Source organism: Arachis ipaensis, chromosome B5 (assembly GCF_059453495.1).
Source record: "Arachis ipaensis isolate K30076 ecotype BB chromosome B5, ASM5945349v1, whole genome shotgun sequence".
NCBI classification, from domain to species: domain Eukaryota; kingdom Viridiplantae; phylum Streptophyta; class Magnoliopsida; order Fabales; family Fabaceae; genus Arachis; species Arachis ipaensis.
Window position 1 is genome coordinate 4,386,630 of NC_142440.1, and position 143,642 is coordinate 4,530,271.

The 143,642-nt window shown below is 37.4% G+C and overlaps 11 protein-coding genes and 1 pseudogene across 12 annotated transcripts; 8 read left to right on the forward strand and 4 right to left on the reverse strand.

Annotated features, from left to right (window-relative positions):
• The first annotated feature begins 41,795 nt into the window (after positions 1–41,795).
• Positions 41,796–45,692, forward strand: LOC148563240 (uncharacterized). The gene is made up of 5 exons (XM_088486680.1): positions 41,796–41,964; positions 42,058–42,995; positions 44,102–44,282; positions 44,622–45,547; positions 45,612–45,692. The coding sequence occupies exons 1-5, from the start codon at positions 41,796–41,798 to the stop codon at positions 45,690–45,692; spliced, it is 2,295 nt and encodes a 764-aa protein (XP_088342806.1).
• Positions 45,693–48,499: 2,807 nt separating this feature from the next.
• On the forward strand, positions 48,500–51,586 carry LOC107642555 (ABC transporter G family member 14-like). 2 transcript variants are annotated; one of them, XM_016345951.3, is made up of 5 exons: positions 48,500–48,624; positions 48,721–49,517; positions 49,648–49,830; positions 49,934–50,121; positions 50,636–51,586. In XM_016345951.3, the coding sequence occupies exons 2-5, from the start codon at positions 48,812–48,814 to the stop codon at positions 51,278–51,280; spliced, it is 1,722 nt and encodes a 573-aa protein (XP_016201437.2). In that variant the 5' UTR covers positions 48,500–48,624; positions 48,721–48,811; the 3' UTR covers positions 51,281–51,586. The 2 variants fall into 2 exon arrangements, with proteins under 2 accessions (XP_016201437.2, XP_088342276.1); XM_088486150.1 differs by lacking the exon at positions 48,500–48,624 and having other exon boundaries at positions 48,950–49,517.
• Positions 51,587–58,850: 7,264 nt separating this feature from the next.
• Positions 58,851–61,184, reverse strand: LOC148563241 (uncharacterized). Its single transcript, XM_088486681.1, has 2 exons — positions 60,288–61,184; positions 58,851–58,874 (listed from the first exon to the last, which is right to left on the reverse strand). Exons 1-2 carry the CDS (start codon positions 61,182–61,184, stop codon positions 58,851–58,853), a joined length of 921 nt encoding a protein of 306 aa, XP_088342807.1.
• Positions 61,185–69,613: 8,429 nt separating this feature from the next.
• On the forward strand, positions 69,614–73,325 carry LOC107642556 (uncharacterized). The gene is made up of 6 exons (XM_016345952.3): positions 69,614–70,002; positions 70,108–70,250; positions 70,387–70,515; positions 70,819–71,020; positions 71,761–71,875; positions 71,982–73,325. Exons 1-6 carry the CDS (start codon positions 69,706–69,708, stop codon positions 73,019–73,021), a joined length of 1,926 nt encoding a protein of 641 aa, XP_016201438.1. The 5' UTR covers positions 69,614–69,705; the 3' UTR covers positions 73,022–73,325.
• Positions 73,326–74,039: 714 nt separating this feature from the next.
• LOC148563242 (upstream activation factor subunit UAF30-like) lies at positions 74,040–75,374 on the reverse strand. Its single transcript, XM_088488780.1, has 2 exons — positions 74,881–75,374; positions 74,040–74,348 (listed from the first exon to the last, which is right to left on the reverse strand). Exons 1-2 carry the CDS (start codon positions 75,142–75,144, stop codon positions 74,223–74,225), a joined length of 390 nt encoding a protein of 129 aa, XP_088344906.1. The 5' UTR covers positions 75,145–75,374; the 3' UTR covers positions 74,040–74,222.
• A 1,958-nt stretch (positions 75,375–77,332) lies between these two features.
• On the reverse strand, positions 77,333–80,174 carry LOC107642557 (uncharacterized). The gene is made up of 2 exons (XM_016345953.3): positions 79,895–80,174; positions 77,333–77,715 (listed from the first exon to the last, which is right to left on the reverse strand). The coding sequence occupies exons 1-2, from the start codon at positions 80,135–80,137 to the stop codon at positions 77,500–77,502; spliced, it is 459 nt and encodes a 152-aa protein (XP_016201439.1). The 5' UTR covers positions 80,138–80,174; the 3' UTR covers positions 77,333–77,499.
• Positions 80,175–80,536: 362 nt separating this feature from the next.
• Positions 80,537–81,825, forward strand: LOC148563243 (F-box protein SKIP31-like). The gene is made up of 4 exons (XM_088486272.1): positions 80,537–80,933; positions 81,106–81,327; positions 81,464–81,537; positions 81,686–81,825. Exons 1-3 carry the CDS (start codon positions 80,856–80,858, stop codon positions 81,533–81,535), a joined length of 372 nt encoding a protein of 123 aa, XP_088342398.1. The 5' UTR covers positions 80,537–80,855; the 3' UTR covers positions 81,536–81,537; positions 81,686–81,825.
• A 70-nt stretch (positions 81,826–81,895) lies between these two features.
• LOC107642558 (F-box protein SKIP31-like) lies at positions 81,896–83,596 on the forward strand. The gene is made up of 6 exons (XM_088486273.1): positions 81,896–81,970; positions 82,148–82,259; positions 82,620–82,794; positions 82,907–83,025; positions 83,153–83,213; positions 83,324–83,596. Exons 1-6 carry the CDS (start codon positions 81,903–81,905, stop codon positions 83,392–83,394), a joined length of 606 nt encoding a protein of 201 aa, XP_088342399.1. The 5' UTR covers positions 81,896–81,902; the 3' UTR covers positions 83,395–83,596.
• Positions 83,597–93,738: 10,142 nt separating this feature from the next.
• Positions 93,739–96,336, forward strand: LOC148563244 (uncharacterized). The gene is made up of 4 exons (XM_088486114.1): positions 93,739–93,920; positions 95,469–95,730; positions 95,809–96,053; positions 96,188–96,336. Exons 2-3 carry the CDS (start codon positions 95,471–95,473, stop codon positions 96,044–96,046), a joined length of 498 nt encoding a protein of 165 aa, XP_088342240.1. The 5' UTR covers positions 93,739–93,920; positions 95,469–95,470; the 3' UTR covers positions 96,047–96,053; positions 96,188–96,336.
• A 9,413-nt stretch (positions 96,337–105,749) lies between these two features.
• LOC148563245 (uncharacterized) lies at positions 105,750–106,625 on the forward strand (annotated as a pseudogene).
• Positions 106,626–113,837: 7,212 nt separating this feature from the next.
• On the forward strand, positions 113,838–117,107 carry LOC148563246 (uncharacterized). The gene is made up of 4 exons (XM_088486095.1): positions 113,838–114,019; positions 116,240–116,501; positions 116,580–116,824; positions 116,959–117,107. Exons 2-3 carry the CDS (start codon positions 116,242–116,244, stop codon positions 116,815–116,817), a joined length of 498 nt encoding a protein of 165 aa, XP_088342221.1. The 5' UTR covers positions 113,838–114,019; positions 116,240–116,241; the 3' UTR covers positions 116,818–116,824; positions 116,959–117,107.
• A 22,323-nt stretch (positions 117,108–139,430) lies between these two features.
• LOC107641637 (heavy metal-associated isoprenylated plant protein 27) lies at positions 139,431–139,905 on the reverse strand. Its single transcript, XM_016345121.3, is given in 2 exon segments — positions 139,431–139,640; positions 139,642–139,905. Coding segments are annotated over 2 exon segments (474 nt in total).
• Between the last annotated feature and the right edge of the window lie 3,737 nt (positions 139,906–143,642).

Below are 143,642 nucleotides of genomic sequence, written 5' to 3' on the forward strand. Positions count from 1 at the left end.
TCCATCGTTCCATCCTCGAGGTCCGGCTGCCAAAACACTTTGACAAGCCAACGGACATGAGGTACGACGGAACCCAAGACTTGCAGGAGCACCTCACGTCTTTCGAAGCCAGAATGAACCTAGAGGGAGTGGGAGACGAGGTAAGGTGCTGCGCTTTCCCGGTCACCTTAGCGGGACCTGCAATACGGTGGTTCAACAACCTCCCGCAGGACTCGGTGACCCGGTTCGCGGACATCAGCCACGCCTTCCTGGCCCAGTTTACGACCAGAATCGCAAAAGCAAAACACCCGATCAACCTACTTGGAGTGACTCAGAGATCCGGAGAACTGACCAGGAAATACCTAGACCGGTTCAATAACGAGTGCTTGGAGATCGACGGGCTGACGGATTCGGTTGCAAGTTTCTGCTTGACGAACGGGCTTCTAAACGAGGACTTCAGAAAGCATTTTACTATGAAGCCGGTATGGACAATGCAGGAGATCCAATGTGTAGCTAGGGAGTACATCAATGACGAAGAAGTCAGCCATGTCGTAGCTGCCAACAAACGGCAGCCCTCTTACAATCAAACCCGGCATCACGGGAGCGAAGAAAGGCAAAAGGAGCACGCCAGGGACGGCGGTCCGAATAAGACGCCAAGACCGTTCCCCCGAGTCGGGAAGTTCACTAATTACACTCCCCTCACTGCACCGATCATGGAAGTTTACTAACAAATAGCCGAGAAGGAAATATTGTCGAAACCCCGACCTCTGAAAGATCGAACAGGGGGAAACAAAAGCCTCTACTGCGAGTATCACAAGGGATACGGGCATAAGACTCAGGACTGCTTCGACTTGAAGGATGCGCTGGAGCAAGCGATTAGGGATGGAAAGCTCACCGAATTCTCCCACTTCATTAGAGAGCCGATGAGACGGAATTGCGACCACGAGGGTGAGGACAGGACCCGGGTAGCAAAGCAACGCCAAGAACCGGAGGACGAAGACCACGGTCTTACGGTGGTGAATGTAGTAACTGCGAGAAACTCGGCCCCAAGGTCGAGATCGGCGCACAAGAAAGACACCAAAGTCCTGGCGGTCTCCACCTCATCTGCGAGAAGCTCCAAAAGGCTCCCATCCATCTCCTTTGGTCCAGAAGACCAATGGTTTGACGAGGTCCCGGAAAGCCCCCCATGGTCATCACGGCCAGAGTTGGAACTGGCCTCGTCAAACGGATCCTCGTGGATACGGGGGCAGACTCGAACATCATGTTCCGCAACGTATTTGATGCCTTGGGATTGCGTGACGCCGACCTAGCGACCCACCAGCACGGTGTAGTAGGGCTAGGCGACCACTTCATCAAGCCAGACAGGATTATCTCCCTCCCGACCTCCGTGGGACAAGGACAGAGACGAAGATCGATAATGTATGAGTTCGTGGTTTTGCGGGACTCCACAGCCTACAACATCATCCTGGGGAGGAAAACCATTAACGACCTCGGAGCAGCGATCAGTACGAAGCTGCTCGTAATGAAATTTGTTGCTGATGACGGATCCGTATGATCCATTAGAGGAGATTTGGAAACGGCAGTCGCTTGCGACCACGCCAGCCTCTCCTTGAGGAAAAAATCTAAAGAAGCATCAGGGGTGTTTCTCGCCGACCTGGATGCCAGAGTTGACGACAAGCCCAGACCCAAGCCAAAGGGGGACCTGGAAAAGTTTAGGGTCAGGGACACGGAGGAGAAGTTCAGGTTCGTGAACAGAAACCTCCCGCATGAATTGAAAGAACCTTTGATGGAGATGGTCAGAGTCAATGGCGATTTGTTCGCTTGGACGCCAGCTGACATGCCGGGGATAGACCCCCAACTCATGTCACACCACCTGGCCGTCAAGCTGGAAGCCCAACCAGTGGCCCAAAGGAAAAGGAAGATGTCACAGGAAAGGGCAGAGGAGGTGGCCAGGCAGACGGCCACCCTCTTCGAAGCGGGGTTTATCCAGGAACTGGACTATTCGACTTGGCTATCAAATGTGGTCCTGGTAAAAAAGCACAATGGGAGATGGAGGATGTGTGTGGACTACTCCGATCTCAACAAAGCGTGTCCCAAGGACTGCTACCCCCTTCCCAACATTGATGCACTCGTCGATGCGGTAGCGGAGTACCGGTATTTGAGCTTCATGGATGCTTACTCTGGCTACAATCAGATACCGATGCACCGGCCTGACGAGGATAAAACGGCGTTCATAATGCCAGGAGGAATCTATTGCTATAAGGTGATGCCTTTTGGCTTGAAAAACGCGGGGGCCACGCACCAGAGGCTGATGAACAAGATATTCAGAGATCTCATAGGCAAGATGGTGGAAGTCTACGTAGACGACATCCTTGCGAAGACCACCCGGCCTGATGATCTCCTAAGCGACCTAGGGAACGTGTTCGCGTCCCTCCGACAACACGGCATGAGGCTCAATCCGCTCAAGTGCGCCTTTGCCATGGAGGCTGGAAAGTTCCTAGGATTCATGATAACCCAAAGAGGGGTGGAAGCCAACCCTGAGAAATGCCAAGCGATACTCCAAATGAAGAGCCCAGGTTGTATCAAAGACGTTCAGCGGCTGGCAGGAAGGCTCACCGCGTTATCCCGTTTCCTCGGCGCATCGGCAGCAAAGGCCCTGCCCTTCTTCAATCTGATGAAGAAGGGAATAGCGTTTGAATGGACTCCTGCGTGCGAGGAAGCACTCAACCACTTTAAAGAAATCCTATCGACACCCCCGGTGCTCGGGAAGCCCAAGGCCGGAGAACCACTCTACCTATACCTGGCCGTAACGGAGGAAGCGCTCGCAGCGGTGCTGGTGGGAGAAGAAAGGAAGGCTCAGCAACCAATTTACTTCGTGAGCATGGCGCTACAAGGAGCAGAACTGAGGTATAGTAAACTAGAGAAACTGGCACTGGCACTCCTAACTTCTTCACGTAGGCTAAGACAATACTTCCAGGGCCACCACATCGTCGTGAGAACGGACCAGGCAATTCGCCAAGTGCTCCAAAAACCTGATTTGGCAGGAAGGATGATGACTTGGGTCATCGAGCTCTCCCAATATGACTTGCAATACAAGCCCCGACATGCGATCAAGGCGCAGGCAATGGCAGATTTCCTGGTGGAAGTAATAGGGGACCCAACCGAAGAAGCGGGCACACGATGGAGGCTCCATGTGGACGGGGCCTCCAACCAGACGTCCGGGGGTGCCGGGGTCATCTTAGAGAGCCCAGCTGGGGTCATATGCGAGCAGTCGACCAAGTTCGAATTCCCTGTATCGAACAACCAAGCGGAGTACGAGGCCCTCTTGGGTGGCCTAACCCTAGCTCGGGAAGTTGGGGCAACCAGGATGGAAGTGTGCAGCGACTCACAAGTCGTTACCTCACAAGTAAATGGAAGCTACCAAGCCAGAGATTCGCTGTTGCAAAAGTACCTAGAGAAGGTTAGAGAATTGAGCAAGCAGTTCGAGGAGGTCACGATCCAACACGTTCCGAGGGAAAGGAACACACGGGCAGACCTCCTATCTAAGCTAGCAAGCACGAAACCGGGAGCGGGCAACCGGTCTCTCATCTAAGGCATGGTAAAGGAACCAGCGGTTGCCCTCCATTTGACAAAGTCAAGCCCCTCTTGGTTGGACTCCATCATCAATTTCCTAGAAGACGGCAAACTCCCTGATGATGAGAAGGCAGCCAAAGCGCTGAGAAGGGAGGCTGCCAAATACACGACCATACAGGGACAACTATTCAGAAAGGGACTCAGCCAACCCCTATTGAAGTGCCTGCATCCCGACCAGACGGACTACGTACTTAGAGAAGTCCATGAGGGATGCTGCGGCCACCATATCAAGGGCAAAGCCCTAGCAAGGAAGCTCATCCGAGCTGGGTATTACTGGCCATCAATGATGAAAAACTCCAAAGAATTCGTGAAAAAATGCACCAAATGTCATGAGAACGCCAACTTCCACAGAGCACCAGCTTCCGAACTAAGCCTGCTGACGTCCTCCCGACCTTTTGCACAATGGGGAGTCGACCTCCTGGGACCCTTCCCGGTTGGCCCGGGACAAGTCAAATACCTCATAGTTGCCGTTGACTACTACACTAAATGGATAGAGGCTGAGCCGCTGGCCAGCATATCCTCATCCAACTGTAGAAAGTTCACGTGGAGGCAGGTGATAACCCGATTCGGCATCCCAAAAATCGTCATCTCGGATAACGGGACACAATTCACTGACAAGAAGTTCGCAGAATTCCTCACCGGCCTGGGCATAAAACAGAAGTTCTCCTCGGTAGAACACCCCCAGACGAATGGACAAGTGGAATCCGCGAATAAGGTCATCTTGCTAGGCCTCAAGAAGCGGTTGGATAGCAAAAAAGGTGCATGGGCCGATGAACTCGCCTCGGTTCTCTGGTCCTACCGTACAACCGAGCAAAGCTCCACGGGAGAAATTCCTTTTCGCCTGACATACGGGGTTGATGCGGTAATACCCGTGGAGATCAGCGAGCCGAGCCCACAGTTACTTTTGAAAGGAGTAGAAGAAGCAGTGGAGAAAGACCTGGTGGATGAGGCCAAAGAGATGGCCCACCTGTCGGAGGTAGCACTGAAATAAAGAATGGCCCTGCGCTATAACACCAAGGTGCTCAGGAGGGAATTCGAGAAAAATGATCTCGTCTTACGACGTAATGACATCGGGCTACCGACCCCAGAAGAAGGAAAGCTCACGGCAAATTGGGAAGGTCCCTACAGAGTCAAAGAAGTTCTCGGCAAAGGCGCCTACAAATTGGAGAAACTTGACGGCAAAGAAATCCCAAGAACATGGAATGCAGGTAACTTGAGGAGATTTTATTCTTAGTTCGGGCACGCCGGCCAGGCGGCCTGACGAGCTCAATGATTTACTTGTAACAAACTCAGTAATTTACTTTTGTCATGTGCCTACCATATACTTGTTTAATTGACGATTAATGTTTACTTGCTTAAATTCCCAAAATGTATACCACATCATCACGTTTTTCAACGTATGGAAAAACGGGACAATGATACGGAAACCCGGGACTGATCACCCCGGGAGACAAACAAATCAAAGCCGTAACAAACGGCCGCGATAATAAGATCAAGACTTGGTTTCGCCCGGGTTACCAACATAACGGCAAAACGGACACAAGCAATAAGTCCACACCAACAAACGGTAACAAAACAAAAATGCTACTAAAACAGATAAAGGCGATAATTAGAAGCCGACCAAGCGACCATTAAAGAATGACAAAATAAGTTTTAACAGTGTTCTACAGCAAGGTCACAAATCCATGCAAAAAGCATAAGGTACAAGAATTCATTTTCGGAGCATGTCAACTATCTTGCCATCCTGGATCGTTTTGAAGACCCCAATGGCCGACGTATCGAAATCGGGAGCCAAGATATTTACTTGGGCCCTAAGGGCCTCCTTGGTCATGAAGATCGCATTCTTTCCCTGCTCCTTGACCGCCTTATGCTTCTTTTTGAGCTCCTCAACCTCAGCTTGAGCGGCTTTAGCTGACGAGACGGCCGCGTCACGCTCCTTTTCCATCGCGACCACCCGGCCTTGCGCGGCACTAAGCTGGCTCTCTAGAGTCATCTCCCGCTCAGTTAAACGGGAGACGGTAGCATCAGAAACCTTCAACTTCTCCTCGGAGGACGCAGCCTTCTCCTCGGCATCCTTACGCCCCTTCTCCGCCTTGGACAGTTGTTCCTGAAGCTTTTCAACTTGGGCTTTGAATTTGTTGTTGGCCTTGGCAGCAGTTTCGAGCTTCCTTCGAATGATTGCATCCCCGACAACTCGAACTCGGCCTTCCAAGCTATTACTGCTCCGCGGAGAAGCGTGCGATACATCCACCTCGCCTGCCCGGCAAGCTCGGTGCCGAGAAAGTAATCTTCCGTGCCAGGGATCAACTGGTTGTCAATGAAAGCCCCAACGTCGAAATTCCTCTCCATCACGGTGAAAGTTCCTTCCGAGCAGGAAGATGCCCTCTACCTCTTGGGAGTGGGGATAAGCTTCAGGTCATCCTCCTCTTGGTGGGTAGAGGACGAGTGCCCAATGTCGGCCGTCTCCTCGGGAATAGGGGAAGCTTGCGCCCCGGCGGAATTCTTTTCGGACATCTTGGTGTCCCGAGGTGAAGGCACAGCCTGATCCTTATTTTCTTCAGTAGGGTCCTCCGACTTCCCGGCAACCTTCTCGTCAGCCTTCTCCTCATCACTATCCTCCAAGAAGGTCTTATACAAACCCTCAAGCCCTGTTACCGAAGCAGACATCTCCACTGCAACACATAAACAAACACATCAGTCGTAAAGTTAGCGTAACCAAATAAAACGATAAACAATGCGAAAACACAAGATAAAGCAGCTCACAAATATAACTCCTGGCGGCCTCCCGTTCACCCATAAGGAGGTGGGGGTTCACGTGGTTCTTTCCGAAAACTGCCCACAACACGTCGGCAATTTTCTTATTTATGGCAGACATCCCCTTATAGGTCACCTTAATGAAAGTATTAGACCCCGCCCCGAAGCTCCAGTACGTCGGGATGAGGCGTTCCCCCTCCAACGACAACTAGAAGGGATGGCGACCTTTGACGGGATGAACCTTGAAATATTTATCCTTGAACCTATGATAAGAGTCCTCGAACAAGCCAAATATCCTCCGACCCTGGGCGGATCGGAAGGACAAGAACCCTTTCCTCGCTTTCCCCTCCTTGGAAGGATTTGTGAGGTTGAAGAAAAAGAGAAAGACGTCAACAGACACCGGCAACTCGAGATATTCACACACCATCTCGAAACAGCGGATAGAAGCCCAACTGTTTGGATGCAGCTGCGACGGCGACACGGATATCCGGTTGAGGAGCACCATCTGGAAGGCAGAAAATGGGATGCGAACGCCCACCTGGGTGAACATGGCCTTATAAAACCAGATCCAGTCGGCAACCCGGGGGAGTGGAAATTAATTTCATACAGCCGTTCGTGGGGGGCAGGGACAAAGACATCATAATTGGCTTCCTCGTCCGTCCCGCCGCACAAGTACTCGCCTTGGCGGAACTCCGTTAGCTCCTCCTCGCCCATCTGGTTCGGGAAATCCTTCACGTCGGAAGTCACCCAGGCGTAGGGGTCGTAATTGGCGGCGGAAGGAGAGGCTCAGGAAACAACGCGAGACATACCTACAGTAGGGGTACCACTCGGTTAGTCTACCAGGTCGGGAGCTCGGAAAAAACAAAAAAGGCAAAACTACACTTAGCCTATCCAGTAACTAAAATCAAATATGGCTAAGACACAATCCAAGTAAAGAGAGTGAACGCCCTGGAATGGTAACCCCCCTAACGCACCTATTTGACACTAAAACCACCTAGCTTGCAAATCAAACAAACAACAACAAGCACAAGCAGCAAGCACAGGCAGAAAAACCAACAACAAAGATAAAAGAACCTCGAAGTAGAAAGAGAGAAGAGTAATGATTACCTGGATTAGTTGCGAAGACTTGAAAGGGAAAGAAACACACAAAAGACGCAGAAATGGTGCTTTGGATATTTGGGAGAGAAGAGAATGGAAATAGGAGGAGCAAGAGTGAGGAAGGGAAACAAAGGAAAACTGTTTAAAACTGCTACGCAAAGCGCGAAAGGACCGGGGGCAAAATGGTCTTTGCGCGCATGGTTTTCCAACCCATTATGAGCATTTAATGCTCGGCGCGAGGAACGAGGCGACAAACGGTCACCTCAGCAATGAAGAGACACGCGCATAGGAGGCACGTCCTCTCCATGAACGGCCGACCTGGCGACGACTCACGAAAGAAGAGATGACGCGCCACCAACGACCCTCACGGTCATTACTAACGCGTCGGGAGCACTGTTACGGCCTGGCCCAAATGAGGTATGGGCCAACCCGACCCGATAACCCCCTGACCCGACCGGTCGGGTGCCAGACGCCCAAGCGCCGACCCGGACACGCGTCCCTGACAGCTTTGCTACAGCTGTGCAGAGGGAATGCCAAAAAAGGTGGGCCTGTCCTTGCAGGGCCCACCTCTGACACGGTATATATGGGGAATGTTCCAACCCTTTCCCCAAGGTACGTCACACACCATTCTACCCCTTTTCGCCTGCACACTTTACTGACTAGAGCGTCAGAGTGTCGTTGCAGGTGACACCCCCTTTCCACACGAAGTGCTCGGGACACCGCCTGCCCTAATCCGGTGGCTTACGACCAGGCGAGACCTCCCCTTCAACAACCAGGATACCAACCCGAACCGTCCGGTACCCGACCTACCGAACATTTAGTATAAAATATATGTTGGAATATAAATATATATTAAAAATAAATTAATTCACATATATATTTATATACAAATATATTGGTGATTTATTTTAGTGTACGAATAATATTTTTAATTTGTATATATTATATATAATTTAACCCATTTTAAATATGTATTTTATTTTAATAATTATTTTTGATGTACATCTAATATAGTATTAAATTAATTAGCAACTGATCATTTGACTGGTTTGCATTGGTTCATAATATAAATTAGTTGCGAGCAAATTGATTAAAATTTAGAAAAAAAATTGATAACAAATGGTCAATTTGTCTGAGTTTTAAATAGTTGATTAATTTAAAATAATAAAATATAAAAAAATATTTTTTAAGTATATATATATATTTAAAATATAAATATATTATTTTATTATATTTAATTCAATTATGATTGAATTTTTAAATCTTTAGCTTTATCAGTTGGATGATTGATTCACACACACAGATTGATTTTTAATTTCCGATCCGATTATGGGACAATACGTTTTAGTAACTTATCCACTATACAATTATAACATGTATAGATTAATTTTGATAGAGTGTATGTGAGTCTAAATAAGTGAAAGACACTTAGAATTTAGAGTAAATGTCAGTCCTTAATTATTTATTTGATGGATTTTTTATTTTTAAAAAATCTAAAAATTTAAATCGATCGTTATCTACTTTGATATATGTATGTTTCAGTTTTTATTTATTTTGAGTAAATATGTTTTTTAGTCTCTAACTAGAGACTAATATATATATATATATATCAAAGTAAATAGAGATCGATTTAAATTTTTAAATTTCTTAAGAAGTGAAAAGTCTATCAAATAAATGCTTAAAGATCGAAAAGGACAATTTGATTATTATTGTGGAAGGAGTAGGGTAGGGTGGAAAGAGGAGAGAAGATAATAATGAAGTGAGTGGAGAGACAGGTGGATCCCACGCGCCACCAAATGATTTGCGCGTGAGTATGTCCAGACCTAATCACCAACCAAACCAAACAAAACGACAACTAACCTTCTCTCCACTACAAACTCGGAGTGGATGCCACGTGTCATCTTCCTAACTCCTATTTGCTTGCTCACTAAACGACACCCTCTTCCCACGATACGCAACACGCAACCTTATTAATAATTACCTTACCCTTACGCCCTTCCAACTTGCAATATTAACATACCAATTCTTTATTAGCTTACCTTAGCTTCCATTTTCTTTTTAGACCATGCATGCCTAATTAAATTTTCAGTTTAAGCTCTATCTACTTTGGTTTTTCGCGTTTAAATTATTTTTTTTTAAATTTAAAAATTTTATCAAGTATTTTTTATAATGAATTGATTATTAAATTGTAAACTTAGCTTTTTATTTTAATTAACTTGTAATTAACTTGATAAACAAATCTTTTAATTTTTTCAAAAAAAAATTATGGTAGACTGATCCGTCGAAATAGTAAAACGAGCTAGAATTTTAGAGTATTTATTATTTTCGCAAACAGTGATACTAAGGACAATAATCTAAAATTATTTTGTTTAATTTAACATTTATAATTTTATGTATTTAATATTTAAAATTATATATTTATCACATCTATTCTTATATATTTATTTTAATCAATTATATTGTTTACATTATTATTATTATTATTGTCGTTATTATTATTTCATTGATATTTTAAAATAATCAAATGATATAATATTAAAAATAAATATAAAATCAAGTAAAATAGTATGATAAACATCATATTATTATTATTATTATTACTATTATTATTATTATTATTATTGATGATCTAGTTAGCAACATATATTTGAATCATGTGATTCAATATTACTTATTTCCCTTAATAGATAGAACGTAAATAGAACATCGGATTCAATATTAATGAAAAAAAGAATGTTTAATTATTTTGTCAATATCTATAATTTTATTAAATTTTTAATTAAATTTTTATATTTTTTATTAAATTTTTATATTATATCCGTTTTTGTAATTAAGTCTATTTCGTGACAAAAATATTAAAATTAATAAAATATTTAGTTAAATAAAACAAATATACGCCTAACACTTATTCGAATATTTCCTATAATTTAATAAAATATTCTGTTAATTTTAACATTTTTATCACGGTAAAAATTTAGTTATAAAATTTGATATAGACCCAATTAAAAAGATAAAAAATATAAAAATCTAATTAAAAATTTGATAAAACTATAAGGACCGATGGAATAATTAAACAAAAAAAAAATACTAGCAGTAAAGATTTTGGATACTGATAAAAGCTTAAATAAAATAAAAAATATGAATATATTGCATTATCTATTTAAATATATTAAATGTTAATTTATGAAGTATGGATACTGACACGGATACGGAACACGATACGACATGATATGAGATACGCGGACACACAAATTTTAATTTTTTATAAGACACATAAACATGATATATATATATATATATATATATATATATATATATATATATATATATATATAATATTTTAACTATTTTTAAAATCTTTTTAATTATATATGGTATTTAAAATAATTTTATGTGTTAATAAATAATAATATATATATATATATATATATATATTATTTCAAATCTTATTTTAAGAATATAAGTTAAAAATAAAGTTAGACACGACTGATAAATGATGGTATTTAAATGTGTGCAAATGTGTTTGAAGAAATATTTTGTATTTTTTACTAAGACACGGTTGAACACGAAAAATACGTGCGTCGTCGGATGAATATTGAATAAGTATCTGTTTAAAATATATCTGACACTCGAACACAACAACTCAAAAAAGTGTTTGTACTCCATAGAATATTAACAAATTCATCTCATTTACTTTATGTCCAAAAAATAATTCACCTCATCAAATATAACTATATTTATTTACCACAAACCAAACGAGTTGAATTATTTCTTTAATCAATAAATCTTGTCTCTTTTTCTTTTTTCTGCTCATATCAACTTAAGTTATTAGCAAGTAGCAAACAATTTCATTAGCATCCTCAACTCGTTATAATAATTAGCAGCCCTAATAATGCAAGATTCAAGCTAGGGCTACACTACTTCAATATTTTTTTTTTGAAACATTATAAGTATAGATTGGGTATACCATTGAAATTTTTATGCCTTTTTTTGTCTTTTCACTATTACAAATTTTGGGAGTGGGTTGGTGGTGTGATTTGAGGGGAAAACAATGGATTTGGTTGAACTTAAGCTACCTCGGTAATAATAAGCTAAGACAATCTCACAATCATTATCATTTAAAAATTTGTATGTACAATCAATCAATCATCGATCCACATACATTACATGTATATTATATTTCTTAATAATGTTTGTGATCATATAATGCTAACATTATGATTTATTCATGCATATCTACTATTTATATGATTTAATGACTTAGATTTAGACGGCTTAATTATAATTATTTGACTCTAGTATTCCCATCACACTATATATGAGTGTGAAATATCTTCTCTATATATATATTGTAGTACTTTTGGCCCCTACAAGATCAGCATATATAATTTCCCACTTTTGACGACTCCACTCTATCTATATATTCTATTGTCTGTATTATTAATTAATTAAGGAGATCATCATTTGCTTGAATGGTATTTATTCTCTCTCTATATATAAAACTAGAAATAGAGGTTAATAATATTATTCCAGGATTTTATATTATATATAATAAGGATGAAAACATTTATCTTTCTAATTAGATATTTATGAACATCTAATCTATCTATTCTATTATATAAAAATCGGATGTCTGCACTTAATGATAAAGCTGACGTGGCATGCTTCGAATAGTGTTTTCCGATTTAATTATTTTAACTCATTCAATATAATTTATTACACTAACTTAATTATATCAACTAATTGATTTGATTAGATATTTAAATATTTCTTTTCTTAATATAATTTATTATAATTTATATTACTTAATTAATTATACTACATTAATTATAATTCGTTATATTAGTGAATTAGTCTTTTCATTTATAAAGTCTAAAATAAAATAAATAAATTGTTATTTATTCTAATTAAATTTTTTTATATACTATATATGGATTAACGTCTATTCTGTTATATAAAAATCAGATTTCTATACTTAATGATAGAGTTGACGTTGCATGCTCTTGAGAGTGTTTCTCAATTTATTTCTTTTAACTCATTAAATATAATTTATTATGAGATTAATTATATCAACTAATTGATTTGATTAGATATTTAAATATTACATAATTATTATAATTTATATCAATTTGTTTTAATAGTATTTCTTAATTTATTTCTTTTAATATTCTGGTAGTATTTTTTAATTTATTAAATCAAATTAGGTATAAATTATGTATATTAATTAATTGATTTGATTAAATTATTAATAATTAAAATAATAAATCTATAAATAAAATAAGTAATTGAGATATTTTTAACTAATAATTAAATCAAATTAAATTATATGTATTGGGTCAAATTCAAATTATGTGAATTAAATGCTAAACTAAAATATGATCATTTCTTGCTTATTCAAATTAAATGCAATAAATATAAATTAATTTTTCTGGTCTTCTATATATAGACGGCCAAACAAAATGATAAGAATCATCATTTTTATCGCTCTTGCTATTTCAACTCTTCTTTTCTTCTTTTTTTTTTCTTTATGTAAAATTTCTTTTATGGATAAATGAGAAGGTATGGATGAATAATGTTTCATTGATTGTTTGTTTACAACTTGAAAATGTCTCAATTTAAGCATTACCGTTGCTGATGAAATTGGATGACAATGTGCTTGACATACTTGCGGCTTAAGAAATCAGGTCATGTGCTCGAGGTGCACCGATGCAAATTTTTGGAGCTGCCGCACCGATGCAAATTTTTGGAGCTGCCGACTGCCGCTGAATTCATTGTATAGCTGGAGCAAATTATGATATAGTGAAAAAAAGTTTATGCATGCATGCTATTCTTCTTTATATATGTATCCCTCTGTTTTTACAATTCACATCTTTATATATTAGATTCTTTTTGACATTATTTAAATTTGATATTTTTTTTCTATTTTTACGCTTTTAATCATTTTTTGTCTTAATATTTTGTTCTCATCAATTTCTATATTTTATTTTAGGTTAATTTTGTAGTTCAAATATAATCCTTTATATCATTATTGAATATTATGAAATTGACCTGATATTAACAATAAATAATTCGAAAAAAGTATTTTTTGGAACAATTCACCAAAATTTAAATTGTTATGTTAAACAGATGGTGATAAATATTTTTGTATTAAATCTCTTATAAAAGAAACTTATAGAAATGTTATGTTATATGATATAATTTGATTATATATCTTTTTTATCACCAATCTAAATTATTTGAATGGGCATACTATTTATTTTTAATTAATTAAATATCTAAATATCTTATAATTTAATATAATTTAATTTATATAAATACATGACTTTTAATATTCATGTAATAAATTTATTATATATTTTAGGTAATTGTATATTTTTTGCTATTTTAAAAATTATTATATATTTTTAAAATTATTTAATTTCTTTTAATTTATTAATCCAAATTTATTGTGTGTACTAATTAATTAATTTGATTAATTTATTAGTCATTAAAATAATAAATCTATGAATAAAATAGTCAACTGAGATATTTTTAACTAATAATTAAATCAAATCAAATCAAATCATATATATTGAGCTAAATTCAAATCATGTGAATTATGGACCAAATTAAAATAAAATAATTTCTTACTTATTCAATACACTTGTTGTATTTATAAATAAATTGTTGTCTACTTCAATATATGAAATTTTTATGAATTTTTTATTACCCAATTCACTTTAACACAAATAAATTAATTTATAAAAATTTAAACTTGAACGCTTGCTATGATTAAACTCAAACTTTAATTTATTTTGTCATATTATTATATAAATATTAAATTCTTTGATTAAACACTTATTTGATTACAAAATGATATTATATATTACTTTATATTGACAATTAAATTTCAGTTACTACACAAATATTATATTTTAGGTAATTGTATATTTTTTTTGTTATGTTGAAAATTATTATATAATTTTAAGATCATTTAGTTATGTTTATTTTTTTAAAAGTATTGTCATTATTGGAGAGTAACTAATATTTGTGATAGTATAAAATTAAAAAATAAAAATATAAAATATTAATATACTGTGTTTTCGAAGTATAAATTTTAAAGTAAATATATGTAATTATAATTAATGATCATAATTAAAAGTCTTTATTTTATTTCAATTTGTTCAGGACATATTTATCTTAAATTTTATTTCTTTATTAATTAGTATTTTTTGTACATTTAATTATCATTAATTTATATAAATCAAAATGTATAACTTAAAAAGATAGATACGTGTCTAAAAAATAAAATATTTTTTTTTGTTAATAAAAAATATTTGTCGCTTTAGTTTTTTTTTTTTTGTTTTAGGGATCATATCTTACATTTTTACCATAAGTTAGAGGTAAATTATTAAATATAAATTAGATTTACTACTTATTACCCTAATTCAAATTCATTAAATTCGATTTATATGGAAATGTAAATGGAGACAACTAGGTAACGTTATTTGGTTTATCAACGTAAATTATCCTAATATGTGATATTAGTTATTGTTATATATAATAGAATAGATGACATATTTATGCATTGTTTAGATTAGAAGAATTTGTAGAGAAATAACATGCTGAAAAAGAAAATGGATGAAAAAATCAATTTTTCATTATTTGGTTCAACAAAGAAATTGAATGAAAAACATAAAAATGTATATGGAGGTCACGTAAATTTTTTCTCTTCAAAGTTGCGAAGAAAACTGATTCAAAAGTGCAAACATGGATAAAAATATAGAGTTACCATTTGAATTATAATTTATATATAATATATAAAAACATTAATATAATTTTTTTCTATTATAATTTTTTCTCTTCTTACTTTTCCTTCCATTCAAGAAATTTTTTTTTCTCTATTTTCTTTTTATTCATTTTTTTTCATCTAAACAGCACACAAAAAAAATATACTTTTCTTTCCATTTTCTTTCGTCTTATTTTTTATCTTATATCCAAACAATAGTTTAGTGTTTATCCATTTATCTTTTATTAATATTGTTATAATAAGATACATGTAACTTTATAAAAATGATATAACCTAAATTTTGATTATATGAGAATTTATTGAGTGGCTAAAATAGCTCCACGCCACGAACCAATGAATGCTAGCAATAAAGATGATCACAAAAACAGCCGAAACGGGTATTTGCAGGGATTACTCGCGTTTTGGAGTTAGACGGGGACTCCTGAAATCCTCACGACCTGCCACGCGAAAATGGATGGAGACTAGGGGTGGCAAACGGGTCGAAACCTGTCGAGCTGGTTGCATAACCCGCCAAAAAATGCGGGTTAGGCTGGAAATTTATGACCACCAAACTTAAAAATCCCGCCTACCCTGCACCGCCTAATCCACGGGATTTGGCGGGCTTCGGCGGGGTGGGGCAGGCTTTACCGCTGGGTCAAGCTTTTATTTTGGTAGAGCCATTTTTTTACAAATTTCTATGATGTTATTGATCTACAAGAGGATGAAGATGATAATTGAAGAAGTTTTAAGTTATATTTTGGATTATATTTTATGTTTGATTGATTATAAACTTGAAGATGTTTAATTATATATTTTGGATAATATTTTTTTTGCTTTGGGACCCTAACAATATATTTTAGTTGATCTTACTTGCATTGAGGTCTTACTAGGCCCAAATCTATCTTAAATTAATATCTTGAGTCATTATTATAGTAAATACTATACTATTTAATATTATAACACTTAGTATATGTAAAAGTTAAATATATTTGCAAGACATTTTTTAATTCAAATTAAAAAAAATTAATGATCTCTTTTTTAGTTTTAAATATTATTTTCTAATGTAACGAAAAAATGAAAATAACAATAATCACTCACATAATTAAAATAGAGAATCTTAATATATACATGACACTATATATATCAAAGATTATTATATATGATATATATATTTTTTTCTTTTCTGTAATGACTATTTATATAATTTATTGAACAATTTTAATTTTTCATCTTAACATTTAATAAATTTAACATACAAAATAAATAACTTAAATTATCATCTAGGACAATAAATATAATAATGCAAATATTTATTTATTTATTAGTAGTGAAAAAATATGTAAATAATATAAATTGACATTTTTTTAGTATAAAAACAATAATAAAGATTATTAATTAAGTTAATTACATAATTAAAAACTTATGAAGAATTTCTTAAATAATAATAAAAAATAAGATTATTATTTTCACATATTACAAAGTTTATAAAAATAAAATTTGGATAATAAATCAATTCTCAATAGATTATACATTAATTCTGTCAAAAAAAAAATAATCAATACATTGGATATTATTATTTACGTGTATATATATATATATATATATATGTATATATATATTATCGATTATTAAGTTTATAATTAATTTTTAATCTAATTTTTGGTAATTAAAATTTAAATGATTAAAATTATTAAATGATGAATATTTTGCATCTAATTAATTTATTTTTTATTGAAATTAAAAAAATGATGAGTTGTTAATCAATTCTAAATTTAAATTTAAATTTGAGTAAGAAAATAAAAAAATATTTTAAATTTTATCTTACTAACCAAAATTAATTTCATCATATATATTGTAAGATAGTATGGTCATTTGCTATTTTTTAATGGTAAATATTGTCAAATAAAATGGTGTAAGAAATTAGAAGAAAATGTATTTACAAGTTTAGAAAATACTAATTTATTTTTCAATAGAATAAATTATATATTGAATAACAAAAGTTGTTATTGGTTTCTTTTCACACTAACTAATACTCAACGATAGTGTTTCGATACACCATATTACCAAAAAACATTAATCGATCTAATAACTTTTGTAATGACATAAGTTTATGAATTTGAAAATTTAAAAGTTATTTCATAAAATGTGAAGTTTTAATAAGTAACAATGTTGATCATATTGTTTTGATTTCAAGAATGAATACGATAGCAATAAATAAAATTGTCCCAAGTAAATTTTAACAAAAACAAAAATTTATAAGTATTTCTATTAATGAAAAATTAATCTATTTTAAAGACAAATGCACTTTTTTTCTATGGATTTCCTAACTTGGCAAGTTGAGAATTAATCCACCAACATATTGATGCTCTATTTATTAAGGGTCTGTTCGTAACTAATGGATTGTGATACACACAAGGTGAGATTCGAACTCCAAATACTTGCTTAAGCGAGCAAATGAGATGACCATTCAATAAATTTAAATTGATTAAAATAAATATTAATTATTTTTAATATTTTTAAGTTGTAAAATATTTATAATAATAATTACTATGTATATTTTTATTTAAATTTTAATAAAAAATTTTATATAATTTTATGTATTATTCCGTGTAGGACAGGGGAACATACACTAGTTACTAACAAAAAGATGGAATTAGTTACTTTAAAAAATCGAGACACTACAAATATTTATATATTTTTTAGAGAAAATTCCACTCCGCTCCCCTGCGAGATGCTAAAATGACACTCTCCTCCCCTCTATTTTATAAATGTACATTCCCCTCCCTTCTAACTTTTAAAAAACCTCCTCTTTAAATTATTTTAAATTTTTTGTGTTAATTAATGTTAACTTTATCCATTTTTTTAAAAAAATTATTTTTAAAAAAAATACCTATTGACAAAAATTTTATTTTTTATCATTAAATTTTGCTTACCAAAATACCTTTTAATAAATTATTCTTTTATTGATTAAATTGTATTTTTACCAAAATATTTTTAAAAAATTTAATAATTAAATTATTTTTTTCTAAGATACCCTTCAATAATTTTTTAATTATTAAATTATAATTTTACCAAAATTTTTGTTAACAATTTTTTTATATTTTACTATTAACTTTTTCATATTAATATATATTATTTTCATATTAAAAAAATCTTAATAAAATTATTTTTTAATATTAATATCAATATATATTAATTATTATCCATATTAACAATGCTAAAATTTTTTATTCACAAAATATATAGTCTTAATTTTTTTACATAAATTTCCTTTTAAACTATATATATATATATATATATATATGTTTTTCTTTAAAACAGAAACCTCGCCTTGGAAATAAAAATAAATTAACATAAAACAGTTAACTGTAATACATTGAACTTGATCATCCAATTTATGGAATCGTGGTCCTTTAATTGATTTTTATTTTTAACTACTAAAGCTAATGCACTGGTAAGAATAATGGAATCAAAATTGAAATTTCACACATTTACGTTGAACTTGACAAATCAAAAGTTTATTTGTTCTAACTTTAGAAAGTTATTGTACAAAAACATTTTTCAATTTCTTATCTTGTCATGTCCATCATATTGCGTTCCACTAATATTTTTTAAATGTATAAGAAAATATATGTGTTTTTATTCTAAAATTGTATTTGTATGTTCTTATATTAAAATAAAAATTATTTTATTTATGTCAAAAAAATTTATTAAATGAATTTAATTATTTTGTATCTTAAAGACGTATTTTAAGAGTATAATAATATAATTTTTTAAATTTTTGATATATTCAATATATTAAAAATATTAAAAATATCTTTTTTATTAATTTAATTTTCTATAATATTATTAAAATTACTATTAAAACACATGCTAGCAAGATCCTATATATTAAATCAACTTAATATCATTCAATTAATGAACTTATTTAGTCAAAATTTATATTTTTGAATTTTTTACTCGATTTTAATATTTACTAATAAATTAGATATGTATTTTGACTCAAACATAAATTGAATCATTTAAAATTAGTTGAAGACTTGAATAAAAATTTTATTGGTTAGAAGATAATTAATAATAAATATTTTTGAGTATTTAATATTTAATATTATTTAATTTTATATATTTTAACATATTTATATAAATTTTTTTATTATTTTTATATACTAAATGTTTACTCCCACGATTTAAAATTTTTAGATCCGCTGTTTATTGTATATAAAAATCTTCTCCAAATTGTAAATTATTTTGCAAGCAAGTCCCTCCATACAGTTAATTTACTATTGCGCGTGTCTTACATGATGGGGAAATTAAATAGAAAAATCATCACAGGATCAAAACAAATATTTATGTTATATATGATGGTGTGAAATTTAATTTCTGTTCCCCATTAATACAAATCTATGTGTATATACTTATCTCTACAGTCTCTGATCTATGCTAGTCTTAATCAAAGAATGGGAAATTCATTGTCAAATGAAAACAGGAATGAACCAATAATTTTATTATTATTATCCGTTCTTAACATAAGAAAGATAAAAATAGAATATTTAATAATTATAGTATGCATTATTTAATGGATTTATATACTATGTTGAATAGTTGCAAATAATGGACACTTATCTTATAAAATCTTATCATTTAAAAAAAAGGACGACATTCCACAAGGAAATTCATCGAAATTCCAAATTATATACTATGATGAAATTGATGGCTTTATCTTGAGGTATGTTTAAGATATATACCCAAGGTGAAAAAGAAAAAAAAAAAGAGAATCCACATGCATGTAAATTAAATATATATTCATGCGAATATATGTGAAAAAGGTAAGTGGGAGAGAAAAAAAATACCTAATTAATTATATACATCTTCATCTATTTGTCATAAAATTATTTATTAAAAAATTTAATTTGATATAAAAAAATATATGAATAATTATATTTTTAATATATTTTTTTATATAAATTGTTTTTAATGATCACCTGAATTATGAAATTTTTTTTTCATTTCATGTGTGCTGAATTTTTTGTAAGATTAATAAAGATCAAATTATAAATTTTTTTGTCACAAAAATTATAATACTGTTCATATCCTGACCCAATGTTAAGGCCCAGGATCCAAGTAAAAAGGCCCAACCCAAAAGAGTTGAGCCTTTCATTACACCAACCAGATACCACGAAGTCGGCTATCTTCACGATTTGCTCTAAAGAAGTCGGTACGAGGACTAGCTGGCAGATAAACCCTCCCTCAAGAGGATAACTGCCCCTAGAATCTCTCTAACCACTTCCAGGAGTCATATCTCAACCTCCCTAAGATAAATGGACGGTTATTCCCCTTGAAAGGCGGAACTACTTCAACGGTAGTTATGGGTTTATCCCTATAAATACACTGACACTTCTCAGGTATCTCAAAAGCCCAATACTCTCTAGACCTGTTTTGCTCCCTTTGCTGACTTTAGCATCGGAGTGTCTTTGCAGGTACCACCCCCCTCTCCTCTCACGAACAAGTCGGACGGAGCCAGTGGATCACCAACCCACTTGCAAGCCTCCTCTTTCATACGTTTGGACCAACCAATACCATCTAACCCATTAATCTCTGGTTACCCATCGTAACATTGGTGCCGTTGCCGGGGACCCGAGAGATCAACCAGTAATGGCGGACAGATCCCCTGAGGAGGGTCATGTGGAGACAGATTCCGAACAAGAGAATCTGAACGTCGGAAATAATGACGTGGACCTAACCCTTCACCAGGGAACCAACGATCAACACAGAGAGGGTACCTCCGGAGTCAAAACTCCGAAGGTGAATTCCTCAGAAGGGCGCGAATCGGAAAAGGACGGACAGTCCCATGCAACTGAACTTATGGGATTAGTCCATGTCCACCAAAGTCGCCTGGAACAGCTAGAACAGGAACGGGAGCAACAAAGGGAGATAGAAAAGCACCTAAGAGAGGAGATGGATCGACGAAAAGAGTTAGAGAAAAAACTCTTAAAGTTAGAATCCTCCCTCAAAGGTCGGAACTCCCGCGATGATAGAGAAGAGTCGCCCCCAGGAGGGGAGGATCCTTTTAGTGAGGACATAATGAGGGCAAAAGTTCCAAGAAACTTTAAAAGCCCCGATATAGACCTCTATGACGGAACCATAGATCCGAAGCATCATTTGAGCAACTTTAAAAGTCTGATGTATCTGGCTGATGCTTCTGACGCAACGCGCTGCAAAGCTTTCCCGACCACCTTGTCGAAAGCAGCGATGAAGTTGTTCGACAGCCTCCCCCCGAGGTCGGTAACCAACTTTGAAGACCTCTCGAGGAAATTCTTGATGAGGTTCTCCATCCAGAAGGACAAAGTAAAACATGCGCCAAGCCTTCTGGGAATAAAGCAGGAGGTCGGAGAATCCTTACGATTCTACATGGAAAGGTTCAATAAAGCATGTCTAGAAATCCAAGACCTGCCCACTGAGGCAGTCATAATGAGGTTAGTCAATGGGCTTAGAGAAGGTCCCTTCTTACAGTCCATATCTAAAAGACACCCCACCTCCTTAAGTGATGTACAGGAAAGAGCTGAAAAGTACATCAACATGGAGGAAAATGCCAAACTGAGAGATTCGAGTTGGCGACCCGGGCATCTCCCCTCAACGAAAGAGAGGGAGAGGGAACCCAAGAAGAAGGAAGAACTCGGTCTCGATAGACCAAGGAAATATCACTCTTATACTCCTCTAAAGGTTTCTATAGTGGATGTATACAGAGAGATCTGCAATACTGAAAGGCTGCCACCTCCCAGACCCATTAAAAATAAAAAAGAGGGGAGTCGCAGCGATTACTGTGAGTACCATAAAATATATGGTCACTCGACAAATGACTGTTACGACCTTAAAAATGTGATAGAAAAGCTGGCTAGAGAAGGCCGGCTTGATAGATACCTCATAGAAAGGTCGGATGGTCATGGGAAGAGAAAGCGAGACGATATGGATAAAAGAGACCCACCACCACAGACTCCGGAGAGACATATCCATATGATCTCAGGAGGATTTGCGGGAGGGGGACTCACCAAATCCTTTCGCAAAAGACATCTCAAGCGAGTCTACCAGGTCGGAGGAGAACCATCCGACCTCCCCACCATTTCATTCACAAAAGAAGATGGGCAAGGAATAACTCCTGGGCACGATGACCCAGTAGTAATTACTATGATCTTAGCAAATGCCCATCTCCACAGAACCCTAGTAGATCAAGGGAGCTCAGCGGACATCCTTTTCAAGCCCGTCTTTAACAAACTAGGGTTGGATGAGAAAGAATTAAGAGCCTACCCCGACACCCTGTACGGACTAGCGACACACCAATAAGACCACTAGGATTTCTACCCCTACACACTACTTTTGGAAAAGGGGAAAAATCCAAAACTCTGAGTATAGACTTCATAGTCATCGATGTAGGGTCAGCATATAATGCCTTGATCGGCAGAGCTACCCTTAATCGACTCGGGGCGGTGGTGTCAACTCCCCACCTTTGCATGAAATTCCCGACCCCAGCGGGAATAACAACGGTGAGGGGAGATCAGAAGCTGGCAAGAAAATGCTATAACGAAAGCTTGAATCTGAGGGGAAAAGGCAAAGAAGTCCACACCATAGAGCTCGGCGATACAAGGGCCCGAGAAGAACTGCGACCACAGCCGAGAGGAAAAACTGAGGAAATACAGGTCGGCAAAGAGGAAGGAAAAAACACCAACATAGGAGCCAACCTAGGGGAAACCCTAAAGCAAGGGTTGACTAAGCTCCTAAGAGACAATTCCGACCTCTTTGCCTGGAAAGCCTCCGACATGCCCGGGATAGACCCCGAGCTCATGTCCCACAAGCTCTCGGTATACCCAGGGTCCTGACCTGTGCAACAGAGAAGGCGTAAGCTCGGCCCAGAATGAGCCCTAGTAGTGGAAGAGCAAGTGCAGGCACTCCTAGAAGCTGGCTTCATCAGAGAAGTTAAATATCCAACATGGCTAGCCAATGTAGTGCTAGTCAAAAAGCAAAATGGCAAATGGAGAATGTGTGTCGACTACACCGACCTAAATAAGGCATGTCCTAAGGACCCTTATCCACTCCCAAGCATTGACACCCTTGTAGACTCTAGCTCGGGGTATCAATACTTGTCGTTCATGGATGCCTACTCTGGATATAACCAAATCCCGATGCATGAGTCAGACCAGGAGAAGACATCATTCATCACGCCCAGAGCTAACTTCTGCTATGTGGTCATGCCATTTGGATTGAAAAATGCAGGGGCCACATATCAGAGGCTGATGAATAAGGTGTTCGCTCCCCACCTTGGAAACTTAATGGAAGTCTACGTCGACGACATGCTAGTAAAAACCAGGGACGAAGTCGACCTCTTGTCAGACCTCTCGCAAGTATTTGACACCATAAGGTCACACGGGATGAGACTAAATCCCGCAAAGTGTACCTTCGCGGTGGAAGCTGGAAAATTTCTAGGGTTTATGCTGACACAAAGGGGAATCAAAGCAAACCCCGATAAGTGTAGAGCTATCCTAGAAATGAAAAGCCCGACTTGCTTAAGAGAGGTCTAGTAGCTAAACGGACGACTTGCAGCCCTCTCCAGATTCTTGGCAGGATCAGCACTAAAATCCTTTCCACTGTTATCCTTATTGAGAAAGGGATGTCAGTTCGAGTGGACTCCTGAATGCGAAGAGGCGTTCCAGGAATTCAAAAGATTCTTGAGTCAACCTCCGATTTTGACCCGACCTGTAGTTGGGGAAGACCTCGTCCTATACTTATCTGTAGCAGACAAGGCTGTCGCGTCAGCCCTGATAAGAGAAGATGAGGTCGGTCAGCACCCAGTGTATTTCATCAGCAAAGTTCTACAAGGCCCCGAACTAAGGTACCACAAACTAGAGAAGTTTACCTACTCCTTAGTAGTAGCCTCACGAAGGCTACGGCCTTACTTCCAAGCTCACACAATAAAAGTCCGCACGAACTAACCCATGAAGCAAATCCTCCAAAAGACGGATGTTGCAGGGAGAATGGTTCAATGAGCAATAGAGCTCTCCGAGTTCAACTTGAGGTATGAAACTCAGACGGCAATTAAAGTCCAATGCCTCACCGACTTTATAGCAGAATACGCAGGAGATCAAGAGGAAAAGCCAACTACATGGGAACTCTACGTAGATGGATCCTCAAAAAAAACAGGAAGCGGTGCAGGCATAATATTGGTGGATGAAAGAGGAACCCAAATAGAGGTTTCCCTCAAGTTTGAATTCCCAGCTTCAAATAATCAGGCAGAGTATGAGGCCCTGATTTCTGGATTGAAGCTGGCAGAAGAAGTCGGTGCTACAAAGGTGATGATATACAGCGACTCACAAGTGGTGACCTCCCAGATAAGTGGAGAGTATCAGGCAAAGGACCCAAATATGAAGAGGTACTTGGAAAAAACTCTGGAACACCTTGGGCGCTTTGCAGAAACCGAGGTCAAACATATAACTCGGGATCTGAATAGCAGAGCAGACGCCCTATCCAAGTTAGCAAGTACCAAGCCAGGAGGGAATAACAGAAGCCTGATCCAGGAAACTCTCCAAGAACCCTCCGTGGTAAAGACAGAGGAAACGCAAGTGATCCTTGAGGTAACCGGACTAAACCTCGGATGGATGAACCCCTTGGTCGAATACATGAAATTTGACATCCTCCCCAAGGATGAAAAAGAGGCTAAGAAAATCCGGAGGGAAGCACAACACTACACTCTGGTGAAAAATATTCTCTATAGAAGAGGAATATCAACACCATTGTTAAAGTGCGTACCGACCTCGAGAACCATGGAGGTATTAGAGGAGGTTCACAGTGGGATCTGCGGAAATCATCTCGGAGCAAGGTCACTAGCCAGAAAAGTAATCCGAGCTGGATTCTATTGGCCAACCTTGCAGAAAGATGCCTCGGAATTTGTGAAAAAATGTCAACCATGCCAAATGCATGCAAACTTCCACGTGGCTCCTCCCGAGGAGCTAATCAGTATAACTTCTCCATGGCCCTTTGCAAAATGGGGAATGGACTTGTTAGGCCCTTTTCCCCAGGCCCCGGGACAAGTCAAATACCTGATCGTGGGAATCGACTACTTCACAAAATAGATAGAAGCAGAACCACTAGCCTCCATCACAGCCCAGAGAAGTCGGAGGTTCCTCTACAAGAATATCATCACAAGATATGGGATACCATATTCCATCACCACAGATAATGGAACCCAGTTCACCGACTCTACCTTTAGAAGCCTTGTAACCAGTATGAAGATTAAACACCAGTTCACCTCGGTGGAACATCTACAAGAGGCAGCCAACAAAGTCATACTGGCAGGACTAAAAAAAAGGCAACAAGAGGCAAAAGGAGCCTGGGCTGAGGAGCTCCCACAAGTGCTATGGGCTTACAGGACAACGCCCCAATCCGCCACGGGAGAAACGCCCTTCCGACTAGTCTATGGCGTAGAAGCCATGATACCAATAGAAATCAATGAACAAAGCCCAAGGGTGATTCTCCATGACGAGATCGGAAACATACAGGGGCACAAAGAGGAGCTCGACTTGCTCCCCGAAGTCCGAGAAGAAGCCCAGATAAGAGAAGCAGCGTTGAAACAAAGGATGACTACAAGGTACAACAAAAAAGTCATTCGAAGAACCTTCGCCCCGAACGACTTGGTCTTGATCAGAAACGACATTGGGGTCAACAAATCGGGGAAAGGAAAACTCGCTGCCAATTGGAAGGGACCATACAAAGTCAATGAGGTCTTAGGAAAAGGTTATTATAAGGTGACCGACCTGAACAGCATCGAGTTACCAAGGTCGTGGCATGCTTGTAATATGAAAAGGTACTACAGTTAAAAGCGAACTCTACTCCCTGATGTACTCTTTTCCCAACTTCATGATTTTTTTTCCCGAAAATAAAGGGTTTTTTCTGGAGAAGGGTTTTTAACGAGGCATCATAGTAAAGGCTAAGGGAAAATAGGCTGTCAAAAACCCTAGTAGCAAGAAGGTACCTCCCCAATAAATAAAGATCTTTTTCAATATCTCTTATAAATTCCTTTTTGTTTTTCAAGTCTTTCTACGAAACGCGCCAACTTAAGCTCGACAAAACGTGAAAATCCCATGAACCGACCTAGATGGTCGTCAGGATAAAACGACGAGGTACAAGTCGGTGTAAAGAGGTTATGAAAGTTGATCGTAAAAAACTCGGAAACATTTCGACTCATAAGTCGAAATAAAGAACCGAGTAGAAAAGAAAACGAATCGCAAAAATAACCTAAGTCATAAGAACTCAATAAAACAAAATTGAGTACGAGGAATAACAAAAAAGAGATTGAAAAACCTAGGAAAAAGCTTAAAAGCCGTCCTAAAACCCTTAAAGCAAAAAGTTTCAGACAAGCCAAAGGAAAGGTTTTCAAAAAAGATCAAGGGGTCTTCGAAAAATCAAAATCAGAAAAGCATGCACGCATAAGGTAACTTAAACCCTTATCCAAAAAAGGGTATTTATTTCGTTAACTTAAACCCTTATCAAAAAGGGTATTTTTAAAATGTTTTGTTTACGGCCTTAAAAGGCCAGAAGAAATTGTTCAACAAACACCACCACCAACAAACAAATATAAAAAATTTAAAAAAGGGGGGGGGGACCCACAGGCCGGGCCCCCATATAGCCAATAAAATTATTTTTGCAGAGGAGTAGACGGATCACCATCAGGGCCAGGGAGAGAAGTATCCATAGGAGTCGGAGATGAGGAACCTTGGGGCTTTGAGGAACTCGGAGCATCCTTCGAACGAGGAGGGGACTCAATGATTCTTTGCCCCCGAGTCTTCAACTCTGACTCGGAGACAACCTGAGGAACTGGGGGATAAACAATGGCCCCATCAATCACAACCTTGTCGGGATCTAAAGGAGAAAGATCCAAGTCGGGGGCAATGACCCCGACCTGCTCCTTAATTACCCTCCAAGCCTCCTCAGATCCCTCAGCAATGGAGTCCTCCAACTCTGTGTAGGCAGTCCGAGCATTCAGCAAATCTTTTCTAACCCCCACAAGGTCCTCAAACAAGCTCTGGTAACTCTCCTGGGCAGTCTTCCTCAGGCCCACCTCCATGTTGCACTGGGCCTGTAGCTTGCTCTCCTTCTCCCGAAGGCTATCTCTCTCCTCCCTCAATTTGGTAACTTCCTTCTTCATCTCCCTCTCATGCTTCTGATACATGAGAAGCCTTCCCTCTAGCTCTTCAACCTTCGAGGTTGAACCCAAAGAACTAAGAGGGGTCTTCTCAAAGATATCTAAGAGCTTGGTACAGACCCCCGCCGCCCTGATACTCTCCTCAGTCAGAGAGTTAAGGTGGTTCTGGACAGAAACATCATCCATACCTATACGAGTATGGGGATAGATGTATTTCTGGATGAATGCAGGTGCATCAATTTTAACCTCACCCTCAAGGAAGAGCCAGGCTCCAAAGCCTTGCGCTTCTTCCTCTCTGGCTCAGGAGAAGGTCGGGGAGGGGGCGGCTGAGAAGCAGCTGAAGAAGAAATCACAATGGGTTCTGAGGGAGTCCCCAAATTTCGGGGGAGGAGGAGAGATAACCGTCCTGGCACCACCAGTCCTGGCCCGGGACCTCGCTTTAGCTTCCTGCACCCTCTGGTAAGACTCACTCGAATTCCTCTTCACCATCTCTGTAAAAACAAGTAACAGCCAATAGATTAGACAAGTCGGAAAAACAAGTCAGAAATCTAATAAACAAATAAAATCCACCTAGTTGTGCTTGGACAAAGGTCGGAGACCCCTGGAGAAACTTTTTAGTGTCCAAATATGGGGCCCTCCCCCACACTTCTCGGAGGAACCCCACAATGGCTGCCTCCACTTCACCCAGGTCATCCAGGCCATATTTCTCACAGGGGGAGGCCTCCAGCCAATATAGAGGAAAGCGAGGAGAAGAGTTATCATCCAGAAAAAAGGGGTGGTGACCCTCTACAGCTTGCACTTTGAAAAAGTAATTTTTGAAGTCATGAAAAGATTCATCAAAAAGGGTGAAAACCTTCCGACCTTGGATAGCTCGGAAGGACACCCATTGTTGTTTATTATTTTGCCCACTAAAGGGCTTGGTCATATGGAAGAGATAGAAAAAAATCCTCAAAGAAGTCAGAAATTCCAGGGCATGGCTGATGAACTGGTAAATTTTCAGAAAACCCCAAGAGTTGGGGTGAAGCTGAGTAGGAGCAACTCGGCAGTGGCGTAAAACATCAATTTCAAAGTCAGAAAATGGAAGAAAAACACCCAAACGGGTAATCATGCTCTCGTACATGAAGAAGAAATGAGGGGCCGCCTCAGTGGCCCTCCTAAAACACACCCGGTCCTCCGGACCCGGGGCCACTAACTCATATTTTGGCTCATCCTCCTCAGACGTACAAAGCCGGTGATGAGTGCGAAGGTGGGTGATAAATTCGGCATCAACCAAAGGTTCCTCTCCTAATACAGTGACATCGACCCATTGAGCAAGAATGTCTACAGAGGCCATTATTTTTCCTAAAAGGTGAGAAAAACCTACAAAGGAAAAAAAAAAGAAAAATAAAAAACATGGTCTCTAAGGGAAATACGGAGTCAGAACCTACAAACCAACTTCTCTCTAAGCATGCAAGCCAGAAGCATTTTTTCATAGAAAAGAGAAGAAAGGACTAACCTTTGTCTGGGTGTGAAGGAAAGGAAGATGAAAGCCTTCGAACAGAAGTTGCACCACGAGCAAGTAAAGTAGAAGAGAAAATTTTAAATCGCAGAAACGAAACAACGAAGGAGAGGGAAAGTATTTATAAACATGCTAGGGGCATAATGGTAAAAGCGGGGCATTCATTAATAAGAATGCACCGTTACCAAGGCCATCAATCCCTACGCAAATCCCTAAAGAAGTCGGTACGAGGACTAGCTGGCAGATAAACCCTCCCTCAAGAGGATAACTGCCCCTAGAATCTCTCTAACCACTTTCAGGAGCCATATCTCAACCTCCCTAAGATAAAGGGACGGTTATTCCCCTTGAAAGGCAGAACTACTTCAACGGTGGTTATGGGTTTATCCCTATAAATACACTGACACTTCTCAGGTATCTCAAAAGCCCAATACTCTCTAGACCTGTTTTGCTCCCTTTGCTGACTTTAGCATCGGAGTGTCTTTGCAGGTACCACCCCCCTCTCCTCTCACGAACAAGTCGGACAGAGCCAGTGGATCGCCAACCCACTTGCAAGCCTCCTCTTTCATACGTTTGGGCCAACCAATACCATCTAGTCCATTAATCTCCGGTTACCCATCGTAACAAATACTATGATATAAAATATTTTATTCTAAAAATTTAAACCGATAAAATATATATATATATATATATATTAAATATAAACTATGATATATACAAGTTGATAGATAGAAAATTACGTATGCGCACTGAAAAGGTACAATATCCCACGGGACCCATTATAAATACCATTTATCTTAGTGCTGTCCCAAAAGGAAAATTAAAAAAAAAATTATTAAATTATTTTCATGGACAGAAATTGGAATCTGATTGATGGGTTCTAATAAAATTGTGAAAGAATAGGAAAATAAAAGAATTGTAAAAGAAAAAGATGAAGAAATTTTATTGATTGTTGATTGAATGAATTGTAAACTATGAAGGTAAAATTAAGTATATATAGAGTATTGGCCTATGAAAGATAAAAGTAGATAAAGATAAGATATAGATAAAGATAAAGATAACTATAAGATAAGATAAAGACTAAATTATAATTTAATTTGTGTATTCTGTTGGGCTGAATTTGTGGGCCGTGAGACGTCTTTATTGTTGTTATGGGCTAAGGTGGAAGAGTGGTTTAATACGCCCCCGCAAGCTGGAGGATGAAAGATGTCAAGAACACTAAGCTTATTCAGATTAAGATGGAAGAGTTGAGGAGACAAAGGCTTGGTGAAGATGTCAGCTAGTTGCCCAGAAGAGGGAATTGGGAGAAGTTTCATCACTCCATCTTGAGCTTTTTGTCGAACCAAGTGACAATCAACCTCTAAATGTTTGGTCCGTTCATGAAAAACCGGGTTAACAGCAATATGAAGAGCACTCTGATTATCACAATATAAAACTGGTGGGCGGATAGGAGAGATGCGTAAAAATTGTAACACATTTAGTATCATTGAAGTTCACAAGTTGTGTTGGCAAGTGCACGATATTCTGCTTCCGTGGAAGAGCGGGCAACGGTGGTTTGTTTCTTGGTCTTCCAAGAGACTAAAGAACTGCCTAAGAAGAAACAATAACCTGTTAAAGATCGCCGAGTGTTAGGACATCCGGCCCAATCAGAGTCATTGAAGCCGAGAAGCTGAATTTCTGATTCCCTTGGAAAGAAAAGTCCTTTGCCGGGACTAGTTTTCAGATATCGTAACACATACTTGGCAGCTTGAAGATGAGATTCAGTAGGAGATGCCATGAATTGACTTAATTGTTGAGTGGCATACATGATGTCCGGTCGAGTAGTGGTGAGATAGATAAGACGGCCAACCAAACGACGATATACAAAAGGGTCAGATAGCAAGGGACTTTTGTCTTGATATAGTCTTGTGGTACTATCCATTGGAACAGAGGCAGGTTTAGCACCTAATAAACCAGAATCCTCCAAAAGATCAAGACAATATTTTCTCTGAGATTAGCAAATTCCCTTCTCTGATTGAGCAACTTCAATACCCGAAAAATATTTTAATGGGCCCAAGTCTTTAATTCGGAAGTGTTGGTGTAAAATAGACTTAATGGCAGCAAGTTCAGAAATGGAATTACCAGTGAGAACAATGTCGTCAACATAGACTAAAAGGATAGAAATTTGATCACCAATGAATTTGACAAATAAACTATAATCAGATAAGGTCTGCTGATATCTATGAGATAGCAAAAGATGAGAAAGTTTGTCATACCACATACGACTAGATTGTCGTAAACCATACAGTGACTTTAGTAGCTTACAGCATTGATTCGGTTGAGGAGATATAAATCCGGGTGGCAGAGTCATATAAACATCCTCAGAAAGATCCCCATGTAAGAAAGCATTATTGACATCCAACTGATGTATAGGCCAATGCTTCATAGAGGCCAATGCCAAAACTAATCTGATAGTGGCAAGCTTGACAACAGGGGAGAAAGTTTCCAAGAAATCAACACCTTCAGTTTAAGTGAACCCTTTAGCCACAAGGCGTGCTTTATATCGATCAACTGAACCATCAGGCTTGCGTTTGATGCGATAGACCCATTTACAGCCAACCGGCTTAACCCCTGTAGGGCAATCAACAAGACGCCAAGTTTTGTTCAGCTCAAGAGTATCCAACTCATCTTTCATAGCACTACGCCAATTAGAGTGTTGATTGGCGTCCTTAAAAGACTTTGGCTCAACGTCAGAATGTAGAGATAAAAGAAACTTTTTATGTGAAGATGAAAGAGAAGAAAAAGACATGACTGAAGATAAAGGATACTTGCACTTTGAGGGAGATTGATTTGTAGAGATGAAAGAGGAATTACACAAGTAATCAGAGAGATATGCTGGAGGTCGGTGAGGCCGGTCGGAATGACAAGGATGGGTTGCTCAGGTGGTGAAGAAGGTGACGGGGGATGAGAAGGTGATGGTGGACTGGTGTCCAGTGTTGAAAGTGATTCGGTGGTCATGGGTTCAACTTGGTTAGGAAACGATAGTGAGGAAGAAGGAGAGGTTGTTGGAGAAAATAAAGAACTAGGTGGAGTTGGGTCAATGGGTATAGGTGAGGGTTCAACTGGAAGATTAACTGAATCTTGTTTTTGAGAAGGTGTGTTTGGCAATGTTGGGCTGAGTGTCTGGAATTGGACATTTTTTGTGACTAAGGGCAAGATCTTTTCATAAAAAATCACGTTTCTAGAAATCTCAATTCTTTTATCTTCTAAAACATAAACAATATACCCTTTAAAACCAGATTGAAAGCCAATAAATACAGCCTTTTTGGCTCTTGGATCAAATTTTGATCTATTTGCCATTTGGGTAGAAACAAAACATAAGCATCCAAAAACTTTAATGTCATGATAATTTGGTGGATGATTGAATAAAATCTCAAATGGTGTTTTAAAATTAATTGTGGATGATGGAACTCTATTAAGTAAATAAACAGCATGTCTAACAGCATAAGACCAAAAAGATGATGGTAAATTAGATTGAAACATAAGAGCACGAGCTATATTTAAAATATGTTGATGCTTGCGTTCTACCCTTCCATTTTGTTGAGGAGTTTCAACATAACTACGTTGATGAATAATGCCCTTTGAAGCATAAAAATCAGGTAAAATAAATTCTGGTCCATTATCGGAACGAATAGTTTTGACTTTGGAGTTGAATTGTGTTTCAATTAAAGTAATAAAAATTTTTATTTGATTCTGTACTTCTCCTTTTGATTTTAATAAAGTAACCCATGTAAAGCGGCTAAAATCATCAACAATAGTAAAAAAATATTTATGATTATGAATAGAATTTTGTCGAAACAGACCCCAAATATCAAAGTGTAATAAATCAAAACTTGCATTGACTTTGTTAAAACTTTGAGAAAATGAAAGTTTCTTTTGTTTAGAAAGATGACAAATGTCACAAGCCTCATCATGATGCATAGAGATAAAAGGAAATTGTTTATGTAAATGATTAAGTCTTTGTCCAGAAAGGTGTCCTAAACGAAAATGCCATATATTGGAAGGTGTAATGGGTGGAGATTGGATGGAATTTATGGAGTGTGTAGTGGATGAATTTTTACCGAAATTGGGTTCAAAGACATATAATCCCTCTCTCATTCTGGCTAAATCAATTGTTCCCAAATTGTTGCTCTGTAGAGTGCAAGAAGAAGATGGAAAAGTGAGTTCACATATGAGTGCTGAAGTAATTTTTGAAACATAGATAATATTAAAGTTGAAATGAGGTAAATAAAGAACATCATGAAGAACCAAGGATGGTGAAAATTGAACGATGCCTTTATAAGAAACAGTAGTTCGAGAACCATTTGGTAAATGAACAATAATAGGAGAAATTTGTATGTAAGAAATAAACCAAGACAAATTTGATGCAATGTGATATGTGGCACTAGAATCAATGATCCAAGTATTCAAGAATGAATCTCGATTTGAAGAATTGTTAACAATAGAAAATGTATTGAAAGAACAAAGATAATGAGTAGTTGGACTTGGCAGAAGCTCAAGTTGGTTTGAAGGACGAGCTTCTTCATTGAAAGGAAGTGCCATAAAAGAAAAGTGTTGGGCTGACGAAAGGTCCAAAAGAGACTCCGGATGAAGTTGCTGGTGTGTCCTTTCTCCTTGATCCATGGATGTCAGCAGAGCTCAAGAGGAGCTCTGATACCATAATAAAATTGTGAAAGAATAAGAAAATAAAAGAATTATGAAAGAAAAAGATGAAGAAATTTTATTGATTGTTGATTGAATGAATTGTAAACTATGAAGGTAAAATTAAGTATATATAGAGTATTGGCCTATAAAAGATAAAAGTAGATAAAGATAAGATATAGATAAAGATAAAGATAACTATAAAATAAGATAAAGACTAAATTATAATTTAATTTGTATATTCTGTTAGGTTGAATTTGTGGGTCGTGAAACGTCTTTATTGTTGTCATGGGCTAAGGTGGAAGAGTGATTTAAGAGGTTCTAACTTTAATCATTCCCTGGTATTATTATTCATTAGGAGGAACTGTTAATAAGATTAGAAAAATTTATAATTATTAGGGAACGATAAACACTTTGCTAAGCTTATTATTATTAGCATGTCGCATCCCTATGCTTTTTAACTGAACAATGAGTGATATGATAATTTAACAGAGAATGATATAATAAAATTAGTCATATCGAATTTTCGGTGATACGAATGTTGAAAAACCAGTGTTATAATCAATAGCATGTTCCTATATCCTAGCTTAGAGGGAATAATAATATAAGAATATAATCACTTTGCATTGCAAACAAATGCAACGGTTAATTTCATCACCGTACAGTTTAGATAAATAATTAAATTAAATTTAAAAAAAATATAATTTAAATAATAAATATTTATATTAAAAATATTTATTTAAAAAATATAACAAAAAAATTTTATTATAAAAAAAGTTTTTTTTTTTTAATTTTTTTATAAGATTTAAATAATTTTTTAAAAAGTTATAATTTAATTTTAAAAATTACATCAGATATGAATACTATTATTTTTTATAAATAAAAAATTAAAAAATAATTTTTAAAACTTTAAAACGATCTTGATTAACCTTAAATAATGAAAAATAACGAAAGAACTCAAGAAGAACAGAAATTTCGATGGAAAGGTCTAAAGAAAATTATGTTATTGGAAAATAGTTATAGGTAATAAATTATTAAATTTTACATTAGTAGTAAATATTTTTTAAAAAAAAATGTGATAGATTATGTATGTATCTACTGTATTGTGGTAAATTATCACCTATGGAAATTATATTCATTTTTTTTTTTGAAAAACTTTGATTGCCTTTTTCTTAATATATACTAATCATTGTAATAATTGAAAATAATTAGTTATTTGTTTTAACCAAAATTTTATTCCCAAAGCGGATGAAAATTGAACATGAGGAAATTTCAAATTAAATTCGAAAGTGGTGGAGTTTAGTTCAGACAAGGGGCCAGCTCCTCCCCCAAATTTTTTATAAAAAATTTAGTAGTATTTTTTAAAAGATAAAAAATAGTTCAATTGAGTTAAATACTTTACTATGACTTAAAATATCTAATAAGTTAAATAAACAATACTCTCTCTATCTTTAAGTTCAAATATAAAAAATTAGATATTTTTTATTTATTTAATTTAATATTATTTTATATTTTACTATTTATTTAATTTAATTTTTTATATGATAAAAAATAATAGAACATTCAATAAGTATTAATATTATTGTATTTGTATAAATTGATAAAAAAATTTTAATAAATATTATAAATTTTAATATTTGTCCTTCTAACTTCTTCTTTACATATTTTACAGGATATATATTCAAATTTTTATGTAAAATAATAATGAAAAATCAAAGAATTGATACATTTTTTAAGAGGAAGGCTAATATTTAAGAAGGAGAATATATAACTTTTACAATATTAACACATGTAGATAGTTCTTCTACTTTAATGAATCACGAAGAAAGTGAGATATAACCTTCAAAAGTTCAAAAAGTTACATATGATAACTTTAACTTTAACTTTTTGGAACGAGATCTTGAGAAATGGCTTTAAATTTGGCAATATCACTCAAATCAGAGAGATAAAATTAGACGAGCTTATCTTAAATGGGTCCATATCAAAAATATTTTGACAATTATTTTCTATCTGACCCCCCTAAAATTTTGTTTCAAGTTCCGCCACTGCTCGAATAAAATATAAGTATTGCGTTGAGCCCAATCTCAAAATAATTAATAATATAATTAAATAGTATATATGATATCTTAAATTTAAATCTCAAAACTCCTATTAATAAAGCAAATGTAATCTAAGACGTTGTAAGTTCGAATTTTTCTATAAAAAAATGTAATCATATATTGATGCGCTAAAATGAACATAAATGTATATATATAGAACAAATCATGTTATTTGTTTTTTTCTTTTTTATTATCTTAGAAGCATCTAAGACTATTTTTAATCACCGATCTTCCTTTGGTAAATCCCCACGTACCCCTTAGCCTTTTTTTTTTTTTTTTTTTTCACTTTTTCATCCTTTGAATTTATTCTTGCCTCTTATACTTCATTTAATGTAAAGTTTTCACTGTGCGGCACAAACTTTCTGTGTACTTCAAACTGCAAAGAAATTAAAAGACGTCTTCCATTATTGAATTCGAAAACATATATGATATTTTTCTTAAATCTCGTTCATTCATTTTATTTATTTATTTATATGGAGGATAACTAAGATAAATGGTTATCACATGCACAGGAAGAGAATATATATATATATATATATATATATAACTTTATTTTTTTCATGTTAGATGGTTCCTTTACTCAAATGCTTGACCTATAAACTAACACCAAAGCACATGGGGGAGACAAAATCATTTTCAAAAAATAATACTAGAAAGTAAATATTTTTACGCTGTTTTTGGAACGGAAATTGAGATTGAGAGATTGAAATTAGGAGATAGAGATAGGGGTGTGCATGGTTCAGTTTTTTCATAAACTGAACTGAAACTGCACTAAACCATTTTAAATGGTTTAGAAACTGAACCAAACTGCTTTGTCATATAAGAAACTGGTTTTAAACCAGTTTATAATACAGTGCACCAGTTTAAACCAGTTCATAAAAATAAAACTGGTTTTAATTAAAAAAACCAGTTTAAACTGGTTTATGCCTAAAACTAGTTTTCACACCCTCTTTCTCTCCCTCTCTTCCTTTCCTCTCTCTCTCTCCTTCCTCTCTCTCTCTCTCCCCTTTTCTCTCCCTTCTACCCTCTCTCTCCTAGCCTCCTCTCTCTCTCTCTCTCTCCCCCTTTTCCCATTCTCTCTCCCTTCTCTCTCTCTCCTACCCCCTCTCTCTCTCCCTCCTCTTTCTCTCCCCTTCCCCTCTTTCTCCCCCTTCCTCTCTCTCTCCCCCCTTTCCCACTCTCTCTCCCTCTCTTCCCTTCCTCTCTCTCTCTCTTCCCTTTTCTCTCCCTTCCCCTCTCTCTCTCCTACCCTCCCCTCTCTCTCTCTCCCCCTTCCCCTTTCTCTCTCTCCACCCACTCTCTCTCCCTTCTCTCTCTCTCTCCCCATTTTCCCATTCTCTCTCTCTCTCTCCTCTCTCTCTCTCTCCCCCCTTTCCCACTCTCTCTCCCTTCTCCTCTCTCTCTCTCTCTCTATCCCCCTCTCTCTCCCTCTCTCTCTCTCTCTCTCCCCTTTCTCTCTCTCTCCCTTCCGTTTTCTCTCTCCTCCCTTTCTCTTTCTCTCTCTCCCTTCTACTTTCTCTCTCCCCCCCTCTCTCTCTCCCTCTCCCTTCTACTTTCTCTCTCTCCTCTCCTCTCTCTCTCTCTTTCCTCTTTTTTCCTCTCCTCTCTCTCTTCTCTCCCTCCTCTCTATCTCTCTCCTCTTTGTCTCCCTCCTCTCTCTCTCTATCTCTCTCTCTCTCTCTTTCCTCTTTTTTCCTCTCCTCTCTCTCCTCTCCCTCCTCTCTCTCCCTCCCATCTCTCTTCGTCTCTCTCTCTCTCCTTTGCCTCTCTCTCTCTCCCTCTCCCTTCCCGTCTATCTTCCTCTCTCTCTCCTTTTTCCCCCTCTCTCGCTTCTCTCTCTCTTTCTCCCCTCTCTCTCTCCTCTTTGTCTCCCTCCTCTCTCTCTCTCCATTCTCTCTCTCTCTCTCTCTCTCTCTCTGTCTCTCTTCCTATCTCTCTCTTTCCCTTCTCTCTCTCCTTTCCCTCTTTCTCTCTCTCCATCTCCCTTCCCGTCTCTCTTCCTCTCTCCTCTTCTTTCTCCCTCTCCTCTCTCTCCCTCTCTCTTCCCCTTTCTTTCTCTCTCTCTCCTCTCCCTCCCCTCTCTCTCCCTCCCATCTCTCTTTGTCTCTCTCTCTCTCTCTCTCTCTCTCTCTCTCCTTTTCCTCCTCTCCCACTCTTTCCCAATTCATTCCTCACTCTCATCCCTTCTCTCTTCTTCTTCTTCTTCTCTCTCTCTCCCCCTCCTTTTCCTCGCTCTACCCTTTTTCTCTCTCTCTCTCTCTCTCTCTCTCTCTCTCTCTCTCCTCTCCCTCCTCTCTCTTTCCCCCTCTTTCTTCCTCTCTCTCTCTCCTTCTCCTCTTTCTTACCCTCCTCTCTCTCTCTCTTTTTCCTCTCGCTCTCTCTCCATGTCTTTCCTTTTTCTCCCCTATCCCTTGCTCTCCCTCCCTTCCCCCTTCTCTCTCTCTCTCTCTCCCATTTTGTTTCTCTCTCTCTTCCTCTTTTGTTTCTCTCTCTCTCTCTCTCCCTCTTTTCCCTCTCCCATTTTCTTTCTCTCTCTCCTCTCTCTCCTTTCTCTCTCTCCCTCCCTTCTCTCTTCCTCTTTCTCACACTCTCTCTCTCTCCTTTTTTTCCTTTTCTCTCTTTCTCTCTCCCCCTTCCCTTATTTCTCTCTCCTCTTCTCTCTCTTTCTTCACCCTCCTCTCTCTCTTTCTCCTCTTTCTTCTCTTTCTTTCCTTCCCTTCCTTTCTCTCTTTTCTCTTTCTCTCTCAACCTTCTCTCACTCTATATCCCTCTTCTCTCTCTTCCCCTCTTTTCTCCAAAATAAGAGAGAGAAGGTTGAGAGAGAAAGAGAAGAGAGGGAGAAGAGAGAGAGAGAGAAAGAGGAAGAGAGAAGGGAGAAAGAGAGAGAGAGGGATATAGAGTGAGAGAAGGTTGAGAGAGAAAGAGATAAGAGAGAAAAGAAGGGAAGGAAAGAAAGAGGAGAAAGAGAGAGAGGAGGGCGAAGAAAGAGAGAGAAGAGGAGAGAGAAATAAGGGAAGGGGGAGAGAGAAATAGGAGAGAGAAAGAGAGAAAAGGAAAAAAAAGGAGAGAGAGAGAGAGAGAGAAAGAGGAAGAGAGAAGGGAGGGAGAGAGAAAGGAGGGAGAGGAGAGAGAAAGAAAATGGGAGAGGGAAAAGAGGGAGAGAGAGAGAGAGAGAGAAACAAAATGGGAGAGAGAGAGAAAAGAGGAAGAGAGAGAGAAAAAAATGGGAGAGAGAGAGAGAGAGAGAGAGAGAAGGGGGAAGGGAGGGAGAGCAAGGGAGAGGGGAGAAAAAGGAAAGACATGGAGAGAGAGAGAAGAAGAAAGAGGGGGAGAGAGAGAGGAGGGAGAGGAGAGAGAGAGAGAAAAAAGGGGAGAGCGAGGAAAAGGAGGGAGAGAGAGAGAGAGAGAGAGAGAAGAAGAAGAAGAAGAAGAAGAAGAGAGAAGGGACGAGAGAGATTGAGAGGAAGGAATTGGGAAAGAGTGGGAGAGGAAAGAAAGGAGAGAGAGAGAGAGAGAGAGAGAGAGAGAGAGAGAGAGAGAGAGAGAGAGACGAAGAGAGATGGGAGGGGGAGAGAGGGGAGGGAGAGGAGAGAGAGAAAGAAAGGGAAAGAGAGAGGGAGAGAGAGGAGAGGGAGAAAGAGGAGGAGAGAGAGAGGAAGAGAGACGGGAAGGGAGAGGGAGAGAGAGGGGGAAAGAAGAGAGAGAAGGGAGAGATAGAGTTAGGAAGAGAGACGGAGAGAGAGAGAGAGATAGAGAGAGAGAGAGAGAATGGAGAGAGAGAGGAGGGAGACAAAGAGGAGAGAGAGAGGGGGGAAAGAGAGAGAGAAGGGAGAGAGGGGGAAAAAGAAGAGAGAGAGAGAGAGAGGAGGGAGAGGAGAGGAAAAAAGAGGAGAGAGAGAGAGAGAGGAGAGAGAGGATGGAGAGAGAGAGAGGAGGAAGACAAAGAGGAGAGAGATAAAGAGGAGGGAGAGGAGAGAGAGAGAAGAGGAAAAAAGAGGAGAGAGAGAGAGAGGAGAGAGGAGAGAGAGAGAGAGAGAGGAGAGAGATAGAGAGGAGAGAGAGGAGAGAGAAGGGAAAGAGGGGGGAGAAAGTGGAGAGAGAGAGGAAAGGGAGAGAGAAGTGAAAGGAGAGAGAGAAAGAGTATGTAAAAACTAATTTTAGAGTTTAAATAAAACCAGTTTTAATTTGGTTTAAAACTAAACTGAACCATAAAAACTGGTTTTTAATAAACTGGTTTTCATAAAAACTATGGTTTCAGTTCAGTTTTTTATTTAAAAAAACTGGTTTATTTAAAACAGTTTCAGTTCAGTTTCAATTCAGTTCAGTGAAACCAGTTTTTTTGCACACCCCTAGATAGAGATATATTATGTTTGGTATAAAATATACTCAATTAAGTTATGTTTAACTCTGTACAATTTTGAAAATCGAAGATGAGCGGTGGAGTGAGCGGGAAAGAGACTTTGAGGGTGAAACACGGTGAGGCAGCCAATAATGTCGGCGGAAGAGATAAGGGGGAGAGGGATTGCATCAGGAGAAAAGGAGGATCATATTTTGGGAGGGGTTTCTAAGCCTTTGAAGGTTTCTTTCAGGGATAAAGTTGTGGGTTCCAAGATTGTTAAAGCTTTTTCACTCGTTGGAACTTTATCGGGAGATAACATTGCGGTAGTTTCTGGGAAGCAAGGAGATCTCTTGCCACCGAGTGTCACATTTACCCAAGAAGCTAAGAATTGCTTGGCAGAATCTTATAAGGATGCTATAGTGATTAAGGTGCTAGGTAAACATTATAGCTACACTGCATTGTCTCATAAACTCCGAACGGTATGGAAGATTAAGGGAGGTTTTGATTTATTGGACGTGGGATTTGACTACTTTATTGTGAAGTTTGATGTGGCTGAGGAGCGAGAAAAGATTCTCTTAGGAGGTCCATGGATGATCGAGGGAAATTATGTGGCTGTGAAGCCTTGGGATCAAGAGTTTAGATCAAGTGAAAACTGTTTTTGAGCAACTTTAGTGTGGATTAGAATTTTCGTATTACCAATTTGGTGCTCTAAGAAGATGCAATGCTCTGTGTTGCGGCTGCAGTTGGCATTTCCGTTAAGGTTGATTTGGCAACAAAATTAGCTGAAAGATGACGATATGCTCGAGCCTGTGTTCAGATAGATTTAGGATTGCTAGTGACTAAGAAGATTCTTGTTGAAGGTGTTGAATATGAGGTTGAATATGAAAGTCTTCACCTTATTTGTGGCTCCTGTCTCAAGTTTGGTCATGATATGAAGGTGTGCAAGACTGACAGCAATGTGGGAGGAGGAACTAATGCCAAGGTGGTCAGCGATGTAGCAAAGCAGACAGAAAGCTCAAATTCAAAAAATTCAGTGCATGTGGAAAAGGCAAGTTTTCATTTTGGTAAGAATTTTGGAGATGAGACTGTAAATGTTACTATCCCGGATTTGGTGGAGAGTGATTTACATGTTGTTCATGTAGACCATGCACAACATGAGGATTTGGAAGGCTGGACTCAAGTGATTAGGAAAGGAAAGTATAAAATGGGTCAAAAGCCTTCTCCTAGCACCCATCAGGTCCAATCAAAAGCAAAGAAGACTCCTAACAAGGCTACCAATACTTGGACAAGGCCTAATAACCAACGTACAACACATGCTACTGGATCCAAAGTAAAATTAAGCAGGAGCATCAATATTGGAAAACCGGTTAGTGTGGCTTCTTCGGGGACCCGGCACAATGTTCATCATCAGCAGCAAGGTGAGACAACAAATGGCACTGTGCGAAAGCGTCCTCGCCCAAACTCTTTGCAGAATTCACCAGTAGATAAGGATGGAGCATCGACGGCGGGTATGGTGCAAGTTTCAACGGAGAAAATTGGGCTACAACTTGAGAGTCCATTAAAGGCATGATCGTCGAAGACAGGGACATCATGTTGAGTCTCGGGTTTGTTATTGGAGCTCCCTTTTTGCTGTTTTTATGGATAGTTTCAATATCATAGTCTGGAATGTGAGGGGTGCGTCTAACAAGATGGTCCGTGTGCATTGCAAAAATTTGGTGAGAATATATAAACCATCTTTCTTCTTTCTGTTTGAGACTCATACCATGTTTAATAATTTGAAGAATTTTTGGGATAAGTTGGGTTTTCATTATGTTGGTATTGAGGAAGCAGTAGGACACATGGGTGGCATTTGGTTTCTATCTTCTATTGCTAATACTTCTTGTGTGGTTATTGATCAAATTGACCAATGTATCACAGTGAAAGTGAGTGTGGGTAACTTAATTTGGCTTTGTAGTGCAGTATATGAGAGTCCTCAATTCGAAAAAAGATGTATGCTTTGGGATCATTTGCGTTCTATTAATTCAGGCCATAATGGACCATGGATGGCTGTTGGTGATTTTAATGAGATTGTAGCACCAGATGAGAGTACAGGTGCTTATTTTTCTTCTCACAGAGCTAGTCTATTAGCTACTACTCTAGATGACTGTGAGCTCTTTGATATTAAAGTGACTGGTAAGAGATATACTTGGTATAGAGCAGTTCAGGCTGGCAGGGACTTGGCTAAAAGGTTGGATAGAGCTCTAGTTAATGAGGCGTGGATGACAATGTTTCCTGAGGGTTATTCTGAAATTCTTAGCAGGCTTCATTCTGATCATTGTCCTATTTTAGTTCGTTGTCATGGTAGCCCCAGAGTGAAAGGTTCTCATCCTTTTAGGTTCCAAGCTGCGTGGGCAACACATCTTTCTTATAAACATGTTATTAGTAAGGCTTGGAATCAAGAGTTTGGAGGCGTTACTGAAAGGCTTAAGATGGTTCAACAGGCTTCTTTGGACTTCAACTCAAAGAATTTTGGAAATATTTTTGTGCGAAAAAATAAGCTGGAATATCAGATTGATCAGATTCAACGGCGTTTGGAGGTTACCGATGTGTTATCTCTGAGAATTAAAGAAGCTGAACTGAGGGAAGATTACAATAGGCTTTTATTACAAGAGAAACTTTTTTGGTACCAGAAATCTAGAGAGAAGTGGGTCAAGTATGGGGATAGAAACACTAAATTCTTTCATCTTCAGACTTTAGTGCGTAGAAACCATAATAGAGTACATGGATTATATGTTAGAGATGGGTCTTGGTCTACTGATCCAGATATTCTCCAGGAAGAAGCCCTCTCTTTTTACAAGAATCTCTTTGGTACAACGGAGGAGGTTGAGGTTGATTGTTTAGGGGATGTTCCGATGCCCACTCTAAGCACTGAGGCTTGTGCTAGGTTAATTGACCCTGTCTCTTTTGTGGAAGTCAAGTCAGCAGTATTCAGTATGAGCTCTTTTAAGGCTCCTGGTCCAGATGGATTTCAAGCTTATTTTTTTAAAGAATATTGGGAGATAGTAGGCACTGAGATTTGGAATATTGTCCGGAGCGCTTTTTTGGGAGAGTTCTTAAATCCTAGCATCATGAAAACTCTGATTGTGCTTATTCCTAAAATTGATAACCTTACCTTTATGAAGGATTTCAGGCCTATTAGCTTGTGTAATGTTGTTTATAAAATTATCACCAAAGTATTGACTAACCAACTTCGGCCTTTTCTTCAGATATTGTTAGTCCTTTACAAGGAGGTTTTATTCCAGGTCGTGGTGCTCCTGATAATATTATTGTGGCCGAAGAAATTCTGAATTTCATGAAGCATACAAAATCCAAGAAAGGTACTCTTGCTTTTAAAATTGATCTTGAAAAAGCTTATGATAGGGTGGATTGGAGGTTTTTGGAGAGTACTCTCATTGCTTTTGGTTTTTCTATCATCACTGTTAATTTGATTATGAATTGTGTCCGTGCATCATCTCTTTCTATTATGTGAAATGGGAATAGATTGGATAGTTTTGCTCCTAGAAGGGGGCTTAGACAGGGCGATCCAATATCTCCTTACTTATTTGTGCTTTGTATGGAAAGACTTGCTTGCTATATATCTCATAAGGTGGTCGAGGGTGTGTGGAAACCAGTTTCTGTCACTAGGGGTGGCCCAAAATTTTTTCATTTGATATTTGCAGATGATCTCTTACTCTTTTGTCAGGCTACAAAGAGTCAGGTCCAAATGGTCATGCATTCTCTTAACATTTTTTGCAAGGCATCTGGCATGAAAGTGAATCTTGAAAAGTCTAAAGCTTTTTGTTCTAAAAATGTGATTGCTCGTAGAAGAGATATTTTTACTAGTGTTTCTTCAATACGTTTTGCTTTGGACTTAGGAAGATATCTTGGAGTTAACCTTAATCATTCCCGTACCAGTAGGACTTCTTTTCATTCGGTGATTGAAAAGGTGAGGGAAAGATTAGCTAATTGGAAAGAAAGGCTTCTAAATAAAGCAGGGAGACTTTGCCTGATCAATTCTATTGCAGCATCCATTCCTGTCTATCATATGCAGGTATCTTTTTTTCCAAATTGGGTTTGCGATAAATTGTCTTCTATGATGAGACAGTTCCTTTGGAAGGGTCAAGTTGATGGTAGAGGTCTTTCTCTTGTTAATTGGAGGACCGTGATCACTCCAAAGAAATTTGGTGGCCTGGGTGTTAGAGATCCTGCGTGTGTTAATATATCTTTACTTGGTAAATTAGTTTGGCAACTTTTTCATTGTCAGGACAAGCCTTGGGTTGCTCTATTAAGGGCAAAGTATCTGAGGAATGAGGGAGTTTTAGATGGCCATGTCCCTTGCAATGCTTCTCATGTTTGGAAGAGTATCTCAAAGGCTTTTGGTGCTCTTAAGGATGCCTTCTCTTGGTGCGTTAGGTCATTTGATCAATTTTTTTGGTTTGACAATTGGAGTATTGAGGGTCCAATTGCTCAAGATGTCCCTTTTGTACATATATCTGACTCTGATTTAACTATTAGAGACGTTTGGAAAGATGGTCAATGGAATCTCCATGATATTTTCTCTATCATTCCAGAAGATGTCAAACAGCGTTTGAATGCTTATAATCCGAATTTGAATGCTGGAGAGAGTTTGGGTTGGTCGTGGGGTGTGGCATCTTCTAGACTCTACTCAGCTAGGAGTGGGTACAGTTGGCTAGCCAAAAGAAAGTTTGACTGGAATGAGCATGATAATTGGTTGTGGGTATGGCGACTGCATATTCCTGAGAAGTACAAGTTCTTGATTTGGCTCAGTCTTCATAATGCTATTCCTACGGCAGAGTTTCGTTTGGGTCATGGTTTAGCTTTATCTAGCACCTGTCATCGATGTCAGAATGGTTCTGAATCCATTCTTCATTGTCTTCGGGAGTGCCCTAGTGCCAAAGAGGTCTGGAACCTTTTAGGCCTGTATTCAGATAACTCGAATTTACATGATTGGCTCTACAGAGGTGCAAAGAGTGGAGATGTTTTTCTTTTCTTTTCGACCATCTGGTGGATTTGGAGAAGCAGGAATCAGGACTTATTTAGTATAGATGATTCATGGAGTGCTAGTAAAGTGGTGAGTTTGATTCGTAGTTCAGTAAGGGAGTTTCACACTATTTTTGCTATGCATCAATCTTTGTCTCCTCCTTCACTTTGTTTGCATTGGGTTCCACCTCCAGTTCATTCTGTTAAATTGAATTGTGATACTAGTTGGTTTGCTCCTTTTGGCTATGCTGGTTTTGGTTGTATCATTCGCAATCCTGATGGATGTTGGTTGAAAGGTTGCACTGGGAAAGTCGAAGTGTGCAGTGTTCTTTTTGCTGAATTATATGCAATTTGGAGAGGTTTACTTCTTGCTTGGGAGAGTGGATTTCGTGAGGTTATTTGTGAAACAGACTGTTTAGAAGCTCTTTTCTTGGTAAACCAAAGAATGCTTGGTAAGAATATTCCAGAATGGGATTTGGCAAAGCATATACAGGAGGTTATGAATAGGAATTGGAGAGTCTCTATTCTTTTAATTCAGAGGACTGCAAATAGTGTTGCAGATTGTATGGCTAAAGCAGCTACTTCTGGCGCGGACATTCACTCGAATTGGAGCCAACCATGGAATGAGCTTCAACATCTAATAGATTTAGATATGACCCTAGCCAATTAATTTGGTTTTGTCTCTTTTTTTTTTTTCTTTGTTTTCTATTTAGTCACCAAAAAAAATTTAAGTTATGTTTAAATATTATGTTTGATTTAAGATAAATATAAAAATTAAGAGATAAATTTAAAATTTAAAAAATTATATGAAATTATTTTTGAAAAAAAATAGTATTAAAATTTCAGTATTCGATTTTAAAAAATTCAATTCCCTCTATTTCTGATAACTAAACACAATACTAAATTCTAATTCGCAGTCTTGGTTTTAATCTTTAGAAACAAACACTATCTTAGTAAAAAAAAATTGATTAATATTTTTTTAAATGTAAAATAAATATAAAAAGTAATTATTTAAAATTCTTTTAATAATAATAACAACAATCATAATATAAATTTAATTTTAATATATTGACTCACAAATAATGTAAAACTTTTATTTTATCGTTTAGTTATTATTTAATATTTGTTGAATAACTATTTTAACCAGTATGTATTATTAAAAATAGTTATTTTTATCAGCATAATATGTAATTATTTATACAAAAATATAATAATAATAATAATAATATTTAACTGGATTTTTTTAATGAAAATTCAAAAAATAACTATTTTTTTTATTGAAATGACAATATGTAATTGTATACTTCCTTTAATTTTGTGTCTATGAATAACGAAGAATTGGTTAAAATAACAAATATTTGGACTGTACTAAATGTTTTAGACTAGATTATTAGAATGAAAAATCTAAAATTTCTTTTAAAATCTCTATAATTCAAATCAAATTAGTGGAGTTTTTGATAAATAATGCTACCGGATATTGTACCTTTTAACGAAAATAAAGATTATTCTTTTTATAATAGAAAAAATTCACTTAAAAAAAAATCATGAACAATGCTCATATTTTCTACAAATTTAGTAACAATATTCGTTCATAAAAAAAAAATCCAAATCTAAATTATATACTAATAAACAAGTTTCTGAATTCTCATCCATTCATTCATTCAAATATATGAAAAAGGTGTTCATGAGTTCCATTACTATTTATAGATAAATTTGCATTTTCCTGTTATGAACAATGACAAATGAACCATACAGATGTCAGGATCCTCAAAGATATTCTCTCTCACTCACTCACTCCACTTCAATCAGTGTGTCTTTAACAAACATAGAATTCTTTTGAAGGGTAAGAAACAACCTGAACAAGAAAGTGAAAAATGCATGCAGAGACATGTCATTAACCACTAGCACTAATATACCATTTTCTGCTCTCATAGTACATCTATATTTATATATGAATGAAGGAAATCAAATGATAAAAATCTCAGAACACCTATAGTTTAGTGCCTATATATATAAAGATTTCCTTTTTAAGTTTGAGGATATATTGGTAATCAGATTCTCATCATAACAGCTATGAAGATGCTTTTTCCTTTATAGACATTGGATATTGTTATTAGGTCTGGTTTTTCACATTAGTCTTGTTTAGGCTCAACTTTACATTAATCTTAATTACATCTTAAGATCAATTATTATTGGACAGAGAGAATATATCAGCTTCCAAAAGAAAATGGAAAGATAACCTCCAGAAATGGTTAAACTAAGAACTAAGAAGGTTTAACAATGATAGATATGTAGAAAGATATATGTTTATATATATATACGCTCTGCATGTTTTGTATTCTTGTTAACATGGTGTTAAATAAGAAAGGCATTATGGTGAGTGACCCTGCAGTTTTACATTATTCAAATAGTGCTTTCTGTTTTCTCACATGCCTACGACATAGTATGAACAATGCATTAATAATCAAACCTCAAAAATTAAAGTAGAAGAAATCTAACATCAGAAAGCTCAAAATCTCTCTCTCTCTCTCTCTCTCTCTCAGGTGTATATCACTAGCTAGGCATGTTCATAAAGAGACCACTTTCTTATATCAATTATGGTAATGTGGGCATAGACATTAATAGGTGCATTGCTGCTACCACTAATTTTTATTGTCAGATCAGGTAGTACTAGCATTCTCTTTTTATAGGTTTCAAATCAAATCTTACATGCCATATTAAATCTATCTATCTATCTGTATTGCATAAAATACAAAACAAAAATCATATGATGCTGTTTTACCATTTCCTTTCTTCTTGTCTACTTGTGCCATTTCTAGTCTTTGTTTTCTTTGTACCTTGAATTTTGAACCTACCCTTTTGGATTTTAAAATATAAGTGGAAGTGGAGGTTGGTTTTAATTTGCATCAAATTACTGTTTATATTATTTGGTCTGCATGTAATAACATTATTGTAATAAGCATTATGGTTATTAGCATTCTAATTTTAATGTCTATGAGTTGCATATGTCAATTTTAAACAGTCTTACTAAAAAAGTAGCAGATGATTAAGAGAAAACAGTGATGTCACCATTAAAGTTAAGATCTCACAAACCTAAATGTAGTGTTAATAAAAAAAAAAAAAGCAGAATTTCTAGAGGTTTTGGGGTGAGAGCTTGGTCATGATAAAGAATAATGTGAGGTAAATAAATAAATAAAGGTGGGATTCCACAATCCAAAGGAAGGCCTAAAATACTGTATTTGAACACAGTGAAGATCCTAAGCCTGTGCTATATATTTATGTGCTTTCTTTCTCCTCACATAACACATTGACAAGAAGTTAAAAGGAACTTCTTAACTTCTCTCAAAACCCCTCCATTATATTTCATCATTCACCACCATAAATCTCTATCATATCATCACCTTCTTTTATATTCTTTAACCATCATTAGCCATGCCACAAAACTGCATAGCACCAAAACCAGAATACAACACTAGTAGTAGTAGTCACTCTATGGAAGCAGCCTTAGAGAATAATAATACCAATGAACAACAATCCATACAAAAACTCACTATGTTCCCCATAACTTTGAAGGTAACACACTAATATAAATACTAGTTATTGTTACTCATTCATGGCATGTATATCAGTGTTGCAAAGTTACTTTGTGTTTTTTGGTTGATTTTTCAGTTTGAGGAATTGGTGTACAAAGTGAAACTAGAACAGAAAGGAGGATGTTGGGGAAGCAACAAATGGAGCTGCAAAGAGAAAACAATTCTGAATGGAATCAGTGGTTGTGTTTGCCCTGGTGAGATTCTTGCCATGCTTGGCCCTTCAGGGAGTGGCAAAACCACACTCCTTACAGCTCTCGGAGGCCGTCTCACCGGAAAACTCTCCTGGCAAGATAACATACAACAACAATCCATTCTCAGGTTCAATCAAGAGAAGAACAGGTTTTGTAGCACAAGATGATGTTCTATATCCTCACCTAACTGTTACTGAAACACTATTCTTCACTGCACTTCTAAGGCTTCCAAAGACTTTAACAAGAGATGAGAAGGTTCATCATGTTGAGAGAGTGATCAGTGAATTGGGATTAACAAGGTGTAGGAGCAGCATGATTGGAGGACCTTTGTTCAGAGGAATTTCCGGTGGAGAAAAGCAGAGAGTTAGTATTGGACAAGAAATGCTTATTAATCCTAGCTTGTTGCTTCTTGATGAGCCTACTTCTGGTTTGGATTCCACAACTGCTCAGAGGATCTTGAACACTATTAAGAGACTCGCCGGCGGCGGAAGAACCGTTATAACCACCATTCACCAGCCATCTAGCAGGCTATACTACATGTTTGACAAGGTTGTGTTGCTCTCTGAAGGCTCTCCTATTTACTATGGTCCTGCTTCCACTGCTTTGGACTATTTCTCTTCACTTGGATTCTCTACTTCTGTCACTGTTAATCCTTCTGATCTCTTGCTTGATCTTGCCAATGGTAATTAATCAATATTTTGATATATATATATATATATATATATATATATATATATATATATATATATATATATATACTAAGTTTAAGAATAACAATAATGTGATGATAACAATGGAAAACTTTGATTCAGGGATTGCTCCAGACTCAAAGCATGCAAGTGAACAAAGTGAGGGATTGGAACAAGAAAGGAAGCAAGTTAGAGAAGCTCTAATATCAGCTTATGATAAGAACATAGCAACAAAGCTGAAAGCTGAGCTGTGCAGTGTTGAGGTGAACAACTACAACAACATGATGATCAAAGATGCTTGTGCAAGTAGGTCTTTCTATTCCAACTACCCTTTTTTAGTTTTCAGTGAAAAAGATATTGCTCATCAATGGTCTTAATCCTTCTTTCTGTTGATGAAAATTTGATGCAGGGAATCAGATAAATCAGGAGCAATGGTGCACAAGTTGGTGGCATCAGTTTAAAGTACTATTGCAGAGGGGAGTGAGGGAGAGAAGGTTTGAAGCATTCAATAGGCTGAGAATATTCCAAGTCATAAGTGTTGCTTTTCTTGGTGGACTCTTGTGGTGGCATACCCCAGAATCACACATTGAAGATCGGGTAAGAAAATTTTTGCATTCAGTTATCAAGTTTATCTTCTTTTCTACTTTTGTTATAACTGATAATAACATCATTTAACTTTAAACAGAAAAAAAGGTTATGGAATGTAATTGACCTTTAAAATATGAATGAAATTTATTTTCTTTTCCTTTTCAATTTCCCTTGTCAAACATCACATCTTGAAATATCTAAAATTCTGAAACTAATCAAGATTAGTATTGATTGATTGAACCACATTTACTTTGTTATCTCAAAATTGATATTTGAACGCTTTAAAAGTTGTTAATCTAGTTTTATACTTTTCAAAAGGTATCAACTTTGTAAATCAAAGTTATAAACTAGAAGTAAGTTATTAGGTGTAGACAACCATAGTAAAAAGTACTTAAATTTCTATGCAGTTTCTGTGATATGGATTAGAAACAGTCCAAGAAATCTAAAGTTTGAAACTTTGACTATGTTGTTTTAAAGCCCTTAAGAGGGGATAACATGGGGTTATTGTGTGGTGAAAATGCAGGTAGCATTGCTGTTTTTCTTCTCAGTTTTCTGGGGATTCTACCCTCTATACAATGCAGTATTCACATTCCCACAAGAGAGGAGAATGCTGATAAAGGAAAGATCTTCAGGAATGTACAGGCTCTCTTCCTACTTCTTAGCAAGAACAATAGGAGACTTGCCATTGGAGCTTGCACTTCTGACTGCATTTGTGTTCATAATCTATTGGATGGGAGGACTCAAACCTGATCCTGTTACATTCATCCTTTCTCTTCTTGTTGTTCTCTACAGTGTCCTTGTTTCTCAAAGCTTAGGCTTAGCATTTGGTGCTATATTAATGGAGATCAAACAAGCAACCACTCTAGCTTCTGTCACAACCCTTGTGTTCCTCATTGCTGGTGGATACTATGTTCAACAGATTCCACCTTTTATAGTGTGGCTAAAGTACTTGAGCTATAGCTACTACTGTTACAAGCTTCTTCTTGGTGTTCAATACACTCAAGATGATTACTATGAATGCTCAAAGAGTGTGATGTGCAAGGTTGCTGATTTTCCACCAATCAAATCAATGGGATTGAATCATCTTTGGGTTGATGTTTGCATTATGGCACTTATGTTGGTTGGTTATAGACTAATTGCTTATTTAGCACTCAATAGAGTAAGGTAGATTCATACACATAGCAAGGAGAAGAAGAATTTCAAGAAAGGTTTTTGTACTAATTCAAACTGAGCAATAATATTACTACTAATAATAACTAGAATTATATTAGGCTTTTCATGTTACTTCATGTAATCAAATCAAATATAAATATATATGTATCAAAATCTCCCTCAAGGATTGAGAGATAAGTAGCAAGATTTTTCTATAATACTACCAAGGTGTTGTTACTTTAGAATGAGTTTCATTCATGTGCCTAAACATAAGGGATATGCCACTTGATAAGAAGTAATGATAATAATATCACACACAAAATCTAATATGTAAGAGAGAAAGAAAAAAGGTCAAATATATCAGCAAGATGTTAAGTCTCTCAAGAGTGTCTTCATCTGAAAAAATAACTCTCCTGTGGACCATTTTTGAGGCCTTAAAAGCCATAATTTACTCGTTTCATGTTTTCCTGCATAATTTGTGACTAGAGAGATTACATTTGTGGCTCGGTAAGAAGATGTTTAGTTGGGAGGACAGAGGGAATTGGCTTTGGTTTTAGCATTAACATGTCTCGGAAAAACACAAATTCTTGGCCTGGCTATGTCTTCGGGAGACTTTTTCTACTGCTGCATTTCGTTTTAGGCGGGGCATTTCGCACATGGATAGCTATCCATGATGTTTTTCAGGTCAGGAATCGGTTTTACATTGCATTCAGAATTGTCCAAAAGTCCAGTTAGTTTGGCAAGCTTTGGAGATCTCAGATCAACCTGATTTGATGAGTTGGTTCTTACATAATAGCAAATAGCGATATTATATGTGAGACAGACTGTGTGGAGGCCTTTATTATTGTTAATAATTTACAAAATTGATCTGGTTTTATTGATTCTTTAGTGTTGAAAATCCGAAATATCATATCTTAAAAATGACGTGCTAATTTTCGGTTGGTCTTGAGAGATACAAATACAGTAGCAGATATCATGACAAAAACTGCAATGAAGACCCTTTCTCGCCAAGTGAAACTTTCTATTGCCTTGGAAACAGTTTTTTGTTTATTTTTTCTTTTTTAGTTGTTGTTTGTTTTCTTTTCTGTCACAAAAAAAATTGAATTCTCCAAAAGACATGAGTAATGTTATAACAAGAAGTTTTTAATATTAGCAAGGTTCTGAATATCAAACCGATCAATGAATTGGTGAAATTATACATTCAAAGGTTTAACCAAAATTAAATTAAATATAACAAAATAATATATTTATGTATAAAGTATATACTTTTAAAAAAAAATTAATGTCTTTTGTAATTTACTATTTTAAATCGGTTTGAGTGATTAATTCGTTTTTTGACTGATTTTTTTTATTTTTTAACTAATTTGTTGCCAAGAGGTTTTTATCTTGAACCAAATCGATTAGTGACCGATTTAGTTGACTGGGTCAAACCAGTAAATTGATATGGTTCTCAGAACCATGATATTTGGTTATCCGATTGACTGAAGAATATCATCACAAACTTTGGTTGAATTTTCACTTATGATATTTTAATTAGAATGGGCATTATTAACACTTGAAGCAACCAAGTCACATCCATCATCAAATAATGCCAAGATGATGGCAGTTGGAATAAGCTAAGCTTAATTAACCCAAAAATAATGAAGAAATAGCACTAAAATAATTGGTGATAGAAAGTGGTGGGTGGATATAGCAATGTGTTTTCTGTGTACCCTTTTAAGACCAATGAAATCATAATGTTGATAATTGATGTAAAATAAGAAATGACATATAAAAGATCCGTGTCACACTCTACTTCAGCATAGTGCTTTATCCACTCTAAATCACTTTGAATTTGAGAGAAAAGGACTATAACCACAGTAACATTTCAAACAGGGAACATTATCAATATCAGAGTAAAATAAAGATGAAAATTTCAAACATGTAGTATATGGTTTACTCTTATGAGATCAATAAGGAAGTAGTAAAGAATCATTACTACAGAAAAGTAGTTAAAAAGAAGAGTGACTTCATAAATTAAAACATGATTATGAACTTGACATTGCTCATTTTTCTACTATCTTTATGCAAACTTATTATCAAACTATTACTCTTTTCAAATTATTTACCTATGTGTCATTGTTTTTATAATGGTGGCATTTGAAAAAAAAAAAATTTGCATCACACAAGTGTCATTAGATGAAAAAAGCGCATTTAACTTAGAAGGTACTGAAGCATTTGGCAATTTCAGTATAATAATGCTAAAATAAAAAAAAAAAAAAATTACTGGATGGTTAAGTACCTTCTGAGTCAAATGTATTTTTTCATTTAACAACTCCTGCGAAACAAGAAAAAAAAAAAAGTGCATTACCCTTGGCATGCTCCTTTGCATTACGGAAATGATTGTATAATTAATTAATTAAAAATGACATTTGTTTTTTAGATGTTAAAGATATAACACATTTATATGTCTCATCATATTTGTTTAAGTTTTTGAGAGAAGTGGTTCTGTGACATTAGAATTATTATATATTATAGTTACTATTCATAAACTCAAATATTAGAAGTGTAAAACCGTTAAAATTATTTCAAAAAGCGATAATTTTTTATAGATAAAATGGTAAAATGTCCTTTAGATACAAAAATACTCTAAATATTAAATATTAAGAAAACGATTGGTTCAAATCAAACGCTTTTTAATTTTCATATTGAGAAAATAGTGGTATTATCCACTGTTATTGGAATTTTGTGTGTTATTCAGGAGTGTGGAAGATGGTTATCAATAAATCAAAAGATCCGATTTAAGGGTTTTAACCACAAAATCAATCCACCGATTTGCTCCAAACTTCAAAAAAAAAAAAAAAAGTTGGTCACACAATACCGAGGGTTCGATTTGTTCATCACCCGGATTTGAATTCACCAAGCCCCAAATCGAACCCTATGTTTTCTCTCCTCCATAATTCTGAGCCTCCGATTTGTGAATTGTTATTTAAAAAAAAATGTCTCCATATCCATTAAAATCACGACAACAATTCATAATAGTGAAAAACATCCCATTACTAAAAAAAATAGCCTCAAATCGATGTTTCATAACAGAAAAGGAACATTCCCTTGTTTTGAATATCATCCATTAGAGGCCTAAAGTTTATTGTACAAACCCCACGTTGAGATGTCCAAACAACCAAATGAATCTTATACTCTTAGGAAGATTAGGTCCTAGAACAATGCATGCCACTGACCTTAGCATACATATTTGACCAAAAATATGAAAAATAAAAAGAAAAAGGGTCATGATGGCAGTAAAATATGCTGTATGTTTCCCAACATTATAACTACAAAGAATAAACTAATTTGAGGAATCTTAACTTATGAAAGAAATGAATCATATCCTTAACAGATGTTGTTTATTAGCATTTAGTTAACCATGAATCCATGATATAGTTCATTGATACTAACACAAGAAATTTTTGTCAAAGTTGATAACAAAAGGATTCCAAAATATTTTTCATAGGAACTAGATACCACTAGGAGAGTTCAACATTTGTAGGCTTTTCTAGATTGATGAAATAAAATCCAGTGGGAAAAACCATGGAATTGAATTTGAAACATTGTAACATGTGAGTGGAATTTTGAGTGGTATGGACTTGTCCATGGCAGTGATGCTATATTCCCAGCACATTGCAAATGTCCAAAGTGCTGCTAGCATAGCATCATTGAATTTCATTCATTCAAAATAAAAGGCCAACATAAAAGTCTTGCTTGCTTCTCCATAAAGAATAAAAGAGAAAAAAAAATCAAGAAAGTCAAATGACATGTACCTAATTTCTACACACCAAACTAACAATATTCTTAATTGTAACTAAACTAACAATATTGACATTCTCTGCTGCTTGTGATAGTTGCCTACTTGGTTTATGAGTTTTGACAATAATTGAAGTTCATAATGAAAGTTTTATTATGTAACAATTGATCTTTGTTTTCCTCTAAATGAAATAATACCCTATTTCCATTACCAAGTATGCTCAAGTAAATTGTTAGTTGTGATTAAATGAGACACCAGGTCTATAATAAAAATAATAGTAAAATTTCATAGTAGTTCACAATAAGAGTGAAATTTACTTGAGGTATAGTCCAAAGTTAAATTGAGAATTTGATATCTAAATTCAGAACTTTTTTTTTTCTTTACAAGTATTGCTTCTCAAATCATGCTCACCAAAACTTAAATTAAATGCAAAGTTGGCCAAAAAATCTGCAACACCATTGCAATGAGTAGGAGAAAAATCTTGGTCTACATGACCACATGTAATATTGTTAGATATCTCCTATTCTTTTGTTTAGTTGTAATTAGTGTATACACATTTGTTACGATGGGTAACCGGAGATTAATGGGTTGGATGGCGTTGGTTGGCCCAAACGTACGAAGGAGGTGGCTTTCGAATGGATCTGCAACTCGGTGCCCTCCGTCCGACTTGTGCGTGTGTAAGAATGGGGGGTGGTACCTGCAAAGACACTCCGATGCCTAAGTTAGCAAGAGCGTGAGCAGGTCTAGAGAGTATTAGGACTTAGAGATACCTGAGTGGTGTCAGTGTATTTATAGTGGTGAACCAATAACCACCGCTGAAGTAGTGCCACCATTTTAGGTGGATAACCGCTCCCATATCTTAGGGAGGTTAAGATATGGCTCTAGGAAGTGGTTAGAGAGATTCTAGGGGCAGTTACTCATTCGAATGAGTGTTATCTGCCAGCTAACCCTCGTATCCGACTTCTTTGGAGCAGGTCGTGTTGAGTACCGACTTCCTAGGATGAAGGTTGGTACTGGGTGAAGGCCAACCCTTTGGGTTGGGCTTCTTTTGCTTGGATCTGGGCCTTTATTATTGGGCCAGGGTATGAACAGTGCCCCTACTCGAGCCCATTTTCTTTTTAAGATTTGGGTTCGAGTATTCTACTCGGGGTCGTAGCCGATTTGTAGGAGGACCGACGTGATGGTTGAAAATCGATGTGACTTTTCGTGACCTTTTGGTTCTGACAGTTACGTCTAATCAAGCGTCGTGTCCGTTAGGGGTGTGCGTAGGGATTTAATGGCCTTGGTAACGGTGCGCCTTCATTAATGACTGCCCCATTTTTACCATTATGCCCCTAACGTTCTTATAAATACTTTCCCTCTCTTTCATTGTTTCGTTTCTGCGATCTTTCAAATTTTCCTTGCATTTGTTCGTACTGCACTCTTTGCGCTTTCGAAGGCTTTGCTCCCAACCCTCATTTCCAGATAAAGGTTAGTTTTTTAACATGCCTTTGTAGATAAGTTTGATTTGTAGACTTTAGTTTCGCGTCTCCCTCCCTTTAGAGACCGTGTTAGTGATTTTTCTTTTTCCCTTGTAGGTTTTTGTCACCCCTTTTTTTAAAAAAAAGAAATAGCTTCTGTAGATGCTCTCTCTCAATGGGTTGATGTCACGGTCCTAGGGGAGGAACCCTCAGTCGATTCTGAGTTTATCACCCATCTTCGTACTCGCCACAGAATTTGTTCTTCTGAGGAGGATGAGCCGAAGTATGAGTTGGTGGCCCCGGGTCCAGAAGACCGGGTTTGCTTTGGGAGGGCTAGTGAGGCGGCCTCCCATTTTTTCTTTATGTATGAGTGTATGATCACCCGTTTGGGTGTTTTTCTTCCTTTTTCAGACTTTGAGATGTCTGTTTTACGTCATTGCCGAGTCGCTCCTACCCAGCTTCATCCCAACTCTTGGGGTTTTTTGAAAATTTATCAATTCATCAGCCAGGCTTTAGAGTTCCCGACCTCTTTAAAGATTTTTTTCCATCTTTTTCATATGACAAAGCCCTTCAGTGGGCTAAACAATAAACAACAGTGGGTGTCGTTCCGAGCCATACAAGGTCGGAGAATTTTCACCCTTTTTGACGAATCCTTCCACGACTTCAAAAACTATTTTTTCAAAGTGCAAGCTGTAGAGGGTCACCACCCCTTTTTCGTGGATGGTAACTCTTCCCCCCGCTTTCCTTTATACTGGTTGGAGGCCTCCCCTTGTGAAAAGTATGACGACCTGGATGATGTGGAGGCAGCCATTGTAGGGTTCCTCCGAGAAGTTTGGGGGAGGTCTCCATACTTGGACACGAAAAAGTTTCTCCAGTGGTCTCCGAGTTTTGTCCAGGCGCAACTAGGTAGCTTTCATTTGTTTACTTAGTTTTTCTGACTTGTCTGACTAATTCTTCCGACTTGTCTAATCCATCAATTGTTGCTTTTTTCAGAGATGGCAAAAATAAATGCCCAGGAGTCCTTTCAAAGGGTCCAGGAGGCCAAAGCAAGGTCTCGCGCCAGGTCCGGTGGTGCTAGGGCGGTTGCTTCTCCTCCTCCTCCTCCTCGGAATGTTGGGACTCCCTCCCAACCTATGGTGATTTCTTCTTCTGTTTCTTCTTTGCCACCCCCTCCGCTCGACCCACTCCTGAACCGGAGAAGAAGAAGCGCAAGACTTTAGAGTCTGGTGCTTCTGGTGAGGCGGACGCTCTTGCGTTCGTCCGAAAGAACATCTTTCCCCATGCTCGTATAAGCATGGATGATGTTTCTGTTCGGCATTACCTCACTACTGTGGTTGAGGAGAGTCTCAAGACAGCGGGGGTTTGTGGCAAACTCTTGGATATATTTGAGAAGACTCCTCTCAACTCTTTAGGGATGACCTCGAAGGTCGAAGAGCTGGAAGGTAGGCTTCGCATATATCAGGAGCACGAGAGGGAGTTGAAGGGGGAAGTCACCAAGCTGAAGGAGGAGAGGGATAGCCTCCGGGAGAAGGAGAAGAAGTTGCAAGCCCAATGCAACATGGAGGTGGATTTGAGGAAGGCAGCACAAGCCAGCTACAACAGTTTATTTGATGATCTTGTGTCTGTGAAGAATGACTTGCTGAATGCTCGGAAGGCCTATACCGAGTTGGAGGACTCTATTGCTGATGGTGCTGATGAAGCTTGGAGGATCTTTAAGGAGCAGGTCGGAGTCATCGCTCCTGACTTGGACCTTTTTCCTTTGGATCCTGATAAAATTGTCATTGATGGTGCCATCGTGGATCCTCCTGTCCCCGTGGTGGAGTCCGAGTCAGATTTGAAGACTCGGGGGCAGAGGATCATAGAGTCCCCTCCTCGCTCTAAGGACGCTCCGAGTTCTTCTACCATTCCTCCGACTTCCTCTCCAGCTCCTGCTCCTGGCGTTCCTCCTGACTCTGCTGGTGGTGATCCTCCTACTTCTCTTGCTAAAAAGTGACTTTGGCTATTGGGGCCCGACCTGTAGGCCCCTCTTTTTTAAACTCTTTATATTTATTTGATGTTGAAACAATTTTTTGGCCTTTTAAGGCCGTAAACAAAACAATTTATGATACCCTTTTTGATAAGGGTTTAATTTAGCGATTAAATAAATGCCCTTTTTTGGATAAGGGTTTTGAGTTACTTTATGCGCGCATGCTTTTCTGTTTGTAACTCTTTTGAATTTTGATCTTTTCTGAAAAAACTTTTCTTTGGGCTTGTCTGTTTTTCTGAGTCTTTTCGATCTTCAGGACAGCCTTATATCCCTTAGTTTTTCCTATCTCTTTTTGTTATTCCTAGTACTCAATTTTGTTTCATTGAGCCTTTCGGGTCTTAGGCTATTTTTGCGATTCATTTTGGTTTTACTCGGTTTTGCATTCCGATTTATGAGTCGGACTGCTTCCGAGTTCATCATGATCAACTTCTATAGCCTCTTTACACCGACTTGTACCTCGTCGTTTTATCCTGACGACCATCTAGGTCGATTCATGGGATTTTCACATTTTGTCGAGCTTAAGTCGGCGCGTTTCGTAGAAAGAAAGTAAAAAAGGGGAATCTAAAAGAGATATTAAGATGAAAAAGATCTTTATTAATTGAGGAGGTACCTTATTGCTACTAAGGGCTTTTGACAATCTATTTTCCCTTAGCCCCTACTATGATGCCTCGTTAAAAACCCTTCTCCAGAAAAAACCCTTTAATTTTGGGAAAAAATCATGGAGTTGGGAAAAGAGTACATCAGGGAGTAGAGTTCGCTTTTAGCTGTAGTACCTTTTCATATTACAAGCATGCCATGATCTCGGTAACTCGGTGCCGTCAAAGTTGGTCACCCTATAATAGCCCTTTCCTAAGACCTCGTTGATCTTGTATGGTCCTTTCCAATTAGCAGCGAGCTTTCCTTCCCCAGATTTGTTGACTCCAACGTCGTTTCTGATCAAGACCAAGTCGTCTGGGGTAAAACTCCTTCGAATGACTTTTTTGTTGTATCTTGTAGTCATCCTTTGCTTCAACGCTGCCTCTCTTATTTGGGCTTCTTCTCGGACTTCGGGGAGCAAGTCGAGCTCCTCTTTATGCCCCTGTATATTCCCGATCTCGTCATGAAAAATCACTCTTGGGCTTTGCTCATTGACCTCTATTGGGATCATGGCTTCTACGCCATAAACTAGTCGGAAAGGTGTTTCTCCAGTGGCGGTTTGGGGGGTTGTTCTGTACGCCCATAGTACTTGCGGGAGCTCTTCAGCCCAAGCTCCTTTTGCATCTTGTAATCTTTTCTTCAGCCCTGCCAGTATGACTTTGTTGGCTGCCTCGGCTTGCCCATTGGCTTGTGGGTGTTCCACCGAGGTGAACTGGTGTTTGATGTTCATACTGGCTACTAGGCTTCTAAAGGTGGAGTCGGTGAACTGGGTTTCAATATCTGTGGTAATGGAATAAGGTATCCCATACCTTGTGATGATATTTTTGTAGAGGAACCTCCGACTTCTTTGTGCAGTGATGGTGGCCAGTGGTTCTGCTTCTATCCACTTTGTGAAATAATCTATTCCCACTATTAGGTACCTGACTTGTCCTGGCGCCTGAGGAAATGGACCTAACAAATCCATTCCCCACTTTGCAAAGGGCCATGGAGAAGTGATACTAATGAGCTCCTCTGGGGGAGCCACGTGGAAATTTGCATGCATTTGATATGGTTGGCATTTTTTCACAAAGTTTGTGGCATCTTTTTGCAAGGTTGGCCAGTAGAATCCAGCTCGGATCACTTTCCTGGCTAGTGACCTTGCTCCGAGATGGTTCCCGCAGATTCCACTATGTACTTCCTCTAATACCTCGGTGGTTCTGGAGGTCGGTACACATTTTAATAATGGTGTTGATATCCCCCTTCTATAGAGGATATTTCTTACCAAGGTGTAGTGTTGTGCTTCCCTTCGGATTTTCTTGGCCTCTTTTTCCTCCTTGGGGAGGATGTCGAATTTCAGGTATTCGACTAAGGGGTTCATCCATCCGAGGTTTAATCCGACCACTTCGAAGACTTCTTGTTTGTCTTCTGTTTTTGCCACTGAAGGTTCCTGTAGAGTTTCTTGAATCAGGCTTCTGTTATTTCCTCCTGGCTTGGTACTTGCTAACTTGGATAGGGCATCTGCTCTGCTGTTTAGATCCCGAGTTATGTGTTTTACCTCGGTTTCCGTAAAGCGCCCAAGGTGCTCCAAAGTTTTTTCCAAGTACCTCTTCATGTTTGGGTCCTTTGCCTGATATTCTCCACTTATTTGGGAGGTCACCACTTGGGAGTCGCTGTATATCATCACCTTTGTAGCACCGACTTCCTCCGCTAGCTTTAATCCAGCGATTAAGGCTTCATATTCTGCCTGATTATTAGAAGCTGGAAATTCAAACTTGAGAGAAACCTCTATCTGGGTTCCTCTTTCATCTACCAGTATTATGCCTGCACCGCTTCCTGTTTTGTTGGAGGATCCATCTACATAAAGTTCCCATGTAGTTGGTTTTTCCTCTTGATCTCCTGCGTATTCTGCAACGAAGTCGGTGAGGCACTGGGCTTTAATCGCCGTCCGAGTTTCATATCTCAAGTCGAACTCGGAGAGCTCTATTGCCCATTGAACCATTCTCCCTGCAACATCCGTCTTTTGGAGGATTTGCTTCATGGGCTGGTTCGTACGGACTTTTATTGTGTGAGCTTGAAAATAAGGCCGTAGCCTTCGTGAGGCTACCACTAAGGAGTAGGTAAACTTCTCTAGTTTGTGGTACCTTAGCTCAGGGCCCTGTAGAACTTTACTGATGAAATAGACTGGGTGTTGGCCGTTCTCGTCTTCTCTTATCAAAGCTGCTGAAACAGCCTTGTCTGCCACTGATAGATAAAGGACGAGGTCTTCTCCGGCTACCGGTCGGGTCAAAATAGGAGGTTGGCTCAAAAACTTTTTGAACTCCTGGAACGCCTCCTCGCATTCAGGAGTCCATTCAAAGTGGCGTCCCTTTCTCAATAGGGAGAACAGTGGAAGGGATCTTAGTGCTGATCCTGCCAAAAACCTGGAGAGAGCTGCAAGTCGGCTGTTGAGCTGCTGGACCTCTCTCAAACAAGTCGGGCTTTTCATCTCCAGGATAGCTCTACACTTATCGGGATTGGCTTCGATCCCTCTTCGTGTTAGCATAAATCCCAGAAATTTCCCTGCCTCCACCGCGAAGGCGCATTTTGCGGGATTTAGTCTCATCCCATGCAGCCTTATGGTGTCAAAGACTTGTGAGAGGTTTGACAGGAGGTCGACTTCTTTCTTGGTCTTTACTAGCATGTCGTCGACGTATACTTCCATTAGATTCCCGAGGTGGGAGGCGAACACCTTATTCATCAACCTCTGGTATGTGGCTCCTGCATTTTTTAATCCAAATGGCATGACCACGTAGCAAAAGTTGGCTCTGGGCGTGATGAATGATGTCTTCTCTTGGTCCGGCTCGTACATCGGGATTTGGTTATATCCCGAGTAGGCGTCCATGAACGACAAGTACTGATACCCCGAGCTGGAATCTACTAGGGTATCAATGCTTGGGAGCGGATAAGGGTCCTTGGGACATGCCTTATTTAAGTCGGTGTAGTCGACGCACATTCTCCATTTGCCATTGGGTTTTTTGACTAGCACTACATTGGTTAGCCATGTTGGGTATTTGACTTCTCTGATGAAGCCAGCTTCCAGGAGCGCCTGTACTTGCTCTTTCACTACTAGGGCTCGCTCTGGGCCGAGCTTGCGTCTTTTTTGCTGTACAGGTCGGGACCCCGGGTAGACTGAGAACTTGTGGCACATGAGCTCGGGATCTATCCCAGGCATGTCGGAGGCCTTCCAGGCGAAGAGATCGGAGTTATCTCTTAGGAGCTTAGTCAACCCTTGTCTTAGGGTTTCCCCTAGGTTGGCTCCTATGTGAGTGTTTTTTCCTTCCTCTTCGCCGACCTGAACCTCCTCGGTTTTTCCACCGGGCTGTGGTCTCAGCTCTTCTTTAACTCTGGCCCCACCGAGCTCTATTGTGTGGACTTCTTTGCTCTTCCCTCTCAGGTTTAGGCTTTCATTGTAGCATTTTCTTGCCAACTTCTGATCTCCCCTCACCGTTGCTATCCCCGCCGAGGTCGGGAATTTCATGCAGAGGTGAGGAGTGGATACCACCGCTCCGAGCCGATTAAGGGTAGCTCTGCCGATTAGGGCATTATACGCTGACCCTACGTCGATGACTATAAAGTCTATGCTCAGAGTCTTTGATTTTTCCCCTTTTCCAAAGGTGGTGTGGAGGGGCAAAAATCCTAGTGGTTTTATTGGTGTGTCGCCTAATCCGTACAAGGTGTCGGGGTAGGCTCTCAACTCTTTCTCATCCAACCCTAGTTTGTCGAAAGCGGGCTTAAAGAGGATGTCCGCTGAACTTCCTTGTTCTACTAGGGTTCTGTGGAGATGGGCGTTTGCCAGGATCATAGTAATTACCACTGGGTCATCATGCCCAGGGATTATTCTTGCCCATCCTCTTTGGTGAATGAAATGGTAGGGAGGTCGGATGACTCCTCTCCGACCTGGTAAACTCTCTTGAGATGTCTTTTACGAGATGATTTGGTGAGTCCCCCTCCCGCAAACCCTCCTGAGATCATATGGATATGTCTCTCCGGAGTTGGTGGTGGGTCTCTTTTATCCATGTCATCTCGCTTTCTTTTTCCATGAATGTCCGACCTTTCTATGAGATATCTGTCAAGCCGACCTTCTCTAGACAGTTTTTCTATCACATTTTTAAGGTCGTAACAGTCGTTTGTGGAGTGCCCGTATATCTTATGGTACTCGCAGTAATCGCCGCGGCTCCCCCCTTTTTTATTTTTAATGGGCCTGGGAGGTGGCAGCCTTTCAGTATTGCAAATCTCTCTGTATACATCCACTACAGGAACTTTTAGAGGAGTATAAGAGTGATATTTTCTTGGTCTGTCGAGACCGAGTTCTTCCTTCTTCTTGGCTTCCCTCTCCCTCTCTTTTGTTGAGGGGGGGTGACCAGGTCGCCAACTCAGGTCTCTTAGCTTGGCATTTTCTTCCATATTGATGTACTTCTCAGCTCTTTCCTGTACATCACTTAAAGAGACGGGGTGTCTTTTTGATATGGACTGTGAGAAGGGACATTCTCTAAGACCATTGACTAGCCCCATGATGACTGCCTCGGTGGGCAGGTCTTGGATCTCCAAACATGCTTTGTTGAACCTTTCCATATAGGCTCGCAAGGACTCCCCGACCTCCTGTTTTATTCCCAGGAGACTCGGCGCATGTTTTACTTTGTCTTTCTGGATGGAGAACCTCATCAAGAACTTCCTTGAGAGGTCTTCGAAACTGGTAATCGACCTCGGAGGGAGGCTGTCGAACCACTTCATCGCTGCTTTCGATAGAGTGGTCGGGAAGGCTTTGCATCGCGTAGCGTCGGAAGCATCTGCTAGATACATCCGACTTTTAAAGTTGCTTAGGTGATGCTTCGGATCCGTGGTTCCATCATAGAGGTCCATATCGGGGCTTTTGAAGTTCCTTGGAACTTTCGCCCTCATTATGTCCTCACTAAAAGGATCCTCGCCTCCTAGGGGTGGCTCTTCTCTCTCATCGTGGGGGTTCCGACCTTTGAGGGAGGATTCCAACTTTAAGAGTTTTATTTCTAACTCTTTTCGTCGTTCCATCTCCTCTTTTAGGTTCCTTTCGGTCTCCTTTTGTCGTTCCCGCTCTTGTTCTAGCTGCTCGAGGAGGCTGTGGACTAATCCCATGAGCTCAGCCGCATGGGACGGTCCTTCTTTCTCTGATTCGCGTCCTTCCGAAGAATTCACCTTCGGATTCTTTACTCCGGAGGTGCCTTCCCTGTGTTGATCAGCGACTTCTTGGTGAAGGGTTAAGTCCGCATTGTGGTTTCCAGTGTCCAGATTCTCTTGTTTAGAATCTGACCCTATGTGACCATCTTCAGGGGATCTATCCGCCATTACTGGTTGATCTCTCGGGTCCCTGGCAACGGCGCCAATGTTACGATGGGTAACCGGAGATTAATGGGCTGGATGGCGTTGGTTGGCCCAAACGTATGAAGGAGGTGGCTTTCGAGTGGATCTGCGACTCGGTGCCCTCCGTCCGACTTGTGCGTGTGAAAGAATGGGGGGTGGTACCTGCAAAGACACTTCGATGCCTAAGTTAGCAAGAGCGTGAGCAGGTCTAGAGTGTATTGGGACTTAGAGATACCTGAGTGGTGTCAGTGTATTTATAGTGGTGAACCAATAACCACCGCTGAAGTAGTGCCACCTTTTTAGGTGGATAACCGCTCCCATATCTTAGGGAGGTTAAGATATGGCTCTAGGAAGTGGTTAGAGAGATTCTAGGGGCAGTTACTCATTCGAATGAGTGTTATCTGCCAGCTAACCCTCGTATCCGACTTCTTTGGAGCAGGTCGTGTTGAGTACCGACTTCCTGGGATGAAGGTTGGTACTGAGTGAAGGCCAACCCTTTGGGTTGGGCTTCTTTTGCTTGGATCTGGGCCTTTATTATTGGGCCAGGGTATGAACAGTATCTATTGGCAATAGAAAAGACACAACCATTGGTATACGTAACTAATCATAATTGCTACGTGCAATATGTATAAATAAGTCCTTGTCCACTATTTCAAAAATACAAGTACTAAGTGCACATGTTAATCAACTATTAAGAGATTTTCTTTGTTTAAGAGAGTTGAGAATTTCTTACTATTGCTAATTAAGAAATTCTTAGGTTTCATTGTATCTTGGGAGAGTATTGTCATCAACCCTATAGCAACTAAGTGTGGGGACAAATATCTCTCTAAAGAAAGCGATCTAATCGTACCTTGAAACCACTACAAAAATATAAGATTTTACCATCTTCATATACCCAACAATTTTAGAGAGATATTTCTTGAAGATGGCACAAGATCAAAACACCACGTTCAAGGTTATGAATCAAGAGTTTGTCAAGTTAGATCGCTTTGATGGAACAAACTTCAACCGTTGGAAGGACAAGATGATGTTCCTTCTTTCGGTTCTCAATCTTGCATATGTGATTGACCCAAAGACTACACCAATTGCCGATGCCGCTGAAAATGTCACACCGGAAAAGAAAGAAAAGATCGTTCAATTGAAGAAGAAACGTGATGAAGATACTTTCGCATGTCGAGGTCATATTCTCAACACTTTATCCGACCGACTCTATGATCTCTACATGTCAATTCAATCACCATTGGAGATTTGGAAATCTTTGGAAGAAAAGTACAATACCGAACGATAAGGAACAGATAAGTTTATTATGATGAAATATTTTGAATTTATTATGAATGATACTATGCATGTCATAGATCAAATTCATCAAATTATAAATTCTTGTAAGTAGACTTCGTGATCTACAAGTGATGATCCCTGAATCATTACAAGGTGGATAATATTTTTCTAATGAATTTGATAACTTTTATAAATTACATGGTATTGTGCATGAATTTTTCGCTCCATATACTCCGCAACAAAATGGTTTGGCGGAAAGGAAAAATCGTACCTTAGTGGATATGGTTAATTCAATGTTACCAAATGCAAAAATGTCTTATAATTTATGGGGTGAAGCATTATTGACACATGTCATATCCATAATAGGATACCATCAAGACATAGAAAGGTTTCTCCTTATGAAATTTGGAAAGGAAGGAAACCTAATTTAAATTATCTTAAAGTGTGGGGTGTTTAGCCTTTTATCGTGTTCCTGATCAAAAAAGAACCAAATTGGGGCCAAGAGCCATAAAAGACATTTTTATAGGATATGCTCAAAATTCTAAAACATATAGAATATTAGACTTAGTGTCTAATGTAGTTGTTGAATCAAGAGAGGTAGAATTTATTGAAAATAGATTTATCAATGATTCAACTTCTAATTCAGAATATCCCCAAAATGATACTAATATCTCACAAGAAATAAATAATCAAAACAATAAACGTCTAAGCGACAAAAAGTTGATTGAACCAAAAAAGAGCTTGAGAGTAAGAAAAGAAAAGGACTTGGGTCCAAATTTCATTTCTTCTAAGGCTATCACTTTTTTGGTAGAAGGAACTAGGAATTCTGTAACAAACAAGATTCCTATTGTGATGAACATAGAGGGTGATCCTCAAACGTTCAAAGAGGCTATGGTTTCAAGGGATTCTGCTTTTTGGAAAGAAGCAATAAATGATGAAATGAACTCAATATTATCTAACAATACTTGGGTCTTGGTTGATTTGCTTCCATAATCAAAGCCTATAAGATGTAAGTGGGTATTTAGAAGAAAGTATAACACTGATGGTTCATTACAAACCTTTAAAGCAAGGTTAGTGGCCAAAGGGTTTAGACAATAAGAAGGTCTAGACTATTTCGATACATACGCACCTGTGGCAAGAATGACTTCTATTAGGACTCTTATAGCATTGGTGTCCATTCACAAGCTTTATATACATCAATTGGACATTAAAACAGCCTTTCTAAATAGAGATCTTAATGAAGAAATTTATATGGAGCAACCGGAAGGCTATGTGCTACCTGGAAATGAAAAGAAAGTTTGCAAATTAATTAAGTTCTTGTATGGGCTAAAACAAGTGCCTAAACAATGGCATGAGAAGTTTGATTCAATGGTGTTATCAAATGGCTTCTCACATAATAATGCGGATAAATGTATTTACTCAAAATTTACTAAAAATTATGGAGTAATCATTTGTTTATATGTTGATGATATGTTAATCATCGGAACAAATTTAGAAGGAATTCGTATAACGAAGGAGTATCTAACTTCTAAATTCAAGATGAAGGATTTGAATGAAGTTGATACAATATTAGGCATAAAAGTGCATAAGAATGAAGTTGGCTTTACTTTAAGTCAATCTCATTATATCAAAAAGGTATTGGAAAAGTTTGATCATCTCACAATTAAAGAATCTAATACGTCGTATGATCCTAATCTTAAATTAGAAAGAAACATAAGAAGACCTATAGCACAATTAGAATATGCTAGTGTTATAGGAAGTTTAATGTATGCAATGCATTGTACTAGACCTGATATAGCATTTGCTGTATGCAAATTATCAAGGTTTACAGGAAAGCGTAGCAATCAACATTGGAAAGCTATAACAAGAGTTCTTGGTTATCTCAAGAAAACCATAAACTTGGGATTACATTATAGTGATTATCCCGCAGTTTTAGAAGGTTATTCCGACGCAAGTTGGATTACAAATCTTAGTGACAACAAATCCACTTCAGGATGGATTTTCACCATAGGTGGTGGAGCAATAAGTTGGGCCTCAAAGAAACAAACATGTATTACACATTCTACTATGGAGGCTGAGTTTGTAGCTTTATCAGTCGCAGGTAAAGAAGCGGAATGGTTAAGAAATTTGTTATATGATATAAAGTTGTGGCCACAGCAGACGACAGCTATTTCAATCTTCTGTGATAGTGAATCAACCATGTCTCGAGCATATAATAAGGTTTATAATGGAAAGTCCAGACATATAAGTTTGAGATATGAATTTGTGAGGCAACTAATAGATGATGGTGTAATTACCATCACTTATATAAGATTTCAAGAAAATTTAGCAGACCCTTTGACTAAAGGTTTGTCAAGGGATAAAATCAAAGAGACTACTGTTAAAATGGGATTAAAACATATTATTGTTAAATGATGGGAACCCAACCTTATTCTAGTAGACCACTAGTTTCAAGGTTTAATGGGTAATAACAAGTTATTTAGCAATTGGAGCACTAAGGAGTAGGATTTAGTGCTATTTACAATAAATTAGGAGGGTGAGTTTAAACTCTTAATGGAATGATAATATTATCTATCAAAAGATTTCACCTATATGAATATAAAAGTGGTGCCGCTCTAATCGAGAATTTTAGAGGTTTTATTCTCGTAAATATTCATGAAACCAGGATAAGCACAAGGGCATATAAGTGCTTAAAATTTTAAACTCTTGAATTTGGAGGGTATAAGTAATGTGTGTGATTTTTGGTACTAGCATATGGAGTATAGGTTTAATCGATTAGACACCTATTACTTCGTTAGAACTTTAAAATTTACACTAAAAGAATGTTTAATCTTAGTGACACATTCTTTATGCATATACTTGTATATGCATATACTTGTATGACATTTAAATTTTGTAAATAGTGGGGGATTGAAGGGTATTTACAAATTTGATTAATTAATATTATTAATATTATAATTAATATTAATAAACGGTTACTAACCGTTTAGTACCATTTGGTTGAAGGGACACAACCTTTTAAGGATTGTGTATGTTCAAAACATTGTGTCTATTGACTAAACGACACAACTCTTTAAGAATTGTATATGTTCAAAACATTGTATCTATTGGCAATAGAAAAGACAGAACCATTGGTATACGTAACTAATCATAATTGCTACGTGCAATATGTATAAATAAGTCCTTGTCCACTATTTCAAAAATACAAGTACTAAGTGCACATGTTAATCAACTATTAAGAGATTTTCTTTGTTCAAAAGAGTTGAGAATTTCTTACTATTGCTAATTAAAAAATTCTTAGGTTTCATTGTATACTGGGAGAGTATTGTCATCAACCCTATAGCAATTAAGTGTAGGGACAAATATCTCTCTAAAGAAAATGATCTAATCGTACTTTAAAACCACTACAAAAATATAAGATTTTGTCATCTTCTTATACTAATATGCCCAACAATTAGTCCTTAGAGCAAGTATGTTTTTTAATAGCAGTCAATCTTATTCAAACTTCAAGACTTATTTTCTTTTTGGTGTCTAAAAAGAAATAGTGATAGTTGTCATCATTGTGGTTAATCATATACAGTTTGCTTAGGGAACAAATTTTTTATCTTGATCAATAATCAGTAAATAGACAATGATTAAAATTTAAGAGAGAAAAAATTAAAAATTAATTAATTATTAGTTGAAAAACAGTTTGTTTTATAATTTTCTTTACCACATATTAATTCAAGTTAAATTGAAAAAGAATTAAACAATAAAAATTTATTATTATTATTTTTTTAAATTTGTTTTAAACTTAATTATCCATTATTATTCACCAAAAATAATAGAAACAATCAGAAGAAAGAAACGACGCCCGTTCCGCCGAATCAGCTCGTTATTCAATAATCTTGCTCGGAGAGAGAGAGAAGATGGATGGAGAAGAAGGAGGAGGCATAAGGCTGAGCAAGAGGTTCAACGACAACGGCGGCGCCGGCGCCGGCGGCGAGGTCGACTACAAGACCAAATCTGGAACCGCGTGGAGCCACTCTTACCTGAACCAGAAGCCATGGCACCCTCTCTCTTACCCGAACCAGCGCCGCAAGTGGATCGCCGAGCAGACCCACGCCCACCGCCAGCGACGTTCCGAAGAGGTGGCGCGTGAGTACGCTCAGGAGCAAGAGTTCTTCCGCCAGACCAATCTCATCTCCAAGAAAGACAAGGAAAAGGTATAAAGCTCCCTCTTTTATACCTACCCGCTTCCTTTTTCCGTATTTCCTTGATTGGATCGCAATTTTCTCTTCAATTTTGCTAATGGGGTCAATTGGGTTTAGGTGGAGTTGATGCAAGCTGTTAGCTTTATGTATGTTCGTCCTCCTGGTTACAACGCTGAGGCTGCCAAAGCTGCCGAGTTAGCTGATGAGAAGAGAAAAGAGGAATTGAGTAATGGTGCTGGAGGACCCTCATCCTCTTCACTGTAATTCTATTTGTCTACTACTTCTGAATTATTGTTGTTTTTTTTAGTGAATGGGAGGTTAAAAGTTGGATTTTTTTTTTCAGTTATTTGGTGGCTTGATTTGTTTGTTAATTCGTTCCATTGATTTGCTATGCAGGCCACCGAGTTCTTTGCCCGACAAGGATCATTTAGGTGAAGAGAAGAAGAAGAAACCAAGGCCTAAAGATGTTTTTGGTCGCCCTCTGCCAACCGAAGAAGAATTTGAGATTCTGAAAAATGCACCAAAGTATGTATATCCATTAGGTTTATTTATTTTCTGTGTTGTTTTGTCATTAAATATGATTTTGGGAGCTGTGTTAAGTCAACATTCAGATGTTGAAAGTGGTTGAAATCTGTAGTAACAAGTGCTGCCGAGATTAGATTACTTTGTTAGGGGATTGTAAATTTCTGTGTCATTTTCATACATTGCTTTTTACCACACAATTCAGTGTGTTTCATGGTTAAATTGTTTTGCTTCCATGAGTACTGGTACAACATGAATTGTTATTGATTTATTTAGTTGTAATCTTAGTAACTGAATGTTTTTTAGGCTGGAAACAGGAGTTGCTGGTAGGGTGAAACCTTTTGGAGTTGAGGTTCGCAATGTAAAATGTTTAAGATGTGGGAACTACGGCCATCAAAGTGGTGATCGTGAATGTCCCTTGAAGGATGTTATAATGCCTAATGAAGAGAGCAGATTGAAAAGAGATGACCCCTTGAATGCTATCCTTGCGCACACAGACCCTACTGAGGTCAGTTACTCACGTTTAGTATACTATTGTTTTGAGAATTTCACAATTTAGTCTTGACAATGTCAACTGTTTCACTTATGCATCATTTGAGTTTGGCTTATTTAAAATGTTATAAGTTAATTTTTTGACAAATTTGAAATTTGTTTGCATATGAATGTTACTTGCTTTTCTTTTACTTTTTTTTCATCCTTCCATTAAGTAATACATTGTTCAACTCAATCACACCATGATACCACTAAACTGCAATATGTTTGTTACAGCCTTACCACAAAAAAAAAAAAAAAAAAAAGGAAGAAAGAAAGAAAGAAAAAGAAAACAAGCTTATATTGCATTGTGTAAGCGTATATCTGATTTCGAATTGATATTCACATTTGCTGAGAATTGCATTAAGAAAAATGTCAATTGTGCCTGTCCTAAATCTCTAATCCAATTTCTATTTTCTTTGAGATCTAAGGAGCCTAAATTGCATGTATATGGACTTTGCATATTTTTTCTTCTACATGCGCTGATTCAGACGAAAGTCTTGGAAAAGAAAGATCCTTCCCATGTGGATTAGGAATCTTTAAGTCAGGATCCCACCAAATTCCATAATAGTTACACTGGTTTACTGTTGGTTATTGCATTCTTATGTACTTGTAATGCAAATTATTGTCTAGATGCAGTTAAGATGAATATCACTTTCCCCCCATTTATATAAATATATATCTTAATCTTAATTCTGCTGTTTGGCAATGATTCAGCCTCTAAAATGGGAGCTCAAGCAGAAGCCAGGAATCAGTCCTCCTCGAGGAGGGTTCAAACCGGATGATCCCAACCAGCAGATTGTTGCTGAGGAAATATTTGACGAGTATGGAGGTAACTGCTTGCTGCCCTTATTTAATAAAATATTTGGTACACCTTGGAGTCTTGGATGGATAGTATCCCTGATTTTTCCAAGTCCACCATGACCACCATTTTACAGGTTTTCTTGGTATGGATAGTATCCCTGATTTGTTGACCAACTTCTCTAAGAAACCAAAGAAGTCCAAAAAGAGCAAGAGTAAGAATCAGCAACTAAATTCTGGAAGTGAGGGATCTCTAGATGATGGAGAGAAGAGATCAAAGAAGGTAAAGCTAAACAAAAAGAAGAAAAATCATGTGTCAAGTTCGGCAGACACTTCAGATTATGAAAAGGATCGAAGAAAGAGCAGACGCAAGAGTTCTTATTCTTTAGAAGATTCTGACAGGGACAAGTTTGACCATAGCAAAAGGACTAAACATGAGATGCCCAAAGGTTCTTCTCGTCATAGTCATAAGAGTAAACATGACAGACAAAGGCATTCTTATTCAAGTGAAGATTATGACAGTGACAGGGATGACCAAAGTAGAAAGAATATACAAAATCATAATAGGAAACATGGTAGAAAAAGACATTATTATTCATCTGAGGATTCGAAAAATAGTGAGAAGCATTGTTCATCTGATGATTCGGACAGCGACAGAGATGATAAAAGGAGAAAGATTATACAAAAGCATAAGAGAAAACATAGCAGAAAAAGGCATTCTAATTCATCGGAGGACTCTGGTCCTGACGATCATCATGGAAATGACAAGAGTAGGGACAAGAATTCAAACTCCTCGGATGATTCTAATCATAGAAAGTGCAACCATAGGAAGTCTTCAGCAGCCGATCGAGATTCCCAAAAGCACAACAGAAATGATGATTTTGATCCCTACTGCGGAAAACAGAAGAACATATCTAGGAATTCATATTCATCTGAAGATTCAGATGTTGACACAGTTGATCGGAGTAGAAAGATCGAACAAAAGGATCGCTATATACCCGAGGGTTCTGAACATCCTAGGCGCGATGTGAGTAGGGAGAGAAGAAAAAAGGATTACTATTCATCTAAGGATTCTGGTGCTGACAGGTATCACAGATATGAACATTCTTATTCATCTGAATCTGATAGTTATCATCATCAGAGGCATTTGAGAAGGCAAGGTCATAAGCACCGGTAAGATCATTCTGATTCTCAAAAGCATCACAGATTGGTTAAAGTAGATCAGGGATTGGGATGCCAAAATAGTGAAGACGTCTTTATCATCACTATGATGAACGTATTCATTTGTTTGATCCATGTTTAGATGTTCCTTTCCTTTCTTCTCCGATCCTCTTATAACATTTGTGATTTGTGTGCTAGGCCAATGTATATTGTTACTTATAGTTGCCTGCTTTAGTTACGCACGTGAATGCTGAATTCAAGCCTGTTTAACATTTAATCACCTCTTTTTGGAGGGTCTTTAACATATATCTTCTTTTTCACGTCGTGGAGAAAGCTAGCGTTATATGAAATTATGAATGTCCACTAGTGTCGACCAAAATATTAAGCCGAAAGTCCAAAAAGGATAGAACTGAAAAAGTGTGCATGAAACAAACTCGTAAAGCATTCAATATTTCAATGTGGTTCTCCAAATGGTGCTGTGTTTATTGTCCAATGTCCACAGTGCCTCAGTCACATATACACATAGTTTCTTATTTTCCAATGCCTTAGAGTAACTCATAATTTACAAATAACTGGTCACTAGATTTCTTAGAAATCATTATGCATGACGAAGTGTGACACTATGAGGGGTGAATCAACACCTATCCCAAACTGGGAAGTTGAAGAATAAGTCTTAGGAAATTGTGATCTTGCAACTAAACATAATATGAAACATAGGTTACTCAATTTGACGTACTACCACCATTTTGATGCCATGGAGGACATTCTAGGTAACCCAAAGTTAAAAAAGGGAGAAATATTATTTCTTGCACAAAGAACCAAAATCATAGTTCTGTAACCCAAATTGGCCGAACCTATTGCATGCATACATTAATTGATATTCAAATGAATTTGAGATAAAAGGGATATTAGAAGAAACCTGACTGAACAACCATCCTTAAAATAGCATCACGGACCAAAAGGTGACGAAAACACATGGCTTGGAAAATAAAAAGCACATATATGCATAATCTTAAACAATGCGATAGCAAACGTGAAACAAAAGAACATCACGTTGGAAACCCAATTGTCTGAAATTACAAAATCCAAGTTTCTTTAGTGGTTGGTCACAAACCATGCACAAAAAAAAGACATACTTAATGTACTAAAAATCAAGTTACCATCATCATCATCATCATCATCATCAACAACAACAGTCCAACAAAGGTTGAATATCACTAGCCTGATTTTACAAAATGGGTAGCTAGCAATCTTGCAATCTCTGTGAACCCGACCTTGTCTTTCCCATCAAAAATAGTCTTCAACTTGTCATCACAAAAGATCTCCTTCTTATTACTAGGATTCTGCAAAAGAACACAGCCCTGTTATGCCATTGCAGAGACCAGCCAGCAGCCAAAAAGACAGAAAAATGCCACACAACAAGAGAATAGGCTTCCAATCTAAGACTTCTTGAAACAAAAGTTTCCACCAAATCCGTTAGGCCAGCATAAACAGAATAAACAAAATCCGAACAATTATTTCAAGCTTGCAACACTAACACCACAACCGAACCAAAGAATAAACTGTCTCAAAGCTAAGGATCAAACATCAAAACCAAAATCTTGGCACAAAGAAGGCCATCACTATTTGCCTAACAAGCTAAAGTTTTCAATACTGAAGAATCACATTGCAAAAAACATCATAGCTAAGCCTAAGAGTTATTATGCATTTACACAAACCCTAAAATCAAACCAGAACTAACACAAATAAACGTAATTACAACAAAAATGGTAATAAAATCAAACAAAAGCCGTAACTTTAAGCGAGGAAATGAAAGAATCAGTGAACAAAATGGCTGAAAAGCACGAAAAACACAAAGATCACAAATGAAAACACCCTTATTGAACCACAAAAAAAAAAGGAGACGTGAAGGTTCTGCAGCTTGATGTACTCCCACACTCTCTTCACAGCGTGAGTTCGGGACACCTCCGAAGCACCGAGGAAGCTTCCGAGCTCGGAAGACACCGGCACTACCTTCTGTATCCCCACGTTGTTGCGCGGCCTGCTCGGCGCCTTCTTCGCCGCCTTAGTCGCGGTGGCAGCTCCACCGGATGCCGCCTTGGCCGTGGCGGAAGCTCCGGCCTTGGCCGCAGCAGCCATGAGCGCTCTTCCGGCGAAAGCGCCAAAAACCCTAGCTGGTGCTATGATCGCAGTTCAAAAAACCCTTGGTTTTGTTGGAATATTTTTTAAAAGTGAAAAACCCTAACAGGGAGTAGTGGTAGAACTAGTGTAGAGTGAACACAATAAACGAGACTACGAGAGTGTGGGTTTTGGGTTCGCTCTTCCTCTTCTAGCTTGCTACATACACGGCCGGAACTTTTCAATGCTTCGTACAAGTGACTCAAATTAGGGATGACGTGGCATGTTTTCAATGGAAGTTGGCCGTGCGGGCCTTGGGTAGACGTTGATGGGCTCCCAAGTTTCTCTGTTTCCCGCTTTTTTTTTTTTTATTGTGTGAATATGAATATTTTTCTTCACAATATATGGGAATGTTTTCGGTGAAGAGTGAAGATTGTAGTTTTTTTATTAGAAAAGTGTGCATTGTACGTTATGTCTATATTTTTTTTCTTCTTTTTTCTATTGTAAAAACTATAATCTCCCCTCTTCACCATAACATTACCCTCTATATATATAAACACGTGTGTGTTAAAAACGGGTTAAGCTTGTGCGGAGTTAGCTAGAAAAGGATTCAGGGAACCTTTTATAGATTTCGACGTTTAAGTCAATGGTAGTCTAAACAGTATGAAAATATTGGAATGACATCCTCTAAAATCAATGTTGTACGAATGAATATTTTTATTGAGATAAAAGATGGAATAAATCTCAGAAACTGTGAGTGCAATTTGGCAAATGAATAGTTTAGTTCAAAAGATAATTGCTAGAGAGCATTATCATTTTGTTATTTGATCTATGCTATTTATTTTTAGTTTTTTACAAACCGTTATTGCTAACTTTTTTTTTTCCTTCATAAAATCCCAAGTGATAGTATTTTCAAACTTCTTTTTTGGTTGTATTGAAGAAGCTAGAAGTCGAGACCTCTCGAGGGGAGGGGGACAATAATGCCACTTCAAGGAAAACTCATTGACTTATTACATTCAAACTTGCAATGATGGACTATTGCATGAAAGATCAAGACCATCAAACTTAATTTTGTGGTGCAACAATGCTATCAGCCCAGTGCAAAAAAGAAAGAAAGAATAGGGACTCTTGGGGTAGGAAGCAGGAACTAGGAACGAAATCAGAAACTAGCGCAATTTCGATAAAACCACGAAATTTTATCCATGATACATAAGTGATAAGACATTGAAGTTTATAATTGCGTTCTCTCACAACCCCAAACCAAATCAGTCAACAAACCAGTAGAGTGGATTCAATAATTTAACTGAACTGTGATTAAATCGATTTAACTAAATATAAAATAAAATTATTAAAAATTTAATATATAATTTTAAATATTTAAATTTAAAAATTTTTAAATTAATAAAAATTAAAATTTTACAATTTTACATAATAACTTATCTATAATTTATTATTAAAAATTTACAAACAAGTTCAAACATCACAGTTTATAACTAAAAAAAAAATCAGAGGATACAAAAATGATAAACACATGTTCCATCGCAAAAAAAAAAAAAATAATAAGTTTTAACTAAACAAAACATACTACTCATCACAATTCATAATCCTCATTAAGTGTTCCAAATTACATGCCAATAACAACACAAATTACATTTTAATTAGATTTTAGATATACTTTGGTTGCATCAACAAATTTGCAGGATGAGGATTAGCAACATCAGTTAGCATGCAACTGATTTTTTTTATATAATAATAACTAATTCACATAAATTTAGGGTAATTGGATTGTTAAAAGAGAGAGAAAAACTCCGTTCTTTTAAAAAAAATATAACGGTGTCGTTTTAAAAAGATTAACACCAAACCAAAACCCCTAAAAAACTGAACCGGTTCACATGATTTACCAGTTAATCGTCAGTTCGACTAGTTCTTTCACTGATTTTTTGCTTTTTCATATCAACCGAATTGGCTAGAAGACCGATTCCCGGTTAATCCAGTGAAATTAGCCGGTCCAGTTTGATTTTCAGAACCATGCTCACAACTATAGGATCGTAATCAAATATTTGTGTCGCTATCATACTAGAATATAAATATATCCAATGTATGAATTATGTCTAAGCAAGAGACCATCTCTTTCAGGCTTAAGACTAATGAACGTACCAAAAGAGCAGCATGAAAGACACAATATTATTTCGAAGGACAAGACTCTTAATAGTAAAACTAGTTTTCTCATATAGAACAACCAAACTAGTTTCAATAGTTAAAACTCTAGTTTTGTCATTGGATTTCTCTAATTATGATAGTGATGCAAACTAAGAAACCACAACTCTTAATATCTAACTTGGGGTCTAAGAGGACAGAAAAACGATATGCGAAAACCTACTTCTTTGATGATTTTCCTTTCTTTTTTGAACCCTTCCCCTTTGTGTTGTCCGTGTGAGAATCCATGTTACTGTCCTTGGTGCTGATTCCACCCTGCTGGCCAAATTCTGGAGACAGAATTCTAGCAACCTCAGGAAAACCAATACTAGCTTTGCCACGTAACAACGTATTCAAATTCTTCTCCCAAATATCATCTTTCTTAATACCAGGACTCTGCAGCGCAACCCATATCATTATAAAGTCACTGGCATAACAACAATAAAATCCAAATGAAGATATAAATGATGGAAAAGAAACAAATGTAAGTCATTACACCAATTTCAACAAAAATCTCATGATAGAATTCTTAAAGATGTCAATCTTAAGATTAATTTTTCAACTAGCAAATGGCCTAGCTATGCTTTACTGCATCCAAAATTGTCTACATTACTACAGAAATCACAAGGATATGCAAAATGCAATCCATTATCTAAGTTCTCCCTCTGAAAGACCGCCTCAAAAGTAGTATCAACAGATCAAACCGACCAAGAACCAGGGTTCAATAACATATAAAAAACACTATATAGAATCTCATAATCATCATAGACTAATCATGGCTCACCAAAAACACCGTTTTCCTTTATCGACATTGGATATTATTATTAGGTTTGGTTTTTCACATTAATCTTGTTTAGGCTCAACTTTACATTAATCTTAATTATAACTTAAGATCAATTATATGCCGGTCATAAGTCTCTTGTTTTTCAATCTTGTTTGTGTCTAAATATATTCCAAAAATGAGAATTATTATTGGAAAGATAGAATATAACAGCTTCCAAAAGAAAATGGAAAGATAACCTCCAGAAATGGTTAAAATAAGAACTAAGAAGGTTAAACAATGATAGATATGTAGAAAGATATATATACACTCTGCATGTTTTGTATTCTTGTTAACATGGTGTTAAAGAAAGGCATTATGGTGAGTGACCCTGCAGTTTTTTTTTTACATTATTCAAATAGTGCTTTCATTTTTTTTTCACATGCCTACAACATAGTGAACAATGCATTAATAATCAAACCTCAAAAATTAAAGTAGAAGATATCACGTAATACTAGCATTCTCTTTTTATAGGTTTCAAATCAAATCTTACATGACATATTAAATCTATCTATCTATCTATCTGTATTGCATAAAATACAAAACAAAAATCATATGATGCTGTTTTACTATTTCCTTTCTTCTTGTCTACTTGTGCCATTACTAGTCTTTGTTTTCTTTGTTCCTTGATTTTGATCTGCCTTGAATTTTGAACCTACCCGTTTGGATTTTAACATATAAGTGGAGGTTGGTTTTAATTTGCATCAAATTACTGTTTATATTATTGGTCTGCATGTAATAACATTATTGCTAGCCACTATTATTGTCTAAAATAGTGTTATTATTTATTTCTATAACTGAAGCATTATGGTTATTAGCATTCCAATTTTAATGTCTATGAGTTGCATATGTCAATTTTAAACAGTTTTACTAACAAAGTAGCAGATGATTAAGAGAAAACAGTGATGTCATCATTGAAGTTAAGATCTCACAAACCTAAATGTAGTGTTAATTAAAAAAAAAAAAAAAACAGTGGCTCAGAATTTCTAGAGGTTTTAGGGTGAGAGCTTGGTCATGATAAAGAATAATGTGAGGTAAATAAATAAATAAAGGTGGGATTCCAAATCCAAAAGACGGCCTAAAATACTGTATTCCAACACAGTGAAGATCCTAAGCCTGTGCTATATATTTATGTGCTTTCTTTCTTTCAACACCATAAATCTCTATCATATCATCACTTTCTTTTATATTCTTTAGCCATCATTAGCCATGCCACAAAACTGCATAGCACCAAAACCAGAATACAACACTAATACTCATCATCACTCTATGGAAGCAGCCTTAGAGAATAATAATACCAATGAACAACAATCCATACAAAAACTCACTATGTTCCTCATAACTTTGAAGGTAACACACTAATATAAATACTAGTTACAGTTACTCATTCACGGCATGTATATTAGTGTTGCAAAGTTAATTTGTGTTTTTCGGTGATTTTTCAGTTTGAGGAATTGGTGTACAAAGTGAAACTAGAAGACGCATATAAAAAACACTATATAGAATCTCATAATCATCATAGACTAAATCATGGCTGACCAAATTAAAGGTTGCAGTATTGCATAATCTAGATCGAGTTAAAAAGTTCAAGATCACAATTAACAAAGCAAATAGCAATGTGTAATAAATTAAGGTATCTTTGAGTGAGAACATTTATCAAACAGTTGGTATGCAGGTCCCAAATAACGAAACAGAGAGCCAAAACGCTGCAATAATAACACGATAATAAATATGAATAGGTTTGAAGATGGAAACCCTGGCATTGTAGAGCTTCATGAACTTAGAGAGGGTCAACGCCATCTCTGAACGAGACTGATGAGGGATGCCGAGGTAGTTGCAGAGTTCGCTCGTAGCTTTGCGATTTTTGCCCTTCTTCCCTTCAATTATTTCTTTCGCTTTTGACACCGTCGACATGTTCCTCCGCCATACTCCTCCCTTTTCCGCCGCCGCAGCCACGGCGGCAGAGGAGATACGGAACCCCACGCGCATCCGATTCATCTTGCAACTTCTACTGCGATTACACCATAGGCCACACTCCCCTAAATTACCGAATTGGGTTTGGATTTAAAAATGGCCCAATTTTAATTGGGCTGAGTTTGAATCAGAGGCCCGTCAACACCCCAAACTTTTATCTCCTCTTCTGATATTATTAGTTAGGATTAAATGTTTTGAATCTAACTCTAGATTGTACCTGATGTAGTTGCATATTTTGTTTTGGTGTACTAAACGGGGCAAGAGCCCAATGTAATTGCATGTTTTTTGGTGTAATGTAGTTGCATATTTGTTGGCATTTCATAATGTTGTTGTGGGTGGGGTTGCCCGGCCCATGAAACTGTCCAAAAAAAATTAAAAAAAGGAAGATCTAAATAAGATTTAGATTTAGATTTAGATTTAGATGATCTGATTTAGATCTTATTTGACCAAAAAAAATAAAAGAAAGATCTAAATCCGAATATGCTAGAGAACCGGACAAAACCCGATTTGCTTTCAAACCGGTAGGGTTAACCCGAAACGCATCCAACCGTTCATTCCGTTTCTCATCTTTCTCCATCTTCATCAAATCCTTCCTCTCTTTATTTCACCTAACCCCCATATTCCGGCCACCGGAGCTAATTTCTCCCGGTTTTCCGACCGGTGACCCGTCTTTCATTCATATTCTCTCCGGTTTCCGTTCCATCTCTCATCGATTCCCTTTTACTTGTGTTTCCGTGACGCCATGACTATTTCCGAAGACAAGGACGAAACCTTAGCTCACTTTCTCGAATCGGAGGTTCTCTCCGAAACCTCTGACCAGGTATTCACTATGTTCGTAAAATTGTTCCCTTTTTGTGTGGTAATTTGTGATATTATCATATCAGATGATCGATTAGGGTTTTGAATTGGGATTTAGGTGAAAGCTTGGGTATTTAGCAGATTTTGTTCGAATTCTAAGGTGTGGAGGATTAAATTGAGTTACTTTGTTGCAGGAGGAGGAGAATCCGGAGGAGCCTGAACCAAAGAGAAAGAGGGTAGATGAGGCGGAGAGTTCTAAGGAAGGTGCCAAACAAAGTTTAAGTTCAAATTCATTGTTGGAGCCGAAGAATTACAGTGTGAATAATGTAGTGGTGCCGAAGAGGATTGAGACCGGTTCTTTCAGCAAAGTCCCACCTGAGCTCTTTCACCATATCCTTAAATTCCTGTCCTCAGAGGTTGCCTCTTTATATATTTTTGTGAAAAAAATAATAATAAGATGAAGGAGAGAAAACCCTTGAATTTTAGGGTCTCTACGTATATAGATTGTTTAGGGTTTATTGGCTAACTACTGTTGTTTTTTGATGGGTGCAGGACCTTATTTCTTGTTCCTTGGTCTGTAGGTTTCTAAATTATGCAGCATCCGATGAAGCATTGTGGCATTGATTGTAAGTAAATGACATCATGTCAAAGTTTTCAGCCTTGCTATTGTTGTTGATAGTTGTTAAATATTTAGCATCTGACGACATGAGCTGACTAATTTGGATTACATGCTCTTAATCCATGATATCTCCTCATTTTGCATCGTCCTTGTAGTTGATGCTGAAGTGATATGAGACCATGAACTGCCATTTGAAGTGGTGGCTCTCACCTCCTATCTCAACTCCTATCAGATTGGGTTTTAGGAGTGGGTTCTCCTTTACTTCAATAGTTCATGTTGATTATGATTCCTTGTTTCATATGATTTGTGATATTAGGTTTTCATGAATCATGTTTATGTCCATTGTCATGATAAAAATTATTCAGGTACTGTATGCAATGGGGTCTTCTTCCCCCTACAAGAAAGTTAAGGGAATGTCCATGGAAAAAGTTATATATTCAGGTAATTGCTTATTTTGCCCATTTTGTTTGATATCTATTCTTTCAACATTTGTTTTTTATGTATTTATAATAATCATATTTCATCATTTCTCTCATAGAAGCTTGAGTTGAGTTATTCATACATTTTGTTTGTGCATGCATGTTTGTGGATCTTTTCATTTGTCTTATCATTGTGCTGCGTGATGAAGAGGATATGGTTGAACTTGTCAGAAACTGCCAAAATGAGTTTAAGGAGTATTACATTCAAATGCAAGCAGCTAAGCGGAGTCAAGCCCCTCATCCTTCGCAGGTAATGGGAGCCTCCATTAATGTGGAAATATCTACTGATATATTGAGAATGATCTTAGGGAGATAAATAGTTATGGTCCTTGTACCGTTGTTCGTGCTCCCCTGCTGTCCAAGCTATTTGATGAAGGGGAAAGCTGAACTTTATATTGTAATGCCCGTTTGATTTTGCTCTGTGTGTATATAAAACTTAACAGGGATTTGGGATTTCATAACATTATGCAAATGCTAGGCTGCAAAGTGATTTTGTTGTTAATACTTAATACTATAATGTGTTTTGATGTGAATGCTTCTTGCCTCCATAAAAGATGTGCCTCTTAACTGTTTATGACCTCCCCTAATTGTATTCGTTTAACATGTGAAGGTGAAGGACGACAGAATAATCCTTGACAAAACATTAGCTGATCAAGTGTCATCATGGAAAAGCAGCAAGGGACTCAGCGATGCAGTGGTAACTGATCATGCTTGTTCTGGGGAAACATGCTCTTACTATGAAATCGGAGATGTATTTATTTGTGAGAAGACCGGGCAAGTTCATGGTATGAAACCTGTTTTATGGACAATGCTACAGTGTATTTTTACATTGCATAAGTTTAAATCCTTTAGTTTAGACTAAATCTAACAATTCAATGTTTCTTTTTCTTTTTCTAGTTTGTGATGAGACTTGTAGAGAAGTAATCATGGATCCCACCAATGAGCTTTTGGTCTGTACAATATCAGGGCACTGTTTCGATAGATTTCTGTCACCGTCCGAGATGGAGCCGGATACTGTAGGTCAAAGTCTACTTAATATAGCATAAAATTAATTATCAATAGCATCTATTATAATACTGATACATAACCATGTACACAGTATAGCTTGTCCTCGTAACGCTTTCTGTTCTTTCGAAACTTCAGGAACAGCAGCAAGGTGGTGCAACTGATGAGGCAGAACCATTTATGGGGTCGGGCCGTTTTGGTAAACTCATCTCTCCCTGTCTCTGGCTTCTGTTCTTTGTTCATTTTTCGGATCAAATCAAATCTTGCACATCCATCTCATTATGTTGCTTCTCTGTAATCTTTAAACAGCAAGAGCTTATTCGCTGGGATACAATTGTGCTGATGAGAAGGAGCTGGCAGCAACTTTAAGGTTTTGCTGATTCCTCACTTTGTTCTCTTCTCGGTGGATGCTCCAATGTCACATTTAGATCCTATTAAAATATTTCAGGTGTTAGATTATAAAACCCATTTTAAATTTCGTGTAATAGTCTTATCAATTATCATATGCCTTAACTATTTGCATTTCGTGTGACAGTCCTATGCGGTAGTGTATAGTTGAATATCATTTGAGGCATTTTTTCATTCTCTCTCTCGTTATTGCAATAATTGTTCATTTATGTTTTTGAAAATTTCTTGGTACTTTTGGAAGAAATAATAAAGGAATTAGATATAAGTAACGTACGAAGAAAGAGAAATGATAGAATAATGATTAGTTTCAATTTTTAGTTTAGCATTAACCAAATGCAATTTGTCAAGGACGTGTTACCTCATCCAGTCCATCAAAATAAAAAATGTGTGGTTGAGTTAGGTGTTGGATCGAAGAAACTGAAGCAATCACTATTTTAATCTTCTTGATTGGTGTTCTAAAACTTTTTTTTGTTAAAAAGAATGTAAAAGAAAAAACGTAATATCGAACAATGCTCACAACGGAGAGTTTATTATTGTTAATCATATTAACAACAAAGTAGCTTTAGTTGTTAATGATAGATGGTTAGTAGTTATGTAAAACATAATAATGTCACTTTTTCACCGATATTGGTCCATTTTTTCAATGGGATTGAAACCAATTGAGGATTGCCATTAGCATACCGGTATAACTCCGTTTTATGTTCTGGACAGTTATATTCGTTAATCAAAAAATATATCGAACTAATTTTTAGTTAGTTAATATTAACTAATATCTTTTTAATGTCTTTTCGAAAAAGAAATTTCTTTGATGTCTATAGAATTTTTGTCTAATTTACCTAAAAGTAGTGCGATAATAAAGTGAGACATTTGTTTTAGTTTTTGAATCCAATAAGTAAAATTTAAGCATCATAATACAAAATTACGTCTTATTTAACAGATAATAGACATGTCACCGTATTTATATCTTGATTTTTGATGGATATGAACAGAACAGAGCAAGGAACACATCTTAGGATCTTACTATTACATCGTGTCTATCAAGTTGCCAATACTTGCCATACTTATTCTCGTAATAATATTCCAGCTAGAATCAGATTCACCTAGGGGTGGTAATATGTACCCTATCCGCAGGTACCCAATCCGACCCCACCCGATCGGGTAGGGTTGCCAACCCGATCCGCAGCGGGTAGGGTAGGGTGCGGGTAGGGTTCTCGTGCGGGTCGGGTAGGGTGCGGGTTAAGTCTTAACCCTACCCGACCAACCCGCACTCTATATATGCTTATGTTATATACTTATAATAAAAATATGTTTTAAGTGGAAGTTGAATCAAAGACCTCTCACTAAATGCAAAAGATCCTTAACTACTAAAAGAAAATCATTAATTGATAATTTAATTTTTTTTTTTACATAAAAATCAGTTCTATTTTAAATTATCATCAAGTTATATAATAATGTTATATATTTTTTTAACCCGCGGGTTAAGAGCGGGTAGGGTTAGGGTTGGGATATTCTCAACCTGCCGGTAGGATATAGTTGAGTTTATATAAAAATCTCAACCCGCGGGTAGGGTAGATTCACCACAACACAAGTTGGGGAGCAAAGAAAAATTGCTCCAGATTCTTTGATCGCAATCATTGCATTAGCTTTGAAAGAAGTTCCTTGTTTAGATGCAATTCTAATTAACTAAGAATTCCTCTTAGAATAATTCAATGAGCATCATAAGTTGGAACTGTCGCGGGTTAGCGGCTCCTGCGACAGTTTCGGAACTACATAGTCTATGTAAACAGATTAAGCCGACAATAATCTTTTAATTGAAACAAGAGCAAAAGAAAAGACTGTAAGTAGAATTAAGAAGAGACTTCATTTTGAAAATGTCTTTTGTGTAGAACCCTGGAGTCTGTCCGGCGGTCTATGTTTGTTTTGGAATGCAATATATAAGGTTGATATTTATTTTTGGTGTGATAACTATATTAAAGCTCGAATTGTGGATAAAGAAGGAAATATGTGGTTATGCAATTTTGTATATGGTAATCCTAATTTTAAAAAAAGACAAGAGCAATGGAGGGAGATCACGGTCAGTTGCAGAAGTGAAGGTGAACCTCAGCTCTTCATAGGAGACTTTAACGACATTTTGAGTCAAGAGGAGAAGGTGGGACTGCATCCGAAGCCGCAAAATCAGGTCAGAGACTTCAGAAATTTTGTAGATTCAAATGCTCTCATAGATTTGGAATTGAAAGGAGGAGGGTTCACATGGTTTAGCAATCCAAGAAATGGATTTGTGACAAGGGAAAGAATAGATAGGGCTTTGGGCAACTGGGAGTGGAGGATGATGTATCCACATGCCTATCTTTCGTCAATGCCTGCTATTAGTTCAGATCATAGTCCTCTAATTTTAGATTTGAACCCTATGCATAATGTTAGAAGGAGTTTTAAGTTCGAAGCTTTTTGGGCAGACCATGAAGATTGTGAGAATGTAGTGAGAAGGGGCTGGAGTAAACGAGAACCTAATGGCTGCGAATGGGGGAGATTAACTAATAAAATCAAGAGTTGTAAGGATGAGTTAAGAAAATGGAGTAAAACTACCTTCAAACGGGCAGACAAAGAGATTCATTATTTGAAGGAGGAACTTAAAAAATTACAAGCCTCTGATTTTTCAGAAGAAAAACAAGAGCAGATGCAGAATATAAAGGAGAAATTGGTTAATTTGTTGAGCTAAGAGGAGAAGTATTGGGGACAAAGAGCAAGGGTAAAATGGCTAAGGCTAGGGGACAAAAACACCTCTTTCTTCCATGCAACCACCATTCAGAGAAGAGATAGAAATAGAATTCAAAAATTGAAGGATGCCTCAGGACAATGGTTGAATAGCAAGGAAGAAATAATGGAACATATTGTTAATCATTTCACGAATTTGTTCACTTCAACAAGAAGACAGAATTTTGATAGCACCATTAGAAAAATCCCTAAGAGGGTTACAGAAGAGATGAATAACGAGCTGTTGATGGAAGTTTCAGATGAAGAAGTTAAAAAAGCAGCATTCAGTATGGGAAGTCTCAAAGCACCCGGGCCTGATGGTTTGAATGGATTGTTTTATCATAAGTACTGGGATGTCATTAGCAAGGAAGTGTGTGAAGCAGTGAGAAGTTTCTTCAAAAATGGATACATACCGGAGTGTATTAGGGAAACTACAGTTGTATTAATACCCAAAATCAAGAACCCCGAAAGTCTTAACCAACTAAGACCCATTAGTTGTTGTAATTTTATTTACAAAATATTGGCAAGGGTCATAGTGTTAAGACTTAAGGGAATAATGGAGAAAATAATATCACCAATACAGAGTGCATTCGTGGGAGGGCGTCTCATTCAAGATAATTTAGTCATTGTGCAGGAAATATATCATAGCCTCAACAAAAAAGGTAGAAATGGATCTCAAGATATGGCGGTTAAATTAGATATGAACAAAGCATATGATAGAGTGGAGTGGGACTTCTTGGAACGGGTCATCACAGCTTTCGGATTTCATGAACGGTGGGTAAGATTAGTGATGGAGTGTGTTAAAAGTGCCAACTACCAGTTCAAAATCAATGGGGACTTGTCAAGGAAAGTGAAACCACAAAGAGGATTACGACAAGGAGATCCGCTTTCGCCCTATCTTTTTATTCTTGCAGTGGAAGTGTTTACTATATTAATGGAGGAAGCACAAAAAGAAGATAGAATTTCAGGCCTAAGAATTGCCCCAACAGCCCCAACAATTACGCATCTTTTATTTGCAGATGATTGCATTATTTTTGCCAAAGCAAAAGAAGAAGAGGCTTATCAGATAATAACAGTCCTTAATGAATATACAGAGGCCTCGGGGCAAAGAATAAATTTAGATAAATCTGGTATTACCTTTGGACATCAAGTCTCAATGCAAATAAGAGTATGCATTGAAGAGATACTAAATATGTCATCGTGGGAATCCCCAGGAAAATATTTAGGACTACCTGCAATTTGGGGAAGATCTTTAAATCGGGCTTTGTCGTGGATAGAAGAGAGAATTTTGAACAAGCTTGAAGGATGGAAAGAGAGGTTACTGAACCAAGCTGGCAAGGAAATTCTGATTAAAGCAGTTGTGCAAGCCATACCAGCTTACGCTATGAATGTGATAAAATTTCCCAAGCAGTTTTGCAAGAGAATCAATTCAAGAGTAGCGCGATTTTGGTGGGCGACATCCGGAAAGGATAGAGGTATTCATTGGAAGAATTGGAATATAATAACAAAGAGCAAGATCGAAGGGGAATTGGGCTTCAATGACTTAGAAATGCAGAATATAGCGCATCTTGCAAAACAAGCATGGAGAGCTTTGAAGAATCCTGATGCAATTTGGGTAAAAATTCTACAAGCTGTCTATTACCCAAAGGGCAATTTCTGGGAGGCACAGGTTGGGAAGAATTCTTCGTGGATATGGAAAAGCATTCTGCATGGACGAGAATTGCTAAGGATGAAAGGAAAGTGGAGTGTTGGAAATGGGTCAAAAATTAATATATGGAGGGATAATTGGATAGCTGAAGTAGATAAGGTGCTGGGGAATGGTAGACAAGATAATCAGAAAGTTGAAGAGCTCATTGAAGAGGGAAGGGGTTGGAATGAGAGAAAAATCAGAAGCATGTTTTCGCCAAAAATTTGTGATGCTATTATTAGAACCCCAATTAGTTTTGTGAATAAGGAGGATGATTTATACTGGCCTGCAAGAGATGATGGTATATATACCATAAAGACAGGTTATTTCGCAGCAAAAGGAGAATTTCAATCTCGAGATCATGGGAGCCCATCCACAAGTGATGCTAGGAGGGAGTTATGGAAAGAAATTTGGAAAATGGAAGTTCCCTCTAAAATCAAATCATTTTTGTGGAAGGCAGCCCATGATATCGTGCCGGTAAATTTAAATTTGTTCAAGAAGAGAATTGCTGGGAGTCCTATATGCCAGATTTGTACTAAAGAGGTGGAGACAACAGAGCATGCGTTATTGCTATGTGAGTGGACAAGGGCTGCATGGTTCGGAGCTGATTGTCAGTGTATTCCAACAACAGAAACAGTTACTGAGTTTGGAGACTGGTTTATGACTATCATACAAAAAATCAAATTAGTAGGGGGGAGGAGGAAAATAAAAGAATTAGTAAAATAGGATTTCTGGTGTGGGAGATATGGAAGACTAGAAATCAGAAAGTGTACCAGCAGCAAGAAATTAATTCTTGCTGGACTATAAAGAGGGCTAAACTAATGGAAAATCTGTTTTGGAGAATAGCGAAAAAGAAGATAAATTTAAAAGAAAGACAGGTTCAAAAAGGAACGAGAGAGGTTCGTTGGAGGCCACCCCTGCGGATTGGATCAAAGCAAATGTGGATGCTTCTTTCAAAAAGAATACAGGCAAAGGAGCTATAGCAGTGGTGTATAGAGATAATAAAGGAAAGATTTTATTAGGTTTCACAGGATTAATTCAAGCAAACTCAGTCACAGTAGCAGAAGCTTTAGCAATCAGACAAGCTCTAATCATTGCAAATAATTTGTTCATGGAAAAAGTTCTCATTGAATCAGATAATCTAAAAATCATACAAGCAATTAAATCCAAGAGTCCAAGTGGTGAAGCATGGGCAATTATTCAGGACATTCAGTTGTTATTGGAACAATTACCTGGTAGGGGCATAACTTGGACTCCCAGAGAAGGAAATCTTCTTGCACATAAAGTGGCCAGAGAAGCAGAATTAGGGAACCTTCATTTAAATTGGAGCATGCAACCACCATTAGAAATTCTGCGTATTATGCACAATGAAAGTAAGAATCAATAGAAAGAGTAAGATATGTGAAGAGACGAGCTATATAGAAAACATCACCTGTTCTCATATTTCATCGATAATATAAAAAAGAAATGTCTCTTAGCCAGATCATATGTGATCTGAGGCAAAAGCTCTAAATGTTACCCAGAGTGACTCGGTCCAAGAACAGGATGGCCCATGTTATTATGTCCATGGATGAGAGCTGTATGGTTTGGAGCTCAAATTCAATGGAGCCCCAATACACAAACAGTCTCCTCACTAGGATATTGGATGCTAGAACTTATCAACAGAATGAAAGTGTATGGGAAAGGATTACATATACTACATTAGTAAAGCAGGATTTCTCATGTGGGAGGTGTGGAAAGCAAGAAATCAAATAATTCACCAGAAAATAGAATTAAACCCAAACATGGACATATTCAAGGCTAGATTACTAGAGCATGAGCATGCAGAGAGAGCTGCTGAGAAATTAAATGCAACAACACATACTACAAGAAGAGGAGAAAGAAAAGTTACCTGGCATCCACCACCCAATGATTAGATAAAATGCAGCATTGATACACAGGCAATAGTTTTACATGGATTACAGAAGAAGGACATCGATCAGCTTCACAATCCAATGAATCCTCATAGTTGGTGCTGCATCATTTGAGGGGAAAAAGATATGAAAATGTGTGTGCGCTTCAAAATAGATTGAATGAATTAGGATATTTAGGTTGGGCTGGGATTGGGCTGTGTTGTTCTGTTGGGTAGCTCGGGTCTTAATGGCCCATGTCCAAAAAAAAAAACTAGTTTAAATTATATAATTCTTTTTTTTTTTTTGGTTACTAAAAGAAGAATTTAATTCTCATATACGATATAAATAAATTTTTTATACATCCAATTACATATATCACATTAAAAAAACTTCTTTTCAATTATTGCAGTAATAGTCATTAAAAAAATATTTTATATCCTTGATACATCAAAATTACACTCTTAGAAAAACAAAGTTATGTAATTTTTCATTTGACATTTCTCCTTCTAAAAAAATGTTAGAGTGAAAAAGATAAATAAATCATTAATCTCTTAACTCAAAAATAAATAAAATATTAATTAATTAAAATATAAAAATATTTCTTACTTCTTAAGTATGAAAATAAATAAAATCTTTAAAAAAATTTAAAAATCTTGTATTTAAAAAATAAAAAATATATTTCATATTTTTAATTAATTAAAATTTTATGTATTTTTAAGTTAAAAAGTCAGAAAAAATTTTTTTTTGTACTACAAAGATGAAAATCCACAAGAAAGTTGCTTAGATTATAAGTTAGTAGTTAGTGAGGAAGCCAATAAGATTCTGTGCCTAAAATCGAGGAGGGGCAACAATTTCGGAATATCCACGTGTCAACGTGTGAGAGCAGCAAACGCGTACGACGTGCATATCTTATTTCGCGCTCATAACAAATCTAATCAAATTCACTCAATAAATACTTCTTCCTCTATTTCTAAAGATCCTCCAATACCCACTTCTTTCAAAATCCCTAATTCGGTAAGCTCCTTTAATCCCCTTTTTATTTCATTTTGTAAAATTTTCATCCTTGTTTTGGAACTTCTTGTTCACAAAAATTTGATATTGCTATTGGCTTTTGCATGCAACACTAACATTAAGGTATTGTTTGTTTGGACTGAAAATCAAGGGAAAGAAAATAAAAGGAAGAAAGTGAGAGGAAAAACGTTTATTTTTCCCTGTTTGTTTGGAATGAAATTTTGAGTGAAAAACTAAAACAGTTCAAAATTAAGAGTGGGTCCCAATTAAAATTTTTCCTTCCAACTATGGACGGAAAACTGAGGAAAGAGAAACCCAAAAATATTATTCCATATTTGTCCTTTCATAAATCATATACATAAAATTTACCTGACAGGTGTGGTGCACTTGGTTATCTGATTTTGGCAGAAAATGGTCTGTTCTGAGTACCCTCAAGGAACACTTTGAAAGCTGGACAGGTGCTACAGGTAGAAAGGAGGAACATAAGGTGTGGTTTATAAGTTTCTTTGTCATTGTATGGAACGTCTGGCTGGAAAGGAACAGGAGGTTGTTTCAGAATAAAAGTAAAAGTGTCGAAGACATCATCAACATGACGCGATTTAACTACAAGGAGTGGAGGTGTGAAAATCCTTTTTGTTGTTGATGGCAATACTGGAGATAACATTGGGATGCATATATATTCGCTCTGACAAGTTACTAGGTGGATATAACAGACGTTATTTTATTTTATTTTTATTTTGTTATTGTCACTACTTTGTGCTCCATGTTTGTGTTGAGCTTCTTTGTTTCAAAAAAAAAAAACAAAAAGTACCAAACCAGTGATAATATAATAACACTAGTAAAACCACATATTTAATTCATTACTTAATAAATAAGTCAAAAAAATAAAAAAGTTTCATCATCTCTATACTTTAACATGTGGTGATTTCAATGAGTCAATTACAGCAGCGTCAAATAATTCTTGTGGTAGCTTTGGTGGATTGATTATGGCAAAACAGAGGAATTTACAATTTTCTATGTTAAAAGATGATGAATCATTATTTTGCATTTGAAAAAACCAAAATAATGCGTAGAGTTTGGGCTTTTTATATAAATAAACATTGGAAAAACATTAATTCTCGAAATACGCATGGCTTAAATTAATGACTGAAATACGCATGGCTAATTCAACATCGCCGGCCACGAAATGGAGTTCCACACCAAATCGCAAGTGGCGCCCACGAAATGCAGGGAAGAGCAGCAGGCTTTTTCATTTTGTGGCTGGCAGAAAGGAGATGGGGCTTCTTCAAATCTTGCAACGATGTTTGTGGTGGAATTATTATCCACAATGGATCGTCGCAAACGAATGTAATACCTTCTGCTGTATGAGAAATTTCTCCATTAGGATATATAATCATGTAAACATTCTCTGCAGCCATACAAATAGCAGACCAATATTACTACCTGGAAATTTTAAAGAAAGAATGAGGGTGCAGAGGTTGAGGGTTAGTTTGGAGTGTGAGAAGAGAGTAATAATGGTTCCTTTCGCCGTTGATCCACGAGCATTTATATAGGAAAATTACGGTACCAATTCGTGGCCGGTACACCTGAGGTGCACCAATTCGTGCCCGCCCCCCTTAGAATACCCATTTCGTGGGTGCCAGCCACAAAATGGCTGCTCCCCTATTTCGTGCCCGACACAGCTGATATGGCCCCTACTTCACTCTCTTCCATTTCGTGGGCGCCACTTGCGATTTGGTATGGAACTCCATTTCGTGGCCGGCGAGGTTGAGTTGGCCATGCGTATTTCAGTCATTAATTTAAGCCATGCGTATTCCTGGAATTAATTTTTTTTCCATGTTTATTTATATAAAAAAGCCCGTAGAGTTTTAAGAAAAAGGAAGGGGTATGAAAAAAAAAAAAGAAAATTGATAATACTAAATAATGTGAACAATGAACATATCAGATATTTAATTCAATAGGTATACAGATAATTATGTTCATTATTTTTACTGGGATGTTTTTTTTTATTCGATTTACTTATATACAATTAATAATAGCTTGATGTTCAATTCACTAAGTGTATAAATAGTTATTCTCATGTTAAAGTTTAAGAAATAATTTAAAAGGTAGAGTATTTTTTTATTTTGTTAGGTCAACTCTAAAATTTATTATTTAAATTATTTATAAAAATTATTGTTTACCTAAAAAAAATGATCAGAGCAACAAACACTATAAAAAAATTTAACAAGTGTATGTCAATTTTATCGAATTACCAGGATAATTAAACTTCTATTCATTTCTCATTAGGAACTATATTTTTTATTTTACTGCAAGAATTTGAGTTATATTATTAAAATAATTCGATTAAATGTATGATCCAATTTGACTATAATTCTGTGAGGAAAAAAAAATTCATGTTTCTATTGTGGGAATTGCAATGGTAAAACCTGGAACCAAAGATATTTAGACATATAACAATTTACCAACAATTTATTGTGGCCTTACTAATTTGAGAGATGTCAGCATCAATTTCATTGAGAACTAGTGAAGTTGCACGGGTATGATAAGTATAATGAAAAAAAAATTAAAATATTGTTAGATTAGGTGCTTAATATGGAACTTTTATATTAAATTGAATCATAAAAATAAGAATATATAATTTTACTTTTTAAAAAAATGAAAAATTTTATTAAAAAATTAAAAATATCGTTTAATTATAATAAACACATTATAATATAATTGTATAATAAAATTGTGAACAAAACAATTTAATATTAAGGGGTAAGTACGATTATGGTCCCTTAAGTTTAGTGTCAGAATCGAATTCATCCCTCTTATTATTTTACCATTAAAATCGTCCTTAATGTTTCATTTGTATTTAATTTCGTCATTTGTAATTAAAATTTTTTTAATGACAATTCTACCCTTTTTTATTTCGCGGGAAATGCTTGATTTCTTTCCTTGGACAAGAAACCCTTAACGTTTCTTATTCATAACGCTTGGTTTCTTATTCACAAGGCTTGGTAAAGGAAATCCAATACGTTGTGCCCTAACCCATGATCGGAGAGGACCGGAGATGTTGATGGACTGAAACCGAAGAGTGGAGGCGAGGACGAGGAAGTGGAAGAAAGGGACGTGAGGATTCGCTGGAGCATTACCGATAGGGTTTGAGTAGGTATGTTTTTGTTCCTTCTTTTCAGTTTGGTAGCTGTCGCTGCAGTGGGTATTCTCGGGTTAGATTACTTAGGGTTTGGGGGTGTGTTTATCGTTGGAATGAGGCCATGTGTGTGGAGAGTAGGGAGTAGGTAGTTCCGTCTGTTTCATGTTCTATGTTAATGTGTATGTGTTGTTGTACTCTATTTCACGATCTAGGGAAAATTCGGTTTCACGATCTATGCTAGGGTTTCACTCAGTATCTTGTTTTTAGTGGATTTAGGTCTGAGAATTGCTCCGCTCTTGCTAATGCTCAACTGTTTGATGATGATGTTGATGTGTTGCGCTTTTACATGCTGCTGTGTTGTTAATTTTAAAGTTTCTCACTGTTTGGTGCTGATTTGAGTTGTCTTATTTTGCTCAATGTTGCCTGAACCATATTGATTGGCTGCTTGTTTTACCTGTTTGATGTATTTTGGATTCATATGAGTTATTTTACTGCTGATTGCAACAGCTCAATCCTGAATTCTAATTCATTTTTTTCTATTGTGTAGTTCTAGTTTGGAAAATTCGGTTTCACGATCTATGCTAGGGTTTCACTCAGTATCTTGTTTTTAGTGGATTTAGGTTGCTCCGCTCTTGCTAATGCTCAACTGTTTGATGATGATGTTGATGTGTTGCGCTTTTACATGCTGCTGTGTTGTTAATTTTGAAGTTTCTCACTGTTTGGTGCTGATTTGAGTTGTCTTATTTTGCTCAATGTTGCCTGAACCATATTGATTGGCTGCTTATTTTACCTGTTTGATGTATTTTGGATTCATATGAGTTATTTTACTGCTGATTGCAACAGCTCAATCCTGAATTCTAATTCGTTTTTTCCTATTGTGTAGTTCTAGTTTGGAAAATTCGGTTTCACGATCTATGCTAGGGTTTCACTCAGTATCTTGTTTTTAGTGGATTTAGGTTGCTCCGCTCTTGCTAATGCTCAACTGTTTGATGATGATGTTGATGTGTTGCGCTTTTACATGCTGCTGTGTTGTTAATTTTGAAGTTTCTCACTGTTTGGTGCTGATTTGAGTTGTCTTATTTTGCTCAATGTTGCCTGAACCATATTGATTGGCTGCTTGTTTTACCTGTTTGATGTATTTTGGATTCATATGAGTTATTTTACTGCTGATTGCAACAGCTCAATCCTGAATTCTAATTCGTTTTTTTCTATTGTGTAGTTCTAGTTTGGAAAATTCGGTTTCACGATCTATGCTAGGGTTTCACTCAGTATCTTGTTTTTAGTGGATTTAGGTTGCTCCGCTCTTGCTAATGCTCAACTGTTTGATGATGATGTTGATGTGTTGCGCTTTTACATGCTGCTGTGTTGTTAATTTTGAAGTTTCTCACTGTTTGGTGCTGATTTGAGTTGTCTTATTTTGCTCAATGTTGCCTGAACCATATGAATTGGCTGCTTGTTTTACCTGTTTGATGTAATTTGGATTCATATGAGTTATTTTGCTGCTGATTGTTTATCCCGGAACGTCCAATTTACTGCCGGAATGCTTTTCTCGTTTTGTTCCAGGTATGACGCACAGCAGTGATGACGACGTTCTGGGGCTTGGAAATAAAGCCTCTGGAAGCAAGAGGAAGTCGCCGCCGAGTGACTCCGAAGACGACAACGAAAGGGAAGACAGGGGATTCCAGTTGGAATCCCCAGAAAATAAGAGACCGAAAACTGCAGATGAAGATGAGGATGATCCTAATCCGGAGGTTTTTCCAGACTGCACTGCTGAAGTATTACATCTGATGAATAGGAGAGTACTTTTTGTTCTGCTAGTGACGAGGTAATAAATTAATTTTGTTTTTCTTTATCTAGTGCAGAAGTAGCAGACTGTTAACAAATTCATTTTGTTTATGTTAAGAGGTCCACCTACTCCTGAGCAAACCGCGCAATTGAACCAGACAAGGGCCCTAATTGGTGGTGGGACAGAGTATGTGGTGATGGACTGTAGACCGTATCCTAACTTTCATGCTGGAATCGGGGTCTGTCGGGACCCTCCCTACATTGTCCTCCTACGCGAGATGGACGCCCTTCATACTTTTCCCCCTCATGCCCTTCCACAGGAAATTGCTGACAGAGTAGCTGAATACGCGGATTGAGGATATGGTAATTGTTTTACCCTTTTTGTTTCTTCACAATTATATTGTCTGTTGATATTATTAAGCTGATTTTGTTTTGTTTGGGCTGTATTTTGATCAAAGTGTTATGTTGTTGTTTCTTTCTTTTTCTTCAATTTTCAGATTCCACAGAGCATTCATCCATAGCTGTTGGAAAGCTTTGGGAAATGTTTTAGGTCATGATATGAGAATGCTCATTGTTTGTTTGACTTTGGGACTGGACCCAATTGCATTAAATCAAAATTAAAAAATCTGAATTTTCTCTTCGAAAATAGTAATGGTGAAAAGAACAAGCATTCTACTCTTGAAATAAGATTGGTCTCTTTTCTTAACATCTATGGGGAATACAATTATACAATGCCTTCTTTTCTCAATTATAATGAATTTAAAGTGCATCAAAGGTAGAAGTATGGTTGAAGATGCACATTACAACGTTAAAGCAAAGGATTGAGAAATTACAATGAAAAAGTATATCAAAGTATGATTGTTTTGTTGACAATGAACTCGAGACATTAACTTGGGTTTAATGGAATGTACAAAAATGAAAAATTTCAAACAAATTGATTGTAGTAGCTGTTACCGAAAGTCCAAAAGGTTTCACTTTACCAACTACTTTCGATGATTCTCATTGAAGCCTAGGTTCTTTAACACACATATAGCAATATGGTCCACCCAAATTGAAGACTAAAGACACTTGCCTCCTCAACTTTCTCACACACTCTCTTAATCTTCTTACAAGCTTGCACATGCAGCATAATAAATGTTGCGTTTGTTTACGGGAACATGATATTGAGATAGAGACATTGAGATATAAAATTATATTTAATAGATGAGATATTAATAGAGATATTGTATTCAAAGATACTAAATTAATATATGTTGTATCTATTTTAATAAGAAGAACATAGAAACACTTATTTTTTATTTTTTTATTATTTTTGTTAATTTTTTATAATTATATTTTTATTATTATATTTTTTTTCTCAATTTTTTTAATGAAAAAAATAGAATAAATTAGATTTTTATAATTTATTTTATTTTATTACCAAACAGAATACAAAAATACTAAATTTAATGTCTCTGTCTTTTATATCTTATTTTCAGTGTCTTGTCTTATCGTATCCTCGTAAACAAACATAGCCAAATGATTGTTGGGGACCTTGGATAACCCTAGTTAAAATTCTATATGTCAAGAAATTAAAACAAGCGGTTTAGTTTTATTGTTTATACAATTATTTAATCATATTGGTGTTTTTTTTATGACCATTCACGCATATGGTTATTTTTGTGGACATAACATTACATAATTAGAAACACATATTTAAATTTATTTTATGCTAATAATGTATTAAAATAAAATTATTAAATATTTGTTTGGTTTGTGTTCATTTGTTTTTTTTTTTTTTGGAATTACAAAAAGACAAAGAATTAAAATTTAATTTTTCCTAATTTTCTATAAAAGAATCTAAGCACAAAAAATATTAAAAATAAAAATAAAAAAATTGAGTAAAGTATATTTTTGTTTTTGAAATTTATTAAAAATATCCGTAAGTTTGATTTTATTTTAATTTTGTTACAAAATTTTCGATTTGTATCAAATATACACTTAACAGTTAAATTTTTAAAAAATTTAGGACCAATTCAATAATAATACATGACAACTATGTCTGATTTACTTATGTTAAAAATTAATTTTATAAAATTATTATTGAATTGGTTCTAAATTTTTTGAAAAATAACCACTAACAATATATTAAGGATTTAATTTCAATATCCTTAGTGCTGCTTTGATGAAGTCATTGGTACCTTTTTATAGTTCTTATTTTAAATGAATGGCCAAGAAAGCATTAACACAGCAAAGTTATGCACTTTTGGTATTATTAATACTATTATTTATTATTTGGGAGAGCATTTTGAGTGTCTTTTGATTAGGGCTTAAAGGCACTGAAATTGTCTCATTAGATGTTAGATAGGAAAGTGCCCCAATTCGTGGATGCTCCCCCTGTATTGGGCATTTCGCTGGCGCCAGACCTGAGATGCCCCCCTCCCCATTTCGTGTACGTCGACCATGATATGCCACCTGCTGCTGTGAGGTCCATTTCGCGACTGCCGAACCTAAGTTAAAGTGAAACTCCATTTCGTGGACGTTGGATCTGATATGACCCTGCGCATTTTCGGAATATTTTTTACTGGTGCGTATTTTGGTAAATAATATATTTTTAATATTTATTTATATAAAATAGCCGCGATAGAGGCTAAAATTATTTTATACCTTCCTTCAATAAGTCTAACTAATAATAAATAATTGTTCCAAAGAAAGTGCAAACACCACCCCTTTACCGTTCATCTTATTAACTAGTTAAAAAAAATGATAAGGCTTTTTAATGGGTATGTCCGATAGACTCTGTTTGATATGAAATACTTATATTAAAACGAAGATGTTGTAAAATAAATAAATAAAAAATATAAAATAAAAAAATATAAATATGTTCTTATCTTACTATAATATAAGTAATTTATCTATTTATTAATATTATAAATATTATAGCTTAAAACTATAGAGAGATAAGAGAGAGAGTTTATTAACAGAGAAGAATATTATAATTTATAAGAGAGAAAATGAAATATTTTATTGTTGTGTGTAATCTTTTTTGTATAAGATTATGCTTATTTATAGGCGTACAAAAGCATTGCTATTTGGTTTCATTAATTTCATTTTGTTTTGAGAAACTAAATCCTCATCCTAAAAAGAGTGAACCGCCCATTAAATGGGCATCCACATCACCAGACTTATCTTAACAGAAGAGACTGTGTTTGGTATGAAATACTTATATTAAAACAAAGAGACGGAAAAAAAATTGAAATTTAGTATTGTGTTTAATGATTATAGATTAAAATTAAAATTTTAGTTTTGAAATACAAAATTTCAGTTATTTCAATATTTCTAAAAAGTGAGAATATATAGAGCTGAAATCTTTGGAGACGAAAACTAAAATTTTACTAATATTTCTTTCTTAAATTACCCTCTATCAAAATTTAAAAATTCAACTCTACCCTTTGATGAAAATTACTTAGGACATTCTCCTACATTCTTTCTCTGTACAGTCACTCTCCTCAAAGCATGACATCATCGTCGCCACCAGGACCAACTCGTCATCGTCATCGGAATCACTGTGACTTCCTTCTTTCTCTCTTTTCCTTCTTCTCTTCCTCATCCTTGCACCGCTAGTGTTTAGTCGCCTCTCAAATCCTTCTTTGTCCTCTTCTTTCCGTATCTTGTCTTAGCTGCCTTGGCTTTATCGTACCTCGTCTGTCTCTGTCTTGTGCTCGTCTGCCTACTTCTTTCATTTTGTCATTGGGTCGAGTCCTCTACAAGATCTGCTCTGCTCTCTATTGTCGATGGCTTGCTCTTTAATGGCGCAACCCGACCCTTACTCGTCACTATGCCGTCGCCGTCGCTCGTCCCTATGCCATTTTTCATCTTTTTCTATGAGTCACTAATTCCTTTGTTAAGGGGATTAGGAGTTTTGTTTTTATTTTCATGGATTATTAATCTAAGTTTTATTTTTTTTTGAGGTTATGCATTGATCTATTTTTAAGGTTGAGTTTTCATTCTTCATTCTTTAAAGGATTAGTAATATTGGTAAATATGCTAATTCTGTTTTAAATTCTGTTTATTATTTTAAAAAATTTAATATCGGAATTACTGTTTGAATATTCTTTCTCATTACTTTTTTATTTGACTAGGAATAATATTTTAAAAAGTGTGCGACGTTATTTTTCTTTTAACTCTCAATTGTTTATGACTAGTTTAAATATGTGACACATACAATACTTTTTTATAAAACACCATCTGATATATATATATATATAAAGGCTGTAAAATTAAAATTAAAGTAAAAAAACGACAACATTTAACCCTAAAATTTTCATTTTTTACAAACACAATTACACAACCTCATTGAAGATATTGCAAAAAGAGAAGATTTTTTTTCAAGCTAGCGTTGGTTCAAATAAAATTATCATACTACAAGATTATAAGAAAAATAATAAGTGACTTACTAAACTTTACAAGAATAATACTTCTTATTCTTTTATGTATAATACTTTTTCTTATTTATTAGTACTAAACTACAATATGTAAATCACTTATTCATATAATCCGCATACTTTACATTTTCCTTCCTAATTTTGTGCTATGATTGAAAACATGCTTCTTTGCCCTTAAATTTGCTATGTTTAATCATCTCTCATTACCATTCGATGCCTTGATATGTGTTTTAAGTGATTTCAGAGATTAATAGGGTAAAGTTGAATTTCGTGGATATTGTTCTGCAGAAGTGGAGAGAGTGGGTTATGGAGTGTGTTAGCACAACTTCTATGTCGGTGTTGATAAATGGGTCGCCAATAAAGCCGTTCAAGATGGAAAGAGATTTGCGACAAGGTGATCCTCTATCTCCATTCTTGTTTGTTCTTGTTGTGGATGTCCTACATAGAATGATTGGAGTGGCAGTCAGGAACGGTCGGATAGCTCCATTACTTGTTGGGAGAGACAATATAGAACTGTCACATCTCCAGTTTGCTGATGATACTGTGTTATTCTGTCCACCAGAGGAGGAGACTATTAAAAATTACAAGAGGCTGCTTCGTAGTTTTGAGGTGATGTTGGGGCTAAGTATCAACTTTGACAAATCCAACTTGATCCCAGTCAACTGTGAACAATAGTGGGTTCAAAGTATGTGCAGCTTGTTGGGGTGCAAAGAGGCTACTCTCCCGATCAGGTACCTTGGAATCCCTTAGGAGCTAACCCAAGGTTAGTCAAGACTTGGAAGTCAATTATAGACAAAGTGAAAGAGAAGCTCAGCTTATGGAAATCAAAGACACTCAACAAAGCGGGGAAGCTTGTGCTCATCAAAGCAGTTCTGAATAGCCTCCCGGTATATTATTTAAGTTTATATAAGATGCCGAAGGGTGTTCAGGAGAAACTTATTTCATTACAGCGAAGGTTCTTGTGGAGTAAGGAGGATGGCAAGAAGGGGATGACTTTGGTTAACTGGGAATTGGTCCAAGCTCCAAAAAAGCTAGGTGGGCTAGGAGTTGGTAATGCGATGCTTCGTAACACAGCTCTCCTGTTTAAGTGGTGGTGGTGGTTCTCAAAAGAGGAGGGTCCGTTGTGGAAGAAGGTGGTTTGCTCATGTAATAGTCTCTCTCCTACTAAATTATTATCTTCCCAGACTTTACCTACTAGAGGGGGCCCGTGGAAGAATATCTGTCAGCTACAGATCAGGGAGCAACATATAAGAGACAAGATGATAAATGGCTTGTCTATGGATATTGGCAATGGCAAGAAACTCTTTTTTGGGAAGATGTGTGGCTAAGTGGTGGTCCTCTAAAGGAAAGGTTTCCAAGGCTTTTCTCAGTTTCAGATCAAAAAGAATCTGTCATAGGGAACTATGGTTTCTGGGATGGGTTAGAGTGGATTTGGAACTTCCAGTGGAGGCGTGAGCTTTTCCAATGGGAGTTGGAATTGGTGAATCAACTACATGATGCTTTGAGACCGATTAAACTAGCTTTTGATAGAGAGGATAGAGTTGTCTGGAAGTTTGACAAGCAAGGCATTTTTTCTACTAACTCATTTGTGCAGGTCTTGCAGGTGGAAACATTACTGGAAGAGATAACAAGCTATAGCTTCACGAAGACTATTTGAAAAGGCTTAGTCCCCCCAAGAGTGGAGTTGCTTTCCTGGTTCGCTTTAATAGGCAGGGTGAACACAAAGGAAAGGTTGTGTCGTCTCGAAATTGTTAATCAGGATGAGAATGTGTGCGTATTATGTAATCATGATGTGGAATATATTCACCACTTGTTTCTTGGCTGTAAATTTACCTGACAAGTGTGGTGCACTTGGCTATCTGATTTTGGCAGAAAATGGTCTGTTCCGAGTACCCTCAAGGAACACTTTGAAAGCTGGACAGGTGCTACAGGTAGAAAGGAGGAACATAAGGTGTGGTTTATAAGTTTCTTTGTCATTGTATGGAACGTCTGGCTGGAAAGGAACAGGAGGTTGTTTCAGAATAAAAGTAAAAGTGTCGAAGACATCATCAACATGACGCGATTTAACTACAAGGAGTGGAGGTGTGAAAATCCTTTTTGTTGTTGATGGCAATACTGGAGATAACATTGGGATGCATATATATTCGCTCTGACAAGTTACTAGGTGGATATAACAGACGTTGTTTTATTTTATTTTTATTTTGTTATTGTCACTACTTTGTGCTCCATGTTTGTGTTGAGCTTCTTTGTTTCAAAAAAAAAAAAACAAAAAGTACCAAACCAGTGATAATATAATAACACTAGTAAAACCACATATCTAATTCATTACTTAATAAATAAGTCAAAAAAATAAAAAAATTTCATCATCTCTATACTTTAACATGTGGTGATTTCAATGAGTCATTTACAGCAGCGTCAAATAATTCTTGTGGTAGCTTTGGTGGATTGATTATGGCAAAACAGAGGAATTTACAATTTTCTATGTTAAAAGATGATGAATCATTATTTTGCATTTGAAAAAACCAAAATAATGCGTAGAGTTTGGGCTTTTTATATAAATAAACATTGGAAAAACATTAATTCTCGGAATACGCATGGCTTAAATTAATGACTGAAATACGCATGGTCAATTCAACCTCGCCGGCCACGAAATGGAGTTCCACACCAAATCGCAAGTGGCGCCCACGAAATGCAGGGAAGAGCAGCAGGCTTTTTCATTTTGTGGCTGGCAGAAAGGAGATGGGGCTTCTTCAAATCTTGCAACGATGTTTGTGGTGGAATCATTATCCACAATGGATCGTCGTAAACGAATGTAATACCTTCTGCTGTATGAGAAATTTCTCTATTAGGATATATAATCATGTAAACATTCTCCGCAGCCATACAAATAGCAGACCAATATTACTACCTGGAAATTTTAAAGAAAGAATGAGGGTGCAGAGGTTGAGGGCTAGTTTGGAGTGTGAGAAGAGAGTGATAATGGTTCCTTTCGCCGTTGATCCACGAGCGTTTATATAGAAAAATTACGGTACCAATTCGTGGCCGGTACACCTGAGGTGCACCAATTCGTGCCCGCCCCCCTTGGAATACCCATTTCGTGGGTGCCAGCCACAAAATGGCTGCTCCCCCATTTCGTGCCCGACACAGCTGATATGGTCCCTACTTCACTCTCTTCCATTTCGTGGGCGCCACTTGCGATTTGGTATGGAACTCCATTTCGTGGCCGGCGAGGTTGAGTTGGCCATGCGTATTTCAGTCATTAATTTAAGCCATGCGTATTCCTGGAATTAATGTTTTTTCCATGTTTATTTATATAAAAAAGCCCGTAGAGTTTTAAGAAAAAGGAAGGGGTATGAAAAAAAAAAAGAAAATTGATAATACTAAATAATGTGAACAATGGACATATCAGATATTTAATTCAATAGGTATACAGATAATTATGTTCATTATTTTTACTGGGATGCTTTTTTTTTATTCGATTTACTTATATACAATTAATAATAGCTTGATGTTCAATTCACTAAGTGTATAAATAGTTATTCTCATGTTAAAGTTTAAGAAATGTACAAGATGTCTCTGGTACGGGTTGAGAGATGGATCGAAAACCTGCGGGTCGAGGCGGATGCCGGATCACTTGACTGGAGCGATGGGGGGAGGTACCTGCAAAGACACTCCGATGCTCAAGTCAGAACGGATCTGAGAGGTATAAGGTGTGTGGAATGAATGATTACCTGAAGGGACCTGGGCCCTTTATTTATAGGTGATGATGAATATCTTATCTTATCTTATTTGGCTAAGATAAGGGAGACGTTTGAATTCGAAAGTCGGTTAGGAATCTGAGAGTGCCGTTTTCGGGCCTTCTAGAAGAGGGGAGCGGGTCGGACCCGGGGAACCGGTGTTGGGTTCGGTCTTGGATCCGGAACGGTGGGCCGGATCCGTAACAGTTGCCCCCGCAGCGGGAGAGCGAACAAGGTCGGTCTGTCGTTGAAAGGCGCGATGCTTGACCGTGGGCTTCAGTTTGTCTCGGGAGTTCGTTTGGTTTTTTGGAGGGAGATCGGTGTCTCGGCTCCGATTTCGCTGAAGGCTCGTCTGACCGTTTTTTGGTTTGACGTGACTCCTCCGATTTTGCCGCGTCTGTTGCGTTCTTCGAGGCTTTATTAGCTTCTTTTTTCGAGGGAGGGTCATTAAATGTGAAGGGACGCTTTTCTTCTTCTGTCCCTACTAGCTTTAACTACGCCTAGGGGCAATTGTGTCTTTTCACCCCTCTCTTTGAAACCGTTTTGGGTTTTTATTTCAGTTCCCTCGCTCGTTTTACTTTCTTTTTTCTTTTTCCATTCTCTTCTGAAGAATTTCTATCTGAACAGAAAGTCTCCTCCTTTCTCTATGGTTTTTTGTTTTTTGGTTTTTGCTTGCTACTTCTGCTTTTCGAGCTTTCTCAAGTGTTCCTTCTGCATTACCAGGTTAGCACGTTTTGCTTATTCTTTCCTGTTATTTTGTGAATGCTGCTCTGTCTTTTGCCATGCATTGCTCTGCCTGTTTTTAGTTTTGCGTTGAACTAGTTTCTTTGGGGGGGGGGTAGTTTTTGAGTTTTTGGAGGGGCTGAGCACCGCCGTGTTCATTCGGTGATGGCGGTGTACCGCCGTGTTGGTTTGGTAGTGGTGTGTAGGTTTCTGTCTTGCTTCTGTCTAGGGTTAGCAGGCTAATGGTGGTGCTCCTCCCTGTTTTAGGTATGCAACGGCGGAGAAATGAGGGTGTGGGAGCTCCAGTAGCCCCTTCCAGGGGCGTTCCCAATCGTTATGGTTGGGTGACTAGTGATGTATGGGGCGTTCCGTCGCGGATGACGGAGGACGACCTTCAGCGGCTCCGCGATCAGGGGGCCATCTGTGGTGGTGGTGATGAGGAGGGGCGGTATGAGCTCGTCCTCCCGGATGCCGACGAGCGTGTTTGTTACTTGAATCTGCATTCCCCCACCGTTCCGGATTGGATGTGGGTTTATGAGTCGATGTTCACTCGGCTCGGCGTGCGACTCCCCTTCTCGCCGTTTGTTCAGGATCTGTTGAGTCGGTGCTCCGTGGCGCCGTCTCAACTTCACCCGAATAGTTGGGCTGCTGTGCGGTCGTTTGAGTTGGTGTGCCGGTATCTCGACCTTCCGGCTTCCGTTCCTATTTTTCTTTTTCTTTTCTTATGCACTCTCCCGACTAAGGAGGGGAAGCATAAGAAGGGGTATATGTCTTTCCGTTCTCAGCCTCATCGCCGTATTTTTGGCTTATTTGAGGATTCTTTTCATGGTTTTAAATGGGAGTATTTCAAGGTGCATCCTGTCCAGGGGCACCATCCATTCTGGCTGTCGCCGGAGGGCGTACGTCGGTTTCTGACATACTGGAATTTCCGAGCTGGCCCGTCGATTCTAACTAAATTCACCTACGATGGTTTGTCCCAGGAGGATAAGGACGTTGCCAACGTTTTGTGGCATTTGTTTGGTGAGCGTCCGTTGAATCCTCGGGACGTTATGGGGGATCCCGAGGCTTGTCGGGCGTATATTGGTGTGTGCCTTGTCTTCTTTTCCCGATTTTATATGTTCTATTTTTCCCGTTTTTGTAACTATGTTTGTTGTTTTTGGTTTCTTTCAGTTGAGATGGCTGGTGGGCTGACTTCTCTGGCTAGGTTGAAGGCGGCGATGGGCCGTGAGGAGGGATCTTCGTCTCCTTCTACCCCTGTCTCCAATCCTGCCGTGGAATCTCAACCGGTTTCTCAGGAGGTGATTTCCTTGGCTGCGCGAGCCGAGGTTCAAGTTTCCCCTGGCCCTGCGGACTCTCCTGAGGTTGTGGTGGTGACGGCTGCTGAGGCTTCTCGGAAGAGAAGGAGGCCTGAGGACCCGAGCAGCGAGACTTTTGAGGAGGAGGGTTTGGTGCCTAGTGTGATGGATCGTCGTTTTGATGCCCCGGGTTTCATTGATCAGCACTTGATGCCCGGTACGGAGCCTTATTTTGATGGCTGTGATGTCTCGTTCTAGGCCAAGTCAGTGTATCGTGCTCTCCTCCGCTCTGCTATTGTTGTTCGGAAGGCTGAGCCGGTGATGGCTCAGGTTGGTTTATTGGACAAGAAACTTCGCCAATCTCAGGCTGAGGTGGCTAAGTTGAAGGAGGAACTCGAGGCTGCCGAGATTGCGAGGGAGAAGGCGGTGAAGTCTTCTGAGGAAGCCGGGGCGGAGATTCTCCGGCTTTCCGAGGTTGAGACTTCACTTCTTTCTCAGCTAGGTGAGGAGCGGCGCAAGGCTTCCGATGCGGGTTCCCGGGCTGCCGTACTTCTTGGTGAGACGGAGGCTCTGACTGCCGAGGTTGCTGCATTGAGGAGGGAGAAGACGGAACTGCTGGCCGATGCTAAGGATGCAATTGCTGCTACCGAGGAGACGATGAAGGCGCAGGCCCTGGTGCTTGCTCCGGGAGTGGATGTGTCCATAATGGGAGCATTCAAGACCGTTCGTGATGGCCGGATAGTCGACCTCGAGTAGCTTTATCTTTTGTAATTTTGTTCTTCCGCTCTTTTAGACTTGGTTTGTTTTTTGGATACTTTTGGTTTGGCCGTGGGCCGTGTAACCGTGACTCCGTAGCTTTTTGGGTTTTGTTTTAATGACTTTTTCAGCCGTTCGGGCTCTTTTCGTATGTTCCATTTTAAAGCTATTCCGTTTGGTTAATTTCCCATATTTGGGATGAGTGGACCGTCGTGTGGTCGGGTTTATATGGATATCCGTGGGTTGGGCTCGGAGGGTGATCGGTCCTCCAGTTGTAGCCGTGATTTTGTTCCGTATTTGGGACATTGTGTAAAAAAAATAAAGAATTTAGGGATAGCTTTGTAATGGAATTTTATTGATGGGTGGGCCTCGTTAAAACCCTCCGTTGTTGGCGGGAAAGAGTACCCGAATTTGATACATAGGCGTAGTTTTGAAATGTAAGTTTGCAACGTGTGAATAAGTAAAGAGAAAGCGTAAAAGAAAACGGAGGGGGGGTGGCGACCTAGGGGGGTTGGGGGACCGATGTCGGGACTTAGGAGTAGTATCGCCGTAAGTTGGTGGCGTTCCACGTTCTCGGGACTTCGTTACCGTTAAGCCGTTCGAGCTTGTACGCTCCTTTCCCGATTGCAGCTTTGATTCTGTATGGTCCCTCCCAGTTGGGGGCGAGTTTCCCTTCTCCCGGGGTTGGGGGACCGATGTCGTTTCGTCGTAGGACGAGGTCGTCTGTTGTGAATTCTCGCCGAATGACTCCGTGGTTGTATCTTAGGCTGATTCTTTGTTTTAGGGCTAGTTCTCTGAGATGGGCTACGCTTCTTATTTCATCAGTGAGGTCTCGTTCTGCTTCTTCGTCGTTGCCTCCGATTGTTCTTCGCGGACTTGGGTCGCCGATTTCAACTGGGATAACAGCTTCCGTGCCGTAGGTTAATCGAAAGGGGGTTTCCCCGGTAGCTGTCTGGGGGGTCGTGCGGTACGACCATAAGACCGATCCGAGTTCGTCCGCCCATAGCCCTTTGGCTTCGTCGAGTCGTTTCTTGAGGACTTTGACTATTATTTTGTTTGCTGATTCCACCTGCCCGTTTGTTTGGGGGTGTTCTACCGAGCTAAAGCGGTGGGATATGCGTAGTCCGCTTAGGAATTCCTTGAATTTTGTGTCGGCGAACTGGGTTCCGTTGTCCGAGATGACGATCTCGGGGATCCCGAACCGGGTGATGATTTGTCGCCAGAGGAATTTTCGACATTGGGTCGCGGTGATAGAGGCTAGTGGCTCGGCCTCGATCCATTTGGTGAAATAGTCTATGGCAACGATGAGATATCGGAGTTGGCCTGGTGCCGTGGGAAAAGGTCCGACAAGGTCGATCCCCCAGGTACCGAATGGCCGTTCTGCCGATATAATGCTGAGCTGGTGCGGGGCGGCTTGGTGGATGTTGGCGTGCCTTTGGCATTTGTCGCAGTTTTTCACTAGTTGCATGGAGTCCCGGATGATCGTGGGCCAGAAGTAGCCGGCGCGGATGACTTTTTGGGCAAGGGTTTTACCTCCGATGTGGTGGCCGCAACAGCCTTCATGGATTTCGCGGAGTATGTATTCCGTGTTCCCGGGCTCGACGCATTTGAGCAGGGGTTGCGAGAGTCCACGTTTGTATAGTTGTCCCGCGACGACCGTATAGCCGGCGGCCTCCCTTTTTATTCGTTTTTCCTCTTTGGGGTCTTCGGGCAGTGTTCTATTGAGGAGGTACTGTAGGATGGGGTAGGTCCATGACTTGTGGTGGGAGTGTGTTAGGTGGGTGTCGGCTGTTAGGGATACAGACGGCGTTTTGACGACCTCCTGAATTAGCGATTTGTTGCCGTGTCCTGGTTTGGTGCTGGCAAGTTTTGAGAGGAGGTCGGCTCTGGCGTTTCTTTCCCTGGGGATGTGCTGTATGGTTACCTGGTCAAATTCTTCTTTTAGTTTGTTGACCTTGGCGAGGTATTGTTGTAACAAGGGATCTCGCGTTTGGTAGTCTCCGTTGATTTGGGAATTGACTACTTGCGAATCCGTGTTGATTTCCAGGACCTTTGCCCCGACTTCGCTGGCTAGGGTTAGGCCTGCCAGGAGGGCCTCGTATTCTGCTTGGTTGTTTGAGACCGGGAAATCGTATCGGACTAATTGTTCGATCACGACGCCGTTTTGGCTTTCCAGAATGACTCCGGCGCCTCCGGAAGTGACGTTTGAGGAGCCGTCGACGTGTAGTTTCCATGACTCGGGAGGGGTGTTTCCCGGTGTCATCTCGGCGATGAAGTCGGCCATGGCCTGTGCTTTGATTGCGTATCGGGGTTCGAACTTGATGTCGAATTGGGATAGTTCGACGGACCATGCTAGCATTCTACCTGCTAGGTCGGGCTTCTGTAGTACCTGTTTAACTGCTTGGTCGGTTCGAACCGTTACGGGGTGGGCTTGGAAATATTGCCGCAGGCGTCGGGACGCCGTGAGGAGGGCGAAGGCTAGTTTTTCTAGGCGCGAGTAGCGGGTCTCTGCGTCTTGTAGGACTTTGCTTGTGAAATATATAGGTTTTTGCTCCTTTTTCTTGTTTTCTCGGATGAGCGCCGCCGCGAGTGCTTCTTCCGTTATGGAGAGGTACAAGTACAGGGTTTCCCCTGTTTGGAGTTTGGCGAGAATTGGTGGTTCTGCCAGGGTTTTCTTGAAGTGTTGGAATGCCGCTTCGCACTCTTCTTTCCACATGAAGGGGGCTCCTTTCTTCATTAGTTTGAAGAAAGGGATTGCTTTTTGGGCTGATGCTCCGAGAAAGCGAGATAGGGCTGTTAGTCGGCCGGTGAGCTTCTGAACGTCGCGTAGGTTTTTTGGGCTCGTCATCTCGAGGATGGCGCGACATTTCTCTGGGTTGGCTTCAACTCCGCGTTCTGTGATCATGAAGCCGAGGAAATTCCCTGCCTCCATTCCGAAGGCGCATTTTGTTGGGTTGAGCCGCATTTGGTGCCTTCTTAGGGTGTCCATTATGACCTTGAGGTCGCTGATGAGTTGTTCGCCGGAGTCAGTTTTGGCGAGCATGTCGTCTATGTAGACTTCTAGTTTTGTTCCGGATAGGTTCTGGAATATTTTGTTGACGAGCCGTTGGTACGTTGCTCCGGCGTTTTTCAAGCCGAAGGGCATGACTGTGTAGCAGTACGTGCCGTCGGGGGTGATGAACGCCGTTTTTTCCTCGTCGGGTCGGTGCATGGGTATCTGATTGTAGCCGGAGTATGCGTCCATAAAGCTGAGGTATCGATGTTCGGATGCGGCGTCCACTAGTCCGTCGATGTTCGGCAAGGGAAAGGCGTCTTTTGGGCAGGCTTTGTTGAGGTCCGTATAGTCGACACACATTCGCCATTTCCCGTTGGATTTCTTTACCAGTACAACGTTTGCTAGCCAGGTCGTGTAGGGAAGTTCTCGGATGAAGTTTGCTTCGAGTAGGGCTTGTACTTGTCTCTTGACTTCGGCCGCTCGGTCTGCTGACATTTTTCTCCTTCTTTGTGCTATGGGTTTGGCTTTGGGGTTTACGGCTAGCCGGTGGGACATTAAGTCGGGGTCTATCCCCGGCATGTCGGCTGGCGTGAAAGCGAACAGGTCTTGGTTTTGTTTTAAAAATTGGGAAAGGTCTTCTTTTAGGTCATAGGGGAGGTTCCTGTTGATGAAGGTGTACTCGTCCTTGGTTTGTCCTATTTGCAGTTTCTCCATGTCGCCTTCCGGTTCTGGTCTAGGTTGGCCGTCTTGTCGGGCGTCTAGGTCGGCTAGGAATATCCCTGCAGCGTCGCGGGATTTTTTCCGTAAAGCCAGGCTGGTGTTGTCGCATTCTGCCGCGACTTCCCGATCTCCATGGATGGTCCCAATGGAGTCGTCCTCCGCTACGAACTTCATAAGGAGGTACTTGGTAAAGATGATGGCCGAGAAGTCATTGATTGTCTTTCTTCCGAGGATGACGTTGTAGGCAGTGGAGTCTTTTAGGACCACGAATTCGACTAGGATTGTCCTCCTCTTTGTTGCCGGTTCCTATGGTGAGGGGGAGTGTGATGGAGCCTTCCGGTTTGAGGAAGTTGTCCCCGAGTCCCGTGACACCGTTGCGGTGCGTCTGGAGATTTTCGTCGCGGAGCCCAAGCTTGTCGAAGGCCCCTCGAAAGAGGATGTTGGAATCTGCGCCGGTGTCTACTAGTATTCTTCGGACTAGTCCGGTTCCAATTCTTGCCGAGATTACGAAGGGTGCGTCTTCGGCTGCGGTGCCGTGCTGGCAGTCCTCGGGCAGGAAGGTTATTGCTTTGTTGGTCACGGGAGTTGGGGCTTGGTTTCTGACGGCCATTACCTTGAGGTCTTTTTTTATCGTGGATTTTGACTTGCATGGTGCATCTTTGCCCGTGATGACGTTTACTATGATGGTCGGGTCTTCCTCTGGACTTTCTCTAGGGGGTTGCTTTTGGGTTCTCGGGTTACGTCCTTCTCTCTCCGGTGACCTGTCTCTCTCCGCGCATCTCGGTTCTCTGATGATTTTGGCAAATTCTGGGAGTTTGCCGTCTCGTATGGCTTGTTCAAGGGCGTCTTTAAGGTCGAAACAATCTTGTGTTTTGTGACCGTAACCTCGGTGGTATTCGTAGTAGAGGGTTTTGTTGCCTCCTGTCCTTTCCTTGAGTTGTCGGACTTTCGGAATGATGCCTCGATCTGCTATTTGGTGGTATATCTCGGTAATTGGTGCAGTTAGGGGCGTGTAATTAGAGAATTTGCCTATTCTCGGTAGCCGGCTGGTCGGCCTCGGGTGGTCCCGTTGATTCTCTTTGGGTGTTGGGTTATGGTGAGAAGCCGAATTGCCGCGTTGGGTGTTGCCGTGCTACCGCTTGTTGGCCCCGACGACCTGGCTGACTTCTTCGTCGTCGATGTAGTCTTTGGTGACGTTCTGGATCTCATGCATGGTCCATACCGGTCTGGTGGTGAGGTGTTTGCGAAAATCTTCGTTCATTAGCCCATTGGTCAGGCAAAGGCTTGCGACGGAATCCGTGAGTCCGTCGACCGTTAGGCATTCGTCGTTGAAGCGGTCGAGGTATTTTCTTGTGGATTCGTCTTGTTTTTGTGTGACCCCAAGCAAGCTGATGGGGTGTTTGGCTTTAGTGATCCTAGTAGTGAACTGGGCCATGAATTTTCGTGTAATATCGTGGAAACTGGCTATGGATTCGTTTGGGAGGGCGTTGAACCATTTGATCGCTGGCCCGGTGAGGGTTACCGGGAAGGCTCTGCATCGGACCGCGTCGGCCGCTCCTTCTAGGTTCATTCTGGCTTCAAAGGCCGTTAGGTGTTCCTGGGGATCCTTAGTTCCATCGTACTTCATATCGGTAGGTTTGTCGAAGCCTTTGGGGAGTTTTGCTCTTAGGATTCTTTCTGTAAAGGGTGTAGCGCCCATTATTATATGGTCGTTTCTCGTTCGTTTTGTGTCTCGGTGTCGCCGCTCTTCATCTGAGTCACGCTGGTGGCTTAGGTCTCGGGAAGCGCTACGGTTGTGCCTTTTGCTGTATTGCCGTTCTGGCGATTTCTCCCGTCTGTGGTCGCGCGAGGTGCTGCGACCGTTCCTCGTATCATGTCGCCGAGTCGGCGACCTGCCGTGACGAGATTTTGACCGGGAAGTCGCATGGCTTCCGTGTTCGTTATGGAATCTGTTTTTGGTGGTCAATTTGCCTTCGAGCTCTTGGACCCGGAGGTAGAGATCTTGGATGATTTGAGCTGCTTTGTCTCCCGTGTTCTCGGGGTGTCGCGGTTCCGTAAATATACGGTCGTTTGTGTGGTGGATAGCGCTCATTATCCTAGCTTGGTTTGTGACCTCTTGATGTTCTGGGGTCGGATTTCTTGGTCGAGAGTCCTCCCGACTTGAGGAGGCTTCTTCCGGTATGTCCCCCATTCCGATTTAGTCGGCGCAGGTCCCCACAGACGGCGCCAATGTACAAGATGTCTCTGGTACGGGTTGAGAGATGGATCGGGAACCTGCGGGTCGAGGCGGATGCCGGATCACTTGACTGGAGCGATGGGGGGAGGTACCTGCAAAGACACTCCGATGCTCAAGTCAGAACGGATCTGAGAGGTATAAGGTGTGTGGAATGAATGATTACTTAAAGGGACCTGGGCCCTTTATTTATAGGTGATGATGAATGTCTTATCTTATCTTATTTGGCTAAGATAAGGGAGACGTTTGAATTCGAAAGTCGGTTAGGAATCTGAGAGTGCCGTTTTCGGGCCTTCTAGAAGAGGGGAGCGGGTCGGACCCGGGGAACCGGTGTTGGGTTCGGTCTTGGATCCGGAACGGTGGGCCGGATCCGTAACAAGAAATAATTTAAAAGGTAGAGTATTTTTTTATTTTGTTAGATTAACTCTAAAATTTATTATTTAAATTATTTATAAAAATTATTGTTTACCTAAAAAAAATGATCAGAGCAACAAACGCTATAAAAAAATTTAACAAGTGTATGTCAATTTTATCGAATTACCAGGATAATTAAACTTCTATTCATTTCTCATTAGGAACTATATTTTTTATTTTACTACAAGAATTTGAGTTATATTATTAAAATAATTCGATTAAATGTATGATCCAATTTGACTATAATTTTGTGAGGAAAAAAAAATTCATGTTTCTATTGTGGGAATTGCAATGGTAAAACCTGGAACCAAAGATACTTAGACATATAACAATTTACCAACAATTTATTGTGGCCTTACTAATTTGAGAGATGTCAGCATCAATTTCATTGAGAACTAGTGAAGTTGCACGGTATGATAAGTATAATGAAAAAAAAAAAATTAAAATATTGTTAGATTAGGTGCTTAATATGGATCTTTTATATTAAATTGAATCATAAAAATAAGAATATATAATTTTACTTTTTAAAAAAATGAAAAATTTTATTAAAAAATTAAAAATATCGTTTAATTATAATAAACACATTATAATATAATTGTATAATAAAATTGTGAACAAAACAATTTAATATTAAGGGGTAAGTACGATTATGGTCCCTTAAGTTTAGTGTCAGAATCAAATTCATCCCTCTTATTATTTTACCATTAAAATCGTCCTTAATGTTTCATTTGTATTTAATTTCGTCATTTGTAATTAAAATTTTTTTAATGACAATTCTACCCTTTTTTTATTTCGCGGGAAATGCTTGATTTCTTTCCTTGGACAAGAAACCCTTAACGTTTCTTATTCATAACGCTTGGTTTCTTATTCACAAGGCTTGGTAAAGGAAATCCAATACGTTGTGCCCTAACCCATGATCGGAGAGGACCGGAGATGTTGATGGACTGAAACCGAAGAGTGGAGGCGAGGACGAGGAAGTGGAAGAAAGGGACGTGAGGATTCGCTGGAGCATTACCGATAGGGTTTGAGTAGGTATGTTTTTGTTCCTTCTTTTCAGTTTGGTAGCTGTCGCTGCAGTGGGTATTCTCGGGTTAGATTACTTAGGGTTTGGGGGTGTGTTTATCGTTGGAATGAGGCCATGTGTGTGGAGAGTAGGGAGTAGGTAGTTCCGTCTGTTTCATGTTCTATGTTAATGTGTATGTGTTGTTGTACTCTATTTCACGATCTAGGGAAAATTCGGTTTCACGATCTATGCTAGGGTTTCACTCAGTATCTTGTTTTTAGTGGATTTAGGTCTGAGAATTGCTCCGCTCTTGCTAATGCTCAACTGTTTGATGATGATGTTGATGTGTTGCGCTTTTACATGCTGCTGTGTTGTTAATTTTAAAGTTTCTCACTGTTTGGTGCTGATTTGAGTTGTCTTATTTTGCTCAATGTTGCCTGAACCATATTGATTGGCTGCTTGTTTTACCTGTTTGATGTATTTTGGATTCATATGAGTTATTTTACTGCTGATTGCAACAGCTCAATCCTGAATTCTAATTCATTTTTTTCTATTGTGTAGTTCTAGTTTGGAAAATTCGGTTTCACGATCTATGCTAGGGTTTCACTCAGTATCTTGTTTTTAGTGGATTTAGGTTGCTCCGCTCTTGCTAATGCTCAACTGTTTGATGATGATGTTGATGTGTTGCGCTTTTACATGCTGCTGTGTTGTTAATTTTGAAGTTTCTCACTGTTTGGTGCTGATTTGAGTTGTCTTATTTTGCTCAATGTTGCCTGAACCATATTGATTGGCTGCTTATTTTACCTGTTTGATGTATTTTGGATTCATATGAGTTATTTTACTGCTGATTGCAACAGCTCAATCCTGAATTCTAATTCGTTTTTTTCTATTGTGTAGTTCTAGTTTGGAAAATTCGGTTTCACGATCTATGCTAGGGTTTCACTCAGTATCTTGTTTTTAGTGGATTTAGGTTGCTCCGCTCTTGCTAATGCTCAACTGTTTGATGATGATGTTGATGTGTTGCGCTTTTACATGCTGCTGTGTTGTTAATTTTGAAGTTTCTCACTGTTTGGTGCTGATTTGAGTTGTCTTATTTTGCTCAATGTTGCCTGAACCATATTGATTGGCTGCTTGTTTTACCTGTTTGATGTATTTTGGATTCATATGAGTTATTTTACTGCTGATTGCAACAGCTCAATCCTGAATTCTAATTCGTTTTTTTCTATTGTGTAGTTCTAGTTTGGAAAATTCGGTTTCACGATCTATGCTAGGGTTTCACTCAGTATCTTGTTTTTAGTGGATTTAGGTTGCTCCGCTCTTGCTAATGCTCAACTGTTTGATGATGATGTTGATGTGTTGCGCTTTTACATGCTGCTGTGTTGTTAATTTTGAAGTTTCTCACTGTTTGGTGCTGATTTGAGTTGTCTTATTTTGCTCAATGTTGCCTGAACCATATTGATTGGCTGCTTATTTTACCTGTTTGATGTATTTTGGATTCATATGAGTTATTTTACTGCTGATTGCAACAGCTCAATCCTGAATTCTAATTCGTTTTTTTCTATTGTGTAGTTCTAGTTTGGAAAATTCGGTTTCACGATCTATGCTAGGGTTTCACTCAGTATCTTGTTTTTAGTGGATTTAGGTTGCTCCGCTCTTGCTAATGCTCAACTGTTTGATGATGATGTTGATGTGTTGCGCTTTTACATGCTGCTGTGTTGTTAATTTTGAAGTTTCTCACTGTTTGGTGCTGATTTGAGTTGTCTTATTTTGCTCAATGTTGCCTGAACCATATTGATTGGCTGCTTGTTTTACCTGTTTGATGTATTTTGGATTCATATGAGTTATTTTACTGCTGATTGCTACAGCTCAATCCTGAATTCTAATTCGTTTTTTTCTATTGTGTAGTTCTAGTTTGGAAAATTCGGTTTCACGATCTATGCTAGGGTTTCACTCAGTATCTTGTTTTTAGTGGATTTAGGTTGCTCCGCTCTTGCTAATGCTCAACTGTTTGATGATGATGTTGATGTGTTGCGCTTTTACATGCTGCTGTGTTGTTAATTTTGAAGTTTCTCACTGTTTGGTGCTGATTTGAGTTGTCTTATTTTGCTCAATGTTGCCTGAACCATATGAATTGGCTGCTTGTTTTACCTGTTTGATGTAATTTGGATTCATATGAGTTATTTTGCTGCTGATTGTTTATCCGTGAACGTCCAATTTACTGCCGGAATGCTTTTCTCGTTTTGTTCCAGGTATGACGCACAGCAGTGATGACGACGTTCTGGGGCTTGGAAATAAAGCCTCTGGAAGCAAGAGGAAGTCGCCGCCGAGTGACTCCGAAGACGACAACGAAAGGGAAGACAGGGGATTCCAGTTGGAATCCCCAGAAAATAAGAGACCGAAAACTGCAGATGAAGATGAGGATGATCCTAATCCGGAGGTTTTTCCAGACTGCACTGCTGAAGTATTACATCTGATGAATAGGAGAGTACTTTTTGTTCTGCTAGTGACGAGGTAATAAATTAATTTTGTTTTTCTTTATCTAGTGCAGAAGTAGCAGACTGTTAACAAATTCATTTTGTTTATGTTAAGAGGTCCACCTACTCCTGAGCAAACCGCGCAATTGAACCAGACAAGGGCCCTAATTGGTGGTGGGACAGAGTATGTGGTGATGGACTGTAGACCGTATCCTAACTTTCATGCTGGAATCGGGGTCTGTCGGGACCCTCCCTACATTGTCCTCCTACGCGAGATGGACGCCCTTCATACTTTTCCCCCTCATGCCCTTCCACAGGAAATTGCTGACAGAGTAGCTGAATACGCGGATTGAGGATATGGTAATTGTTTTACCCTTTTTGTTTCTTCACAATTATATTGTCTGTTGATATTATTAAGCTGATTTTGTTTTGTTTGGGCTGTATTTTGATCAAAGTGTTATGTTGTTGTTTCTTTCTTTTTCTTCAATTTTCAGATTCCACAGAGCATTCATCCATAGCTGTTGGAAAGCTTTGGGAAATGTTTTAGGTCATGATATGAGAATGCTCATTGTTTGTTTGACTTTGGGACTGGACCCAATTGCATTAAATCAAAATTAAAAAATCTGAATTTTCTCTTCGAAAATAGTAATGGTGAAAAGAACAAGCATTCTACTCTTGAAATAAGATTGGTCTCTTTTCTTAACATCTATGGGGAATACAATTATACAATGCCTTCTTTTCTCAATTATAATGAATTTAAAGTGCATCAAAGGTAGAAGTATGGTTGAAGATGCACATTACAACGTTAAAGCAAAGGATTGAGAAATTACAATGAAAAAGTATATCAAAGTATGATTGTTTTGTTGACAATGAACTCGAGACATTAACTTGGGTTTAATGGAATGTACAAAAATGAAAAATTTCAAACAAATTGATTGTAGTAGCTGTTACCGAAAGTCCAAAAGGTTTCACTTTACCAACTACTTTCGATGATTCTCATTGAAGCCTAGGTTCTTTAACACACATATAGCAATATGGTCCACCCAAATTGAAGACTAAAGACACTTGCCTCCTCAACTTTCTCACACACTCTCTTAATCTTCTTACAAGCTTGCACATGCAGCATAATAAATGTTGCGTTTGTTTACGGGAACATGATATTGAGATAGAGACATTGAGATATAAAATTATATTTAATAGATGAGATATTAATAGAGATATTGTATTCAAAGATACTAAATTAATATATGTTGTATCTATTTTAATAAGAAGAACATAGAAACACTTATTTTTTATTTTTTTATTATTTTTGTTAATTTTTTATAATTATATTTTTATTATTATATTTTTTTTCTCAATTTTTTTAATGAAAAAAATAGAATAAATTAGATTTTTATAATTTATTTTATTTTATTACCAAACAGAATACAAAAATACTAAATTTAATGTCTCTGTCTTTTATATCTTATTTTCAGTGTCTTGTCTTATCGTATCCTCGTAAACAAACATAGCCAAATGATTGTTGGGGACCTTGGATAACCCTAGTTAAAATTCTATATGTCAAGAAATTAAAACAAGCGGTTTAGTTTTATTGTTTATACAATTATTTAATCATATTGGTGTTTTTTTTATGACCATTCACGCATATGGTTATTTTTGTGGACATAACATTACATAATTAGAAACACATTTAAATTTATTTTATGCTAATAATGTATTAAAATAAAATTATTAAATATTTGTTTGGTTTGTGTTCATTTGTTTTTTTTTTTTTTGGAATTACAAAAAGACAAAGAATTAAAATTTAATTTTTCCTAATTTTCTATAAAAGAATCTAAGCACAAAAATATTAAAAATAAAAACCAAAAAAATTGAGTAAAGTATATTTTTGTTTTTGAAATTTATTAAAAATATCCGTAAGTTTGATTTTATTTTAATTTTGTTACAAAATTTTCGATTTGTATCAAATATACACTTAACAGTTAAATTTTTAAAAAATTTAGGACCAATTCAATAATAATACATGACAACTATGTCTGATTTACTTATGTTAAAAATTAATTTTATAAAATTATTATTGAATTGGTTCTAAATTTTTTGAAAAATAACCACTAACAATATATTAAGGATTTAATTTCAATATCCTTAGTGCTGCTTTGATGAAGTCATTGGTACCTTTTTATAGTTCTTATTTTAAATGAATGGCCAAGAAAGCATTAACACAGCAAAGTTATGCACTTTTGGTATTATTAATACTATTATTTATTATTTGGGAGAGCACTTTGAGTGTCTTTTGATTAGGGCTTAAAGGCACTGAAATTGTCTCATTAGATGTTAGATAGGAAAGTGCCCCAATTCGTGGATGCTCCCCCTGTATTGGGCATTTCGCTAGCGCCAGACCTGAGATGCCCCCTCCCCATTTCGTGTACGTCGACCATGATATGCCACCTGCTGCTGTGAGGTCCATTTCGCGGCTGCCGAACCTAAGTTAAAGTGAAACTCCATTTCGTGGACGCTGGATCTGATATGGCCTTGCGCATTTTCGGAATATTTTTTACTGGTGCGTATTTTGGTAAATAATATATTTTTAATATTTATTTATATAAAAAAGCCGCGATAGAGGCTAAAATTATTTTATACCATCCTTCAATAAGTCTAACTAATAATAAATAATTGTTCCAAAGAAAGTGCAAACACCACCCCTTTACCGTTCATCTTATTAACTAGTTAAAAAAAATGATAAGGCTTTTTAATGGGTATGTCCGATAGACTCTGTTTGATATGAAATACTTATATTAAAACGAAGATGTTGTAAAATAAATAAATAAAAAATATAAAATAAAAAAATATAAATATGTTCTTATCTTACTATAATATAAGTACTTTATCTATTTATTAATATTATAAATATTATAGCTTAAAACTATAGAGAGATAAGAGAGAGAGTTTATTAACAGAGAAGAATATTATAATTTATAAGAGAGAAAATGAAATATTTTATTGTTGTGTGTAATCTTTTTTGTATAAGATCATGCTTATTTATAGGCGTACAAAAGCATTGCTATTTGGTTTCATTAATTTCATTTTGTTTTGAGAAACTAAATCCTCATCCTAAAAAGAGTGAACCGCCCATTAAATGGGCATCCACATCACCAGACTTATCTTAACAGAAGAGACTGTGTTTGGTATGAAATACTTATATTAAAACAAAGAGACGGAAAAAAATTGAAATTTAGTATTGTGTTTAATGATTATAGATTAAAATTAAAATTTTAGTTTTGAAATACAAAATTTCAGTTATTTCAATATTTCTAAAAAGTGAGAATATATAGAGCTGAAATCTTTGGAGACAAAAACTAAAATTTTACTAATATTTCTTTCTTAAATTACCCTCTATCAAAATTTAAAAATTCAACTCTACCCTTTGATGAAAATTACTTAGGACATTCTCCTACATTCTTTCTCTGTACAGTCACTCTCCTTAAAGCATGACATCATCGTCGCCACCAGGACCAACTCGTCATCGTCATCGGAATCACTGTGACTTCCTTCTTTCTCTCTTTTCCTTCTTCTCTTCCTCATCCTTGCACCGCTAGTGTTTAGTCGCCTCTCAAATCCTTCTTTGTCCTCTTCTTTCCGTATCTTGTCTTAGCTGCCTTGGCTTTATCGTACCTCGTCTGTCTCTGTCTTGTGCTCGTCTGCCTACTTCTTTCATTTTGTCATTGGGTCGAGTCCTCTACAAGATCTGCTCTGCTCTCTATTGTCGATGGCTTGCTCTTTAATGGCGCAACCCGACCCTTACTCGTCACTATGCCGTCGCCGTCGCTCGTCCCTATGCCATTTTTCATCTTTTTCTATGAGTCACTAATTCCTTTGTTAAGGGGATTAGGAGTTTTGTTTTTATTTTCATGGATTATTAATCTAAGTTTTATTTTATTTTGAGGTTATGCATTGATCTATTTTTAAGGTTGAGTTTTCATTCTTCATTCTTTAAAGGATTAGTAATATTGGTAAATATGCTAATTCTGTTTTAAATTCTGTTTATTATTTTAAAAAATTTAATATCGGAATTACAGTTTGAATATTCTTTCTCATTACTTTTTGATTTGACTAGGAATAATATTTTAAAAAGTGTGCGACGTTATTTTTCTTTTAACTCTCAATTGTTTATGACTAGTTTAAATATGTGACACATACAATACTTTTTTATAAAACACCATCTGATATATATATATATATATATATATATATATATATATATATATATATATATATATATAAAGACAACATTTAACCCTAAAATTTTCATTTTTTACAAACACAATTACACAACCTCATTGAAGATATTGCAAGAAGAGAAGATTTTTTTTCAAGCTAGCGTTGGTTCAAATAAAATTATCATACTACAAGATTATAAGAAAAATAATAAGTGACCTACTAAACTTTACAAGAATAATACTTCTTATTCTTTTATGTATAATACTTTTTCTTATTTATTAGTACTAAACTACAATATGTAAATCACTTATTCATATAATCCGCATGCTTTACATTTTCCTTCCTAATTTTGTGCTATGATTGAAAACATGCTTCTTTGCCCTTAAATTTACTATGTTTAATCCTCTCTCATTACCATTCGATGCCTTGATATGTGTTTTAAGTGATTTCAGAGATTAATAGGGTAAAGTTGAATTTCGTGGATATTGTTCTGCAGAAGTGGAGAGAGTGAGTTATGGAGTGTGTTAGCACAACTTCTATGTCGGTGTTGATAAATGGGTTGCCAATAAAGCCGTTCAAGATGGAAAGAGATTTGCGACAAGGTGATCCTCTATCTCCATTCTTGTTTGTTCTTGTTGTGGATGTCCTACATAGAATGATTGGAGTGGCAGTCAGGAACGGTCGGATAGCTCCATTACTTGTTGGGAGAGACAATATAGAACTGTCACATCTCCAGTTTGCTGATGATACTGTGTTATTCTGTCCACCAGAGGAGGAGACTATTAAAAATTACAAGAGGCTGCTTCGTAGTTTTGAGGTGATGTTGGGGCTAAGTATCAACTTTGACAAATCCAACTTGATCCCAGTCAACTGTGAACAACAGTGGGTTCAAAGTATGTGCAGCTTGTTGGGGTGCAAAGAGGCTACTCTCCCGATCAGGTACCTTGGAATCCCCTTAGGAGCTAACCCAAGGTTAGTCAAGACTTGGAAGTCAATTATAGACAAAGTGAAAGAGAAGCTCAGCTTATGAAAATCAAAGACACTCAACAAAGCGGGGAAGCTTGTGCTCATCAAAGCAGTTCTGAATAGCCTCCCGGTATATTATTTAAGTTTATATAAGATGCCGAAGGGTGTTCAGGAGAAACTTATTTCATTACAGCGAAGGTTCTTGTGGAGTAAGGAGGATGGCAAGAAGGGGATGACTTTGGTTAACTGGGAATTGGTCCAAGCTCCAAAAAAGCTAGGTGGGCTAGGATTTGGTAATGCGATGCTTCGTAACACAGCTCTCCTGTTTAAGTGGTGGTGGTGGTTCTCAAAAGAGGAGGGTCCGTTGTGGAAGAAGGTGGTTTGCTCATGTAATAGTCTCTCTCCTACTAAATTATTATCTTCCCAGACTTTACCTACTAGAGGGGGCCCGTGGAAGAATATCTGTCAGCTACAGATCAGGGAGCAACATATAAGAGACAAGATGATAAATGGCTTGTCTATGGAGATTGGCAATGGCAGGAAACTCTTCTTTGGGAAGATGTGTGGCTAAGTGGTGGTCCTCTAAAGGAAAGGTTTCCAAGGCTTTTCTCAGTTTCAGATCAAAAAGAATCTGTCATAGGGAACTATGGTTTCTGGGATGGGTTAGAGTGGATTTGGAACTTCCAGTGGAGGTGTGAGCTTTTTCAATGGGAGTTGGAATTGGTGAATCAACTACATGATGCTTTGAGACCGATTAAACTAGCTTTTGATAGAGAGGATAGAGTTGTCTGGAAGTTTGACAAGCAAGGCATTTTTTCTACTAACTCATTTGTGCAGGTCTTGCAGGTGGAAACACTACCGGAAGAGATAACAAGCTATAGCTTCACGAAGACTATTTGAAAAGGCTTAGTCCCCCCAAGAGTGGAGTTGCTTGCCTGGTTTGCTTTAATAGGCAGGGTGAACACAAAGGAAAGGTTGTGTCGTCTCGAAATCGTTAATCAGGATGAGAATGTGTGCGTATTATGTAATCATGATGTGGAATATATTCACCACTTGTTTCTTGGCTGTAAATTTACCTGACAGGTGTGGTGCACTTGGCTATCTGATTTTGGCAGAAAATGGTCTGTTCCGAGTACCCTCAAGGAACACTTTGAAAGCTGGACAGATGCTACAGGTAGAAAGGAGGAACATAAGGTGTGGTTTATAAGTTTCTTTGTCATTGTATGGAACGTCTGGCTGGAAAGGAACAGGAGGTTGTTTCAGAATAAAAGTAAAAGTGTCGAAGACATCATCAACATGACGCGATTTAACTACAAGGAGTGGAGGTGTGAAAATCCTTTTTGTTGTTGATGGCAATACTGGAGATGACATTGGGATGCATATATATTCGCTCTGACAAGTTACTAGGTGGATATAACAGACGTTGTTTTATTTTATTTTTATTTTGTTATTGTCACTACTTTGTGCTCCATGTTTGTGTTGAGCTTCTTTGTTTCAAAAACAAAAAAACAAAAAGTACCAAACCAGTGATAATATAATAACACTAGTAAAACCACATATCTAATTCATTACTTAATAAATAAGTCAAAAAAATAAAAAATTTTCATCATCTCTATACTTTAACATGTGGTGATTTCAATGAGTCAATTACAGCAGCGTCAAATAATTCTTGTGGTAGCTTTGGTGGATTGATTATGGCAAAACAGAGGAATTTATAATTTTCTATGTTAAAAGATGATGAATCATTATTTTGCATTTGAAAAAACCAAAATAATGCGTAGAGTTTGGGCTTTTTATATAAATAAACATTGGAAAAACATTAATTCTCGGAATACGCATGGCTTAAATTAATGACCGAAATACGCATGGCCAATTCAACCTCGCTGGCCACGAAATGGAGTTCCACACCAAATCGCAACTGGCGCCCACGAAATGCAGGGAAGAGCAGCAGGCTTTTTCATTTTGTGGCTGGCAGAAAGGAGATGGGGCTTTTTCAAATCTTGCAACGATGTTTGTGGTGGAATCATTATCCACAATGGATCGTCGCAAACGAATGTAATACCTTCTGCTGTATGAGAAATTTCTCCATTAGGATATATAATCATGTAAACATTCTCCGCAGCCATACAAATAGCAGACCAATATTACTACCTGGAAATTTTAAAGAAAGAATGAGGGTGCAGAGGTTGAGGGCTAGTTTGGAGTGTGAGAAGAGAGTGATAATGGTTCCTTTCGCCGTTGATCCACGAGCGTTTATATAGGAAAATTACGGTACCAATTCGTGGCCGGTACACCTGAGGTGCACCAATTCGTGCCCGCCCCCCTTGGAATACCCATTTCGTGGGTGCCAGCCACAAAATGGCTGCTCTTCCATTTCGTGCCCGACACAGCTGATATGGCCCCTACTTCACTCTCTTCCATTTCGTGGGCGCCACTTGCGATTTGGTATGGAACTCCATTTCGTGTCCGGCGAGATTGAGTTGGCCATGCGTATTTCAGTCATTAATTTAAGCCATGCGTATTCCTGGAATTAATGTTTTTTCCATGTTTATTTATATAAAAAAGCCCGTAGAATTTTAAGAAAAAGGAAGGGGTATGAAAAAAAAAAAAAGAAAAAACGAAAATTGATAATACTAAATAATGTGAACAATGGACATATCGGATATTTAATTCAATAGGTATGCAGATAATTATGTTCATTATTTTTACTGGGATATTTTTTTTTATTCGATTTACTTATATACAATTAATAATAGCTGGATGTTCAATTCACTAAGTGTATAAATAGTTATTCTCATGTTAAAGTTTAAGAAATAATTTAAAGGGTAGAGTATTTTTTATTTTGTTAGGTCAACTCTAAAATTTATTATTTAAATTATTTATAAAAATTATTGTTTACCTAAAAAAAATGATCAGAGCAACAAACGCTATAAAAAAATTTAACAGTGTATGTCAATTTTATCGAATTACCAGGATAATTAGACTTCTATTCATTTCTCATTAGGAACTATATTTTTTTTTTACTACAAGAATTTGAGTTATATTATTAAAATAATTCGATTAAATGTATGATCCAATTTGACTATAATTCTGTGAGGAAAAAAAAAATCCATGTTTCTATTGTGGGAATTGCAATGGTAGAACCTGGAACCAAAGATACTTAGACATATAACAATTTACCAACAATTTATTGTGGCCTTACTAATTTGAGAGATGTCAGCATCAATTTCATTGAGAACTAGTGAAGTTGCACGGGGTATGATAAGTATAATGAAAAAAAAATTAAAATATTATTAGATTAGGTGCTTAATATGGATCTTTTATATTAAATTGAATCATAAAAATAAGAATATATAATTTTACATTTTAAAAAATGCAAAATTTTATTAAAAAATTAAAAAATACCGTTTAATTATAATAAACACATTATAATATAATTGTATAATAAAATTGTGAACAAAACAATTTAATATTAAAGTCTGGTAAAAAAATTAACTATAAAATTAAAATTTTAATGAACAAATTATTACCTTAATATAACAAAAAATATTTGTTATGCCATTTACTACAAATTACAAAAAATGATGAAATTCTATTAATAAAAAATTATAATACAATGCAGTATAATTATCACCATATTTAGATAATGAACTTTTAAAAGTTTATATTTGAAGATAAATGATATTATTAATGAAACTAAAATCCATATGACTGGCAAGATTCTCTGCCAAACTAAAATCAATCCCACACTAAGCTGTCAATTAATGAGACACTATGTAATAAGCCAAAAAAAAAAAAAATATGACCCGTAAATCAAAACGGACCTGCTATACATACAAGCTTACAAGTTGGCCCAGCCCAAATAGAACTCACGCGCATGAAGAGAGATTACATGGAGCGTCACATTCACGCGCTCAACACTCAAACGGTTACGTATGGCAGACTCTTCCACTTCTTCCACTTCTTCCACTTCTCAAAGCGCTTCGAAAACAAGGAAACCCTTCCATTTTCGAGCGAAAATCAAAGTTCAAAATATACAAGTCATTGTTCGAAACCTCCGTCAAAACACCATCAAACTCTCCATCAAGAATCTGAAGAGAAAACAAAGCAACAATACTCAACGTAAGTTCATTAAGATTCCTGTATATTTTCCATACTACAAACTACGTTTTACTTTCCTTCTATGTCGTTGTTCTAGGGTTTACTGTTATTCTTGCTTCTTTGTTACACTGTTCTTCTACGTTGTTGTTCTAAGTTATCCTGTTATTCTTGTTGTTCTAGATCTTCTGGTAACTGATTTTTGGGGGTTTATTCCGTAGATTGGGGGGTGTATACTACTTGACCTTGTAATGTGGCTTGATATTGAAGCATGTTTGAGTGATATCTGACTGATATATATGGATACTATATCTGAATCATATCTATGGGAGTATCTCACTGTTATCAATGGGTGTATCTGATTCTTACATATGGGTGTATCTTACTGTTATCAATGGGTGTATCTGACTCATATATGCGTGTATCTAACTGTTATTAATGGGTGTATCTGACTCATATATATGGGTGTATCTTACTGATATCTTTGGGTGTATTTTTCGTTTCAGAGAAAATGGCAGCAAGAAACCAAACAAAAGACCTTAAGTGTGCCACACATCTCCTAAGTGATAAGTTCAGAAACATGACCGAGGAGAAGAAGGTGATTGTGAGGGATCTAGGATTCGGTGGGTTGATGCACATCCCACCACTGAGGGTGGATCACCAACTGTTAAGGGAGCTGGCAAACAACTTCAAACTTGGGGAGAACAGACTGAAAACAGGATATGGTTCTTTCCAAATAACACCAAAAACAATAGGTCATGCGCTTGGCATCAATGCAACAGGTAACTAGCTTAAAATTATAGGTGTATATTAAGTTGATGCTTGGGTGTATTTGAACTGACTTGGATACTTTGTTGTTTTCCTTTTTGTAGGAGATCTATTTCCTGAGAAAGTTGAGTATAAGAAACTTTCTGATGATGACAAAATAATTTTTAGAAGATTCCAGGGTAAGACCCTCAAAAGTCTTATCGATGAAATGATGGAAATCGGCGTTGGCAACGAAGAGGAACGCCTGATGTTCAAGAGGATATTCATCCTCTATATACAGATGGCGTTCCTTTTGCCAACGACGATAAACAAAATATCGCCTGTGCACCTGGCCCCAATTTTTAAGATGGACGGCATATCGGAGAGAAACTGGGGGGGGGGGCATGCTTTGACCTTCATGGTCAAGGGCATCACAGACTACCAGGAGAAAAAGAAGAAGGCAATTTATGGCTGCCTCTTTGCCCTGATGATAATTTACTTTCATCTTTCAAAAAACAAAGGCAAGAAGAGGGCTGAAAGACCACCAAAGCCCTGGATTGCCAACTGGAGTAAGGAGCAGTTGGTGGAAAGAATGACTGTAGAAAGAGAGGAAATTTTGGTAAGTAAACATAATATGTTGGATGTATTTTATTTACCTGAATGCTGCTAACTAAAATATCTCATGTTTCAGGGGATTGTGAAGATGGCGGAGACAAGAGAAAAAATGAAAAAAAAAAAAAGAAAAAAAGAAAAAAAATAAGAAATAAAAAAAACAAAAAAAGGAAGGCGAGTCCAACATCGTCTTCGGAGACAGAAACAACTACCGACAGTGACACTTCTACCTCTGAGTCTGAGACTCAAGAAGACTCAGAGGATTTAGGAAGAAAACGCCCCAGCAAAAAGGGGAAAAAGTAAGTACCATACTTGGGTGTAATTTCTTTTTCTAGTTGGGTGTATCTTGTGTTTCATTTGGGTGTATTTTTAGTATGTTCTAAATAATGATTGTTTGCCTTCCAGAATGGACTCCAGAAAAAGAAAGAAGAGGCAAGAGGAGTCAGATTCTGATTCAGAATCTGAATCTGAACCAAGTGATGAGTAATATTCTGAAATTATTACTCCTTTCTTTTGGCTTCATTATAAAGATTTCATGTATTAACTGAAGTGTCTCTTATTAACTTATAGAAGCAAAGAATCATCACCGGCGGAGAAGAAAAAGAAAAAGAAAAAGACAAAAACAACACCAAAAAAGTAAGCGCTTCTTTGGATAAAAATTCTGTGATAAAATTAGTTATTTATTTCTGATTCTTACTTTTTTTTTTCAACCCAGAACACAACCAAAAAAGAAAAAAGTTGTTGTAGAGGATTCACCTCCTGAAAAAGATCAATACTTTGATGGGTACAGTACCTCGTAAGCTATATTACCGTCTATCATCGTAATTATTTTTGTTAACATCTTCTTTTATGAATGTAGTGAGACATGAAATATCAAGTGACGAACTAGATGAATGGCTAAGGGAAAACGTTGATAAATCTGCTGCAGAGGGGTATGTCTTGCTGGGGTGTCTATTTCAGATTTTGGTGTGTTTTGTTTGCTAATAATTGTTTCTTGTTTCGCAGGGAGAACCAAGCTGACCTCCGATCGACAGAAGGTCGCTATGTGTCCTCTGAAACGTAAGAAGCTTTATTTAATAAAATCTTGTTATCATGATTTGGGTGTATATTGTACATTCTGTTGGTTGTATCTTGTGCATTCATTTGGGTGTATTTTATACCTGTATCTTATTTTGTCTGAATAACATGAAATTTGTTTTAGAATACCGGCTGTGAACTTGGGAAGTGATGATCCTTCCTCTCAAGGACGCACCGAACAGAGTAGTGTAAACCAGCCGTCACAGAGCATGTAATTTCTCTTTCAAATAACCGTTACTTTTGTTCTTCTATTACCTTCTACTTCTAATTCTGTATATATTTTTTTTAGAAAAAAAAGACCTTTATTATTTTATTCAAGAAAAAAAAGGCACGAAAAAAAAAAGCAAAAACTGCGAGTATGTAAGTTCTCAAAAAACAAAGCCTGTCTTCTTTTTGAATTGTTCGGGTGTATTTTTTGACTTTCTTTGGGTGTATTTTAGGTTGAGTCCGGCTGATTCGGATATGATGGTTGTGAGGGAACAGACACTGTCGGAAGCGCTTGCAATGTGAGTTTTCCAATAATATTTCAACCTTATAACCTTATTATTTTCAAAGGCGTTGTTAACCTTTCATTTTTCTTCTTGTTTAGAGTTCCGATTCAGGTTTTTGTGCCGGCGTCCCAAACAACCACTGAGACAGATTTTGAACCAACCCCTATGCTACAGATTGAAGGGACTACAGAAACGTAAGAAATAGTATTGGGTGTATATTTGTTTAGAGTTTGGGTGTATATTTGCTAACAGTTTGGGTGTATATTGTTCCTGATTAATTTTTTTTGACGCCATGATTAATTTTGTGTAACTGTGCAGCACTCCTGAACCCCCCAAACAACTTCAAGAAACCACACCCACGCTTCCCCCAGCTCCAACTAAAATGTAAGTTCATCAGACTAAAATCAATCTTTCCTTATCATCCGTATATTCTTTTTCTTACTCTTATTCTTATACATGATGATGCAGTCATCCAGCCGCAGAAGACGCTGCTGCCCTGTTGATGATGGCACGGTCAGCAACCTATGTTCCTAAAATAGATCTAGGGGTGCCATCATTCAGCCTTGGATTGACTGATTCAAGCCAGGAGGGGGCGTCAACGCAGGAGACAGAAAGGGCAAAATCTCCAGAAGATGCAAATTTGATAGAACAATTGGACGATTTGGTCCAAAAAATAGCAAGCAGTGCGGCGAAGGGAAAAAACAAAAGTCCACAAATTCAGAGGGAGACTGGGGGAGAAATTTCTGCGAAGTTTGAAACTCATGGGGATTAAATCAGATTACGGATGATATGAAACAAAAGTGCTACATCTGGGGGACGAGACTGAAGGAAGACGCAGATGGCAATACTAACGAGTATGAGGAGATGTGCACTATAATTGCCCAAGATGAATACATTTTGATGAGAATGCACCTTGCATCCCTCCAGGCAAAAAGTGATATAGAATCTCAGGTAATATTAGAATAACATTAATGTTTTTACACGAAAGTCAACTGCAATGTGTATTAATGTAAAATTGATTTCGGCATATATTTCTAGATTATATCTGCCATCTGCCTCATCCTCAACCAGAAAAATGAAAAGAGGTTTCAAGAACAAATATACTGTCTCCCCCTGATATTGTGGTAAGTGTTACTTCTACGAACTTTGGGTGTATTTTCTGTATTGATTTGGGTGTATTTTTTACGTTCAATTGGGTGTAAGTTGTGAATTTTCAATATTTCATTTCTTGTTTCGCAATTCTTGCAGAGCATGGCACTTCGGATCACCCAAAGGGGGAATTCGTATCACTGAAAACGAATAAGGAATTCAGGGTGGAAGACTACCCGAGTTTTATTCCCTTCATAGATAGAAAAAAATTAACTTCGCATCCATATGTAAGTTTTCGTTTGCTAAATTTGTTAGTACGCTTATTTACTTATATGCCAAATAAAATAACACACTGTTGAAATGTGACAATCCTTCAGATTTTTGCACCTGTTTGCCACACGGGGCATTGATGGTTATGGCTGATAAATACAAGGAAGCGGAAATGTCATATACTTGACCCGCTACACAAAAAAGCTCCAAGCAAAGAGAGAAAGAAGCTTAATAAATTCACTGTAAGTTGCCTCTGTCTTCTTTACTTTAATAGATAGGTCTATTTCGTTAGTTGTGTTGGGTGTATATTGTCCATTCAATTGGGTGTATCTGGTGCATTCATTCGGGTGTATTAATGATTTGTTTTGGTATTTAAGGGATATGTATTTTCAAGATTGATAGCATATGCCGGCGGGGAACCTCTACAGAAAGGCGAGAAGGAGAAGGAAATTAAATAATCATATGTTAAAATACCAGGCCAAAAATCAAGGTATAAATTTGTGACTCTGAACATTAAACTTTTCTAAATGAGATTTGTAATTTATTTTCTTCGTTTTCAGCTATGACTGCGCTATCTACGTTATGAAGTGGCTCGAGTTAATTGAGCCAAAAAATATTAAAAAGGGGAAGTATGAATGGGATAATTGGCCACAGGTAACTGTCTTTAGAACTATATAACTCTGTATTACTTTACTGAATTAATATTGCTGTTTAAACAGAATGTACTTTTTAATTGTAGGAGGAGGTAGACCACTATAGAGTGGAGTATGCTTCCCGGATACTATTCAGTGAGATGAATAAACAGAGAGATCGGGCAATTAGAGAGAGTAGTGCTATAAGGCTGTCGAAGCCATCCTCTGTATTATTGAGTTCGTTTTGTCAGATAAATTCTGCTGATATAGAAACTGCGTAATCCAACTACTGGGTAGTTTGTAAATTGAACAAATGATGTAAATATTTGCCATTTATCAACAACTTCTATTCCATGTATATTTTTTTCCATAGTTAAACTATCTGTGCTGTTAAACTGCCTGTGCTGTATTCAAAAGCTGTATTACAGGTGGTAAAATATGAAGGAAAAAATCAAGGCATATATAAACGCAAATTATAAACTGTTACACCCAACGCAAGTCTAATAATACACCCAATATTGTATAAAATATACACCCAAACTGTATGTGCTGTATTCAAAATGTATGAATTACATGTACTAAAATATGAAGAAAAAGATCAAATCAAATATACACCCATAACCTGCGAATTTTTACAGCTTTTGTTCTATATGTATCTATATATGTGTCTATATGTAAATTGTGAATTAACAAAAATACACCCAAAAGAACAGTGCTTTTACACCCATATTCTATAAAACTATACACCCAAAGAGTTATCCCCTGCTGCTGGTACCCTGAACTGATAATTCATAACGTGTCCTTGATATTGGCTGGAATTTGAATGCACTGCTGATGCAGCTTCAAACAGGTTTATCTGAATATAACACTCACACATTAGCTAAACTATTAACGAGAAAAATAAACTCAATCGCCACAAATTTAAAGAACATTACTTTTACCTCGCTTAAAACTTTCGTCTTCTTCTTCTTTGTGGCATTTGCAATCTGTTTCTCCAGCTTTGAACCTAGCCTGTTTTTTGGACGTCCTCTTGTTCGAATCCTTGGCGGGCTTTGAAGCTCGTTAATGGATTCCAAGTTGGCATCTTCGTGGGATAAAGAAGATGTCCCCTTCCTTTTGGCTTTTAATGATTCCATCTCGGCCATGACGTTATCGTACACACGGTGCAGAATTGCAGTCAGCTCCTCCGATTCGGATGCAAATTCGCAAATATTTTGCGAACGAAAAAACCAATTGATCGAACCTCTTGCTTCTTGGCTCCATCAGTGGCTCGTCGTGGCTGCTCTTGATGTGTGTGTGTCGCCTCTTTACCTTCTTGCTCCATCGTTTCAGTATATATCTAGGGGACACTTGGCTTACTTGTTCGAAGCTTAACACGCTTAGTGCGTGACGGCACAGTATCCCTCTCGACTCGAATAATAAGCATTGGCATTTTACCTCGGCTGCAACTGAGTGTAAGTAACCACGAACTTGTTGAATATTGAGCTGGAAACTTGTTCTCCGACTTCGTATACTGAATATCCTAGAGCAGAATTCTTTAATCTGGTGATGCAATTCGCCTTTCCTCCGAATTGCGCTTGGACTTCCCTAAACTTTGCATGAGTGTACGCATCTTGAAACTGAGCTTCAATGGAGGATTTGGTTGCACACGGTATGACCGTATGAAAATCTGCAGCATCTGATTCTCTCTCTGCTTGCTCCCTGCTTCCGAGGCAATTATCGTATTGTTTGACGAACTGAATAAGCGAGCTGTTCCGGGTGATATACTTGTTAAAAAATGAATACATGCTCTCGCTCCTTTGTGTGCTTCTCATCCCTATCCAGAAGTGGTGATCCAGATTGATAGGAACCCATATGTGACGGTCTTCGTACAGATCTGCATAATACACCCAAACACAGACTGTAAATACACCCGAAAGAACATGCAATATACACCTCTGCTGCAGATTTTAAAAAGACATTACCTGAAAGCCACTTGTTATCCACAAGACCAAAATTCACTAGAAAATCGTTCCAATTCCTATCGAATGAGTCTTTGCTATGAGAGTTCTAAACAACTTGGCTCATTTCTTGTTCAATATCGGCATGTTCCTTGTACCCGCTTAATTTGCTTGGAATCTTCTTCATGATGTGCCAAATACATCAACGGTGAACTGTTGTTGGCATACAGGCCTCTAAAGCCCTTTTCATTGATGCGCACTGATCGGTGAGAAACCCTTTCGGAGCGTTTCCTCCCATGCAACGAAGCCAGCATTGAAATAACCATTTGAATGATTCAATTTCTTCGTTCTTGATCAAAGAGCATCCGAGAAGTGTTGACTGACCGTGGTGATTCACCCCGACAAAAGAACCATAGACCAAATTATACCTGAAACAAATTACCATAGTCCAGAATGCAAAATCATTAGGTACACCCCAACAAATGCTTCGTATACACCCAATGAAACAGCCAATATACACCTCTGCTGCGGATTCGTAAAAATGAATTAATTTAGCATCATAAACAGGGGCAGTTTGTTACCTGTTTGTATTGTAGGTGGTGTCGAATGAAATGACATCTCCGAAATACTCAAAGGCAGCTCTGCTTCTTGCATCGGCCCAAAAAGCCAGCTTAATCGATTGATCCTCCTCGAGTTCGAGCTCAAAAAAGAAATTCGGATTCTTCTCTTTCATTCTTAAGAAATATTTCCCAAATTCCTTTGCATCTTCTTGTTTGGAAACATTCCGCACTTCCCTGGTAATGTAATTCCTCACGTCCTTTTCGATAAAATTTAACTCGCGGTGACCCCCGGCAGCCGCAACAAATGATTGGTAGGTTTTGCTTGGTCTGATACCGGCCTCCTCATTATTCTCTATCGTACGACGAATGGACATGCTTAGTTCCCTGTGCTGTTTGAGCATCTCTGCTTTACTTGGACAGCAGGGGTGTGAATGATCGAGCACAACCTTTGAAATGATCCAAGCACCGACATCCTTCAATGTGTGTATATAAATTCTTGCAGGACAGTTTAGACCGGCTGTCGGATTGGTCTTCTCGGTCGGAGATATTTTAGATTTCCATTTTCCCTCTCTGCTACATGTAATCAGTTGATTCTTAATCTCGTTTCCCTTCCTATTTGTGCACCGAACTCTTGTAGAGAAACCTGCAGCCTTGGCGTAGTTCCTGTAAAATTTTCCAGCATCTTCAAGGGTGGTAAAGGTCATTCCAACCTTCGGAACAAGCTCGTCATCAACAACTGAGAGAGGCTGCACAATACGCCGTGTCAGAAACTGTGAATACACCCATAGATATGATTCAAATACACCTAATCATGTCTAATATGATACACCCGAACCGCAACAACTCAACTACACAATGACCTTTAAAGCAATAAACTGTAAATACACAGGCTGCAGAATACACCATGTCAAAAACTAAAAACACACCCAATCATGTCTGATATAATACACCTGAACAACAACAACTCAATTAAAATAACAAAAAACCAGTAAAGTGTAGATACACCCACACTTCTAGAAAAAATACACCCAAAAAAAAACATGATCTATACCCGAGCGTCTGCTATAAATTCCAGGTAATTAATCACAACTAATACATTGAATCGACAGATTCATGTTAATGTGTTAGTTTCACAGTCAATGTTCAGCAATTTTTCAACTACACAATACTATACAAATTACTGAAAGAAAATTCATACTAATCCTATGTAAATCAAACCTCAAGAACTTTGTTAGATTCAAATTCATAATCCACTTCGCCTGGATTCAGCTGACAATCTGAGGTTGAATGATCCATTATCTTCAAAACGAGTTCAAACTTTGATTTCAGAAAACAACAAATCAAAATAGAAAACGAAGCTCGAGTTACAGAGAGAGAAAAAGGTAACGTAAACAAAGAACATACCAGTGAAAAAAGGAGAGGAAAAGAACGATGGAGAAGAAGGAGGGAAGACGCGCGAGAAGAAGAACAACCAAATCTCAAAATAACGAAAACAAAGAAGGAAACAAATATTTTAAATTTGGTAGTTAGATATACGCGGGATCTTATATGGCGCGTGTAATCAACGTATGTGGAGCAGCGCGTATTTTGGTTTTATTGTTTAATGAACTTGTAAAGCATATAAGCCCTAATGGCTTGTATGCAGAGCTTTTCCGAAATCAAAATCAATTACAATAGAAACTTAAAACTAAGATTTCAAACTCAAATTAATAAAAAATCAACCAAGAGGATGAGGGTTCCATTAACTGGACCATTCTTTATTAATGACATGTATTTAATCTTTAGTCAAGGTTTAAGTCTATAAAATAATTCTGCCAATATTGTTGATTCTCAATTAATTATGCAGTTGGAATATCTCATAATATAAAGAGAGACTAAAAAATAAAATAGCATAACCATTTGAAACACAATGGCTCTATTTTTTTAGAAGTAATTTATTAAATATTTAAAACATCTTATAATGCTAAAAGTCTTTAGTATAGTTGCAACATATGAATGAAGAATGGTGAATACAGTGAATGGCCTGGGAACAGTACTGGTTCCCATCCTTCCTGTCATACTCATAGAAAGGTTTGCACATATGGAAGGCATACAAACTGCATACAGTGAATGGTTTTGCCGTGCATAATCTTTCCAACATTATTACCACAGATTGACACACTTGTTCACCCAAAGCCGTCATTGGCTTTTCCTGAATAATACCAAAAAAAAAAGACGTAATTAATGTTATTTAATCTATCATTTAATCACTAAGATATTTGAATTCATAATACCATAAAATGAAGAAACCTCTCCGTGCAACAATATATGTTGATTATTTGAATTAATCATTATATGTTACATAAGTTCAATCACAAATGAAAAAAAATAATTTGAAAACAAAACAAACATATATATACTCTAATGCATACTCTCACAGATCAAAACATGAGCAAAAGTAATTCCAAATCTTATTCACTATGTCTAACCAAAGCTTTGAAATGGAGAGTAACGGTAGTATTCAACCTGATTATCAATATTTGTTATTTTTCACACTTTTTTTTATCATAAAAACTTTAACCTAATACCCTCTTCTGCTGGAATGTCTTTCAAACATAGCATAATACACAAAGCAAACCATATAATTTCAAAAAGGATAAAAATAAAATACAAATCCTTATAACATATAGCTCGTATGAGCCTTAACCATTCAATGAAAAAATAACCTAAAGAACAATAGTCAATCAATCAATGATGAAGATGACAAATAGACCCTTTTCAGTGAAAATGCATAACATAAAAATATTTATCAATAGGTGCTAGGGCGATACAATGCTTTGATATGGAATTTTCAATAACTTGATTTTTTTATAGACAAATAATAATAAAAGAAAACTACAAACTTCAAGCTTCAGCTAGATGAGAAAAATTTTATGTATCTTCATGACAAGCTTTAGCAAATGACGAAAAACTTGAAGATAGCATTCATCCCCCATGAGTTCATAAAACAATCTGATAATTAATAACAGAGGATAACACATAATAGACATAAGTGTTTTTTTTTTATCTCACATCAAGCTTGAAAATCATGTCTATATAAGTCATATAGTACTTACCTGACAATTGTGCAAGGGTTGAAAGCATGCTATTACTCTAACAACAATTGTTGATCTGCCTTCAATTCCATTCGCATGTTTTAATGCACCCCAAAAGATATGCCACAATAGAGTATGGCAATGAAGGCACTAAACTAATAACTACAAAATAAAAAATAAACTAATGTGAGAATGGGTATGGCAGTGTTAATGGAACCTATCCTACCTGCGAAAACAAAGAATAATATGAGTTAGTTACTTTGTTATTTATGAAATGAAATTGTCTCAATTTGAGGATTCATTCATATCCATCATATATACCTTATTTGAGGCACAACTGAACCAAGCACCATCAGCAGAACCACCATGCCAGAGAAGGCTTTGCAAGGAAGAATGTGAACCTGAACCACCACTTTCTTTCTCCAATTCCTCCCTTCTCTTTCAATTATTACATTCAGGACTGCCATCATGGTTTCTTCACCTCCTTGCTTCTGTGGTGATATTATTTTCTTTTTTCTGAGGTTATGCTAATGATAAAGATATGAAAAAATCACATAAACAGTTAAAATCAAAATATTTACCAAATTTCATTATCAAAACTCAAAAAGGAGATACCGAACCGTGTATCATAAACAGTAGAAGTTACCAAATCTTAGTCAATAATGTATTGGACAAATAAGATTATAGAGAGGTGATATGAAATGAAAATCAAGATTTTAAAATATGGTTAAAAAACATATTAAAAAATATAATAGTAATGTCACTCTTAAATTAAAAGAATATAAAACCACTATTAGAAAAAATTAAAATAAAAAATAAACGCAATAATAAATCAATCAAATGCTGACTTCAAAAAGAAAGGAAGAGGACCGAAACAAAAGGGATTGCAAGAAAGAAAGCAGTAGAGTAAGGGGTGCACAAAAGTGTACATATTCACTTGTTATGAAGAAAGAAAGCCGTAGTGTCAGGGATTGCAAGAAGTTAGAGTACCACAAATCTAAATGAAAGATTGGAGATCCCATAAATCTGGCTGTTGCAAGAAAATGTCTCTGGAAATCAAGCAGAGCTGCTGGATCTTGGACTCCGAAAGCTAAACCTTCTTGCCGGGGTTGCCCACGAATTTCCAGTAGCCAATTTGATTTTGCCTTCACGTACTCTGCTCCATTAATGGAGTGATGAAAAGAAAAAAATTGAAAAATATGATCTATGAGGATGATGAAAATGAATATATACTCTGAAAATACAAAGCCAGGACATCAAAAACTAAAGGAAAAATGATTAGTTCATGCTGCATTACTTAACAATCTCATTTGGTTTGTACATTGGATGCAAATTGAAGATAAGAGGGAAAGAGATTAAGACCTTTTGGCGAATTGCAAATAGAATCCCGGCAACAACAATGAGGTTATGGATTTACTGCATCAAAAGCTCCACACCAGGCAAAGACGCCTCTGCACAACAACAACATCATCATTTCAATTCTTACCAAAATTAGAACATATACATCAGATCAAATAATAAGGAACACACATAGCTCATCATCGCAAACCATTATGAATCTGTGACTGAACAAAGAGGAGTATGAGTAGGCATATCAAAATTAAAAATCGTATACGTTCATTTGAAGAAGACGACTACTTACATAAGCAGAGAATACAGCATTATCGCACCAAGACCGTTGATGGCCGCTTCTGGTGCTGCAACTATGACTTCTCTTCCGTTCTGTCTATTGCCATCCGAATCATCTCAGCCTCACCAAACTGCATGCCCATTGTTGTCGATGCCAGTATGCATCTCTCGCTCCTCCCTGTCGTGTCTCTACTTCTTCCCTCTGCTTCCCCGCAACAAACACAATACCATAATGCATGTCACCATCAAGAAATCTCGGTTTGACAAAGAGAACACAGAGATAACAAAAATAAAAGAAAAGAAATGATGCAGAGAGAAATATAGATCTAGGAGAAGAAAGACATGAGAGAAGATAGAGAAAGAAAGAGAGTTATGATAAGAAGAAAATTGAAATTTGATTATTTGAGAGATGGTTTGAATGCTTGATAAGGTTGTGCATATTTAAAATTCAAATTTCATATCAAATTACATATAGATTTAGTCAAAATTAAAAGGACGGACATTAGGAACATCTTGAAAATGAAGATGAATCCTTGTCTGGTTGCAAATCTAGTCTTTACGGCAGAAAGATAAAGACAAATATAAAATTATTATATCGTTGTTGTGCTCTTTGCTTTCATAGTCTCATTGCATGTGCTCTTTGTGGCGGTGACTCAGTACCTTCCAGCGATCTGCTCTCTTTCGCTGATTCCTCCTCCGTATCCATCCCTACAGCATTGAAGATCACCACAAACTCCACCGCACCCACTGCGACCACCACCGACATAGCATGGTCCAACACCGCCATAGCATGGTCCACCACCGTAGCAGTCGCCATCTCATCCACTGCCGCAACCCTACCACCAGAGATAGCGTTGCCTCCACCGCGATGACTCCCCGAAAGGTTGGATCCATCAAGTACAGTGACATTCTCTATCTTAGTGCGTACACTAACTCTATAATCTCCACTTCTGACTTAAATTAGGAACAGTAAGAATTATAAGAAGAAGAAGAAGATTATACAAAAATAGAATCATTAAAAGGAGGAGAAAAAAAGAAGAGAAACTGATGATGAAGAAGTAGAAGAACCGAAAAAGAGGAGAAAGAGATAAAATTGGAAACAAAGAAGGGAGAGAAATCCTTTTTTTAGTTTTAATTTTGTATTCAAAATTTAAAATTTGAAATTTCAGGAATGTTTGTACATGTAAATTGTAAAGCAAACTGAGAAAGGGAGATTAAAAAATTGGATACGGTCATGAAAAGTGTGGTGTAACGAAATTAGTTTGATGTAGGAATGTAATATAAGAATCATAATGATTGAAGACCTTTAAATTTTGGTGGATGAATACATATAATAGAAATTGAGAATAAATCTGATAAAAGACAAGTAGGAATTCCACTATGAGAATAACCTTCTTTTATAGGATTAATTGGACTTTGTTATTGTGTTTAGGCTTGTCACTTTTTTTAGTTGTTAGTGTCATTGGACTTTTTTTAGACTTACGTACTTATGCCACTTTGTACAATGACACTGTACATGAAGCTCCACATATGACATACACAGCATTGAATAACCAAGATACATCACATAACAGTGCAAGCATTGGGGTTTTCATCGCTGAAGGCGGTGGTGTACTTGACCTCGAAGGAGCTAGCACGTGCCAGTTGAGAAGCTTCTGGATCCAAGAGCACGTTCCTGACGTATCCAGGCGGAGCCTTCTTGTCATAAGCCTCTGGCGCATACGGGTGCGGAACGACGTCGTATGGTACATATGGCCAGAACTCTGCTTTCTTTCTTCCCAGTGCGCTGCCTCACGCGCTCTAACACTTTCTCTGGATCCACGTAACCCTTTACAGTTAACTTGCTCTGCTTGGGTTCAACTTCCACTTCTGTCACGCCTTTCATCCCCTCCACTGATTTCTTCACCCTTCTCTGGCACCCTTCGCAATCCATCTTCACCTTTATTTCCACTCCCTGTATTTGCTTCAGCTTTCTACTTTTGTGCTGTATTCCACACCATTCCTCACACACCTCTCCAATACTATCAAAAACACCCATTATTGTTTATTAGTTTTTACGTGCCTAATTAATCTAAGCTAGCTAGTTTGCTTAGTTTATGAAATTTTTGATATAGTCCCAAATGAGCAATCATAAGATCAAATGCGGCCCTGCTTTTGGCAGAAGATTCTAGTGAAAAAAAAGTGAAACAGATTATTCTAGTGAAAATATTCTTTTTAAATTTTTTATTTTCTTTTATTTGCCGTGGTGAAAAGTGAAGACGATAAACCTACCCACCTATCGTCCATATAATCATCATCATCCAAGGTGAAAAGAAAAGAACAAGTTTGTAATTGACCTCAAACAATAATTGATGTCTAGTTTTAGTCTTCTAGTTATAACAATTTAATACGATTACCAACATTGATAAGGAGCTCAAGCACATGCATAAAAATAAATAAATAAATAGTTAATAGTTAAATTAGTTTCTTAAAGACATATTTAATACTGACAACTCTTGGATAGACCACAATGTTGTTGGTTTCGCCAGAATTACCGCCAAAAACTTACAGATTTACATGAATCGAAACAATGCCTTTAGGTCTCTCTGAAATTGCCTGTGTTGAGAACCACCGGTAGGCAAAAGTTTTAAAGTTAATTGTAATGCAAGCTTGTATCAGGATTCAAATTTAGCGGGATTTGGGTGTATTATTAGAGATTCTAAGGAAGATTGGGTCTCGGGCTGCTCTGGAAGCATTTTCCGACCCCTGGTCTATCATCAGATGTGAATTATTTGCTGCTTGAAAGATGCTGGTTTTAGCTTGGGATTGCGGTGTAACGACCAATTTCTGGTACATCATGATCATACTAGAAACTGAGCGCTACCAAGTTGTCTTCCTAATTATTATCTATTATTTATTATATGAGCCTGATTCGTTGTTAAAAGCGTAGTTATTTTGTGAGGTACTTTTTTTTTGAAAACGTTTGAATTAATAAACAGAATCATTTATAAGCAATTCACAACTGGTAGCAGATAAAATAGTTATAAACAACCATACATAAATATATCACAAGCAGTTGATATCATTCGGTTATCCAGCCTTTATTAGAGTAAAGATCTTTAGTTAGGACACCCCTAGATATAACTAGATAATAACTATATACATATATATACATACAACATCCCAGGTCCTGACCTGTTCAAGAAGTCCCTAAGCTGGCACCCAGGCTAGCCTATACTCTATACTCACCTAGTCCCTCTAAACTATTAAAGCGAGGGAAAGTACGTTCTAGGTCTTCAAAACTCAAGTCAGGTGGAACGTCATCAAAAGGTGGAAGGTCGTCTACTAATCCTCTGCACGATCATATGTTGTCAAAGAGCGTCTCTCAAGTACTTCATCGAGTGGCCACATAACGGCAACATTGTACGGAGGACTTAGGCTAAAGTTTGTAGATAAGCAGGGTGCAGACGTTGGCTGGCCTCACAATATATAAATATAAACAGGTAACAGAGTTCACTTTAGACTCAGAAGACTACCTAGAATGGAATCCTCTTTGCAGAACAGTCATTAGTAAACTACGGAAGGGTGCTCATGCTTCCATCTGAAGGGGGAAGAGAGAGAGAAGGGGTAAGAACTGGGGAGTTCTTAGTAGGGTCGGGGTTATTAGTTACGTTCATTAATTCTGTGTTTCTTAGCAGATATATAGCAGAATACTGAGAAGTAGTGAACAGAAGATACAGATAAATAGAGACAATAGAGAAAACAGAAAGCAAAGCACAAGCAAAAGAATACAAGAAACAAAACACAGACACAGTGAATAGAATACAAACAAAGAAGGCATACATTCATTCAACAATCATAACAGAGGAAAATGCACAGCCAAGTATGATGCATGTCTGTCCTATGCAGGCCATGAGCTCACGTGTTGGTTTACACCCTGCAGCCCGACATTACCTAGGAACTAGTCCTAGATATGGCTTATTTTCTGTAGGTGAACTTCGGCCTACAAAAATAGCACTCCCGTAAGTGAACTTCGGCTTACAGGAATAGTCTAAACACAACACAACAACTTTCTATAGGTGAACTTCGGCCTATAGAAATAAGACCTCTGTAAGTGAACTTCGGCTTACAGAAATGGTTTAATCACAACAACTTTCTGTAGGTGAACTTCGGCCTACAGAAATAGCACCTCTGTAAGTGAACTTCGGCTTACAGGTATCACAACTCTCTGTAGGTGAACTTCGGCCTACAGGAGCAACACCCTGAGATACACAATTGATATTCACTGTAGGTGAACTTCGGCCTACAGGACCTCTAGGGCCAATAGAAAAGCATCAGATGAACATATAATAGAATATCATGCCACAAGGCTTAACTCTTTATCTTTATACTCTTCTCCTCTATTCTCTTTGTTATATTACTCTTTTCTCATTATCATCATTCAATATCATTCTCATTGTTCATCATCACTTTCACATTCTTATGCAGTACTTCTTTCTTTCTCTGTATCTCTTTACTCTGTTTTAATTACTCTATTCTCTGCATCTCTTTTCTCTTCTCTGATTACTCTTTTCATCTGTATCTATATTACTCTTTTTCTCTTTATCTCTTTACTTTATTCTGGTTACTCTGTTCTCTGTGTTTCTTTACTCTGCTCTGATTTCTCTGTTTAACGTATATATTTAAAGCTTATGTAAATTTCGGTATGAATAGTTAGTCTGTCCCAAGTATAGGTTCATTAAGTCTATACTGAAACAGTTTAACTTTTCATATAATACCTAACCCTATTCGCAATTCCAGGACTAGCTATGTTGCCCTAGTTCGTTCACTAGTCTCTGTCTGTTTTTCTGTCATTAAAACTTTACAGACTTTTTCTTCGATTTTTATCTTTTCTTCAACTTTTTATATTTTATTTATCTTTGCCTCACTAATATGTTTTTACCACTCCCTAAGTGTTTTATGAAGGTAGTTATGAGATTCTGCGCTTCAAGTTGTCTTTCTAAAGCTTTTACAGAAAACTGCCTTTTCCGCATTATTTTATTATTTTTATTAAAATATTATTTTTAATTAAATATTATTATTTAATATTTTATTATTATTTATTATTTTATCATTAATTTTCGAAAATTACCCCTTTTTAACTTTTAACCTTTAAAAATTTACTTTTACCACCCGTAACTTTTAATATTTCTACTTTAACCACCCTAACTTTCAGAAATTACAAAATAACCCCCCAAACACCAAATTAATTACTTCCTTGCCCTTTTATGAATAAAAAAGGTATTCTTCATTGTTCTTCACCACACTCAAAGTGTTCTTCATGTTCTTCATAAATTCTTCAGATTCTTTCTCTGTTTTTACCCGTTTTTCAGTCTTTTCAGCAACCGATTTTTACTATAATTCATAATAAATTAGCAGCCACTAAAACCCCATCTTTTCCACATGATTTAAACACAAATTGAACCTCAATTTAAGCTTAGGGTTTTCGTTTTCCATCTGCTCCAAGAACATGAACTTTAAAGCTTGAATTTCATCAAATTTCATCAAATTTTCATCAAATTTTCACTAAGAATCAATCATATATGCAACCAATTTTTAGCACAGCCAAATCATACAACATTCACACAACTCAAACACAAATAATCAAGATTAATTTCGTTACACCCTACCTTGATTTGCTGCTCCAAATTCGGTTAGACTTTCAGGTGGTCCTTAAGCACTTTTTCCTCCTAAATCACATCAAAAACAACTTTAAATCCAAAAACTCTCAACTGACCAAATCTCTCTCAGCATGTT

Coding starts and splice junctions, on each gene's coding strand:
- LOC107642557 (XM_016345953.3), bottom strand. CDS start 80,137: ATGAATCGGATGCGCGTGGGGTTCCGTATCTCCTCTGCCGCCGTGGCT. Junction 77,716..79,894: donor TGAAGCTCTACAATGCCAGG/GTTTCCATCTTC, acceptor GTTGCGCTGCAG/AGTCCTGGTATTAAGAAAGA.
- LOC148563241 (XM_088486681.1), bottom strand. CDS start 61,184: ATGAAGCAAATCCTCCAAAAGACGGATGTTGCAGGGAGAATGGTTCAA. Junction 58,875..60,287: donor CAAGGTCACTAGCCAGGAAA/GTGATCCGAGCT, acceptor TCGCAAAAATAG/CCTAAGACCCGAAAGGCTCA.
- LOC148563246 (XM_088486095.1), top strand. CDS start 116,242: ATGACGCACAGCAGTGATGACGACGTTCTGGGGCTTGGAAATAAAGCC. Junction 116,502..116,579: donor TTTGTTCTGCTAGTGACGAG/GTAATAAATTAA, acceptor GTTTATGTTAAG/AGGTCCACCTACTCCTGAGC.
- LOC148563244 (XM_088486114.1), top strand. CDS start 95,471: ATGACGCACAGCAGTGATGACGACGTTCTGGGGCTTGGAAATAAAGCC. Junction 95,731..95,808: donor TTTGTTCTGCTAGTGACGAG/GTAATAAATTAA, acceptor GTTTATGTTAAG/AGGTCCACCTACTCCTGAGC.
- LOC107642556 (XM_016345952.3), top strand. CDS start 69,706: ATGGATGGAGAAGAAGGAGGAGGCATAAGGCTGAGCAAGAGGTTCAAC. Junction 70,003..70,107: donor CCAAGAAAGACAAGGAAAAG/GTATAAAGCTCC, acceptor AATTGGGTTTAG/GTGGAGTTGATGCAAGCTGT. Junction 70,251..70,386: donor GGACCCTCATCCTCTTCACT/GTAATTCTATTT, acceptor TTTGCTATGCAG/GCCACCGAGTTCTTTGCCCG.
- LOC148563243 (XM_088486272.1), top strand. CDS start 80,856: ATGACTATTTCCGAAGACAAGGACGAAACCTTAGCTCACTTTCTCGAA. Junction 80,934..81,105: donor TCTCCGAAACCTCTGACCAG/GTATTCACTATG, acceptor ACTTTGTTGCAG/GAGGAGGAGAATCCGGAGGA. Junction 81,328..81,463: donor TTAAATTCCTGTCCTCAGAG/GTTGCCTCTTTA, acceptor TGATGGGTGCAG/GACCTTATTTCTTGTTCCTT.
- LOC148563240 (XM_088486680.1), top strand. CDS start 41,796: ATGTTTAATAATTTGAAGAATTTTTGGGATAAGTTGGGTTTTCATTAT. Junction 41,965..42,057: donor CACAGTGAAAGTGAGTGTGG/GTAACTTAATTT, acceptor CTATTAATTCAG/GCCATAATGGACCATGGATG. Junction 42,996..44,101: donor TTGTGGAAGTCAAGTCAGCA/GTATTCAGTATG, acceptor TATCATATGCAG/GTATCTTTTTTTCCAAATTG.
- LOC107642555 (XM_016345951.3), top strand. CDS start 48,812: ATGGAATCAGTGGTTGTGTTTGCCCTGGTGAGATTCTTGCCATGCTTG. Junction 49,518..49,647: donor CTTGCTTGATCTTGCCAATG/GTAATTAATCAA, acceptor ACTTTGATTCAG/GGATTGCTCCAGACTCAAAG. Junction 49,831..49,933: donor GATCAAAGATGCTTGTGCAA/GTAGGTCTTTCT, acceptor AATTTGATGCAG/GGAATCAGATAAATCAGGAG.
- LOC107642558 (XM_088486273.1), top strand. CDS start 81,903: ATGCAATGGGGTCTTCTTCCCCCTACAAGAAAGTTAAGGGAATGTCCA. Junction 81,971..82,147: donor TGGAAAAAGTTATATATTCA/GGTAATTGCTTA, acceptor TATCATTGTGCT/GCGTGATGAAGAGGATATGG. Junction 83,214..83,323: donor TATGGGGTCGGGCCGTTTTG/GTAAACTCATCT, acceptor ATCTTTAAACAG/CAAGAGCTTATTCGCTGGGA.
- LOC148563242 (XM_088488780.1), bottom strand. CDS start 75,144: ATGGCTGCTGCGGCCAAGGCCGGAGCTTCCGCCACGGCCAAGGCGGCA. Junction 74,349..74,880: donor TTTTTTGTGGTTCAATAAGG/GTGTTTTCATTT, acceptor GTTCTTTTGCAG/AATCCTAGTAATAAGAAGGA.